This window comes from Schistocerca serialis, chromosome 1 (assembly GCF_023864345.2).
Source record: "Schistocerca serialis cubense isolate TAMUIC-IGC-003099 chromosome 1, iqSchSeri2.2, whole genome shotgun sequence".
Taxonomy (NCBI): Eukaryota; Metazoa; Arthropoda; class Insecta; order Orthoptera; family Acrididae; genus Schistocerca; species Schistocerca serialis.
Genome location: NC_064638.1, coordinates 1,124,373,380 through 1,124,499,349, shown reverse-complemented (window position 1 = coordinate 1,124,499,349; position 125,970 = coordinate 1,124,373,380). Strand labels below are relative to the sequence as shown.

At 39.5% G+C, this 125,970-nt stretch overlaps 1 protein-coding gene across 1 annotated transcript; it reads right to left on the bottom strand.

The window, feature by feature from the left end:
- Positions 1-15,376: 15,376 nt before the first annotated feature.
- Positions 15,377-122,851, bottom strand: LOC126416908 (la-related protein 7). The gene is made up of 9 exons (XM_050084794.1): positions 122,756-122,851; positions 121,034-121,220; positions 95,878-96,059; positions 95,600-95,764; positions 71,584-72,100; positions 54,229-54,391; positions 43,695-43,950; positions 34,806-34,947; positions 15,377-15,648 (listed from the first exon to the last, which is right to left on the bottom strand). Exons 1-9 carry the CDS (start codon positions 122,756-122,758, stop codon positions 15,500-15,502), a joined length of 1,764 nt encoding a protein of 587 aa, XP_049940751.1. The 5' UTR covers positions 122,759-122,851; the 3' UTR covers positions 15,377-15,499.
- Between the last annotated feature and the right edge of the window lie 3,119 nt (positions 122,852-125,970).

Below are 125,970 nucleotides of genomic sequence, written 5' to 3'. Positions count from 1 at the left end.
TTTATGTTAGGAGAGCCATCATTTTTGCATTTGCTGCACAGGCTCAGAGCATGCATTACGAACTTATACTTTGTTGGTCCTCCTGTGCACTTTACCATTATCCACTAGTATATGACAGTTAATATTGCACATTTTCACAAATTACAGTACAAGGGTTAATTCACACAATCATTGTCATGAAAATTAAAAAATCTTTTGCCCCAACTCTGTTCCACATACTCAAGAGGTAGCAAAGCTGACACTCACCATGGTCCATCCCAGTCCTTCGAGGCACCTTGTCGGTGCTTCCATTTGCAACGTGACAAGGCCCTTTGGCTGTTTATTGCTTCTTTTTTTTTTCCTCTCACCAGTCCTGGCTCATTTCTACACATTTTCTTTCAAAAGATATTATTATTGTTATCTGCAATTAGATCCTGTTGGATCACACAAAGCTTCTTGATTCTTTTTCCTTTTTGTCCAACCTGCTCTCATTTTTTCTGCATGGGCCCTCTTCCTTTCCTCTGTCAATTTTCTTCCTGCTTTCTTCAGAGCTTGTTCTCTGACTTGACTTCCCATCTGTCAGCTTTCTGCTTAAATACTGTTCTGTCCAAAATATCTGAATAATTTATCCTTTTTGACCTCTTTTAACCAGGGTATAGTTTTATGTCCTTCTATGTATTTAAGAATTTAAGAATTGTTTTGGGAAGCCTGAAGACGTGGTCATAAAAGTTTAATCACCTTTTTCTAATGTCTGAACAATTTTCTAATGTTTGGACAATTTCTCAGTTGTTCGACAAAATAGCTCTCTTCCGTTTTATTTGGTCTAGTATCTTTCTGATGATTTTGCGTCCTTCCTTTAATAAGTTTTCTAGGCCACCTTTATGTGGGCTGTCGGCTTTCACTGGCGTACAGGACTTCAGGTTTTAATATTGTATTATAGTGCCTAATTTTAGTGTTTTTGGACAAGCATTTTTTATTGTACACCTTGTAGGTTCTTCCATAGGCTCTCTTTAGTTTCTGGAGGCGAACGTTTTGTGTTATTTTCTCTTAACCCATAGGTTCAAGGACTTTACCTAAGTATTCAAAATATGGGACTCTATTGCTCTGACCGTATTTTGTAGTCAAGTTTTGGGTGTCAGTTTTTGTGGTGATGAACTCAGACTTTAAGAAACATATTTGCAGACCAACTTTCTCTGCACGTTATTTAAGGACTTCAACCTGTTCAATTGCTGTTATCATCCGCTAGTAAGATTAAGTCATCAGCAAAAGCTAAACATGAAATTCTGATGTCATCCTTGACTTGCCCCATCTCTATAGGTTTCTACCAGTTTTTATTCTTCAATTACTTTTCCCATTTGCGGATGACCTTGTTCCAACAACAAGGATTGGCTTATATGATTGCACCTTACACAATTGTTTGTTGTGAACAAAAAATCTAGAAAAATTATTATTGCTTAGTAACAAATGAAGTGGTATCGTTACACATGTTCACACATGTCTTCATATTATTATTCACATAATAATGAGAAGAAATGAACTAAGGTTAGGTAATACAATCTGCTAACATAGATTTTTCCCCTTTTTCTTTAAATCAAAAATTTCAAACCAACTTAATTATAAGCCTTAAGATATTCACTCAAAGTAATGGATGTTTTGTGTGAAATAACTTATTTTCCAACAAGATAATTTTTCTTGATGGTTTGATATTAACTAAGTGCAATTCACCCAAGAATCCTAACTTTATCCATCAAGATTTTTTTGAAATCCTATCAAAAAATAAAACTTACTATTACTTAACTATAAAAGTACTGATCATGATTTAGGTCCACACTATTTGGTAAAACAAATATTAAATAAAAAAGCTGGGTATTAATTAGTAGTTTGGCACCTTTTGCAAGTCTTTCTATTTGACACCACTTGGGCGACTTACTGGTTGATGAACACAAGATGAAATGATTTGGACAATACAAACACCCAGTCCCCAAGTGAAGAAAATCTCTGACCCGGCCAGGAATCGAACTCAGGACCACAAAGTCTAGAGGCAGTGACGCTAACCACAATACTCGAGATAGTGCAAGGAAGTCCCTGACAGCTCACAGTGCTGTTGCAAGCTTTCAGCTGTGGTGTGTTAATGAATGCTGGCAAACACAGTAACCATCTACAGAGCTGTGACAACACTGATGCATTGTCATAGAGGCATTTACGAAATCACATTGCATTATTGGTTACAATAACCTCGCCAAGCTGTTGCACATCACCCACTGCAGCTATCAGGGATCATCTTACACTGACTTAGCTATAGACCATGGGCTGTGGATGCCTGGATGAAAATTGGTACTTTTTGCTCTTCACTGGGTATTTGTATGTGCTTAATCTAATTTATTCTGTCAGTCTTCTGAAATTTAGATTACTTCACAGAGATGGGGTTGAACCTTCTTGAACTTACAAGAAATGCCTCATTTCATGCTGGCAACATTGAAAAATCTACACTTGATACATTCTTAGGCTCAAACAAGGAAATAAAAACTGGAATTCAGGGTTGGTCTTGGAGCACAAACAAAACATTTTTCTGGACGGATATACTGATGTGAAATGTTGTAACTAAGCAGCCAATGGTACACCTATCAGGAACTGTCCCCCACTAATCAATATCCTGAAAAGCAACCCCATAAGGACTGATCATACATAGAAGACATTGAAATCTTCATTCGATCGCACAACATCAACACTGATCATTTCAGACTCCTTACTTTAAAAGCAAATTGGAGTGATGGTGACACTTTTGACCATCATAGTTTTTGTATGACATATTAGTAAATTTTTATTATCCATTATAAAATTTAACTTCAGTCTTTATTCAGTGAAACCGTTAGATATGCAGTCCTCCCCCCTGCCCACATCTTTGTATGTTTACCGAAATTTAAAGTAGGCGTGCACATCGACTGCACTGTGGGTTAGCCATTGTTAAAATACTTCTCTTACTTAGAGTTTTGGACTGCTTGTTCAGACATTCACACATGTTGTTATTTTATGATTTCCAATTATTATATTTGTAGGTCTCTGGGCTTATTTAAATATATTACTGCTACAATTTTCCCATTTTTCGTGTTAACATATACTGTTATTGATTATTTTCCAGTGGCTATTTTCCATAAATTTACCCTCTGTGGTTCCCAATTTTATTATTCTTACTGGACTTACGTTCAGAAAGGTATTGTCTGTAACACATTTTCCTTTTTCTTTGGTGACCTTTATTCCTTTACCTTTTATTTCACTTCTGCGGTGTAATTATCTTCTCATATTTTCTGAATATTCTCAATGTAACTCCATAATTCTCTATTCTTCTTAACACTTTATTCTACTTCTTTTACTCTTCAATACTTTTACAACTTTTTCATTTTTTTCTTTTTATTTAATTCTTCTAGACTTCCTCTATTCCTCACTTCCATCCTCTTTTCTGTCTTATTCTTCTCTATAACTTCATCTTTCACCTTCACTACTACATCTTTACCACTTAACTTCCTTTGATTTTTTCCGTTAGCATACTTATCATCCTCTTAAGATCGATGTTAATCTGCATAGTTCAACTATTCTGGAAGTTCTCATTCACATCCAATATTGTGTTCATCCTTTCCTCTCCTTCCAGTCTCTTCTAGAGTGACATTTTAGTATTTTCTTACTTGAAACCCTTTAAGCCACCACTAAACCTTTTTCTCATTCCTTGCTGCCGTACCTTATTCTCTCTCTTGTCTAGCTGTAACTGACATAACCATTTTCTACCTAGACCATTTTCCTAGTACTTTTACTCCAACTCTTAATTCTCAGTCTATTCTTAATAATTTCTGTTATTAGGTTAATTTTATGTCATATTGAAACCCCATAAAAGAGATTCACTGCACTGTACACCTCTGCAGTGCACAAATAATGTAAAGTGATACTGTAAATTGTGAGTGCAGGGAACATATGCCCTGCTTCTGTTTAAAACAAAAGAAAAGTAACTTAATTTCTTCTGTTCTGTAAGGCTTATGTCTGAGATCTCTGCACTGGCATCTCCATGATATCAGTGTATGAAAGTGTATATTATTTCTTAATAATTATTGAGTTTACTGAAAAATGTGTTAAATGTCATAGTACCTATTTTGATCCTGTCATAAGGAATTACATGTTCTTTCAAGCCTGTTCCAGCCTTGCAAAATTTAACATTGTTCACTACTAACAAAGTGATGAAATTGACTGGCTGCCTTTATTGCTGCCTTCAGTGCATATTGCACAGTCAACACAGAACCCATCTTTACTTAAATTTAAATAAAGTCCAATGCTAGTTTTAAAAAAGTAAATATACATGGTCGTGCATCACTTCATTAGAATAACAGTGGTGTCCACGATAATGTATTATTGCAACTGCTTCCAGCTATGTCAAGTAGCATTGTCTTGCCACCACACACTGCCAAGACAACTGCTCTCCCACATTAATTTGTTAAACTTTAAGGTATTAAATCAGTGAAAATCCAAATCTTTTACCATCTTAAACTGTGAGGGCAATCAAAACATCCAGGCATAAATTTTACAGTAAAAGATTACTAGCAGATTTGAAGGATAACCATAAAGTAAAGATATTGCAGTGTAGAAAACAAAACTATAAGAAAATGGCAAAACAGCTTGAGAAGTCATTTACCCAACATAAGTGTTCACTTAAATCATGAACTTCATCACCGTTTTTTTCTTATTCTCATTAGGTGATTATCAACCTGCCAGAGCCACTGTCAACCTTTTATCCAGTGATTTCTTCCTCTCCGTAACGTTTAATTCAGCACCTTTTCATTCTGCATCTGTTCCTGCTCCATTTCCGCTTTTTACAATTTAGGTATTCAGTGTTGTCGCTACATCATTATTTGCACTCCATCAGTACTATACTCTTCCCCAAGAGCTACATTAAAATCGTCCTCTGATTTTCAACGTCCTCTGATTTGATCTGTCATCATGACTCTATCTTGATTACCTCTTGCTCTATTTTTCTTCCCCTCATCTTGTCATAATCCTTCTCCTTTTGTACTAATATTTCCTTTGGCAGTTGTTTTCTTATGTAATAACGGCATCAGTACCTACTTTCATCATCTCCCTTTTCAGTTCAACATTGATGAATCAATGCATTCATCAACCACTTTCTTATTGGGGTAAATTTGTTTTATAACTGACATTGTTTTCTAATCGAAATCCACTCTCTTTTAGCTTATACACTTCCTCACAGAAACAATGTTACTTTATGTTTATTTCCAAAGAAATCATGTTTACCTTCTAATATTTCCGATTTGCTTTCTGCGAACCTATGTCTACTTTCAAAGATTTGGTATTGCCTTACATTTCCGATTTCAGATGTTCCTATATTTGTCAAATTAACTTCGATGCTTATAAAATAAAAGCTTTCAGCATGCCTCATCTTGCAGATCTCAGTTATTGAAGAAAAGACACATTTTAACATCAAAGCTACTATTTATTTTCAAACTAACTAGTTTTAAGCTTTGCCTATTTTCACAAGCCACCTACTACAGAGAAAAAATTTGTTAGGAGTGGATGTGTAGAATGTGGATACCTTCATTATCCATATTCTACCCATCCACTCATAACAAATTTTGTTCTCTGTAATAGGTGGCTTGTGAAAATGGGCAAAGCTCGAATCTAGTCAGCCAGTTAATAAACGGCTCCTTTAATGTTAAAATGTCTTTTCTTCAAATCTTTGACACCCCTTCTTGTACATTAGCCTTCATTTTGACTTGCTAAATATTTATGCCTTAACCAGGAACTGTTTCACTGTTTAGTAGTGTAATTACCAGACTGTCCAGTAACAGTCGCCATTCATGATTTCACATCGGCCTTTTGCTTATTACTTTTGCTAAATGGCCTTACGTTTTGTGAAATATGATAAGGCAAGAAACCAGTGCTCTTTCAATTAAATTATGTGAGCATCAGTTGTTCATCACTCACTCCACTCCACTGCAGCTGCCAAATGCCTGAGAGTGCAATACTCTACATTGGAGTGAGAAATAAAGCCCTCCTATTTGCAGTATTTTGCAGGCAAGGGAAGAGGAGATGGGAGGTGGACACATCTTCTCAAGTGTTTTGAAATCTTGTTTGAGAAAACGTTATTCTACACAAAAAAATAGTTGCATAGCCTAATATGAGTACATAGTGTCAGCCTCATGAATATATATGTTTAATACTATTCTTCCAATATTCTTGTATTGATATTGTGCAACTATATACACATCTCAAAATCAAAATTAATAAACCTAAACAGCTGAAGAAATTGACATGATATGAAGTTGAAGATTTTCTATTTGCAGTTTAAACATTCCAATCTCATTGAAGAAATGTACCCTACTTCACTTTAATAGCACCAGTTTTAAAATCCAAAGAAAATAACACATAACAGCAGTAATGACAGAAGCTGAAGAAATGAGAAATGAATTAAAATTTGTGCCACAGCCGGAACAAGAACCCAGGTCTCCTGTTTACTAGGCAGGTATGCTAACCATTACACCACTATAGCAGTATGGCTAATACAGCTGCATGGACCACCCAAGTCCAGTGCCCTCCCTAACACAATCTTCAACTCACACTTTCAGCCTATTTTCCCCTTCTTAAATCATTACTGCTGAAGCTCTCCTGTATAGAAATAGCACCCCAGCTTTGTATGTAATGGGGACATTTGACGCCTGTACCTCAGGCGTAGGTGATCTATTGATCTGATTTAATAATATTTTCCTCGAGACATATTCTTCATTTCTTCAGATTCTGTCATTATCAAAGATTAAGATGAGACTCATATGTCTTAAGGAAAATATAATTCCATCACACAACAGTGACGTTAATAATCAAACAGCGATGTGCCATTTCTTTAATGACATACTCATTTTATACATTAATTTACACTCTGATTGTAAACTGAAATATGAAAATGTTCAAAGCACACACACCTCTGGCACCAGCTACAGGTTACAAACTGCACACTGTGAAGCAATGATCAAATAATGTTTCCAATGTCAAAACAATATACCACAAACCTCTTACTTGCTCCACAGTTCAGTACTTCGCACTCGGGCATTAGGTGGCTGGAGTGGAGCAGAACAAGTGACAAATAGCCATTGTGCATGAAATTTAAAAGCTGTACATTCAGAAGGTTATAATTATGTACTGTCAGAATTATGGTCCAAATTTTCATGCAGGTGATATTTTGCAAGTGTGCTTTTTTCCCCCCTCCTTAAAATATGAGGTAAAGTTGATGATGTTACCTTGTAAGACATATTGTACAATACTCTTGAATCTTGTCCATTTATACTCGACATTTTAAGTCTCAGAGATGAATGTTTCAAGTTGACTGCTTAGGTAATTTGAAGTCTGGTTCTTGTTGCAGCCGCTAAGTAGAAATACCTTTCTACTTATCTTTACATTTGTATTTATAGCAGTATTTCGTTATGCTATAATGGCTTTATGATTACCAATTCCCCGTTTTACATTAAGCAAGTTGAAAAGTTCGGGCCTGTTTGTAACCCAGAGATCTAAAATGCTTTCACAAATTGATTCACTAATTGACTGCTCAAGGTAATTTTCAAATTAGACACTGCGAACAATTTGACCCTATTTCCTGTCCCTACTACCAGCTGTAGTAGCTGGTATCTGAAATCTCTGCCTTTACTGTAATATGATCAAAAACTTTAAGTGCAACCTTCTCAAAGCTTTTCCACCACTACTGCTCCTGGGGTAAGGGAGTCTATAAAAAGCATCAGATTCCCATGTTTGATCCACCTTTAACACTCACCTCCACCTAAAGTATTTCACATTTGGAATCTGTACTAATCTCAGAAGATATTACCGTATTATTTACAGTTATGGATACATCTCCCCTGCAACGGTTCAGATTTCAATGGTAATAACATCTGCTTTCAGCCAGCTCTCTCTCACTAATACTATGTAAGCATTATTACTGTTTATGAGTGAGACTGGCTCTAGAACCTTTCCATGGATGCTCCTGCAGTTTACAGACATTGTCTTTCTTCCATCTGCCATTGGACATACTACTGCCTTTAATTAATGGAACTGGTATTCTTTCCCATATGAAATCATTACATATCTCATTGCAACTTTGAAGAGATTTTTCTATTATAGAAAAATACATAAGTGTATGCCAAATTTAATCTGCAACCCTACTAGTCAGATGAAGAGGGGTCTTACAGTTCTTCAGAATTGCCCGAGCCCCTGGCTTAGGCTTTCCACTTGGTTCCAAACTAAAGGGCTGTGATTAGTTCTGAGAGTTATGATGCAAAAAGCTGACTGTGCTTCCACCATGCACGAGGACAGCTGTCTTTACCACAGCTGACTGCCACCTGTAACAATCAAGGACTGCCTCATTTTTATTTTCCACTATAGCTCTGATTGTAGTATATGAAATCTTCCACCACCAGCAGGGCCTCCTATTTCTTCTAATTACCAGTTATTCACAGAGAGATTGTATGTTACTTTGTTCTTACTCACTTGTAATTGTTTGTCCACACCCGAAGCATCTGAGCCACCTAACCACTGTATCATATGATGGTGCACTTTTTTTGTGCACTTTCGCCATCTCAGCATGGATTGCTGCAGTGTTGTTTCCCTTCACATGCAAAAAATTAATTACTGCACAATGGTCCAATTAACAATCGGCTGTGTCATTTTGTTTTGGCTCTTCTAGTGGAATGCTATAGCATAGTTTCCTTCTTTTTTTCACCTTCGTCTCATTTTTATGCATCATCATCATGATTAATTTTGGAACTGGCATGGCTAATTTAAGGAGTGGCCAGATATCCTTCCTGTCACCACCCTGTTATCCCCTTGGATAGAATGTGTGTACCTCAACTGCCTGTGTGTAGTGTTATCCATGTGGAAGAGTGTGAATGATTACAAATCGTGTAACTGAGGTGGGACTTGGGTACCAGCCTGGTATTCACCTAGTCAGATATGCAAACTGTGTAAAATCTGAATCCAGACTGGCTGGCACATTGGCTCTCATTGTTAAATCCACTGGCTGGATTCGGTCCAGGCCCGGCACACCTGCCTGTATCCTGGGACTGGCGTGCTAACACGCGTGGCCATCTGGATGGGTGAATGCTATAGTACTGTCACCACAGGCACCGACTTCATCAGGCCTGAGGGAGCTGGAGCACCCCCCCCCCCCCCCCCCCGATAATTTAAAAAAATTATTAGTTACATCATGCTTTGTAAAATCACAAAATTATGTTAGAATTTTTTATTTTCCTTGTCTGATGATAGTTACCTTTTAAAATACATTCAGTAATGAGTTAAAACAAATAATTATTACAGTAGTAAGCAGGTTAACTGAAAAGGAGTGGTTGTTTTTTAATTATTATTTATTTACTTATTTACACATCAAGTTCCGTAGGACCAAATTGAGTAGCAAATCTCTGAGGTCATGGGACATGTTGGTACATGAAATTACAACATAAAAGTAATAACAGATCAAAATAAACATTTATGAACCCGAAAAAAGTCACTCCTTAAGTTTCAGTAAACGCAATCAACAATACAATAAGAGTCAGCTTAATTTTTCAAGGAACTCCTCGACAGAATAGAATCATGATAGTGTTACGGTGCTATGGGCACACTTAGAATTTGTCCCGGTGCGCGAACCTTTGGATAAAGTCTGGCACCAGCAGTCCAGTATTGCGGAGACATCAAAAGGACTGGAGCAGAAGCTCCTGGAACCCTCCGCCTCACGTTGCCTTGACGCTTTGAGACATTATGAAGCCGCAGCTATATAAAGCCAACCCTGCTGCTCCAGTCATTCAGTGTGGATAGTCTCATTCAGTGCATGCTGCAGACATGTTTAGTGTTCCAACTTCAGTGTCTAGTGGACTATTTTACATGACTATATTTTATTCGTTTACTTTAGTCTCTTAAGTGGATTGTGAATTAAGTGTGCAATGGATAAATTTGTTACCAAAAAGGCGTGCTTGGAAGTAGATGATACTGCAAGTCAACCTCCAACAATTATTTTCGTCAATTGCTTCATTGTCTTCAGGCGAGAACTGTTCACAGCTGAAACCTGGACAATTCGGTAAGGGAAGATCATTTCAGAAGTCTTGATTGATAAAATATACATGGCTAGAATATGAAGCATCCACCGAAAAAGTTTTTGCTAAAAATCTATTACAATTTTCTTAAGAAAAATGCATTTACTTCCATAGGGTTTTCTAACTGGAAAAAGGCTTTGGAAAAATTCCTTCTTCATGAAAATACATTTACGCATAAAGAAGGCGTTCTGAAACTAAATTCTATCACTAATTGAAGTGTGGCCTCCCAATTGAATGAACAGTTAGATAGTGGTATGAAGAAAGGCTGTTTAGCTCTTGAGACAGTTTTTACTACTGTGCAATTTCCATGTCGATAAGGACTAGCAATTAGAGGGCACGAAGATGTAAACACAATTTTTTTTCAATTGCTGGAACTCCGAAAGAATGACATACCTGAGTTTAAAGATTGGTTTGGGCGTCCGAGATATAAGTGGACGTCCCACAATATTCAAAACAAGGTCGTTGATCTACTAGGAAAGTCTGTGTTGAGAAAGGTATTGGCTTCAATCAAGAAGACTGAACATTTTTCTATTATGGTTGACAAAACAAGTGATTCTTCGATTCACGAACAAGTGTCACTTTGTATTCGTACTGTTGATGATTCCTTAATCATCAACAAAGACTTTATTGGCTTATACGAGACTCCTAACACTGAATCACAAACTCTGTTTAGTATTTTAAGACGTTTTTGCTCGTCTTGATTTGTTGTCAATGGATAACTTAAGAGGACATTGCTATGATGGTGCCTCGAATATGAGAGGTAAGTTCAAAGGACTACAATAGTTAGTTTTGGATTTACAACCAAAAGCACGTTATGTGCACTGCACTGCTCATAGTTTAGACTTGGCAGTTGTAGACAGTCTCCGTGATCTTGCACCTGTGAGGGATATTATGGCTTTAGCAAAGGACTAATAAACACTGTAAGGGAATCCAAAAAAAGGGTGTGACTTTTCAGAAGCATACGCTGTGAGCGCGCCAACAACCACGCTGGTCTATGACCCCTTTGCCCAACTTGATGAACTATGTGAGCCTCTAGTATCTTGAGAATATTGAAAAACTCTTAAGAACTTCTAGAGTTTTTTGAAACATTTTCTGCAGAGGACAAAACAGAGGCAGGTTACAAATGTGCAGGCTACTTTGAGTCAATGTTACAATTCAAGACTTATTTCGTTTTATGTCTTTAGTGCCATGCAATAAATCCAGTAGAGGATGTCAATGAAAGATTCAATGCCCTCATCAAAGTACATTACACAAGAGCCTGCAGTTTGAGAAATATTATGTAAACTGCATTAAGCTTCTCGAAGTAGTTTCAATCATAACAGCAACAGCAGAATGGTCATTTAGCGCCCATAGACGTCTGACGTCTTATCTCCGATCAAGAATGGGACAGAAGCGATTGAAGAACTTGGCTGTTCTTCGTGCCCACCGAGATGTTTTGGATGAATTGTATATCCGACCAGTCATCAACAACTTCATATTTAATAATCCGGTCGACATTTGCACCTTTCTAAAGACACTCTAGCCCTAATAATGGCATTTAGAGCAATATTAAAAATCTTCATAAAATAGAGAATTAAATACATACATAATGTTAAATTTTTAGTTTCAAAATATTGGTACTAGTTTAGTACTGTACAACTTTATTACTATAGTAGTGTATTTGTTATTTTCAAATACTTCAATATTTTTAGGGTGTAAGACCCAATTAAAACCTGCTATTTACATACTTTTTCTGAAAGTATTAGGTATACTGTATTAACCTTACTAACTGTATTAAAATATTAACTTTGAGATATGGTTTTGATTTAATTATCCCTGAGCCTTATTCAAAATAAGCTTAAATTAGTAATTTCACTTATCAAAGTGCTATTACTGTGTGACAGCAATATTTTATGTTTTATTCATTTAATGATAGTTTAGGATTTATTTAAATATAATTTCAGTCTTTTCAGAGCTATATACTCACTGCTCTGTAATAGTCTGTAAGCATGATTAATACTGTAAATGAAATTAGCTTTTTACGAAAATACCTTGTGCATTTATGCAAATATCTGTCAGTCACAATGCCTGTGCACACATGTACAACAATCAGCAGTATTTTTAAATCTTGGTAAGCTTATAAATGAGGCCATAGGGAATATGTGATTCGAAGAGTACAAAATACCTTACTCTAAAATCGTGACTGGATAGCTAGTAATTACCTTCAGGAGTCAAAATTCTTAATACTACTGATACACGTATAAAAGTACAACAAACTATCCTAGCTCTCAGAACTATTAGCTGCTTTCCTGGGAAGGAAAGAGGAGATAGGTTGTCGAAGATTGTTAAGGAAGAGCGGGTCACTCAAACACCAGGTCGAGAGGGCCCTACTCATTGGGAGGACTTGTGAAAGAAAGATGAGGGAGGCGTCAAGAGGGAATATGAGGTCAAAGATAATGTACTAGTGGAACTGGGCCAGCTTCAGCCCATTTTACTTCATTATCCTCCTGTTTTTTTTCTCCTGGTTCTTGATTTCATTTCTCTCTGTCGTCATCCTACTCTACTGCTTCATCCAAGCAACATTTTCACATGCATGAAAAGCACTTAAGTCAAGTATGGGCTGGCAGCATACGTCCTAAAATGTACAGTTTCAACTGACACATCAGTTCTTGTGTTTGTCAGGCAGTGTGAGGCCAAGAGTTGTCAGACAAAACCACGACACTGGTCGTCAAGAGAGCACATCACTTGTTTTGGGTGGCTCTTCTCAGTTTTAGTAATGTTTCACAGTAGGCTTCAGATATGAACATCCTCCCACATTGCATAAAATCCATAAACAAAATTTCTTTAATTGCTGGGGATGTGATAAGAGCCCACATCACTGACTGCTGTTTGCATTAGCGTAGAAAACAGGTATTTATGATTTTGTTCAGGGGACCTTCCTGTCTACATAGCAATAAAAAAAGGAAAGTGCAGAGAAGAAAGAAGTTTTGGAACTCAATGACCACAGAACTTGGGGTAAGCTAATTGTTGAGTCAGAATGTCGTGCAAAACACAAGAGTAGTCTGTGCGAAGTTAACCAACAGTTGATGTATTGTAAGTGGCATGATTGATGCGTAAACACCTTCCCTCACCATATTTGGTCCACATACACATTTTTGTGAAGAACATTGATGGCTCTGAGAATTCTTGCCATTATAACTATATTATGGAACAGATTTAACATCTGATGGAAATTTTCAATCGCATCACTAATTTTGAACATAGTAGGTGAATGAGAAGCACTGGCCACCGCAGCTATAAGCACAATAATGCATTGTGTGAATCCGTGCAGCAACTTTTCAGTTTCCAACACTGCCTCCTTTACTATATGGAAACAGAGATTACTCTCTGGATAGCCCTCAAATAAAGAGTGTTTCAAACAGAATGGCCTGATTTCAAAACTCCATAGTTATTGACAAAAGCATACTACAAACATGGTATAGATTACAAAATACTCACAAAATCCTAAAGTCTTAGCTAAGCGATTATAGATGTTTTGTGTGTCTCAGCAGTACGAACAAATGCAGACTATAGCTAAATTTGTCATAAACTTTACGCAATGTATATGTACCTACAGAAGTTATGGCGGCTGTGGTTCTGTTCTCTACTTCTTCTATGTCATGAGGTAAGAGATAAATGCAGTTTCCATTTTATATGTCCATAAGAAAACAAAAATCGCATAGGTCATTTCTGGGGATCGTGGAGACCAAGAAAGTAGGTCAGTGTATTGGGGTCCTGTACACACTGTCAAGTGTCGAGGCAGAGTGTCATTGAAAAACTGATGTATGTTGTCATGCCAGTATGGAGGAGCTCCATCCTATTGGAAAATGAAGCCACCAGACTCCTCCTGAAGTTGTGTGAAAAGCCAATTCTGCATCACTTGAAGATAGCTCATTCCAGTCACTGCTTTCCTTAAAAAAGAAGGAATGATAAGCTTTTCATGAGAAATCTCACAAAAAACACCATGTGATTTTTTTTTCTTTTGGGGATATGTGAAGGAAAGTGTGTTCATCTCCCCTTTACCCCATGGCATAGAAGAAGTGAAGAACAGAATAACAGCTACCATAACTTCTGTACAAGCAGGTACATTGAGTAAAGTTTAAGAATAATTTAGCTATCACCTAGATGTCGTTCATGCTGCTGCTGGTGGCCACAGAGCATTTGTAATAGCATAGTTAAAACTTTAAGAGTTTGTGAGTAGTTTGAAATTTATGCCATGTTTGTAACAAGTTTTTATCAACAAATGTGGAGTTTTGAAATGAGGTCATTCTTTTTGAAACACTCTATATACACAAGGTGACCAAAAATCTCTTTACACACCACCAAATGCAGTCCCTGTGACATCATTACACAAATCCAAGAGGGGAAAAAAGAGCAGACATAGTGCAATAACATCACATGTATTTTCAGACTAAGTAAATCAATTGAGTCATTTGAATATGGTCATGTAGGGTGTGACTGAATGGGGCCACAAGTTTAGGCATTTGATCAGACTGTTTATAGATGTTTCTTGTGCCCAGTCCCATGGTGGAGGAGTGATTTACTTAACTAAGGCGGGCTGTTGAGAGAGGAAATAGAGATTGCCAAACATGAAAATATAATTTCAACCAGAAAGACTCCCAGTACTGAGGAAGAAGCACATCATTGTCCCACCTTTTTATGGTACTGGTAGTGTACAAACACAACCAACAATGGCCAGCTGTGATCAAATCTCAGAAGCACAGTGAATCAGAAGGCTAATGGAAAAGGAAGACAAAATTTACCAACAGACATTGGCAACACACGTAGTGGAGTCCTAGCAGCAAACATCAGCCTTATTACTGTTATAGTTGGAGTCATGGACAATGGTGGTAGAGTTTAGGCTTGTTCTGCGCACCTAAATCACGCATTCTCTAAAAGCCAATGAGCATTCAGTAGCATTCTAAGTGCTAAGCCATCAACGACATAGCTAATGCGACCATTAAACTTGATTGTTGTGAGTTGTCATCGCTGATAGTGGTAGCACGGGGGCAGTAAGACAGCAGCAAGCCACTGTGTGTAGTCAAATGAAGCTATGGTCTCCCTGAAGATACTCTCTACAAATGATGATGAAATAAATTTACCGAGAAAATACATTTCACCACTGCATAATACTTACCAAAAACGTTTAATATTTGCAATATATGGTAATGTCACACAAAATTTTACTGTTTTTGGAAACAACAAGGTTTTGATGAAATATTAAGCAAAGAAAAAGAGTTTTCAAATAAAATAAATTATTGTATTGGTAAAATTTTATCTTCTCTCATGAATTACAATGATGAATGTACAAATATGGATCATGATTTGTTTTCCTTAGATACACACAACGCTTCAGTTTTGATCAACAACGGTAATAACTATTCATCAAATCTGATGTGTTTTCCTAGTTCTCTCTCGACACGTTTCAGTAATTTGTCTCTTCCTCTCTGTTTCACTTTAATCTTCTGAGAGAATTTTTCTGCTCGGTCCTGTTTTATTTTATTCCAGTAGTTCATTTCCTCATCACCTGAAACAATTACATGAGTGTTACCAATGTTACCTTTTTTCATTGACTGGCATGAAAAATCACATCATGGAACTTGTGACAGTTCCCATTAGAACAAGATGGACAATTAGTGCATTTTGATCATTTTATTGCGAGTAATATTAAACCTGGATATGAACTATGAAGTTTTGTGGTATGAGATGGCCGGCCGTGGTGGCCGAGCGGTTCTAGGTGCTACAGTCTGGTGACGTCCTTAGGTTAGTTAGGTTTAAGAAGTTCTAGGGGACTGATGATCTCAGCAGTTAAGTCTCATAATGCTCAGAGCCATTTGAACCATTTGGTATGAGATGTGAGCAGGGCTGCAGCTGAGAGGCAGTAAGAGGCCTTTTCCACAGATAGCCGCACACAGGTGTCACCTGTTACTTTGAATGCCAGAAAAGGAATACTTTAATAACACAAATATTGAACAAAACAAGCGAGTGCCACAGATACGGACCAAGGGATCCCTCTCCTCTATTAATTCTACTGTTTATTACCTTAAAAATAAAAGTTTTATAAATAATTGCCTTCGTGTTGTCGCGCTGGAAACAGTCATTCATGAAGACTTTGAAAATCTAATACTTAAATTTAGCATACCACATGGCCAGCCAAGGTTTGGGTTTGGTCTGAGAATAGTATCACCACTTAATGATGAAAGTGTGATTATATACTGACTGAGGGGGGGGGGGGGGGGCGGGGGGATCACTACACCAAGAAGGTGCTGTGTGACATAAACAAAAGCTGGTAGCTGGTAGGCATGTTTCTAGATGTGAAAGATGATGTCTATTCTAATTTCACATCAGTCGCATAAGAGTGGCACTAGTTGCACCACTATGAAGATACAAATCAGGTTTGCTTTAAATACACACTGTAACGATCTTGAATGTTAGTTACCTTTAAGACTGGACATAGTGAATTGCTGTTAGTCAAGAATGCCTTTAAGGCAGCAAAGATGCCGTTATCAACACCTCACTGAGTTTGAACATTGTTGTGTAATAGGGCTAAGATTTCGTATGACAGCAGGAGCACTCTTGTGGTTAATCAACACATCCTGATTGCAAAACTGTGTGTCAGTCTGGTGATTTCAACTGTTGTGCTGCCATTCGTGAACAGCATTCCAGGGGGTGTTTTCCAACAGGATAACTGTTGCCTACATATCAATGTTGTAACCCAACATGCTCTATAGTGTCAACATGTTGCCTTGGGCTGCTCAGTCATCAGAATCTGTCTCCAATTGAGCACATATGGTCTGCCATCTGATGAGAACTCCAGCATCATCCACAAACAGCATTAGCTATCCCTTTATTGACTGACGAAGTGCAACAGGTATAGAACTCCATCCCACAAATTGACGACCAAGTGCAACAGGTATACAACTCCATCCCATTGTCACCAGTACAACACAATGCATGCATGTTTGCTTGCTTGCGTTCAACAGTCTGGCATATAAGCCTGGCAGATACAGTAGTTCTTAATGTACCAGCATTTCATGGTGCCAAATGTTTATCTCATACTTACATGAACCTGTGATCATGCAATGTTAATCACTAAAATATGACAAATGTATTCTTGGAATTCGCTTAAACAGACAAATGTATTCCTGAAATTTCATTACTCATTATTTTTTAGTGTTGCGTTTTTTTTTTTTTTTTTCTGCTGGTGTACTTTGATGTTATGTGCCATTACATCGGTTGTTACTTGAGATAGAGAGATGGGACTAAAATTATGAGTGAATTTTGTACTATGTATCTAGTTAGCATAATGATCAGAGTACACAAAGGAATGAGAGTTCTGTACAAGTTTTGCCATGCATTTGGCTACCTCAAGTAAATATCAATTAATGACATCCATTTTTAATATACGAGTCACCTCCATCGTAACTCACCATCAAATATTAACCACATGCAACAGACATTATTTTCAGCCAATAAGTGCTAAATCTACAATGGGCAAGGAGTGGCAAACTGCTCCCTGTGCAATTAATCCACTAGAGTAACATCAATATAGCCTACCAAAAATGTGATAGGTGCACATTTGACCATGGAGGAAGCTTACAAATGGGACACATAAATGATCATCTACATTACACTTCTGTCTGGAAAGATTACCATATAATGGAAAGTAAAGGTAAATATTTAATGAATAGTTGACAGTGAGTGCTCATCAGGTAAATAAATTAGTGTGAAAGTTAGCTGTTCAACAGCAGGACGATGCAGTTTGCAGGGACAATGTATAGAGAGGGGGGGGAGGGAGAGGAGGGGGGGGGGGGGCGAGAGAGAGGGGGGGGGGTGAGAGAGGGGGGGGGGTGTTCTCTCTATGGAGAAGAGTAAGTACTGCAATCGAACATGATGTTCATCCACAATAACATTTCACATCTTCCTCACAAGCCAATGAAAGATGCCCAAGTAAAACCGTTATTTAATAAGTAGTATGTACAGAATTTCCCACTGTGAGTGCCCAGGGCTGCTGTATTAGGTTGGTACATTAGTTCATTTTTTTTTTCCATATTGCTTTTCTGTTGTCATTGGTTTATTTATCAACTGTCATTTTTATTTGTAGTTCATTGTTGCTATCTGAGTTTATGTGTTGTCATTTTGTGATTTGGAAATAGTGAGTGGAGCTGTGGACACTAGAAAATGGAGTGCTAAGTGGAGAAATCACATTTCCAACATATTCTTCTGTTTGAGTTCAGTGGAGGGGAGACAGCAGGGAGGTGCCAGAAATATGTGCTCCTGCCATTGGACAGAGCATGACAAGAAAATGGTTTGCTAGTTTTAAGGAGGATTGTTTTGACATAGTGACTTTCCATTTTCAGGAAGACCTTCAGGGTTTGACAAAGATCGTTTAAACAATAATCCAAATCAGTGTACTCGAGAGCTGGCAAATGTGATGAACTGTGATCATTTCAACATCATGCAACATTTTCATGCAATGAGGAACATTAAAAAATCAGGTGTATGGGTACTGCATGTTCCAAGCCAAAAATCGCAAAAATCAGTTGGTGGCCATATAATTATCTCTGCTTGCTCGTTGTCAACTGGATCGTGAACATCAACCATTCCTATCCTGTATTTACTAATGACGAGAATGGTGTCTCTGTCAGGGTGTATAATCGGACAAAGAAAAAATATTCCTGGGTCTTTCCTGCATTTCCCAATTAAAAAGACACTTTTTCCTGAGTGAAAATACACTTTTCCATTTTAAGTGACAGTACCTTCCCTTGGAACTGGGAAACTTCTCAATTCTTTGATTGGTCTAGGTTTTACACACCAGTGCAGAATGCCCTGGCACTTTACAAAACTAAGCTCAGCATAAAAAAAGATGCATTTTAGGAAGATCCTTGATCCACAGCAATATGTACACTGCATTTTTCGTATTAAGAATGTATAAATACGAAGTCCACAAAACACAGCATGTTAGTTTCTGAAGCACTGAGATCGAGCTAGCAATGTGTTTTTGTCAGCCAATCACAGCTGATATTCAGAGCATAGGACATACAATGTAGTTAGCCCATACCAACATCACTGTTAAACAGTGTGAACACACAAATAGGAAAAGTTAATATACATAAAGTCTACCAATAAGAAAAGCTACACTTTCACATATAATATCGATATTTTTTTGCATCCTCTAAGATATATCTAACACAAACGTGCCAGTAAAATTTTAAGTAATGATATAAATTTCTGGTATTATGGCTCCTCAAAGTGTTAAGTTCTGAATGAGATTCAAACACTCTGTGATTTAATAAATTCATTGCACATTCTCACACAAAGCATAAGTCATCTTGCATAAAAGTAAATTTACTTTGAAAGTAACACTTCTCAAACCATCATTCACAATATTTTCCCACGACCTGTTAGAAATGTAAACAGTTGCAATGTCATGCTCATCGAAAGCAGTTTATCATTATGAAGTACTGCATAGTCTCCGTCCTAAAGCCTTTGACACATTCTGCTGTCAGCAGATGTTTGTTTGTGCACTGTGTTCTGTTGCTGTAAATGGAGCAGTTTCTTTGCAACATAAGTTTTATTTTGGTGTTTTTCTCTCATTTATGTTTTATTGCTAAATATTATTCTGTAGCGGGCTAAAGTGAAAATCTTCATTGGATTATCAGTTCTTACCAACCAAAATTACAAAAATTTAACTGAAAACTAAGACAATGAAAAATTCCCAGGGGTTTTTGCCAGTTTTCTCCCGGATGAAAAAGCTCCTGGATTGTTCCCTGATTTCCCAGTTGTCCCGGGGCATATACACCCTGCATTATGCTAATGTCTTTATGCTAACATAAGCAAGAGAAAACAATGGTTGAGCCCAAACAAAGCAGCAACTCCCCCTACAAAGATCTGTGTGCATCCACAAAAGTTAATGTTATGCATCTGGTGGAACAGCGATGGTGTGGTGTGTTACGAATTGCTTTTCCAAGATGTGGCCATCACTGCTGACATTTACTGTCGACAACTGAGATGTATTGCAGGCACAATCCAAGAACAATGACCAGGAAGACTGCGTTAAGTGATGATACTCCACAATAACACCCACCTGAATTCTGCTAGATTGATAAACACTACACTATAAAGGAATTGAGTTGGGAAGTCATTCCACACCCACTTTATTCACCTGATCTTGTGCCCTCACATTTTCACCTTTTCCACGACATATCGAACAACTTTCGAGGAACTTCTTCTCCAGGTGTGAATGCACTCTGAAAACGGCTCGGCCAATTCTTCGCATCAAAACCAAGTCATTTCTAGCCATGAAATTGAAAATTTACCCCAACATTGGCAGACTGTAGTAAATAGTGAAGAAGAATATATTCTGTTGTGTTTTATTTTATTATTATTTATTAAATTTATGGCTACACACTTACGCACCACGCCGATACATGCAGATTTGGAGAAAGTTGCGCCAGCACAGAACGTCACCAAGGCATGGCAGCAATTGAATGTCTACACCTGCTGTGATTGGGCTGCTTGGGCTTTGGCGCCACAGTCTGGCAGTGAATTGGAAATTAAGGAGCAGATGGGCAAGTGATAATGTCAATGCTCAATAAACAGTTGAAGAGATATATTGTAACATATCATTGAGTTCTAAGATTCTATTCAGAGCTGCTGCTCTCATCTATGAATTAATAAGAAATCTGGTTACCCAACATTGTAACCCCATGAACCATGGACCTTGCCGTTGGTGGGGAGGCTTGCGTGCCTCAGCGATACAGATGGCTGTACCGTAGGTGCAACCACAACGGAGGGGTATCTGTTAAGAGGCCAGACAAACATGTGGTTCCTGAAGAGGGGCAGCAGCCTTTTCAGTAGTTGCAGGCGCAACAGTCTGGATGATTGACTGATCTGGCCTTGTAACATTAACCAAAACGGCCTTGCTGTGGTGGTACTGCGAACGGCTGAAAGCAAGGGGAAACTACAGCCGTAATTTTTCCCGAGGACATGCAGCTTTACTGTATGATTAAATGATGATGGCGTCCTCTTGGGTTAAATATTCCGGAGGTAAAATAGTCCCCCATTCGGATCTCCGGGCGGGGACTACTCAAGAGGACGTCGTTATCAGGAGAAAGAAAACTGGCGTTCTATGGATCGGAGCGTGGAATGTCAGATCCCTTAATCGGGCAGGTAGGTTAGAAAATTTAAAAAGGGAAATGGATAGGTTAAAGTTAGATATAGTAGGAATTAGTGAAGTTCGGTGGCAGGAGGAACAAGACTTTTGGTCAGGTGATTACAGGGTTATAAATACAAAATCAAATAGGGGTAATGCAAGGGTAGGTTTAATAATGAATAAAAAAATAGGAGTGCGGGTTAGCTACTACAAACAGCATAGTGAACGCATTATTGTGGCCAAGATAGACACAAAAGCCCATGCCTACTACAGAAGTACAAGTTTATATGCCAACTAGCTCTGCAGATGATGAAGAAATTGATGAAATGTATGACGAGATAAAAGAAATTATTCAGGTAGTGAAAGGAGACGAAAATTTAATAGTCATGGGTGACTGGAATTCGTCAGTATGAAAAGGGAGAGAAGGAAACATAGTAGGTGAATATGGATTGGGGGGAAGAAATGAAAGAGGAAGCCGCCTTGTAGAATTTTGCACAGAGCATAACTTAATCATAGCTAACACTTGGTTCAAGAATCATGAAAGAAGGTTGTATACCTGGAAGAATCCTGGAGATACTAAAAGGTATCAGATAGATTATATAATGGTAAGACAGAGATTTAGGAACCAGGTTTTAAATTGTAAGACATTTCCAGGGGCAGATGTGGATTCTGACCACAATCTATTGGTTATGAACTGCAGATTGAAACTGAAGAAACTGCAAAAAGGTGGGAATTTAAGGAGATGGGACCTGGATAAACTGAAAGAACCAGAGGTTGTAGAGAGTTTCAGGGAGAGCATAAGGGAACAATTGACAGGAATGGGGGAAGGAAATACAGTAGAAGAAGAGTGGGTAGCTCTGAGGGATGAAGTAGTGAAGGCAGCAGAGGATCAAGTAGGTAAAAAGATGAGGGCTAATAGAAATCCTTGGGTAACAGAAGAAATATTGAGTTTAATTGATGAGAGGAGAAAATATAAAAATGCAGTAAATGAAGCAGGCAAAAAGGAATACAAATGTCTCAAAAATGAGATCAACAGGAAGTGCAAAATGGCTAAGCAGGGATGGCTAGAGGACAAATGTAAGGATGTAGAGGCTTATCTCACTAGGGGTAAGATAGATACTGCCTACAGGAAAATTAAAGAGACCTTTGGAGAGAAGAGAACCACTTGTATGAATATCAAGAGCTCAAATGGCAACCCAGTTCTAAGCAAAGAAGGGAAGGCAGAAAGGTGGAAGGAGTATATAGAGTGTTTATACAAGGGCGATGTACTTGAGGACAATATTATGGAAATGGAAGAGGATGTAGATGAAGATGAAATGGGAGATAAGATACTGCGTGAAGAGTTTGACAGAGCACTGAAACACTTGAGTCGAAACAAGGCCCCGGGAATAGACAACATTCCATTAGAACTACTGATGGCCTTGGGAGAGCCAGTCATGACAAAACTCTACCATCTGGTGAGCAAGATGTATGAGACAGGCGAAATACCCACAGACTTCGAGAAGAATATAATAATTCCAATCCCAAAGAAAGCAGGTGTTGACAGATGTGAAAATTACCGAACTATCAGTTTAATAAGTCACAGCTGTAAAACACTAACGCGAATTCTTTACAGACGAATGGAAAAACTGGTAGAAGCGGACCTCGGGGAAGATCAGTTTAGATGTTGGAACACGTGAGGCAATACTAACCTTACGACTTATCTTAGAAGAAAGATTAAGAAAAGGCAAACCTACGTTTCTAGCATTTGTAGACTTAGAGAAAGCTTTTGACAACGTTAACTGGAATACTCTCTTTCAAATTATGAAGGTGGCAGGGGTAAAATACAGGGAGCGAAAGGCTATTTACAATTTGTACAGAAACCAGATGGCAGTTATAAGAATCGAGGGGCATGAAAGGGAAGCAGTGGTTGGGAAAGGAGTGAGACAGGGTTGTAGCCTCTCCCCGATGTTATTCAATCTGTATATTGAGCAAGCAGTAAAGGAAACAAAAGAAAAATTCGGAGTAGGTATTAAAATTCATGGAGAAGAAGTAAAAACTTACAGGTTTGCCGATGACATTGTAATTCTGTCAGAGACAGCAAAGGACTTGGAAGAGCAGTTGAACGGAATGGACAGTGTCTTGAAAGGGGGATATAAGATGAACATCAACAAAAGCAAAACGAGGATAATGGAATGTAGTCAAATTAAATTGGGTGATGCTGAGGGGATTAGATTAGGAAATGAGACACTTAAAGTAGTAAAGGAGTTTTGCTATTTAGGGAGTAAAATAACTGATGATGGTCAAAGTAGAGAGGATATAAAATGTAGACTGGCAATGGCAAGGAAATCGTTTCTGAAGAAGAGAAATTTGTTAACATCGAGTATAGATTTAAGTGCCAGGAAGTCGTTTCTGAAAGTATTTTTATGGTGTGTAGCCATGTATGGAAGTGAAACATGGACGATAAATAGTTTGGACAAGGAGAGAATAGAAGCTTTCGAAATGTGGTGCTACAGAAGAATGCTGAAGATAAGGTGGGTAGATCACATAACTAATGAGGAGGTATTGAATAGGATTGGGGAGAAGAGAAGTTTGTGGCACAACTTGACTAGAAGAAGGGATCGGTTGGTAGGACATGTTTTGAGGCATCAAGGGATCACAAATTTAGCATTGGAGGGCAGCGTGGAGGGTAAAAATTGTAGAGGGAGACCAAGAGATCAATACACTAAGCAGATTCAGAAGGATGTAGGTTGCAGTAGGTACTGGGAGATGAAGAAGCTTGCACAGGATAGAGTAGCATGGAGAGCTGCATCAAACCAGTCTCAGGACTGAAGACCACAACAACAACAACAACAACAACAACATTGTAACTGTTATATACGAGCAACAAAACACAGAAGAGTTATTTACAAAGTGGATATGTCATACAGTAGCTTGCGCAGATCGGAGCTCTCTTACAGATGGAGAAGTGAAGTGGCATGGATCAGTGGCATTGCATAGCAGACTCACTACACCGAGGAACTTCAAAAAGGTGGCCATACAAACATAATTATAGTAAAAATTAGTGTCATATCATCAAGGTGACAGATCATTTGTGGAAGTAACACACCGTATTAGCTTCGGCCAACTACAGAAGATGGATTTTACATTCCAGCACACTTCTTATTAAACAATGGAAAATCGGGAATGGAATAACAACAATATGAAAAGGATAGATTGCTACTCACAACACAGATGGGGACACAGAGGGGTAGGCAGACACATTGCAAAAAATTGCTGGATATTATTCACCTAAAGGACGCAGACCTTCATCAGATGTAGAAAAAACAGAATTCTCACGATTCACAAACCCCACACATACGTCCACTGCATTTCTGGGCACTAAGACACGACTGCATCTAAGGTGGGAAATGACTTTCGCAGGAGTGGGTAGTGGGGGTACTGAGGTGGTACAGGGAGAGGGAGGAATAGCGAGACAGAGGTGGGGGAAGTTGCAAGAGGCGACATATGTGAGTTGTGAATGTGAATGGAGTTTTGTTTTGGCTAATTCTGATGAAGAACGAAGTCCGATAGCTGAATAATATTTAGCAATCTTTTTTAATGCAGCTGTTTGGTACTCAAAACTGCTTTTTATTTTCGATACAAACACATAATAACCGTAACTGATCTTGATCATACATTGGCCATATTTAGATCCATCACACTGTTCTGATATTGCCCCAAGGGGCACAGACGTCCCTCACCACACTCACAGACAGCTGTGGGTAGTGTTAGCTATCCACCAGGCAGCCCTACAGCACACATTATGTACATGCGCAAGCTGCTTTGCCACCACTACTTGCTTGCACTCGGCCAATCAGTATGGTACTCCACATTATGGCCTAGCTGCAGGACTGCCCTGCGTCAGCTGTTTGCCGACCTGTGCCTATGCCCATGCCCATTCGGGTGCATCTGTTTGCACATGTGAACTGCAACAGTGTACTATACATTGTAGACATCATTTGGTGATCAAAGCTTGACAATATCTATAATCAGACTAAATATACTGTTTAATACAGTATCTGAAGATGGCCAATGTATGGGTGTGATTGTTATCAAATTATGTGATTGTACCTAAAATAAAAACAAGTGTACGTTTCTTGTAAGATTATTTTTAAAAAGAGACGTGTTTTGAACACTCAGCAATATTTGTAATCTTATTTATTTGCTTGTCAATATCTAAAATATACGATGAGTGATAACTTTTACTGCTTCCATTATTTTTCAGTACCATATTGCAGATACCACAAAAAATGAAATTAATCAAGGTTCAGCTAGGATAATCAGCCAGGATTCCGGTCTAAAGGTGAAACAGGACAACTGGGGCAGCAAACAAGAAATGAGCTATACTCCCTGACAGAAAAGGTGAAGCACCCAGAAGAGAAAGAGGAAACTAAGTGAAACTTCATGAGTTGAGATGCTAAGTGACGTTATAGCAATGACTGTAAAACTGAGTCAAATTTACAAAAAAACATGGCAATATTAGCCCACTTATCAATATGACATTACATCTCCTCTGGCCTGGATGCATTCACTGATTTGCTTCAGAAGGATGTCATAAAGTCATTGTTCCCTCCCCTGGGGCAAGCTAACTCACAACTGTCGTACTTGGTCCTCGATATCCGGGACACTGGCACTGGGACAGAGTTGACGTTCAACTTGGCCCCACCCTATCAGGGACACATCTGGGGATTTTGCTGGCAACAAGAGTGCCTCAGTGTCAAGTAGACAGTTCATAAACACATCTGTTATATGTGGATGAGCATTGTCCTGTTGAAAAATGGCACCACGATACTGTCACATGAAAAAGAACACATGAGGAAACAGGCTGCCCATGAAGTACCACTGCACTCTCAAAGTTCCCCTCAATCACTACCAGCCATGGGCTGAAGTCATAGCCAATGGCTTTCCACATCATGATGCCAAGAGTAACACCACAGTGCTTATCCAAAACACTGGATAAATGGGACCTCTTCCCAGGTTATCGACATACTCGCTGATGATGGTCATCCAGAGTAATGCAGAATTGTTAGTCGTCAATGAACACAATACGGTGCCTTACATCAGTCCATGCTTCCCAGTTGCACCACTCCAAACACAGCCATTTTTGTTATTTTGTTATTGTGTTAGTGACATTCTATGCCTGGGATGGTAACTGCTGCTAGTCTTTGACCAATGGTGTGGAATGATACAGGATATTGCAGGGAGTCCAATACTTTTTCTCTGACAGGAGGTGCATATGTCAAAGGATTGCAATGTGCTTGGTGCACAATAGGGTGATCCTCCGTTGTGGTCACACACGGTGGCGCAGTGGTTAGCACACTGGACTCGCATTCGGGAGGACGACGGTTCAATCCCGTCTCCAGCCATCCTGATTTAGATTTTCCGTGATTTCCCTAAATCGTTTCAGGCAAATGCCGAGATGGTTCCTTTGAAAAGGCACGGCCGATTTCCTTCCCTAACACGAGCTTGCGCTCCGTCTCTAATGACCTCGTTGCCGACGGGACGTTAAATACTAACCACCACCACCACCACCACCACCACCACCACACACGGTCAGCTGGAACCTTATGCATATGCCTGCCAAGTTCCCATGCACTCCAATATCAGGGCACTATCACATCTGCATGCCCCTCAAATCTGGATACTGCATGGTTCGATCAGTTGTCCAAATGGAGAACCGCAATGAGACCACTTTCTTACTCTCTCAGGCACTAACAATGCTGTGTCACAAAATTATGTGGCATCTCTTGTGCTCTTCACAGAGACCCCTCAACATTGATTGCTGTCATGTCCCTTATATATTCTACCAGGCCAAGTAACAACACCTTGTTGGCTACAGCAAATTGCAACTCTAACATACCCACTGATAGTCAATATTTGTATGAAGTTACACTGACAGTTGACCACGTCTTCTGGGTGGTTCACTGTTTTTGTCAGTGTGTTTTGTTGCATACTTCCCTCTAAAGTTTTCCTCTTACTGCTTCCTTAATCTGCAATCCTATCTTGACTTTCCTAGTCAACCCATATTAGTCTTGCTCCCAAAAACCTTTTCCTTTCATTTGACAAATGGAGTCCCTGGTTATAAAAGCTAGAATATTTTGGGACTGTGAGCGCATGCTTCTCATGCAATAAAAAAGCAAACATCTATAAGTATTACATTCTATTTTCATCAACATCTATAATTGCATACATACTCTGTAAGGCACTATACGATACATGGTGGAGCATATCTTGTACCACTATCTGCCATTCCTTTTCACGTCCCACTCACAAATGGAGTGAGAGAAAAATTATTGTCTATATGCTTCCATATGAACCTTAATGTCTCTTATCCTGTCTTCACAATCCTTAAATGCAATGTACAACGGTGGCACTAGAATCCTTCTGCAGTCAACCACAAACGCCAATTCTGTAAATTTTCTCACACAAAAATGTCGTCTTCCCAAAAGGGATTCCAATTTGAGTGCACAGAGCATTTCTATAATACTCACATGCAGGTCAAACATACTGGTAACAAATCAAGCAGCATACCTCTGAATTTAAGTTAATGTCTCTCTGTGATCCAACCTAGTGGGGCTCCGCAACCGTTCTAGCAGTATTTAAGAATGGGTGGCAGTTGTGTTCTATACATGGTCTCCTTTATAGCTGAGCTACAATATCCTAGAGTTCTCCCAATAGACTGAAGTCAATAATATGCCTCTGCTATAACCAATCTTATGTGCTCAGTCATATCAATCAGCACATCACTAATATTGTATTCAAACACTACAGAATCGAATTTCCTACTCATTTGCTAAAATTACATTGCTGCTGTTCTCACACCAAATAGAAATTCTGTCTAACAAGGGGACCATCAGAAATGTAAATAACAGATTTTGATAGGTCTCGGATATGTTGTAGAGGGACATGCCCCGAGTATGAGGCTATCCGCTTTTTTAATGATGGGCCTTGTTTTTCGAGAAAATTGATTTTGAAGGTCACTGCGCGCTGTACTACGCGCAACGTTACCCATGTCCCAACCAAGTGAGCATGGCGCATTGATTAAGGTCTACAGCTTACACGCTGGAGGTACTGCGTTCGGGTCCTTTCCGTGTTTTTTTTTTTTTACAATAGTCCGACATTTTTCCATTTTATTTTACAGACTATCAACAAACTGTGTAAATTGTGTGACATTATTAAGAATTTTAAACTGTGTAGGCTCAATCAAACAGAAAAAGGACTGTCTGTGCAGACATCTCATGCGAACTCTGTGTATTGTGACAGTATATCATCCTGGTCATCGCCTTTTATTTGATTATGGCAATATAATTTCATGATCCACAAAGTTTGCATGGACAGTCCTCTGCGCTTTATGAAAATGTATCATCATAGTCAAATAAACGACAAAAGCCTAGCTCCTAAAGCACTAGTTTACATTTGTCTTCAATGTCCGTCGTTAGTGCTGTGCGTGTTCGAAGAAAACAGTGAAATGGACGACCCAAATGTGTCTACAGAAGTGCAGCCAGAAGAAGACAAATCAGACGTAGAGGAGTTGAATGAACAATCGAGAGGTGAAATCAGTAATGCCATCAAATACACCGAAAAGTTGCTTCGTGATCTAAATCTTCTAGCAAATACACCACCCAGCACAATCTCTGCTAATTCAATTGGAATTGTCAACGAGATATGTATTGCAATACAAGACCTGTTGGCCGAGAGATGGATCATCAATGACAATGAGTTAATAAACATCAACGAACAAGGCGAGGTGCAGTAATATGAGGCGGTAAGTTTCACTTTTGTGTGGATGTTCTCTTCCTTGTGAATGAATCAACATAATATAAAGCTATTTACTTTGCAGTATACAGGAGTAGAGGGAGATGGCGATTTCATTGCCGATGAATGCACACATGAACCAGCAGATTATGTGCCTCTATCATACAAAGAACAATCAGTCGCTCTTGCAGTAGTAGGCCTACATCCGAAATTGAGCCTAAAGAGTTTGCAGTCCCACAGCGTCTCTCGATTAATACATAAATCAATGCTATATCAATGAAAACAGGATGTGACATGAGGTAGAACTCGTTGTGATAAATTGAACAGTATTGATCATGAGATGTATGAATGGTTCATCGAAGCGAGACAGAATTTGGAACAGGTAAATCATATAAAAACATATGTCAAATACATTGTAAGAAAGGGACTGGCTTGTGAAAATAATATAATTTCTTCTGCGAGCATGTGACAACCAGAAATATAGCAATGGGCGATGAACACCGCTGTTCCACTTTTATTGGATACCTTTAATTTCGTAGCCAGCTCGACATGGGTCGAAAGATTTAAACAAAAGCATAAAATCAGGCAGAGGAAGATTGTGAAGTTCATCAGTTCCAAAGAATGTGCAACGATGGAAGAAGTATTAGTAGCTGTGGAAGAATTCCACACACAAATGAAAATACTTATTGGTAATTTTAACCTCAACTACATAATCAGCACCAATCAAACAGGCTGTCATAATCGATCAACATACAATAGATCCCTCTCAGATAAAGGGGCAAGAACCATTCTCATGCAGAGAAAAGATTTAAACAAGATAAGTCATCTGAACACAGCACAGTACACTCTTAACTGCACCAGGAAAGGTGATCCTGTATGTTGTTTTATGTATGCAGGAACTGGTGGGAAAATTTGGCCCTAATGTTCAGAAAAGAGTGGATGAATTAGTCCTCAAATTTAAAACCGTAACTGTGTCCTGCACAAAATCAGGGAAGCTCAAGAAACTGGTGTATGAAGACTTTTTTAAAATCCGTGATTTTCCATACGTCAGACACGAAACATTTCTGTAAATCATCGATACGTGTGGAGGGCAGACTGATCTGACTGAATACGATCACATCTTAGTGGATGAAAGGAAAGCATGCACTTGCACCGTAAAAGTTATTCCACCAAAGTGTATTGCACTTTGCCAGCCTTGCAATGTATACTTTTACTGACAGGTTAAAATTTTCATGAAGAAAATTCAGAATGCTCCTGATTTGTTGAAGACCAACACAGCAATCGTGTCCAGGGACAATTCATAAAACTACACTCATTAATTTTGCATCAATTCAGGGCACCTGCTTATTCAAATATGATCAAATACACATGGTTCGCATCAAAGTTAACAGATGAAAGAGAAACCTTTTTGAATGTAAATTAATAATGTTTTCCTGTATCGCTTTTAAAAACTCCATGTGCCTGCAAGACCGTAGCTTTTATGAAATGTGCTTGGTGCTGTAAAACATTGTGTTTTGGTTGCTTTTACGACAAATAACATCTGAATTTCTGTTGTGGCATAATAAGCGATGCAGGCGATAGCGAGTAAGATTTTGTAATAATGGCTCTGAGCACTATGGGACTTATTTTGTAATAATGATGTGAAAATTAAATTACTATGCAAAACTGAATATTTTTTAATAATTTCACACAATTTACACTGTTTGCTGATATTCTGTAAAATAAAACGGGCCTCACACTTGGGACATGCCCCTCTATAACATATCCAAGACCCATCAAAATCCGTTAATACTTCAAATGGCTCTGAGCACTATGGGACTTTAAACTTCTGAGGTCATCAGTCCCCTAGAACTTAGAACTACTTAAACCTAACTAACCTAAGGACATCACACACACCCATGCCCAAGGCAGGATTCGAACCTGCGACCGTAGCGGTCGCGTGGTTCCAAAATCCGTTATTTACACTTCTGATGGTCCCCTTGTAAGTCATCCTGTATCATCCTACAGTCAATCAACAACAAAAAACTTTCCTGTACAACACAGTGCCATCCCCAAACTGTTGCGATTTGCTGCTCACACTATCCATAAGATTGTTCATGTACACAAAGAACATGAGCACTCCTACCACACTTCCCTGGCGCACATCAGAAGATATCATTGTCCCTGATGAACACTCAATGTCCAGAACAAGGTACTGGTTTCTATTACTTGAGAAGTTTCCGAATCACTACCATATCTTAGAAACTATCTCATCAACATTCTGCAGCGGGGCACAGTGTCAAACTCTTTCTGGAAATTTAGGAAAATGGATTCTGCATGTTGCCCAAGATGATGTGGAAATTCATTCCAGACGTAGCAACTTACTTGTTTTCAACTTTTTCAGTTGCTTCTCAATGCCAGGCATATCTATTTATATGTCCTCCATAAGGAAATATGCATGGCAATGATAGTGTGACTGTACAACTTTAATGCATGAAAGATTTTTTTTTTAAATGCAAAATTTAAATTTTCAGCTTTCCTTTTATTATTCTCTGTTGCCACACCAGACTTATTGACGAGTGACTGAAATGAGCTAACCCACTTAGTTATTTTACATGGGGTCATAATTTCCTCAGATTATTGGCAAGATCCTTTGTTAACTTATAATGGTGGCAGCTGCATGCTTCACACATTCTGAAAATTTTGCCTCCTGAGATTTCCAATTCTTTTTCCAAACCAAGAGTACAACCATCTCTACTTCCGCAGCATTTTCCAAATTTTATTATTAAACCAAGGTGGATCCTTTCATTTTTCAACCTACTAACTCGGCACACATTTCTTCTGGGCATGATTTACAATCAGTTTAAACTTTGTCCATAATTCCTCTACATCCATCATACTGGAACTAAATGGAAGCCATTCACTGCCTAACCAGGAAATATCACCCATATTTCAAAGTGAAAAGAGCGCACTTGCGAGATATCAGCCCTAGAAATCGATCCTGTGCTTTCTTTGGGCATGATTCTGACAGTACGCAGTTACGAGCCTCTGAAGGTATAGCTTCTTAACTTTTCCATGCACCGATTGTTTGTCACTCATCCACACCATTGCGGTCAGTTAATGCTGAACACAAAGTGCTGTACAGTGGAGTGAGTTAGAGGTTTGTGAAATACTGTTTCCATTTTGGTAACACACTCTGTTTATTGTATCAATGTGTGTGGTTTCTAACTGGTAGTTGTGTCAGAGATCTCCTTGCTCCGAAATTTTTTTGTTGAGATTTGTAAATGCAATCTAAATGAATAAAATGAGTCAGTGTGCCAATAAAGAGGTAGTGCAGCACTATTTAATTATCAACATCTCTGTTGTGCATTATTTTCTTTGGATTATATAGCTGGCATTGTTAAAGCAGAAGACATTTGCAGGAGATCTGCTATTCCTCAATGTGATAGGCATGATTAAACTGTAAACTGAATATCATTACCTTTATTTCATAATAATTCTTCCGTTACTTGGGTTTCTTAATTCTGATATATATATATATATATATATATATATATATATATATATATATATAAATAAAAAAACCCATATTTCAAAGTGAAAAGAGCGCACTTGCGAGATATCAGCCCTAGAAATCGATCCTGTGCTTTCTTTGGGCATGATTCTGACAGTACGCAGTTACGAGCCTCTGAAGGTATAGCTTCTGCAGAATATCAATACAAGAATACTGTTTCAATAATATTGAAGGTATATGTGTGTGTATGAGGTTGACGTATTATGTACTCATATTACTTTCGCGCAGACTTCAAAACAAGTTGGTTAGATGTATCCAATTTCTCTCCTCCAATTCCCTCACCTTCAACATCCCATGAATAGGAGGGCTCTGTTGTCCACTGCACAGTACGTGGTGCTCAGGCATTAGGTGACAGCAGTAAGGTGGAATGAGTGACAAACAACCGGTGCACACGGGAGTTAAAAGCTGTACTTTCAGAAGGTCATAACTGCATACTATAAAAATTATGGCCCAAATTTTGCCACAGGATCGATTTGTGTAGCTGATTTCTTGCATGTTTGCTTTTTTCTCCATAAAGTATGAGGTCAAGTTGGTGATGTTTCTTTGTAAGTAGAGTTGCCAACAACTGCCCATCTGTTTCTTCCAGCATAAAAACTCTTCTAGCCTCTAGTGGCTTCATTAACTTCAGTACCCGTCCATCACAAAGATTAGTTCATGATCACTAATCCTAATCTCTATACCGAAGAGTCAAGGTCAGGCTTGATTGTAGCTACAAGATATAAAATGTAAGGGGCCAATAAAAAAGTTTCTGTTCGAAGGCCATACAGTCCAAAAACCGCGTGCCAATCAGGCAAAATTGCTGTGAGCACTGAGGTAATGATCCCACAGATGTAGCTGGTTGAAGATACTGATTTGGTAAAACACCATGTCCTGCTGTGTGAAGAAGTCTGTAACTGTCTGCTGCACATCCTCGTCTGAGGAATTGTCAACCATTAAAGGCCTTTCTTAGGGGATTAAAGTCATGAGAGTCATATGAGGGGAGATCAGGACTCTAGGGCAGGTGCTCGGTGTCTTCCACTTGAGTCCCGCACTTGAGGTTCGCTTCCCAGATTCACTGGCATCTTGTGTCTAATCGCAACCAGCACCAAACTCGACACCCCATTCCATAACTGTGCTTTTCAACAGGCATTCTGCACCATACACATTCTTCATTCTATGACAGATGTCTACCAGTATTTATCTTTCAGCAGTCTAGAAAGGAATAACAACACGTTGGTCCTGCTTGGAAGTATTTCATAATAAAGTCGTCACGGTTCACATTTCTGCATTTACCACACGCATGCCACATTAACCCCTTTCCGAAATATAGGTGCTTGTATACCCGCAATGGAGTTGCACTATGTTGTACATACATTGAAGCAACACCCTCAAATAGAAACTTGATCACCCTTTATATTGCCGCCACTGCATGTGGATTGTCTAACTAGTTGCTCAAGACAGTTTTTAGAAAATGTGTTAAGAACTACTTCATAAGACTGTCTGTCTGTACTACCTAAAATGAATCTAATAGACGTCCCAATCTATACTCAGTAGTTAAAGCCACTCCCAACTAATACTGCATGTTCTGGGTATATCCACATTAGTACATGCAGACTTTCTTTGAATGATCCTACAAGTGTTACAGTGAAATTGGCTGGTGGGTATAAACATCCGATGATTACATTGAGTTCATTTAGACCGGGTAGTCGAGTCCAAGCAACTTCACAGACAGATTGACTTACAACCTTGATAGACACAATATTTTTGTTGACTGCAGTTTCATTTTGATGACAAATCTGTTCATGTATAAAGGTTGACATGTTTAATGGATAAATACAACAATCAGACTCCAATTTTGTACCAAATTTAGTGACAATCTTATTATTACAAGTAATACTGTGACTAAATTTAGCACACAATTCCTTACAGATATCCCCTTTTTTATCAAATGGTTCAAATGGCTCTGAGCACTATGGGACTCAACTGCTGAGGTCATTAGTCCCCTAGAACTTAGAACTAGTTAAACCTAACTAACCTAAGGACATCACACACATCCATGCCCGAGGCAGGATTCGAACCTGCGACCGTAGCGGTCTTGCGGTTCCAGACTGCAGCGCCTTTAACCGCACGACCACCCCTTTTTTATCCACACATCTAATATCAAATAGGAACAACAATCTTACCTGGAATTCTGTGTTACATCATTACAGGCAACACTTACCAGAGAGGATCTCCATACTGCCAAAAGGCTTCTCTTGAACAAAATGTGCAGCAGATGATGGTGTAGAAAATCTCACATATGCTTCATTCGTCCCTTCTAAGATGTCAACGTACTGCACATCAGAATATCCTCTTACATCACTCTGTTCAGATAGAAATGAAAAAAATATAAAAAAATGAAATAACAAGATTTATCATAATTTTGATGATTATAACTATGCAACATTACATGGTTTTGCCCCGTAGGTTTCAGAAGAAAGTATGGATACAAAACAAACTTACTTCTCTGTAGAGTGTACTGTTTTTTCCACAGGTGTATTAATACATTCTTTGGTTTTTCCCAACTTGTGCCAATACATTATGAGAAATGAGAGGTTTAGATAGTGGCAAACATGAGGATTGGCCACAGTGTATCTTTGAAATGTATATAGAGATTTGGCTACAGTATCTTTGAAAGGTATGTGGCACTAAAATACTTTTTTTTATGAAATTACAAGTTTTTCAGCTTGTACATATGACAAACATTGTAAAGCTTTGTATTAAACAATTAACCCAGACCTTGGTCAGATACTTGATCACTGATCAGACAATCAAACAAATATGAGGAGTCTTCTAGTGAAAGAATCCACCGGTTTGGACAGACACTATGAGATTATCCAGTCGAAGACACCATTCGGATACGGTGGGATGTCACATATAGGACAAAGATGAGTCGGAGCGTCTAGTGATGCACTGAATGAACAAACAAACATGAAACATCTCCCACATAAGAAGGTGCTAAAATTTAACAAACCAGGAAGATTTTTGTATTTTGCAACAGTAAATATTAATTCTTCAAGGAAAGTTGGTAAATTGAAACATTTAACAGATGTCTTAGATCAACAGAACATAGTTATCGCAGCTCTTCAAGAGTTATGCAATACTGACCAGGACCCGATTGAATAAGGAGGATATCAACTTTGTAAGGGACCACCAGGAGAAAGGGTAATAGAAAATGTTCCTCAATTCAGTGTGGATTTCTTGGTACATAACAGAATATTGGATTCCATTGAGAATTTTTCATCCAATTCCTCAAGAATGGCATTGTTAACAATTAAGGTGGAAAACACAAGATACACACTGATACGTGTTCATGCTCAAACTAATGTTAAAAACAGAACTGACAAGGACGCAACGGAAAAATTCTGGGATGAACTTGATCAACTAGTAAGGACCATACTGGATACTAACATTAAAATTCTGCTTGGGGACTGTAATGTGAAGATAGGACGAGAGAAGAAATTTCGAGATGTGGTGAGGCGATGGCCAGCGCTAAACTTACAAACAAGAATGGGGGAATTAATTGAATTTTGTACTACAAATGGATTGGTTTTGAAGACAACAAGGTTTAAGAGAAGACCACATAAGTTAATGACATGGAAGTGCCCTAACGTCAAGCTAGGAGAGTTCCAGATAGATCATGTGGCCATGGATCAGAAATTCCATAAGGAAATCTATAATGTTAAAGTGCTGCATGGCATCGATGTTGATTTGGACCACCACATTTCAAAAACTAAAATCAAACTGACACCTAAAAGAAAAAGCAAACCTCAAAAGTTAATTAGATACAAAGAGAACACATGACCCTAGTTATATTATTAATAATCAGATATATTACGAGAAATCAAGAATACCTTTAAGTGGCAATCTAGAAGCCACTGTCAACAGATTAAAAGCCTTGGCTGAAAAAGTAGCTCCTGTACGGAAATGCAAGAAACACGCTTGGTGGAATGAGAAATGTGATGTAGTAATTCAACATAGACATAAGGCCTGATTACATGACCAACAAAAGAGAACTGAAAGCTACAGGGAGGAATTAATAAATGCTAGACGGTCCACTGCCAAAGAAATTACAAGGGTCAAAAGGCAATTTCATAAGACCTCGCTAAAATCTATCGAGGATGCTTTCTAATGCCACAAGACAAGAGATTACTATCAGACATTCAAACAGTACCAGTCAAAATACACTCCACCTACTCTTATGATGAAGGATACAAACTGAAAGGTAGCACATAACAATTATGACACTTCAATGACATAAGCTAAATATTTCAAACAGTTACTAAATAGTGGGGAACCTGAACATCATTTGGAATTTGACCCCTATCCAAGAAACAAAACGCATTTAGAAAGAGTTATACCACCACATCCAGATGAAGTACAAGCAGCGATTAACTCACTTCGGAATTATAAAGCAGCTGGTGAGAACCAACTAGTGGCAGAACTTTGGATATATGCAAATGTACAAACTATTCTGGACTTAGACAAACACCTTACTGACATTTGGAATACTGAGATGTTATGAATACTGAGAAGTTACCAGAGGAATGGAATGTTGTGATAATCCATCCACTACACAAAAAAAGGAGATAGATGGAATCCAAATAATTATAGGGTTATATCCTGCTGGATATTACTAATAAATTTTTTTCCAAGGTTCTGAATTTCAGAATTCATTAACAGTTTGATGGTGAACTAGGTGAATATCAAGAAGGCTTTCGTCCAGGACAAAGCTGTCCTAATCAAATTATTAGTCTCAAATGGATAATGAAACATCAAAGGGCAGGATGCTAGTGATCACCTTTGTCAATTTTAAAAAAGCCTATGATAGTATCCATCATGAATATCTGCTGTCAATTCTTAAAGAATTTGGTTTACATCAGAAACTTGTCAACCTCACTGCAATCACCCTTCGAAATACCAAAGCTACAGGGCTATTACAAATGGTTGAAGCGATTTCATAAATTCACTTTAGCTCCATTCATTGACATATGGTCACGACACACTACAGATACATAGAAAAACTCATAAAGTTTTGTTCGGCTGAAGCCGCACTTCAGGTTTCTGCCGCCAGAGTGCTCGAGGGCGCAGTGAGACAAAATGGCGACAGGAGCCGAGGAAGCGTATGTCGTGCTTGAAATGCACTCACATCAGTCAGTCATAACAGTGCAACGACACTTCAGGATGTAGTTCAACAAAGATCCACCAACTGCTAACTCCATTCGGCGATGGTATGCGCAGTTTAAAGCTTCTGGATGCCTCTGTAATGGGAAATCAATGGGTCGGCCTGCAGTGAGCGAAGAAACGGTTGAACGCGTGCAGGCAAGTTTCACGCGTAGGCCGCGGAAGTCGACGAATAAAGCAAGCATGGAGCTAAACGTACCACAGCCGACGGTTTGGAAAATCTTACGGAAAAGGCTAAAGCAGAAGCCTTACTGTTTACAATTGCTACAAGCCCTGACACTTGATGACAAAGTCAAACGCTTTGAATTTTCGGTGTGGTTGCAACAGCTCATGGAAGAGGATGCATTCAGTGTGAAACTTGTTTTCAGTGATGAAGCAACATTTTTTTCTTAATGGTGAAGTGAACAGACACAATGTGCGAATCTGGGCGGTAGAGAATCCTCACGCATTCGTGCAGCAAATTCGCAATTCACCAAAAGTTAACGTGTTTTGTGCAATCTCACGGTTTAAAGTTTACGGCCCCTTTTTCTTCTGCGAAAAAAACATTACAGGACACGTGTATCTGGACATGCTGGAATATTGGCTCATGCCACAACTGGAGACCGACAACGCCGACTTCATCTTTCAACAGGATGGTGCTCCACCGCACTTCCATCATGATGTTCGGCATTTCTTAAACAGGAGATTGGAAAACTGATGGATCGGTCGTGGTGGAGATCATGATCAGCAATTCATGTCATGGCCTCCACGCAGCAATTCATGTCATGGCCTCCACGCTCTCCCGACTTAACCCCATGCGATTTCTTTCTGTGGGGTTATGTGAAAGATTCAGTGTTTAAACCTCCTCTACCAAGAAACGTGACAGAACTGCGAGCTCGCATCAACGATGCTTTCGAACTCATTGATGGGGACATGCTGCGCCGAGTCTGGGAGGAACTTGATTATCGGCTTGATGTCTGCCGAATCACTAAAGGGGCACATATTGAACATTTGTGAATGCCTAAAAAAACTTTTTGAGTTTTTGTATGTGTGTGCAAAGCATTGTGAAAATATCTCAAATAATAAAGTTATTGTAGAGCTGTGAAATCGCTTCAATCATTTGTAATAACCCTATAGAGTAAGGTTCAGAAATGAATTCTCTGAACGTTTTGAGATACATACTGGCCTTCGACAAGGCGATGGATTGTCTCCATTATTCTTCAATTATGTGCTGGAGAAAATCATGCGTGAATGGAACAAAATATGTCCACCATCTGTTAAGAGTGGAAAAAAGATTCGACTTAACTGCCTTGCATTTGCAGATGATTTGGCGCTGCTAGCAAACAATACTGATGAAGCAAAGGTTCAGATAGAACAACTAGAATGATTAGCGGCAAAGGTTGGATCGCAAATTTCATTTGAGAAAACTGAAATTATGCCCAGCTTCCCAGTTGATACATCCTGTATCATACTCCATAATGATTAAAATATTAAAGCAGTAAAAAAGTTTAAATAGCTTGGTAAGATTATTACTGGAATGCTAACGAAACAGCATCAATAGAGAGTAGAACATTGAAACTACAGCGAGCACAGAGAATCACTTGGCCAACCTACAAAAAACAATTTCTCTCAATAAATGCTAAATTTCGACATTACTCCTCCGTCATTAAACCAGAAGCAACATATGCAAGTGAAACACTATTAAAACTAAATACTCAAGCAACAACTGACAAATTGCAGAAAGTTGATAAAAGAATACTCCAAACAATTACCAGTAAAAAGCATCAAGTTAATGAGCAATGGAGATTTCTGCCCAAATCAGTAGTGGGTATAAAGAAAGTGAATCCATTATTGATACGATGCGGAAAAGAAGGACTGCATTTTTCAGCCACACATCTTGCCTACCAAATACTAGAATCCTGAAGCAACTTTTTGACTACTTCTGCAACAGTAAAACCAAAAACACGTGGTTTAAAGAAGTACAAAGTGATCTGGACAAATTGAACATCACCACACACCAAATTAAACACAGAGAAGAGAAACTGCTTCTGAAGAACAAATACACACTGCTGACATTCAAACCACCAGAATGGAAGAAGTATGTCATATCTGGAAAAGAAAGAGCAGCCAGATCACAACGAATGAAGAAATTTTGGAAAACAAATAAATTGCTGACTACTAAGACCTAAACTTAATCATTGTAGACTCTATTGTATTATGTTTGATTTTAGTGCTACAATGTGGGCATAAACTATGTAAGTAAATAAATAAATAAACAAACAATTAAGTAGTCATGTCATACAAAACAATAAAGCAGTCATTATCATTACAATAGCTATCATGTTTATATAAAGTATGCCACCAAGTGAGAGAATGCTAGAAATGCAAAATAAATATCTAAAACAACAATGTTTTTATTAATTTCTGCACTAAGTCGGATGCACAATTATAATAAATGAAAATTACAGTGCTTTCAAGAACACGGATGAGCAAAATTTAAGGATGAAAGTAACTTTAGCATGATGTGTAACTGCTAAGTAGTATAGCTCACTGAAACTTGGATCATACATGGAAAGAACTGCTACAGTATAGTGCAGAAGGTAACTGAAAGAAATACACAATGACACAAACAGAAATGACACTTAAATTGAAAGACAATAATTACACTTAAGCCACCACAATTTATGATGTTCCCCTGGACATTACAAAAGGCGGGACGTGGTTCTTAACAGGATTTGTGATCACCATGGGCAGCATTGTACTCTCATGCTGGCATAAAGTCGGTAAGTAGTTGTTACGATAGGGCGTTCCATTCCTCCACCATCGTGGCTGACAACTGGTGGAAGGCAACTGATGTTTGTGGTCATGTTGCAAAATCTCTCTCTAATGTATCCCATATGTGCTCAAAGGGATTTAAGTTGGGGAAACAGGAGTTAATAGTATGCAATTAGCATTGATATTATGAACAGGAAATATCAAACAAGTGGAAGTCCATTTTATGATGAGGGGATTATGCGTTTCATAACACCATTCCAAATAGCTTTAGGATGACTACCAATGAACTGACTGACTTTTACATGTATGAGGGAGGTTCAGAGAAAACGGTATGAAACAATACTGTGGGTATAACTGGAGTCTTTATTCAGAAGTAATCACCAGACGCCTGAGAACAACTATCCCGCGTTTCACGAGCCGAAATACTCCCTTTTCACAGAATTCCTGTCACCATAGCAGGAGCCAGTCCACTGTGTCCTTCACTTTGTTGTCTGAAGTGAAGTGCTTCCCTCAGAGATGTTTTTCTTGCAGACCAAACTCACTGAAGTCGCAGGATGGCAAGTCTGGGCTGTAGGACAGATGCTCAAGCTGCTGGAATGTTTCCTTAGGCTTTATTTCCCTAATTGGGCTGTTAGGAACAGGCCACTGAAAAAGTCTAGTGATCAATCAGTAACTTCCGTATCTTGCTAGATTTCATGCTTCTCTTCCTTCTTTCTTGCGGTCACCATACAATACCAATGCTTCACAATGGCCCTGCTATTCAGTACCCTTGAACTGTGACACAGCTTCTCTCCATGGACTTTGATCTGTTGTGTCCAAGATGCTGAAAGAGACTTCACTTGTTCCAAGGAAGTTAAACTCAATGTATTTCCTATCATGTATAACTCTAACTTCTCTTAATGAATTGACTACACATGCATTACATTCCAGCTACATGTTGTCACGTGTCCATTACCTGGAAGTCTCGGAACATTAGGGTGATAAAATCTGAACACCAATGCCGTGATTATTTCTTTGGCATTATGGAGGTCACATGCACTCCATGTCTTTCCCTTGCGGCTCTACAGAGCAAGTGACTCACCCAGCATGTAGAAGTGCCAGTCTGTGGCCACAGGATTGGTACAATTCTGATCTGCACAAACCATCAAAACCTCTCACGAAAGTGGGTGCTTCCTGCTTACTAACTACCTTAATCCACGGATATCTTTTGTTGGCCAATGGATATCGAGGATGTGGAACATGTCTTTCTATGAATGACATGTAACATCACTACTCCCACTCGAACTTGGCCATTATACATTGTGTTATCTTGGAGATATGTGGACATGCATTATCATGGAGTAGAATCACTCCCTCCATGAGCAGCACAGGCCATTTGCTTTTGATGGACTTGCACAGGCTATGGAGTGTCTCACAGCACACATCACTGTTAATGGTTTTTCCATGCTTGAGGAATTCAATCAGTATCAGACCTCGGACGTAAAAAAAGACAGTTAGCATCACATTGTTTGCTGAGGGCACAGCTTTGACTCTTTTAGGTGGAAGTGACGACACTACCTTCGTGTCCTTAGATGTCTCACTGTATTACCCCGAAGTGGCCTGTAAATTTCAACTGGTCTAGTTAATGATGTATTGTACCTTTTCATTTGAACGCTCCTTATATTATCATACATTTTGATAATTCAACTTGTAGCTCTCAAAAATGATATTATGAAGGGCTAAAGGAGACAATAAAGAAATAAACAAGAGAGAACTGATTTTCAAGACTTATCCTATAAATGAAACCAAATTTTTATGCAAAGTAAAGCATGTGGACTACAGCTGTTTGTGATGCAAAAGATCTATGAAGGTATTTTAACACATTCCATGCACACCACAGTGACTGCCGCAGTCCCACAAAGCCGGAAACTTTTTATGTGGCTCCCGCTTACAAGACAAAGGAAAGTAGATTACTGTGTGTTTCAGGAAAACTGTCATTGATTCCAAAACTGTTATCATCAATTTTGGAATCAGATTCTTCAAGCAGCCTCAGAATTTCTTCATCAGTCAAAATGTTCCCCATTTTATGATAAACTTTTGTGATCAAAACAATTATGGAAGTTCACTGCAACATCGAATGTGTGGGAACTGATTATGCCTGTAACATGTATTTCAAGTCACATAGCCCTTTATGGAAGCAGGAACATCCATTTAGTAGCACTCCAAAGTACTAAAAAGCGAATAACTGGTTTTAAGCAGTCACTGCTCCAAAATAATGCGTCATGAAGAAACAATCAGGAAAGCCGCACACACGTAATTCTTCTCTTACTGTTAGGGGAAATCACAACATGCCTGTAGTTTCTACTGGTAGTGACAGGAATGTGTTAAAGGGCTCCTGGAAAAGTAAGAGTGAAGTTACTGATTACGATGTGGGTCTAAGAAAATCTTAAGAACAAAAAGTTGAAAGTGGGCTGTGCGTGAAGTGAAAATTATATTTTCAATAACATACAAAACTATTTAACTGCATAACTAAATTTGTACAATATTGTAAATGTAGCATAAAACTCAATAACTGAGATACTCTGAATGCCAAAATAGTAGAGTTCAAGAAGACAGGAAAAGCGCATTTTCTTGGAGTTAAGTAACACAGTAATCTTTAGGAAAACAATTTTTTCAGCAAAAGTTAGTGTTGAAACTCTGCTAACAAACAAATATAAAGACACTGCATTCTTTGTGCTGAAGAACTGTAGTTCAAGTCCAATGAACAACAAACCTCTTATGGACACTTCTCACAAATTCATCATATTCACACATGTGGTAGTCTTTAGCCCCCAACAACGGTTTACTTTCCAGCCTGGATTTAGACAACTCCAACAAGTTGGCAGTGAGGTGTCACTGTACACAGTTAAGTATGCTCTTTCACTTCTAAGTGAGCGTCCCTCTTCATTTTAATGACTAATGACTACACATACGTTTGGGCTGTAACCCAAATTTGTTTTTGCTGTAGATCTCCCTGCAACTAAACTAACTGATGAGATTGTCTCTTTACAATTATAGCACCTTGCCATTGCTTTTGGCTGACTACATTCAATATGAACCTCCATTCAGTATCTTAATTTGTTAACCAATTCAGTAAGGATTCCTCAAAATTTACCTTGAACTTCGCTACATCTGTGAGAGGCTCGTCAAGTGTAACATGTGCTATGACGCCCGGAGTAAACACAGTTCGAGGAGGGTCTGAAGACACAACTGCTTGCTGCTGTGCCACTTCATGGTGATTTTCACCATCCTCGCTGTATGCACGGGGAGTCTGAGATGCCCACCTCGCTCTCGCCAGATGCTGCTTCACTGCCTTCATTTTGCTACGCTGCAAGTCAAGGTATTTATTTCGGAGGCGTTTCCATTCGCGCCTGCAACACACATTCCAATTACAAAGGTCTGCAACATAAAAATTGTTTCAAATTTATTAAGTGATTTTTATATTGTTTTCAATGCTGTTTTCGGGAAAAATAGTGAAAAAATTCCATCACGTACAGTTATTTCACAAATTGCTTGTCTAGTTTTAGCTTTTTTCGATATTTCAGCACTCTAGTGAGTCTGAATTTTGGTTTTTAGGATCTCCATAAACTGTTACTGACCCATTTTTATACAAGATATAGGTAAAATAAAAAGTAATTAGTAGAAACCAGCAGTATTTTCATGTCAGTGCCTGCCTATCACGCTACCCCTTCCCCCACCATCACCAAGCAGTGAGTTTCTGCTATTGTCCTTCAGTTCACAGTACCTCTTCACTCTGTGCTGTTCACATGTTGTTGTTACTACTGCTTTAAAGTTGTGACTGTTTTCTTGTGTTGTGAAGTTGTTTTATGGACAATGGTTACCAGAGGATGCATAAACTCGCCAGATTGCTTTTGCTACATTTGTGGTAACTATACCGTTAAAAAGCAACAAAGAAACATTTCCGATATTGTTGAAAAAGTATATTTCGCCTATTTTGGTATAAAGTTAGGCGATCAACATAAGTCTTGGGCCCCACACTAAGTTTGTTCAGTGTCTGCTGAAGAACTGAGACAATGGTTTCAATGTAAAAAGCAGTCCTTACATTTTGGTACACCAATGGTTTGGAGGGAGCCCAAAAATCATAGTGATGACTGCTATTTTTGCTCTTGCAATGTACCAGGTTTCAATTTGAAAAACAAAAAGGAAATCTCTTACCCTAACATTCAATCAGCCATTAGCCCCTGTTTCTCATGGACATTGTAATGGATCTGGGAGATGTTATTTTTTTACCGTATTTGTCGATACTGAATTGAAAATGTTTTCTTATATTTTTGTCAGAATTTATTATAATTTGTCTTATTATATGTTAATTTACTTCTGTTTTTGAGAGTAAAAGCATATTGATTACTATTAGAAAATGTATCGAAGAATAGCAAAGAAACTGATTGTGTAAAATATCTTTGACGTTGGAGTAGTCTTTGACTATAGTCAGTCCGAGTCGGAAGCTAACTCTTGGTGTGTGTTGACGGAAGAACAATGTGAAGGTCGCAGTCATAAATAATTTTGAATTATGTCAACTATTATTTTTGTATTATCTGAAAAGAAGAAACTACATTGGAAGAAACTGTATTTGAAACACCAAAATGAGAGAAACACGCTGAACCACGTCATTTTCTGCAGCCGACAACGATGCATTGTGGAATCATACTTAGACAACTGAAGCCAAGACTTATATTTGCTTGCAAACGTCTAATGGAAAAGGTACTGTCACGAAATATGGCAAATTTAAGTTTATAAAAAATAGTGACCATATTTTCAACTTGTGTAATAGCCGGGAAGCCATATTTCAACTGGGGACTGTAGCCGGGATATTGTGTTCACGAGATCTTCAACAGTGCTACGAGGAAGAAAATTTTTGTGTGTTAATACCAGTTTCTTCAGAATGTGTGTTACAATGTTTGTGTTCATCGGGAAGTAAAAGTTTTGGAGAAGAAATGTTTCGGCAAAAAATATAATTTTCGACAGAAGAAAATACTTCAAGAATTTTGGTCAACAATCACATGGATGGAAAACGTGGTTTTGCAACAGTAGAAGAGTGTTCCAGATAAGTCACGAAACCCTCGTATTTTGTTAAAACAATATTTTTATCTTGTTTTGTATTGTTGTGTATAAATTTTTGTTCTTCACAATGACTTATGAGATTTTCGAGAGTATTGTGCCTAAAGTAGAAAGTAGTAATTTAATAGACTAAGAACATCAGGACAGGTCAAATGAAAGAGAAAGAACCAATCAATTTGATTTAAAAAGTTTTCTTGTAAATTTCACGAAAGAAATTAAACAATCAGTTGACGACAATAAGACATACTGGGATGAAAAAATTGATAACATTTTGTTGCAAGTCCAAGCAGTCAATACCCAAGTGGGTGAGCTTTCGAACAGAGTTGGCAGTGTTGAGGAAAAAATTGAATCTGTGGAAGCAAAAGTAACTGAAAGATAGGGAAAGAAATTTAATTGATTTTAATGAGATAAAAGGGGAAATTAAAAATTTGGATGAGAATACAAAAGTTTTAGTTAAAAATGTACAACAAGAAACTGACAATCGTTTGGTTACTCTAGAAGAAAAAAAAGAATGCTATGATTTGGAAAACAAAAAATCTGTCAAAGAACTTAGCGAAAAAATTGAAAGTTTTGACATTGAATTTCAAAGCAAAAATTACAATGTCAACACGTGTAATCTTATATCTAATATTCCAGTGAAGCACTTTTCGGTAGATGGACCCTTACATCCCGTTGATTTTATGCAGTATTGTAAGGATTGTTTTTTACCTCACTCACCAGATGAAATAAAAATTAAATTTGTGAAAAAATTCTTGGAAGGGGAAGCTTTGACTTGGGCAAACCAGATTGTAACTTTGGGGATGACCTTTTCAGAATTTGAATCAAAATTTTTGGAAAAATTTTGGCATGATCTTAAACAAACTAGAATCAAAAGTGAATTTTTGAATGGGCGAAACTATAGGGAATCAGATGGGAACATGAAACAATTTTGCAAAAGTGAACTTCACAAACTTATTCATTTAACAAAACCTTTGGATGACTTGATCAAAATTGATACCTTAAAGAGAAGATTGCCATCAGCAATGCAGTTGAGTTTAGTTTATTGTCCTGATAGTAATGTAGAGCAGTTTCTCAATTATATTGAAAAGTTGGATAGGGTAACAACAAGAACACACAGTGGGTTTACTCAGAAAGGTAATGGTCAAAATTGGGGAAATGACAACTTTCAAAAAAGGGAACAAAACAATTATCATGGTGTCAGTCAAAATTCAGGGGGATATAACAATTTTGTAAAGAAGGACCATAATTTTTATCCAAAACAAGAACAACATTTTCGCGTTAATAATCAACAAAATAGAGAACACTTTAGGGATCAAAATCACAGAAATTTTGATAGAGGTCAGTACAATAGAAACTACCAACAATCAGGTAATGGATGGCATAGGAATGGGATCAGAAATGTTGATCAGAGACATTGGCAGAACCATAATCAGCAGTTCAAACAGGAACCGGAAATAAAAAACGAGTAGACGCCCCCTTGAAGGTCCGCAAGGTTGAGGCAGAAGGTGAGCATGATGAAAGGACCAATGGATGTGACTATCATAAACCCAAACAGGTCAGTTCCAAACCTACGCTATCACATGAGGTCATTAGTTGTTACTTATTGAAGAAATTTCAAGAGGAAAATAATAATGATAAAGATAACATTTTCAATACACAAGAACATACAGTAGATAAAAGTAATTGTGATTCATTTAATTTAACAGAGTTTTACACTTGGGCAGAAAAGAACAACACTTTGTCAGATGATGTAATTTGTAGTAGTTTAGAGATGTGTGTGAATGAAAGAGAGAATGCATGCTGTGAGAATGAAAATGTTGGTGAAAGGGAATCTGGTAACTTTAGAAAGGGGAAATAATATTTTGGGGGATAATTTGAATGTGTATGACCTGAATATGTGTAATGATAATGATGTTGTTGATAAAGTTGATAATGATGGTAATGGTATTGATGATGATGTTGAGGAAAGGTATTTCATTAGTTTGAATAGGGAGTTGGGTATACACATGGTTGAAAATGGATTAAATAGAGAGAATATTATAGAAATTCCCAGGGATGTTACCAGGATGAATAATACTCGCAATCTGGGTGTATGTAAAAGTGTGAATTTAGATGTTGCTGGTAAAGAATCTGACTACACAAATAACGATGACACATGTATAACTTCTTACCTAAGTGAAACTTTTATAGATACTAATGATACACACACATTTCTTATGAATATAGGGCTGAACAGTGAAACTATTTCTTTTGACAAGAACTTTAGAAAGATGCTTATTAATGTATATGAAATTGTATGTCCTGAGTGGTGGAAAAAGATGAGATATTTTATTTTTGAAAAGCTGAAGGATAAGTACTTCAATAGTATACAATGTGATTTGGATGAAAATTCTTGGCTATTTGAGATAATAGAGAGTACTCATGACAATTTTGTGTCTTGTGCAAATTTTATAACTGTGACAAATAATACATGTAATGATATGCCATATGATTCTGATAAGTATAGGTTTGGGGAAATTGAAAGTGATTTATTACATGAGGATACAGGTTCTGAGAAAAGTGATCAATTTTGCAGTCCTTATATAAAAGTTCAAATTGGGTCATGGATTGGTAAATGTTTAATCGATACAGGAAGTGAGATCTCAGGAATATCTGAAAGGTTAAGCAAGAAATTGAAAGTGGGGAAAGATTATGTTGAACTGCCAGTTGTTGGGGTAAAGATAAAAGGTGCTACTGGGAAGAGCAGTAAATTGGTAAAAAGCCAGGCTTTAGTGACATTTTTAATTGAAGGCAAGTTGTTCACACATGGATGTTTTGTAAATCAGGAATTTAATGAGGATTTTCTTTTGGGTATGAATTGGATAGTAAAAGTAAATACAGCATTTGATTGGGTTGGAAGAAAACTTTTGATAGAAACTAATGAAAGGGAATACATTCAGACAAATTTTGTGAACACACTTGGTGATCAGAGTAATGGAAATTTTGACAGTATTAATTTACTAAAAGAAAATAGATTGGAGAATATTGAAATTCATAGATTTGATACTGATGAAGTTGAATTTGGGAATTTAGTAAATTTGAAAATTTCAGAAACACAAAATTTATCTGGGGAGCAAAAACAACAGTTAGAAAATCTGCTGTGGGAATACAGTGATGTTTTCAGTGACATACCTGGTAGGGTAAAGGGTTACCAGTGTGAGCTTCAGGTAAAACCTCATGAACCATTTTTCATAAAACCATACACTATTGCAATATCAAAAAGACCTGCTGTTGAGAAAGAGCTGAAAAAGATGGAAGGATGTAATATAATAGAAAGGAGTATCAGTGCATATAATAATCCTCTAGTAGTAGTTTCGAAAAAAGATGGTGGAGTAAGATTGGTTTTGGACTCTAGACACTTAAACAAAATTTTGTTCAGACAGACAGACCATCCTGAAAATATTGATGAGTTACTCTATAAATTTACAGATATAAAATATATGTCAAGTTTGGATCTAACTTCGGGTTTTCATCAAGTACCACTTTCGGTTAATTCTAGAAAATATACTGCTTTCTTGTACAATGGTAAGAGTTACCAATATTGTGTTGTGCCATTTGGGTTAAATTCTTCTGTTTCCGAATTTATAAGAGCTTTGGATCATGTACTGGGGCAAGAACTTGCGTCTAAACTGATAATCTATGTAGATGACATTTTGGTTACAGGGAAAAATTGGGAGGAACATTTTTTGATTTTGAAGTCAGTTTGTGAAAAACTTAGAAAAGGGGGGATGACATTGAAATTAGAGAAATGTAAATTTGCAGTTTCTGAATTAAAATTTTTGGGTCATGTTGTCACAGACAAGGGAATTTTGGCAGATCCAGAAAAAATTAAAGCAATTTCAGAAATTCTTATTCCTAAGACTAAAAAACAAAGTCGTTCTTTGGGTTATGCGGTTATTACCGAAAACATATAAGTGATCAGAGTCTGAATGCACCATGTTTAAGTCAGTTACTTAAGAAAAACACTGTTTGGGTTTGGGATAAAAGTTGTCAGGAAGAGTTTGATAAAATTAAGCAAGAGTTGAGGAAGCAACACTTATTACACAGACCTGATTTTAATTTACCATTTTGTTTGATCACTGATAGCAGTAATTATGGGCTTGGAGCAGAGTTATTTCAAGAAAGAGTAGAGAATGGAGTTAAGATACATTGTACCATAGCATTTGCAAGCAGAATGTTGCTCAAGCATGAGAAAAGTCATAGAAAATCCACACCCTAATGCTTATCGTTTGGTGTATCCTAAGTCAAAGAAATTATTTGGTCTCAGGAATGTTGTCTCTTTAAAACTGTATAAACAGAAATCATAATTTAAAAAATTTAAATAATCTATTATCATCTAAAACAAAAGTCCTCCACTAGAATACGCTTGTTAGAACAAAACTGCCTGTACAACCAAGTGTGTATATTTGCATGTATAAATTAATAATTTGAAGTCACATAATAATTGAAACTGATGAAAAAACACTGATTTAACAAAGAATGAGAGAAAGATTTATTTTTACTTTTTTACAAAAAAAGTCTCCCTAGTGAGCATTTCTGAATTTTTCTAATTTTGGAAGCTAAGTCTTCCCTGTGGGTGAAGGCATGCATGTGAGGACATGCATGCAAAGGTATAAGTTTCAAAACCAATTTTAGATAAAGCCTCATGATATATGAGCAGTTTATTGTTGTTTATACTGATGTTGTGGGGAGCAAAAGTACTCTTCACAAGAATGTGACTTGTAGTAATATTGTAGTAGAAAGGCAAGTGTATATAAACAATTGCAAAAATTTAGATAATACTGATGTATCTTTAGCTGTACTAAAAGAAGAAAATCATAAAAAAAATACAAAATACAAAAAAAAACATGAGTAAAAAAAATTTAAAAAGAAAATCATAAGCAAAAAAAATATATACAAAAAACAAAAAACCATGACTAATAAAAAAATATAAAAATTAAAAAAAAATCAGAAGTTAAAATATATATATATATAAAAGGCAAATATAGAGAAAAACACATTACACTATATATGTCCAGTATCATTTTTACTGTTACAATATGTAAGCATAATGAAATTAACATTAATATAAAAAAAAAATTAATTTAAATCTTATTCTAGGAAATGAGTTTTACCTTTCTATTATTTTCAATCTGTATGCTGTATGTTAGAATATTTCTCATGTATGTTTTATACCATGTATATTTGTCATGTTAAATAATTTCTTTACTTGAAATTTTTGTGTATGGGATTGATGGGGAAGTATCATTGCAACAATAGCCAGTAACAAGTCCACAGATTCAAAGAGTCCAAATTTGGGAGAGGTTATCAGACTGCATCATTAATGTACTAATTGTGTAATACAGATCCATCACTGGATGTTGTCGGGATTTTGTTGTATATGTCCATAACAACAAAAGCCCTGGGGAGCAGTTGTAATGGATCTGGGAGATGTTATTTTTTTACCGTATTTGTCGATACTGAATTGAAAATGTTTTCTTATATTTTTGTCAGAATTTATTATAATTTGTCTTATTATATGTTAATTTACTTCTGTTTTTGAGAGTAAAAGCATATTGATTACTATTAGAAAATGTATCGAAGAATAGCAAAGAAACTGATTGTGTAAAATATCTTTGACGTTGGAGTAGTCTTTGACTATAGTCGGTCCGAGTCGGAAGCTAACTCTTGGTGTGTGTTGACGGAAGAACAATGTGAAGGTCGCAGTCATAAATAATTTTGAATTATGTTAACTATTATTTTTGTATTATCTGAAAAGAAGAAACTACATTGGAAGAAACTGTATTTGAAACACCAAAATGAGAGAAACACGCTGAACCACGTCATTTTCTGCAGCCGACAACGATGCATTGTGGAATCATACTTAGACAACTGAAGCCAAGACTTATATTTGCTTGCAAACGTCTAATGGAAAAGGTACTGTCACGAAATATGGCAAATTTAAGTTTATAAAAAATAGTGACCATATTTTCAACTTGTGTAATAGCCGGGAAGCCATATTTCAACATGAAGTACCAATAACCTCTCCTCCAGATTCTTTGGGTGATATAGATGATCATGAGCCATTGGCTCAGCAAGGTGATAGTGAGAAAGACAGAGATTGCTATGATCCTGGCTCAACCGATCCCATTCCATTCTCACAATCTGAACTGAACAATTTAGTTAGATACCCAGGCCTTTCTAAAGAATCGGCAGAGGTTTTAGGATCTAGATTGAAAGATAAACATATGTTGGTTCCGGGTACATCCTTTTCTTGGTATCGATCAAGGGAAGAGGAGTTTGTATCTTTCTTCTCTCAAGAAAGTGACCTGGTATTTTGCAGTTATGTTCCTGGACGACACATTTCAAAATAGAATATGCTCCTGATGAGTGGAGACTTTTTATTGATTCTTTAAAAAGAAGCCTTAAAGCAATACTTTTACAAAATGGCAATCAGTATGCTTCTATACCAGTTGGACACTCGGTTCACTTAAAAGAATGTTACGAAAACCTTGAACTGGTTTTAAGCAAACTCTGCTATTCAGACCACAAATGGACACTGATTTAAAAGTGATTTCAATGCTGCTTGGTCAACAAAATGGCTATACAAAGTTCCTTTGCTTTCTCTGTGAATAGGACAGTAGAGACAGAAAGCTACACTACATAAAAAAAGCTTGGCCCTTGAGAGAAACCTTACAGGTAGGGGTTAAAAATGTCGAGAGGAAAAGCCTTGTGGATCCCAAAAAGGTGTTACTTCCACCACTTCACATTAAGTTGGGGCTGATGAAACAATTTGTTAAGGCATTGCCAAAAGAAGGGGAGTGTTTCAGATATCTTTGTGGACAGTTACCTAGTTTATCTGAGGCAAAGCTAAAGGAAGGAATCTTTGTCGGACCAGACATTATAAAACTAATGACATATCCAAACTTTGTGGACAAAATGGAAACAAAAGAAAAGGCAGCATGGACATCTTTTAAATTAGTTGTTACCTGTTTCCTAGGAAACAAAAGAGATCCAAACGACATGACAATCATCACAGACATGCATGACAACTTTAAGAAGCTGGGTTGTAACATGAGCAGTAAAGTTCATTTTCTCCACTCACATCTTGACTACTTCCCTACAAACCTTGGTGATGTAAGTGAAGAGCAGGGCAAAAGATTCCACCATGACATCAAAGAAATGGAAAGAAGATATCAAGGAAGATGGAATGTCAACATGATAGCAGACTACTGCTGGATGATAAAAAGAGATGATTCTCAACGAGGCCACAGCCGCAAAAGGAATACAAGAAGCTTTGACAGAAAGCGAAAGTGTTATTATAAGGACTTATGAGCTTAAAGAGAAATGGAAGTGTACTGGAAATGTAGTTTAGAACATGATATATAAATAAAATAAAATTTTATAACATTGGAAAAAATGTGATAAATTGCTTAAATTTTGTTCTTATAGCCCAAAATACTCCTTTTTTTTTAAAAAAAAAAAAGAAAATCTGATGTGATAGAAAAAAATGGATTGCATTTTTGAAATCAGTGCTGAAAAGTACATAAGTTGGTTATCAAATTTCAAACAACTTTCAAATAATATATTTTTGCAGACCTGTGTTATCACTCGATAATACTTGCCCATATCTATTATACTGAAATGACCATAAATAAAACTTATTCAATACAGCAAGTATACCGAACACAGTAGCAGATGCTTCTTTACGAGTTATCTGCATTTGTGTAACAGTGCATAGTTCACAGGTATTTAAAAATACAAATACATCTCAAAAGAAAGTTGTTTTTACACTCTGGCAGTCAAAAGTCATAGTCCAATTAGTCCCATATTAATAACACTGGTAGGAATACGAGCACCATACATCACTGTCCCAAAAGAACCGGTCCTGCTCTGACCTACCCAAGTACAGTCTTAAGGCACATTTGATTTCTCATTCTTCATGCACAATTGCATCTTTTCTTCCATGAAGCATGTGAGTTGTGTCTTTAAGTGTGTGTGTGTGTGTGTGTGTGTGTGTGTGTGTGTGTGAGGGGGGGGGGGGGTGTGTTTGTCCGGAGTGAAACTCAGACCCAGCACATAGCTTACACTTGAGCAGCATGAAGAGGTGAGTGGCGTGGCCTCTAGCAGCAACATGATTTGAACCAGGTACCTCTGAGTCAAGTACCACTGCACAAGTTTGTTTCTGTGACCTGGGCTATGTATGAGGGGTAGTCATAAAGCTTTATCACCACCTTGGTGAACAGATATGAATTTCAGCACTGCACTGCTCTGCTTTATTTTATTGGCCTCAGATGCATCAACAAAAAATAATTTTATTCCCAATACAACTAGTCTTGGTCTCCAGCAAAAAAATAAATAAATACAACATATGACAGTCAAATCCAATCATCAAATTTCTATTCTGCCACTTCAATGTTCTGGTACTGTACCATATTTTTCATCTTTTTAATAGTTCCTAACTTTATGTTAGTCTTACACTCAAGCTTACACTCACAGGTATTTCTTGTGCCTCCTTACACCAAAAGAACTCCATGTTTTATAACACTTACTTGGACAAAATCTTTAATCCAAGTTTGCTCGGATCATTTTCTTGTTTCACTTTCTTCTTTCGCTTTCTGTTCCTGTTCTTCTTCTTTTTTCTCCTTTCTTCACCTGTATTATCATCTTTGCTCTCTTCAGCAGCATCATCTGACTTCATTTCACATTCATCACCTGCAAAAATTTCTATTTTGACATTTGTTTTCTACTACTGACACCAATAAATAACATTGTGCCTGTCCTGCTTAGTGTAGCAGTCATACATAGGTACCAAATATTTCACTAATGGAAATTTCTACTTCAAAAACTTGTAGAAATATGCAGCTATACAATCACAGTACATGTAAAATAAATAAATAACAAGTATACATGTTCAGTAATGTTAATACCAGGTTACAAATATGGAGGAGCATATAGAGAGAAAATATTTACAGGCCACGAATGAAGAATACAAGAATAATTTTCAGTAAATTACTGCATCTCCATGAACCATGAGATAATAATGAGCATTAAGTCAATATCGTCATCCATCCTTAGATTTACTCATTTTGCTTTTGATGTTCTTTGACTATCACAAGTCTTGATTAATTACAAAGATATTATAAGCAACCAGTTAAATAAACAAGAGGTAAACATGAAAAAGCATTGTCCAGATGTACCACTCTCTGTACCACCTCACTGCACTCAGCCTGAAGGGTCTCGCTGTTCATAGCTGTAGAGAGAAACAGCTTCTCTCTCTGTCCCACATCTAACTGGATTCAGTTTGTGCCACACAGACTAAAGCCTGGGAGTTGGAGAGTTAGGTTTTCAAATCCCAAGAAGCCTTGCTAGGATGAAGATGACCACTCAGATTTCCAAGCAGTGACAGAATTGAAATCATTGGCTAACAGTCTCGTGATGGTTCTCGAGACTGGTTGACAAGATTTCAGTCAGGCTGCAGGACCTTGCTGAATTATACCATGCATGGGAAGAGAATGATTCTTCTTTATTCTTCTCTATAACTGAGTGAGCACTTGCTGTTTTCTTATTCTGCTTAGCACCGGGCACCAATTCAATTCAATTCAATTCAATTTTTATTATCACATAACATGCCTTATACAATCAAAGATTGTGACATAGGTGACTTGTCAGTTTTTACACTATATATAATAATACTAAAAATACAACAAACTAATAATATACATGTTGTAACATCTTCAAAGAGGTATTTGAATTACAATTATAATGCATTGTTACCATTCATGAAATCTTCTACACTATAGTAACATTTATCTTTCAGATATTTTTCCAGGTCTCTTTTGGTGCCTTTTACATTTGGGTCATCCATATCTTTCCATATTTTATTTACAAATTTCATGCCCATATAGTATGGGGTTTTTTCATATGATTTTAAACGGTGGGTAGGTAACATGTAGCTCGTTCTATGTCTTGTATCATATTGATGCAAGAAGAAGTTGCCCTCAAAAAGTTGTGGGTTTCTTTTCGTGAAAGTGAGAGTTTCATAGATGTATATGCTTGGAATGCTCATTAGATCCAGTTTTACAAATAAAGGTTTGCAGTGTTGCTTTGGTTTTGCTCCCACCATTGCCCGGATGATTCTTTTTTGTAGTCTAAAAGCTCTAAGTAAATTTGTTTTTTCAGACCCCCAGAAAATTATACTATACCTAATGACTGAAACAAAATATGCATTATATACAGTTTTTCTTACAGCTAAATCAGTAATACTATATAAGATATTCATAATATATACAAGGCTATTTAGTCGACCCAGTATGTTGTCCACATGGCGACTCCATAACAGGTTTTTATTGACTAACACGCCAAGGAATTTGACACAGTCTGCAGTCTCTAATTTTTTGTCCATATACCTTATTTCACTTATAGACGGTGCAGATTGTTTTGTGGTAAAATGAACAATTTCTGTTTTTGTAAAGTTTAATGTTAAGTTATTGTTTTTGACCCATGCCTCCACTTCCCCAAGTGTTTGTTCAATATGACGAATTAGGTCTACCTCATTTTTACAACAGACTACAGCTGTTGAGTCATCTGCATAGAGGATAGTATCAGACAGGACCTGACATGGCATATCATTAATATAATATAGAAAAAGCAGTGGCCCTAATATTGAGCCTTGTGGAACACCTAATTGAGTGTTTTTCCAGCCAGAGAGAAATTTCTTGCCATTGATGTTAATAAGTACTCTTTGTTTTCTGTTTGCCAAGTATGATGACATCCAGCTAAGAGATTTGCCTTGAAAACCGTAGCGTGCCAATTTTTGGAGAAGCAGGTCATGATTTACTGTGTCGAAGGCTTTGGACAGGTCACAAAAGATGCCTGACACACACATTCTATCATCAAGACATCTGCTGACTTTTGTGACTAATTCATTTATTGCATGGATTGTGCTGCGGCCTTTTCTGAAACCATATTGATTGCCTAAGATAATGCTGTTAGATGAATTGTGATTTTCAATCTGATCACATGCAGCTCTTTCAAATATTTTTGAGAAAATTGGTAACAGTGAGATTGGCCTATAGTTGCCCAATTCATCTTGTTTGCCTTTTTTGTGTATGGGCCGAACTTCTGCATATTTTAATCGATCTGGGAAACATCCCTCATCAAATGATTGGTTGATTATGAAAGAGAGTGGATATGCAATACTGTGATGGACTATTTTTATTATTTCAGTGGGGACCTCATCCCACCCCGCAAATTTTGAATTTTTTAGGGACATTATGATTTTGATGACATCTGAGATGGAAACATGAGAAAACTTAAAACATGTGCAATTGCTATCTGTCATATTGGGCTTTGTATTTGGTGGTGAACAGTCACCAAATTTGTTACAGTTTATGAAAAAGTCATTGAATGATTCACAAATGGCACTGGGTTCTGTAACAGCTCTACCATTTATCACTATTTTAGAAGGGCATTTTCTCTCTGCCTCACTGCCAACTTCACTTCTTATAACAGACCAAACAGCTTTTGATTTGTTTTTTGCATTTGAAATGAAGTCGTTATTTGCAGTACGTTTTGCTAGTTTAACTATTTTGTCAAATGTTTTTTTGTATGTGCTTACATACTTAAGAAATTGAGGGCTTTGATTTACTTTTGCCTCCATATGCAGTTTCCTTTTAGTTGTACTAGACACTCTAATTCCTTTTGTTACCCAGGATCTACTTTTTTGGGTCCTGGTCCTCACTGTTACAAAAGGGAAGCATTCATTGAATATACCCAAGAATTCAGTTAAAAACTTATTGTAATTGTCACTTGTGGAAGTGTGTTTGCTGACTGTCCACTTGGTTTGGCTTAGTTTTTTGCAAAATACTTCCACATTTTCTTGACTGAAATTCCTACATCTTTTTGTTGTGCAGACTGAATTTTGCTTCAGTAGTGATACAAATAGTGCTTTATGGTCTGATACTCCTAAATCTAGAAGAAACTTTTCTTTTACATAATAATTATAACTACTTACAATATTGTCAATACATGTTGCAGAGCTTGCTGTAATTCTTGTATACTGATCGAAATTGAGATTTAGACCATTTGTGGCTACCAGGTTCTTTAAGTGTGAAGAAAATTTGTCATCAGTCTTTACATCTATGTTGAAGTCAGCACATATAACCACATTCTTGTACAGTTTCTCACATTTTAATTTATGTAGCAATGTATCAAACTTATCTAAAAATACAGAGCTTATATGGTACCCAGGGGTGCGATATATGCTGATAATTAGTGTGTTATACTCTTTAAGTTCTATGCAACAACTTTCAAATGTGCCTTCTTCATTCAGATGGCTAAAATTCTGTCTGATATCATAGTCTACCGTGGAATGAACTAATATGCAAGAGCCTCCATACCCATTGGTCCTACAAAAGCTGGTAGCCAGTTTATAACCTGTAAGTTTATTTAGGAGACTGATATTTTCAGATTTTAGCCAATGTTCATTAAGGCATATTACTTTCACAGATTGTTTCACACTTTCTAGCAAAATTTCTATATCGTAAAGCTTCCTGATCATTCCTTCAGACAGACCTCTGAGCAGACTTCGGCAAGCGGGCAGATACAATCCATGTGGTACGTCGTAGCTGAAAATCCGCAAAGTAGGTGTGGAATCTGTCGAGTCATACAGCCAAACAGTACTCCAGTGATGAATAAAATAAAGCCAGTGCTACTGTTCTAAAAGTGTTTGCATCACTTCTCCAAGAAACTTCAGTTAGCTACTGCAATAAATTATCACCGCTCTTCTGTTTTGCAGCCATTTTTTTATGTAAGGTGCCAATAGGTAAGTGATTAATACAAGGTGACACCTAGGGTTTCTGTTGCACTGTAATACACTGTCTCTGAATGTTACCTGCAGACAGTAGTTAGCATACTGGTTGCTCAGATGGAATTCTGCAATTTCTTTATTAAGTGGGTTTGGTTTCAGCTTCCATCTCCTGAAATAATTATCTAATATATGCACATGTTCTATCAATATTTCTTATTAAAACAACCTGTAGATGGACCATTTGCAGTTGAGCAGAACAAAAGCTAAAGGCTCTATACTTCATTCAAACCTGCTGACATATACAGTAGATTAGTATTTATAATGACTGGGGTGCTAAGACCCATCTGTCCAGTCTGATTCAAGTTTTGTGGTTCCTCTATATCACTTCATAAGAATGCTAATGGGCTATTAGTTCTCTCATCCTTCTCCAAATGAGCCACAAATGCTTTTTTAATGATCTCTCTAGAGAAGACACTAATCTCCAATCAGGACACTCATTGCCTCAGATCACATACATCAACCTATCTACCATCATCAACAATGTCTTACCAGGACTCTGATTCATTAGCATCTGGTCACCCACTGATCTGTCATACATACTCTGCAAGCTGCTGTATGATGCACAGCAGAGGGTATCTTGTACCACTGCTAGTCATTCCTTTTTTTTTGTTCCACTCACAAATGGAGCAAGTGAAAAACAACTGCCTACATGCTTCTGTACAAGCACTGTTTTCTTATATCGAGTCTTCAAAGTCCTTATGTGAGATGTATGTTGGTGGCAGTACAATCGTTCTGCAGTCTGCTGCAAACGCTCTAAACTTCCTCAATATTGTTTCACAAAAAGAATGTCTTTTTTCCTCCAGGAATTCCCATTTAATCTGATCTGGCATGGAACTCAAGCATTTATTACTCCAAAACAAGTTGCACAAGTCTTCTGTAGAGATAAAGCACACTTTCCTATAATTCATCAAATAAACCAGAGTCAATCAATCACTGGTCTTCCCTGCAACCAACTTTATGTGCTCATTCCTGTTTATGTCGCTTTGCAAAGTTCATCTAGTTATTTAATCAACACAACTGCATCAAGGGACACACCACTAATATTGTATTTAAACATTACATGATTGTTTTCCCCACTCATCTTTATTAACTTACATCTTCCAAAAATTAGAGAATGCTGCCATTCATCACATCAAACAGAAATTCTATCCAAGTTATTAAATATCCTCCTACAGTCTTTCCAAGACAGCACTTTCCCTTACACAACAGCATCATCAGCAGAGACAGATTCCTGCTCACCCTTTCTGTCAGATCATTTATGTAAATAGAGAAGAAGATCAATCCTATCACACTTCCCCATGGCGCACCTGACAATCCTTTGTCTTCAATACACTCACTGTCCAAGACAACATATTGTTTTCTATTACTTAAAGTCTTTGAACCACTCACACATCTCAGAACCTATTCTGCAGGCTCACTCTTTTGTTAAAAGTCTACAGTGTTGTACTACGTCAAATGCTTCCCAGAAATCTAGGACAATGGAATCTTTGTGTTGCCTAGTCCACGGTTTGCAGGATAGTGTGTGAGAAAATGATGAAACCCCGCATCTGTACAGAGGAAAGAAAATGCTTGGGCAGGGGTTTGTGGTCATACATACTATCTTTTTTGTGGAAGGAAGGGGTGGGTGGGGTTTTGTTGAACCTTAGTCAGACACCAAGGCATCAACTAGGCCTTCACAGATATTCCTGCAGAGGACGACCCTATCGGAAGTAATATTGCAACACATCGCACAGTTGGTTACTGCAAAAGCTAATATGCAGGGCCACACCATCTAAACTGGTGGTATGAAGATGCCTTAATTACTACCTAGGTGCCCAGTCTCATTAATGTATTGAGCACTCCCATTAGGCATTCCTGTCTTCTGCTGCTGCTGCTACTGCTATTACTTCTAAATGTACTTTGGTGGCAGTAGAATCATTCTGCTGTCAGCCGCAGGTTCATGTTCTCTAAATTTTCTCAATAGTGTTGTCATCCCGCTAGGGATTCCCATGTGAGTTCACAAACAATCGAACCATCTCCATAAGACTTGCGTTTTGATCAAATCTACCAGTAACAAATCTAGCTGCATGCTCCTGAATTGCTTCGATGTCTTCCTTCCATCTGACCTGGTGGGGATCACAAACACTTGAGCAGTACTCAAGAATGGTTGCACAAGTTGTTGTGGAGGTGGTAGTGGTGGTATGTATAGGACACTCAACAGTGAGGTCACCAGCAACCTTACTTGACTAACTGGATACAAAGGTGAGTTTTGTTTTTTGAAAGCATGCACCAAAATGGGAAAACATAAAATGTAATCGTCAGCCACCTTAGGACACTCTCACTCATTCATATTCACACTTTCACAGAGAATACCAAAAGACTCATGTCTAAAGGCAGTTTGTGATTAAAATACACAAACTTTGACTACACAACATCTAAATAGTGCAACAGGAAAATGTGCCTGGTTGAACAATGGGTAAATAATAGATGAATCAATCACCATGGAAGCACATTTAAATCTTCTATGTAAGATACAGGGTGGGGCAAATAAAAGTGGCCAGGACGAGTGGATATGATTGGACGTGAAAGCATGCATACAACCACACCCTGTGACATGCACATCAAGTGTCCGCTCACCATGTGATCCACATCTGTTCAAAGCATACTGGGGGCTGCGTCAGTGTGAGTGGAACAGTGCAATGGGGGCGATGGTACACACAGTGAAGCTGTGAATGTTCGTTGTGGAAAGTTACATGACAAAAAAGTCATGAAAACGGTATGGTATGGTCAGTTGTCTGCTGAGAAGTTTAACAGTGTCAAAGTGCCAGCAAAGTGTGCTATGTAACACTTAGTCCGAAAATGGCATCAGACAAGATCTGTTTGGAACAAGTAAAAACAAATTCCAAAATGTGCCTGCACATCAGAAAATGTGGCTGCAGTTCACCACAAAATACTTCAGAGTGCTACCAAATCAACCAGATGCCTGTTGCAAGAGACCAGCACATCACGGCAATCATGCAGATTAATACTCCACTTGGACCTGCACATGCATCCCTACTGAGTGTCTATTGCTAATGCATTAAAGCCAGAAGATGCTCCTCAGCACGTCCAGTTTTGTGAGTGGGTGCTCACTGAGATAACAATGAATGACTTGGACATGGATCTCTGTTCTTTATGTTTGATGAACATTTCAGACGAGATTGCAGTAATTCCAGCAGTCCAGCTTCAATCTGCCTTCAGCAACTTGCTGACCAGGGCCCAAAAGTGCAAAGAGATAAATGGTGGTCACTTTCAACATCTGCTATAGTCAGGTTAGTACTGTATTTTCTTTCCTCTTCTGTGTTTCTTTTTACCCTGTAACTCTGTCCTCTCTCTAGGCCACTTTTATTTGCCCCCCCCCCTTTTCCCTGTACCATTGAGAAGATCATACATAACATAGAATATTAAAATATAGACCACACTATATTCACTATCTCCTAAAATAGAGGGCTGGTAAGTTGGTTGCAGCCTACAAATCTTGGTAAAAAGCACATTCTATTAAAATGTGGTGTACAGATACCTGTACACCACAAGCACCACGTACTGATGGATCCTCCTCCAAAGATTGTTATTCCTCAACCGTAACCACTCCTCCTCCCACAGACGCATGATTCCTTTATAGATGAGCTACGCTTCACTGAAACCCTCTCAAAAACCCGAAGTCAATTATTCGCCTTCCTTACTACGGCTCTTCTGCACCCATTTCATTTTATATTGCTTTGCAACATGACGCTTAGATACTTTGTCAATCAGGACACCACTAATACTGTACTGAAACATTACAGTATTGTTCTTCATAGTCATCTGTGTTAACTTACATTTCTCTACATTTACAGCAAGCTGCCATTCACCATAGCAAATAGAAATTTTAAGTCATCCTGTATCTTTCTATATAATGTAAATGGATAGATAAAAAATCTACTGACCAAGCAAAGACAGGTGAATACACACACAAAAAGATTTAACTTTAGCAACCTTTCGGTGCCAATAGCTCCTTCTTCTGGCAGAAGAGTTGAAGCGGAAGGAAGACAGGTTGAAAGAAAGCAACTGGAGAGGTTTAGAGATAGGGGCACAGTTCAGAAAAGTCGCCCAGAATTCCAGGTCTGGGGAGACTTAGTGGACAGAATGAGAAGGAAAAGTTACTTCTCATCTTTTTCGAAGTCTCCCCTGACCTGGGGTTCTGGATGACTTTTCTGAACTGTACCCCTTTCCCTAAACCTCCCCAGTCCTTTTCCTTCACTGCTCTTCCTTCCCTTCCCCTTCTGAGAAAAGGAGGAGCCAACAGCTCTGAAAGCTTGCAGAGGTTAAACCTTTTGTGTGTGTGTGTGTTCTCCTGCCACCACTTGGCCAGCAGATTTTTTTATCTATCCATTTACATTATATAGTCAATAGCTGATTATCGTTGTTGTTGTATCTTTCTAGACTCACTCAATGACAATACTTTCAATATACTACAGCACCATCAGCAAACAGTCATAGATTGCTCCTCACTCTATCCGTCATGTCATTTACGAGGTTTGTCCGGAAAATACGTATAAAAGTTGAATAATGTCTTTATGTTACAGGTTGCAGTCACTGCCAGGTGGGACTACTGCTGTAATCAATCACATCAATGCTCAGTTCAAGTCAGAGCACTCTGCGTGAAGGTGGGAGTGTGTGGCAGCTTGTTGACAGTTACCCTTTTTCACCTGCCGTCGGCATGGAGCTCTATCTGATTGAGGAACAGGGTGTCAACATTATGTATTAAACTGATGTTAAAGATATTGACCTGCAATTTTGTGGGTCTGTTATATTACCCTTCTTATAGGAATTACTTTTACCTTTTTGCAGTTGCCAGGGACTCTGCACTGGCAACAGATTCATGATAAATGGAATCTAAGCAAATGGCCAATGCTGAAGAGTACTCTCTGTACAAACAAACTGGGATTTTGTCTAGACCTTGTGACTTAATTTGTTTTCTACTCTTTCAGTTGTTTCTCAACATCAGGGATGTCTATTTCTATGCCCTCCATACACATGTCTGTATGATCCTCCTGTGTGAGTGGTTTTTTAAATGTGAAATTTAAGACTTCAGCTTTCATTGGCTGTCTTCTATTGTCACATCAGTGAGCAACTGGATAGAAGCATTCAACTCGCTTTGTGATTTTATGTAGGACAAGAATAATTTTTTTTTATCCCAGCAAGATTCTTTGCTAAGGTATGATGGTGGAAGTTGTATGCTTCGAGAGTGTCCAGCAATATCTTTTTCCCCAGCATTTTCCGAATTTTGTTATTAAACTGTGTGTCTTTCCCACGCTTATTTGACTTACTTGCACATACTTCTCCAGAGCATGCTCTTGTTTTGGTTTTGTACTTATCATTCATGGGCAACTCCAACAATATTTCTGTCAGTGCCTGAGATGTATTTGTTCTTGTATACTTTGTATTATTTCTGCTCCTAGTATCAGCTGCCATTCAGTATATTGAGCTTTACTAAATAAACATTAGATGTCCTTCAAACATATCCATAAACTTCTCAGTGAAGAGAAGTTTTAAAGGAAAGAAAATCAGCTCCCAGTCACAAACATGGTTTTTACTTAAAGCACTATATATATATATATATATATATATATATCTAAAAACAAAGATGATGTGACTTACCAAATGAAAGTGCTGGCAGGTCGACAGACACACAAACAAACACAAACATACACACAAAATTCAAGCTTTCGCAACAAACTGTTGCCTCATCAGGAAAGAGGGAAGGAGAGGGGAAGACGAAAGGAGGTGGGTTTTAAAGGAGAGGGTAAGGAGTCATTCCAATCCCGGGAGCGGAAAGACTTACCTTGGGGGAAAAAAGGACAGGTATACACTCGCACACACGCACATATCCATCCACACATACAGACACAAGCAGACATATTTAAAGACAAAGAGTTTGGGCAGAGATGTCAGTCGAGGCAGAAGTGTAGAGGCAAAGAAGTTGTTGAAAGACAGGTGAGGTATGAGTGGCGGCAACTTGAAATTAGCGGAGATTGAGGCCTGGCGGATGACGAGAAGAGAGGATATACTGAAGGGCAAGTTCCCATCTCCGGAGTTCGGATAGGTTGGTGTTGGTGGGAAGTATCCAGATAACCCGGACGGTGTAACACTGTGCCAAGATGTGCTGGCCGTGCACCAAGGCATGTTTAGCCACAGGGTGATCCTCATTACCAACAAACACTGTCTGCCTGTGTCCATTCATGCGAATGGACAGTTTGTTGCTGGTCATTCCCACATAGAATGCGTCACAGTGTAGGCAGGTCAGTTGGTAGATCACGTGGGTGCTTTCACACGTGGCTCTGCCTTTGATCGTGTACACCTTCCGGGTTACAGGACTGGAGTAGGTGGTGGTGGGAGGGTGCATGGGACAGGTTTTACACCGGGGGCGGTTACAAGGGTAGGAGCCAGAGGGTAGGGAAGGTGGTTTGGGGATTTCATAGGGATGAACTAAGAGGTTACGAAGGTTAGGTGGACGGCGGAAAGACACTCTTGGTGGAGTGGGGAGGATTTCATGAAGGATGGATCTCATTTCTGGGCAGGATTTTAGGAAGTCGTATCCCTATATATATATATATATATATATATATATATATATATATATATATATATATATATATATATATATATATATATATATATATATATATATATAATTCAATTTTATACATACTGACACTTGTTGGAGCCTTTATACTGTATAAATGTAGATCAGTCCTCGCTTCAACAATAGGCACTACAGATAAAAATGAAGAGCAGGTAGTTTCTTAGACAAGATACAGTATGAAGATTATCAAGTATATACAACAATTATAAAAACCATACATTATACATAACACTAAAGGAGATACATTAGCGTTTCTTCCACAGATTCTAAGTGAAATAATTCTCATGGATCTGAAAGAAATTAGACAAAAATTTGTAACATATTTTTATCTATGAGGTAACAACAAACTTGTCACAAAAAATTTACATGAATAATGCACTGAGGTGCACATAATTGTTCTTAGGCTATTACAGTACAAGTCATCAAAAGGAAACCAGTTTATAACACTTATTTATACTGACCATATTACTGTACTAGAGATGTGCAGAAGTCAGATTTTACATAACAGTCCATTGTTTGATATTACTAATAATATACGCAAAAAATGCCTCCACTAAGAAATTTGTCAGTGGAGTGGGAGGAGATGGCCACCAGCAAATTCTTTAGGATCTTCTTAAACTAAATTTTATTAGCTGAAAACCATTTATGGCTGCTGCCATGATACGCATAATGTGTGTTCTTGAACAATGAAAACCTTTCTGGGCCAAAAAAAGTGACTTTAAATTTGATGTAAAATAAGGGAAAGGTAACTGCTTACCTATGGATGACTGGTGTGTGACACACAGGAACACACATAGAAAACAGTTAATACAAGCTTTCCAGCTCTTGCTCCTTTTCTAGTAAGAGTACACAAATTCGCACACACAGTGTGTGGTTGTGTGAGTGAATGTGTGTACTCTTGCTACAAAAAGAGCAAGAGCTTGAAACCTAATATTACCTGTTTTCTATTGCATATTTGTGTGTGCCATGCACCAATCCTCTATAGGTAAGAAGCTGACTTTCCCCTATTTTATGCATTTTTCCAAACAGGAATTTCCATTTTTGACTTTTGAGTTTTATGAATACTACTCTGTTTCTAGTACTCATTCCACAAACTGAGCAGTTTGTTTGGGGGAAGAAAAAGGAGCAGCTTGTTGCCATTTATGACAAAGTTCATTGGAAAAAAAATATACTGGAAAGCAATATTTAGTATCCCCAGTTCCTCAAACGGGCACCTGCAGCATGTTCTTGTGTTCACACCACAAATAACTAACATTACACTCTTTTGGACTCTGAAAATTTAAGTTTGGCTTTATGAGTTACTTTACCAAATGATCCAGTATGACATCACGGAATTTTTATTTTTACATCATCAATGTCTGACATCATCTGCACTTCATGTAGAGATTTGTTTAGACACTTCAGCAGTTCTGTCATATGCTCCTCCAAGTTGAATTTATTATGAAGCTGTAATCCCAAATACTTTTTATATCTGCTTGTCATCACATGTTAGGCATGTCCCTCACTTCAACTGCAAGTGGAAGAGGAAAGGTAATGATTTCCACCATACACCTTATGGCGTTCTGCACAGTATATTTGTAGACGTACACTACGAGATCAAAAGTATCCTCACATCCCCCAAAAAACATATGTTTTTCATATTAGGTACATTGTGCTTTCATCTACTGCCAGGTACTCCATATCAGTGACCTCAGTAGTCATTAGACATCATGAGAGAGCAGAATGGGGCACTCCGTGGAACTCACGGACTTCAAACGAGGTCAGGTGATTGGGTGTCACTTGTGTCATACATCAGTATGCAAGACTACCGCACTCCTAAACATCCCTAGGTCCACTGTTTCCAATAAGATAGTGAAGTGGAAATGTGAAGGGACACGTACAGCACTAAAGCGTACAGGCCGCCTTCATCTGTTGACTCAGAGAGACCGCTGACAGTTGAAGAGGGCTGTAATGTGTAATAGGCAGACATCTATCCAGACCATCAAACAGGAATTGAAAACTGCATCAGGATCCACTGCAAGTACTATGACAATTAGACCTGAGGTGAGAAAACTTGGATTTCACAGTCGAGCGGCTGCTCATAAACCACACATCATGCTGGTAAATGCCAAACGACGCTCGCTTGGTGTAAGGAGTGTAAACATTGGACGATTTAACAGTGGAAAAACATTGCGTGGGGGGACGAATCATGGTACACAATGTGGTGATCCGATGGCAGGGTGTGGGTAAGGCGACTGCCTGGTGAACGTCATCTGCCAGCATGCGTAGTGCCAACAGTAAAATTCGGAGGCGGTGGTGTTATAGTGTTGTCATGTTTTTCATGGAGGGGGCTTTTGCATCTCTTGTTGTTTTGCATGGCACTATCACAGCACAGGCCTACATTGATGTTTTAAGCAACTTCTTGCTTCCCACTGTTGAAGAGCAATTCAGGGATGGTGATTGCATCCTTCAACAACGTGATCAAGCACCTGTTCATAATGCACGCCCTGTGGCGGAGTGGTTACATGACAATAACACCCCTGTAATGGACTGGCCTGCAGAGAGTCCTGACCTGAATCCTATAGTACACCTTTGGAATGTTTTGGAACGCCAACTTCGTGCCAGGCCTCACCGTCTGACATCGATACCTCTTAGTCAGTGCAGCACTCCCTGAATAATGGGCTATCATTCCCCAAGAAACATTCCAGCACCTGACTGAACATATGCCTGCAAGAGTGGAAGCTGTCATCAAGGCCAAGAGTGGGTCAACACCATACTGAATTCCAACATTACCAATGGAGGGCACCACAAACTTTTAAGTATTTTCAGCAGGTGTCCGGATACTTTTGATCACATAGTGTAGGTGCATGAACACAGTTCTCCAACGTCCTCCCTCTCCCTCTCCCTCTCTTGCCCCCCCCCCCCCCCCCCTCCAAATTACCAAACTGATAATTCTATGATACTTCAGGCTGTGTATTAGCAACCAATCCCTTCTTTTATTCCATTTTAGCTATTAATTTCTTTTCTTGCTCATTTCATTCACTACCTCTTCAATATTTATGCAATATCCCCACACAATCTTCAGCATTCTTCTGTAGCACCTTGTTTCTCTTACTGTCTGTGCTGTTCACCATCCATGTTTTACATCCATATCGAGTACACTCCATACTAATGCTTTCAGGAAAAAACTTCTTAACAATTCAATTAAATTTAGATGTTACAATATTTCTTTTTACCTTAAAAGCTTTAATGCTGTTGTGAGTCTGCATTTTATACTCCTTGTACTCATCCCACAATCAGTTATTTTGCCATTGAAATAGCAAAATTCATCAACTACATTTAGTATCCCAATCGTTTATCTAACACCATCACCTGACTTCATTTGACTATACTCCATCAACCTTGTTTTACTTTTATCGATGTTCATCTCAAACCAACTTTTCAAGACAGTATCTAATCCATTCAACAGACCTTCCCAGTCCTCTGCCACCCCTGACAAAATTATGTCACCAGTAAACCTTAATGTTGTTATCTCTTCTCCTTGAGTTTTTGCTGTTTTCTCTTTAGTTTCCTTCTGCTTGATCCAAGTACAAAATGAAGTACGCGAAAGAACTTGCACCCCTTCTAACAGCCGTGTACCGCAAGTCTCTAGAGGAACGGAGGGTTCCAAATGATTGGAAAAGAGCACAGATAGTCCCAGTCTTCAAGAAGGGTCGTCGAGCAGATGCGCAAAACTATAGACCTATATCTCTTACGTCGATCTCTTGTAGAATTTTAGAACATGTTTTTTGCTCCCGTATCATGTCATTTCTGGAAACCCAGAATCTACTATGTAGGTATCAACATGGATTCCGGAAACAGCGATCGTGTGAGACCCAACTCGCCTTATTTGTTCATGAGACCCAGAAAATATTAGATACAGGCTCCCAGGTAGATGCTATTTTTCTTGACTTCCGGAAGGCGTTCGATACAGTTCCGCACTGTCGCCTGATAAGCAAAGTAAGAGCCTACGGAATATCAGACCAGCTGTGTGGCTGGATTGAGGAGTTTTTGGCAAACAGAACACAGCATGTTGTTATCAATGGAGAGACGTCTACAGACGTTAAAGTAACCTCTGGCGTGCCACAGGGGAGTGTTATGGGACCATTGCTTTTCACAATATATATAAATGACTTAGTAGATAGTGTCGGAAGTTCCATGCGGCTTTTCGCGGATGATGCTGTAGTATACAGAGAAGTTGCTGCATTAGAAAATTGTAGCGAAATACAGGAAGATCTGCAGCGGATAGGCACTTGGTGCAGGGAGTGGCAACTGACCCTTAACATAGACAAATGTAATGTATTGCGAATACATAGAAAGAAGGATCCTTTATTGTATGATTATATGATAGCGGAACAAACACCGGTAGCAGTTACTTCTGTAAAATATCTGGGAGTATGCGTACGGAACGATTTGAAGTGGAATGATCATATAAAACTAATTGTTGGTAAGGCGGGTACCAGGTTGAGATTCATTGGGAGAGTGCTTAGAAAATGTAGTCCATCAACAAAGGAGGTGGCTTACAAAACACTCGTTCGACCTATACTTGAGTATTGCTCATCAGTGTGGGATCCGTACCAGGTCGGGTTGACGGAGGAGATAGAGAAGATCCAAAGAAGAGCGGCGCGTTTCGTCACTGGGTTATTTGGTAACCGAGATAGCGTTACGGAGATGTTTAATAAACTCAAGTGGCAGACTCTGCAAGAGAGGCGCTCTGCATCGCGGTGTAGCTTGCTCGCCAGGTTTCGAGAGGGTGCGTTTCTGGATGAGGTATCGAATATATTGCTTCCCCCTACTTATACTTCCCGAGGAGATCACGAATGTAAAATTAGAGAGATTAGAGTGCGCACGGAGGCTTTCAGACAGTCGTTCTTCCCGCGAACCATACGCGACTGGAACAGGAAAGGGAGGTAATGACAGTGGCACGTAAAGTGCCCTCCGCCACACACCGTTGGGTGGCTTGCGGAGTATCAATGTAGATGTAGATGTAGATGAACAACATGGGGATAAGGTAATTATTGACTATAACAATTAAAATAGTTTTGTGTCATGATATGCAGGTGAAATTACAATTTGAACTGCTCAATAAATGTAGCCAATTTTATTCTCAGATCACATTTGTTGGCTTTGGGCTATGCCACAAATCAGTCGATCACTATAGTATTCCTTCCAAAATATATATAGGGTGTTTCACAACACTTATTACAGGCCTCTATATGTTGCACAAAGGACTTAGTATATAAAGTTTTGATAAGGGATCCATGTCCGGATATGTACCGTTTGGATATTAAATAAGTTTGAAGATCAGATCACTTTCTAATCTCTTTCTTCACCTTCCTGTACATAATTGTGGAGCTGCATAATGGACGTATTGAAAACTTTTTCAAGATAGCCTCAGACCTTCACATACCATTTTCGTCCTATAACAACAACAGCTGAGATGATATGTTTGTATGTAGGAAGTGTGGTGCTCCATGAATGCGCATTAGGATTTGTGGACTGTGTGATAGAATGTTTCACAGATATGCCTTGTGCTATGAACAGCAGGGTCACCATACAGAGTAGCTCTAGTAGAGCACAAAGGTCAGAACTGTGCATATTTGAAGCAGGAGATTTGGAAGTGATCCAATTTTCAAACTTATTTTACACTCAAACATTACATTTCCAGATATGGATGCCTTATCAACCCCTCTGCAACCCCTAGTAGCATGTAATAGGAACCATGAAACATCCGTAAAAAAGGTGTGTCACTGGCAATTCAAGGCAATCTTTCATGATCCAAAGTAACTACAAATAATCTACAAGAGTACTGATGCTTTCAATTTACGCACTCAAAATTTCTTATCTCTTTACTGGTCACTCACTGGTTACCCATAGCCTTCTGTTCACTCTGCCCTGGCTGGCACTGCCATTGTTCTACACTTCAGGCCTGTCTCACTATAGCAGCATGCTTTTTGTGTTTTGCATGTAGCATTCCCAAACAACTATATGCAAAATGTTGAAAGCCTGGCCACCATGATCAATTGTCTTCATTCCTACATATTTTTGCATCACAAGAAGAAACTAACAAAATAAGCCTCCATTCCAGAAGATTTTCACATTACAGGAAAAAAATTAACAAAACTTGTATGAACAAATAGTCCGGCAAATGCACCACTACTTCATGGAAATTAAGGTGTTCTAATCCTTCCTTGTAGTCATCTTGGCTGTGGACAAAAATAATGTAATTGCAAAACAACAACAAGCTTTCCACCAGATTAACTCTCAGACCAGAAACATTTTAAAGAATCTGCCATTTTCTGTAGTGATGCTGTTTACAATATACAATTTATTGCAATATGCAATTTACTCTCAACAAAAATAATATTAACTCACCACTGTCAGCTTCCGTTTCTTGTTCCTGCCTTTGTTTCTTTGACTTTGCTTCTTCTGTTGCCACACTTTCAGACTCATTATCAACTTCGGCATAGCTAGTTTCATTTTCTGTATCAGCATCCTGCATTTGTGGATTTGAGTCTCTGGATTTCCTTTTCCTCACAGTCTTGCCACTTCCAGCATTCTCCACTGTAGATTTTGATGGAGGAACCTCGTCTTTTTCAGCTTCTTGAGAAGTCATCTCACCTTCATTGCTCTTCTGCTTTTTCTTCTTCTTCTTTCTGCTCGGACCAGTATCCGCACCGGTTTCACTATCGATGCTAGAATCTGGATTTTCCAGTTTTCTTTTCTTCTGGTTGGTTGGTTGCTCAGAATCAGATTTCTCTATGGTTTCTGTAGTCATTGTGGTTTCCTCTCCATTTTTATCTTCCTCAGATGTTTGCTCAAATGTTGCTATGCTGCAAAGGTTATCTGGTGGCATCTGAGCTGGTAACCGACAACCCATGGCACCAAAAGCCTATAAAATTATTTTAAGTTGTACAATCTGGTGTTGCTACTATTACACAACTTAACTGTATGTACAGTTGAGAAACAATGTCAGAATACAAATAATGGAAGGAGAAAAGGTAACCATTCATCTTACACTGTGTGGTCAACAGGCATGGGATGGCAATATGCACACTCATAGATGGTTTGAAGGGCAGTGCATGGGTAGAGCTGTCATTTGTACTCATGTGACTCAAGTGAATAAGGTTTCCGATATGACTATGGCCGCATGACAGGAATTAACAGACTCTGAACGTTGAATGGTGGAATTCAGTATTCCAAGATCCACAGTGTCAAGAGTGTGCTGAGAATACCAAATTTCAGGCATGATTTCTCAACAGGACAACGCAGTTGCCAATGGCCTTCACTTAACAACTGAGGGCAGCATCCTTTGCATAGAGATGTCAATGCTAACAGACAAGCAACAATGTGTGAAATAATCACAGAAATCAATGTGGAACATACAGTGAATGTATCTCTTAGCAAAATGTGGGAAAATCTGGCATTAATGGGCTGTGGCAGCAGATGACCGATGCGAGTGCCTTTGCTAACAGAGCAACATTGCTTGTGGCACCTCTCCTGAGCTTGGGACAACATTAATTGGACCCTAGATGACTATAAAACTGTGACCTGGTCAGATGAGCCCTGATTTCATTTGGAAAGAGCTGATGGGAGAGTTCAAGTGTGGCACAGGCCCCACAAAGTCCTGGATCCAGGTTGCCAACAGCTATTGTGTGTTGTGGGCTGTGTTTACAAAGAATGGACTGGGATCTATGGTCCAACTGAACCAATCATTGACTGGATATGATTATGTTCAACTACTTGGAAACCAAACAATGATGGAATTTTTATAGATGTACAATGTGCCATGTTACCAGCCACAGTTGTTCACGATTGGTTTGAACATTCTGGACAATTTGAGCAAATGGTTTGGTCATCGAGATCTTCTGCTGTGAATCCCATTGAACATTTATGGGATGTAAGTCAGACATCAGTTCATGCACAAACCCTTCACTGACACGACTTTTGCAATTATGGATGGCTACAGAGGCAGCGTAGCTCAGTATTTCTGCAGGGGCTTCCAACGACTTCTTGAATCCACAACACGTTGAGTTGCTGCACTACAATGGGCAAAAGGAGGCGTGACATGATATCAGGAACTATCCCATGACTTCTGTCACATCAGTGTAAATAGGACTGAAAACACTGATGAGCTGTCCAGCAACATCCTTCTTCAGAGTTATTAAACAACCCCCATTCACATGTATGCCTACATTGTCCCGGCACTACAGTCTGACTAGGGTCACTGGTTGTGTCAGACAGAATGGTTGAGAGAAGTACGGAGGGCAGGCCCAGTGGTACCACATCCCCATCCAACTCCCATGCTGCTTCTCCCCCTAGCTGTCAGCCTCCCTTTCATTCCACACCACCTCACTCCAAGAATCGCAGTGGCTACAGAAGTGTGTGTTTGGGTGTCTCTGTGGCTATGTGAGCGAATATGTATACTTTTACTGGAAAAAGAGCCAGAGCTTGAAAGCTAGAGTGAATAGTATTGCCTGTTATGTGTGTCTATGGCTCAAATACCAAACTGCTATAGGTGAGTGGTTGCCTTTACCTTATTTCACATATTTGAAAAAGGCATGTGCATTTCTCGGGCTAAAATAGAGTGTAAACAGTCAATGCCACTATTAGTTCAATTCTGAAAATCTGTATGAACCAGTAAAGTAAGTACTGATATGTCTAAAAACTATGTTCTAACATAAGGAGCACAAAGACCAGGAATAAGTAGTGCATAAAACTATAACAGTCAATTCATTGCCAAGTCACTCTTAGTCTAGTTGGTAGGACTCCAGTCAGTGTTGCAAGTGTGGCTAGGATGTACTTAGGCAAGTTTAAGTCCTAAGCCCATGCCCCAGTGTAATATTTTTTTACAATGGAAAAATTAAGCATGACCAATCAAAATGAAACCAACACCTCATTACAGGTACATTTCTATCTCTGTGAATTTGTAACACTAAATCTATAAATATTGGTATTATTTTATGTCTTGCAAACTATGTTTGCTGCATTGCACAAATGCCACTTGACAGACTTACGGTGCCATCTATTGGCTGTTTATTTAGCTTGTTTATGTTATAAGTTTACATTTTTGTAAGTTGTCACATTAAAATTTGTTTAATGTGTATACACATGGAATCACGTGTCATCTTATAATTGAAAGCTGTTACACTGCAAAATTTCTGTAAACAACACATATTTTGTGAGTGGTCAACAGGGCACTGTAACAGATATGAAATAACTGTTCACTGTGTGATGCACACATGGCAAGTAGAAATCTGCCTAGTGAGGAATGTGAGCTTATAAGTGACAAGAGTGCTGAGCACTTGGAAATGGACAATATCAAGAGGATGATTTATATTTGTGGAAAATATGGCCATAGTATTACTTGAGGAGATGCAATGCTGTTAAGCATGTGTGGATTTGCTCACTGACAAAGCTGAAAGAAGCCTCTTCTTATATCAGCAGCTATGGTAACATACTAAAAAACTTGCTGTACTTCAGTTAGGCCCCAATCAGTTTTGTAAATTGACCAGTAATTCCAAACGCAATGTAATTGAGAATATAGTATTCCAAACAAAACTTTGTCACATTTTTGTCCATGTGAAATATTTTATCCCAAACTAAAATCTGTTCCTCTGTCATGGAGTACAGGCATGAGCCATACAGCACGACTGTTTCAGTAATCAAGCATCTGAATAATTAATCAAAAATACATTTACATAACTATGTGCTTAAAACTGCATTCCATATGGCAACTTGTAGAGTAGAATCAAATTTCTTGGCATTACAATGGACCTATGTAGATCGCACTGTTCCAATTATTTATGATTAGTGTAGTACAATTGCAAGTATTTGAATACACTGTGATTATTCTGAGACATGTGTGGATCAGCATTGCAAAAACTTCTGTTCATTTAAATTATATTTTTGGGAAAACACACACACATTCATACAAGCGCAAAACACCCACCCACCCACCTACACACACACACACACACACACACACACACACACACACACACACTAGTGCTGCCTGCGGCAGCATGCAGGAACATGATAGGCACAGAACAGGGGTGCTTGTTGCAGCATTAGGAGGTTGATCTTCAGGAGAGGGAGGGGATATAGATGGGAAAAGGACTATGGAGGCACACTGGCAAGACAGGTGTGTAGTACTGGAGTAGAAACAAGAGTCTGACATCTATATTCTTGCCATCAAAACCAACTTTTTTGAATTATGCACGTCGGAACTCTCCTTGTAAAATATCCTTCAATCCCGTAACACCCCCTGGCCTCATTCTTCACTAGTCCCTACCCTCCGGTGCCTACCTCATTTCCTGCTCCCACTACGTGCCTTTGATCCTGCCAAACCACCTCCATTGTCCTCCTTCCTTATCTACTGCCCCCCTTCCATCTCCATGCACAGCCTCATAACTCTGCACCTAGCAGCCCTATCCTGTCCTCACCACGTCCCAGAGGCATCAATAGTATCTTCCCTCATTCCTAACCTGCTATACCTCCTGCCCCCCAACACATGCCTCTTCTGTACCCCTATTACCTACTCCAACAAAGATGGCTGCTCAGTTCATATAAGTCATTGACCGGCCTCAGAGTGGTGCGAACAGAAGAAGTGTGAGTGTGCATGATTCGCAGTGGCAAGGACCAGTGTACCATGTAGCACTCCAGCCAAATAGCGTTACTCTGTCATGTCTGTCTGCAGCAAGCGCATCAGGGTCCATTTAGCATTAATTTTCATGTTATTCTGGATATGGTAAGGTTACTTAGCTACTATAGTGCTCATTATGGGTGAAATAAAGCACACATAACAAGTATTATGTTAAGAAGTGACAATGATAGCTTTCCAAGCACATAAGTTCTGCTAAGTGGAGTCACGAGCAGAAGCAGAGGCTGTGGCCAGGTGTAGTGCTCACCCCTGCATTGCCAGTAAGCAGGGTAGGTAACGTGTGAGGTGAGCTGTATACAGAGAGATCACACTGGCGCCACCACAAAATATTCTCTGGCTCTCTCTGCGTAGAACACACTGTGCTGCTGCCTTCTTAGGTCCACACAACTACAGGGCCTGGAGGCGACAGCAGCCATGCGTGTAGGAGATGCACTTGTGTGGATTTCCTACATCTAATGAACGACTTCAGCTACAGCCCTATACGTATTTTTTCCTGTGGAATTTGGGCTGGAAAAAAACATGTCAGGAATTCCAGCAAGTGTGATGGCTGCACAGAGCAGGAAAAATTGCTGAGCAGTGTCCATCAGACAAGCAAGTACATATGCCAGAGAAACAATGTCATGAGAATAATAATGGATAGTGCTTCATTAGATAACAATTCAATTTTCACAATGTGTTTGTTAGTCATACATGGTCGTTGCCATTGTGGAAGAAAGTAGATGAAATGGCAGATCCACTCTCTACTAAGTGACAGGTCAACAATGGAAAAGTTTGTTCTCCTGCACAAGGAACTACAGGAATATCCATACAAATTTTTTGAGTATCGTCAATTGTCAGGTAATTCATTTGAAAAACTCTTATCTCAGATGGAAAGCAACATTTCCATAGTGCAGAATAAGACTAAGGTAACTTTTATTAACAAACAGAATTAAATGAATACAATCCCAATCTTTATCACAATGACATGTATCATATTATGGTTATAAATTGACAAATTATATGAAAGAATCTACAGCATCCCACACTGCTTTCAGCTAGGGATTGTTCTGTTACTGCAGTTTGGTTGGAGCATGAATGAAAGTTTAATCAGGGTGACATCAAATGAAACTGTATTAGATTGTGCTGGTGGACGTATCACTCTTTCTGAATAACAGTGCACTAACTGTAAAAAATTCAATTGAAAATAAAATTTATCTGTTTGGCTGAATTTCTTGATCACTGGAATCTGGGACAGTAAAAATATTTCATCAGGACCTGGATTCTGGGGAGGTCATCCTACATTATTTTTAATTACACTGAAATGTCCTATTCTAATGGTCTGTAGTAAATTTCCTTTTTCTCAGCAGCCTCAGAGCCACTGAAACAGGTGCAGCTGATGAATCATTTGGTGATGATGCAACTGCATCACCTATTGGAACTGAGTCCTCACTGCTTCCTGTTGCCCTGCAAACACTGGTTTTCTTATTGCATTGATTAGAAGTGATGAAATATTCAATATAAATTTTTAATATGTCTCGATAACTTGCTCTCTTAACTGAAAACATGACTGGAGAAAGGACATTTGCCTGCTACACAGGTAAAGCTTCCTATTCTTTGCTGCATCTCCACTTCTACCTTCCAGAAACTTTAAGGTTCTCAGATAGATATCCTTTAAGTTTTTTAAATGTTTCTACATCTCACTACCTAAGAGAAAATTTACAGGGTGTTACAAAAGGTATGGCCAAGCTTTCAGGAAACATTCCTCACACACAAATAAAGAAAAGATGTTATGTGGACATGTGTCCGGAAACGCTTAATTTCCATGTTAGAGCTCATTTTAGTTTCGTCAGTATGTACTGTACTTCCTCGATTCACCGCCAGTTGGCCCAATTGAAGGAAGGTAATGTTGACTTCGGTGCTTGTGTTGATATGCGACTCATTGCTCTACAGTACTAGCATCAAGCACATCAGTACGTAGCATCAACAGGTTAGTGTTCATCACGAACGAGGTTTTGCAGTCAGTGCAATGTTTACAAATGCGGAGTTGGCAGATGCCCAATTGGTGCATGGATTAGCACGGGGCAGTAGCCGTGGCACGGTACGTTTGTATCGAGACAGATTTCCAGAACTAAGGTGTCCCGACAGGAAGAAGTTCGAAGCAATTGATCAGCGTCTTAGGGAGCACGGAACATTCCAGCCTACGACTCGCGACTGGGGAGGACCTAGAACGACGAGGACACCTGCAAGGGACGAGGCAATTCTTCGTGCAGTTGACGATAATGTCCGTAATGACCGTAATGTCAGCGTCAGAGAAGTTGCTGCTGTACAAGGTAACGTTGACCACGTCACTGTATGGAGAGTGCTACGGGAGAACTAGTTGTTTCCGTACCATGTACAGCGTGTACAGGCACTATCAGCAGCTGATTGGCCTCCAAGGGTACACTTCTGCGAATGGTTCATCCAACAATGTGTCAATTCTCATTTCAGTGCAAATGTTCTCTTTACGGATGAGGCTTCATTCCAACGTGATCAAATTGTAAATTTTCACAATCAACATGTGTGAGCTGACGAGAATCCGGACGCAATTGTGCAATCACGTCATCAACACAGATTTTCTGTGAACGCTTCGGCAGGCATTGTTGGTGATGTCTTGATTGGGCCCCATGTTCTTCCACCTACGCTCAATGGAGCACGTTATCATGATTTTATACGGGACACTCTATCTGTGCTGCTAGAACATGTGCCTTTACAAGTACGACACAACATGTGGTTCATGCGCGATGGAGCTCCTGCACATTTCAGTCGAAGTGTTCATACGCTTCTCAACAACAGATTCGGTGACCGATGGATTGGCAGAGGCGGACCAATTCCATGGCCTTCACGCTCTCCTCACCTCAACCCTCTTGACTTTCATTTATGGGGGCATTTGAAAGCTCTTGTCTACGCAACCCCGGCACCAAATGTAGAGACTCTTCGTGCTCGTATTGTGGACGGCTGTGATACAATACGCCATTCTCCAGGACTGCATCAGCGCATCAGGGATTCCATGCGACGGAGGGTGGATGCATGTATCCTAGCTAACGGAGGACATTTTGAACATTTCCTGTAACAAAGTGTTTGAAGTCACGCTGGTACGTTCTGTTGCTGTGTGTTTCCATTCCATGATTAATGTGATTTGAAGAGAAGTAGTAAAATGAACTCTAACATGGAAAGTAAGCGTTTCCGGACACATGTCCACATAACATATTTTCTTTCTTTGTGTGTGAGGAATGTTTCCTGAAAGTTTGGCCGTACCTTTTTGTAACACCCTGTATATACATTATAATATGCTGATTATAATTTTCAGTTATCTAGGACCAAGAAACTCATTCCTTTCACTTTGAATTTCTTCTTGGTCATTCTTCGACTGTATGCATTATTCGGATAAGAGTGTGGCTATGTGCAAAGACACACAGGAAAGAGTTCCTGAAACAAGTTTTTTTTTTTTTTTTACTAGTAGCTGTGGCAAACATCAATTGAACACAAAAAGTGTGAACGCTGATGGGGCTGTGTCAGAAGTTCATTGCACTTTGTTGTTGTGTAGGTTGCTAATGACTTGCTCTTGCTGTGTCAGGTCCGCCGTTCGGTGAAACCTGTTGCTCAGCTCTAGGGTGAGTTTGAGTCACATCTGCAGGCGGTCTTCCCACCTTCCATCATCATTGGTTCTCCACTGCCTTTTCTTTTTCTGAGGTGTGCACCAGTACCCAGCTACTAGTGGATGTAGCAACTGGCAATGAGGAAAAAGAAAGTTGTTTCACAGCATGGAAGCTAAAATTAGTTAGCCTGCTCGAGCAACAGCAGCAGCTGATGTACCAGCAGCAGATATAGAGACTTGTAAAAAAGTTGCTTCAGCTCTTGGTGGACCAACTTTGTGTAAAGGAGGCTTCTGTGCCACAGGGACCAGCGACCCCCTGCACTCGACACCACATTCTGCCCTCAATTGTTTCTTCCTTTCGTTGATGCTACGGAGGACTGAGTCACATATTTACATTGACTGAAGCAACATTTCACAGCATTTCAAGTCATGTACATTTCACTGCAGAAATTGCTCTTTCTGTCTTGGGCATCGTCGGACACGTTTTTTCTCCTCCAAAAATTGGCACCTCCGTCTAAACCTGTCATCCTCTCCTTTCAGGAGCTATGTGTTCTGCTAACTGATAATTATTCTCAGCGGTACCATTTGGTGGCTACAGGCTAGAATTACATCAATATTATAAATATCTGGGAAATAATACCAATCGTGGGTAAATGACTTTCAAGAGCTCAGCCGAAAATCTGTTTTTAATGCACCAATCAAGGCTGTAAGGCTTCCTGCACCAATTCCTTGATTCGCGATGTAGTGGTTTGAGATGGGCCTGACCTGGAGTTTTGTACAGCAGTGTTGAAAGGGGATAACTGGTCATTAGAGACATCTTGCGCATCGCTCATTCATTTGAAATTGCACAGGTGGTTAACACATGACTCATAGCAAGGCCACAAGTGGCAGCACTTCACACATGCATCCAGAATTGTAAACATAGGATGACCGCCAGGTTGCAGCAACATCATGATTTGTCTTTGTCCAATATCTCTATGAACTCTTAGCCTCCAGTCACCCGTTGATGACCCAAGCAGACTGTCCAGATCGCTGGGGTCCTGTACATGCTGTGGCAAGGAGGGGCACCTCTGCTCATGATGTCTGGATTTTCTACCTCAGATGAAGTCAAGGTGGTTTCCACTGTGGTCCCTTTCCAGGAACTGGATTACCTCTGCATGACATTTTTCCCTCTCTTTCAATCAGATTTGGGACATGCTTCAGACTTTCAGGTGCACAGCACCGTCTGGCCAGACGTTACTCCTCATTTTTACCATGCCAGACGGATTCCAGTGGCCTTACAGGCTGCCATGAAGCAGGAATTCTATTATACGCAGACAGCTGGCATTGTCGAACCTGTAAAATCTAGTGTATGGGCTATGCCTCTAGTCATCATCCAAAAGCTGAATGGGTCTCCTCGCTTGTGTGGGGATTTAGAGGGAACCATCAATGACCAATTGCTGGTAGAAACCTATTCTATTCCCTGGCACGATGATCTCCTAATCAAACTGGCTGGTAGGGGAGGGGGAATATTTTTCCAAGCTCAACCTCATTGCTGCTTACCTCCAGCTACCCTCCATTGAGGTATTTTAGAACACTGTTAACCTTAACATGCCGTTTGGGTTGTACAGGGTGTTACAAAAAGGTATGACCAAACTTTCAGGAAACATTCCTCACACACAAATAAAGAAAAGATGTTATGTGGACATGTGTCCGGAAACGCTTAATTTACATGTTAGAGGTCATTTTAGTTTCGTCCACCTATGTTTAATGGAGCACGTTATCACGATTTCATACACTAGAACATGTGCCTTTACAAGTACGACACAACATGTGGTTCATATGTGATGGAGCTCCTGCACATTTCAGTCGAAGTGTTCATACGCTTTTCAACAACAGATTCGGTAACCGATGGATTGGTAGAGGCGGACCAATTCCATTGCCTCCACGCTCTCCTGACCTCAACCCTCTTGACTTTCATTGATGGGGGCATTTGAAAGCTCTTGTCTACGCAACCCCGGTACCAAATGTAGAGACTCTTCGTGCTCGTATTGTGGACAGCTGTGATACAATACGTCATTCTCCAGGGCTGCATCAGCGTATCAGGGATTCCATGCGACGGAGGGTGGATGCATGTATCCTCGCTAACGGAGGACATTTTGAACATTTACTGTAACAAAGTGTTTGAAGACCCGCTGGTACGTTCTGTTGCTGTATGTTTCCATTCCATGATTAATGTGATTTGAAGAGAAGTAATAAAATGAGCTCTAACATGGAAAGTAAGTGTTTCCGGACACATGTCCACATAACATATTTTCTTTCTTTGTGTGTGAGGAATGTTTCCTGAAAGTTTGGCCGTACCTTTTTGTAACACACTGTATAAGTACAAGAGACTCCCCTCTGGCATTTCCTCAGCCCCTGCAATATTCCAGCGATTTCTGAAACAGCGTATTCCAGCTTGCATCAATTACTTTGATGAACTTATTGTCACAGGGTCCTCCCACCAAGAGCATTTGGAAAAACATCTGCATGACCCTGCAGGACTCAGGCCTGCATTGTCACTTGGAGAAGTACATATTTTTTGCCAGGAGTGGAGTACTTGTGGGGCACTGGCTCTCTAAAGAGGGAATCCAGCCTAATAATCAGAACATTGCCACTATCACTTCTTTACCTCGCCTGACAAACTTGCCTGAATTACAAATGTTTTTTGTCACGCTCTACTATTATGCTAAGTTCTTACCCCATGCAGCCACACTGCACCACCTCTCAATCAGTTGTATAAAAAGGGGGGTCCCTTATAAGTGCGCCCCTTCCTGCAACCAGGCCGTTGTCAAAATGACAACCATGCCAACATCTGCACCCTGAGTCATGCCCTTGTCTCCCTGTTGCCCATTGGTTGTGGCAGCCAATGCATCCGCCTATGGCATTTGAACTTCCTTGGCACCTGAACAGCCTACAGCACACGCATCAAAGACCCTGACCCTGGCACAGCGTAACTATTCCCAGATCAGAAAGGAGACCTTGCCAATGTATTCAGAGTCAAAAAATTTCCTGTCTACCTGTTTGGGACGCAGTTCTCATTAATTACGGATCACAATCCATTGGTGATGTTATTTAGGACACATTCCAACTCCCTGAATGAACAGCCCAATGCCTCCAGTGCTGGGCATTGCTCCTCAGTGCCTACAATTATACTATCCAGTACAAGGAGACAGTCCAGCATTCTAATTCTGATGTGTTGTCCCATCTGCCAGCTGGCTCAGAACCCAATCTCGACCAACAGGAGGTCTTCTGCTTCCTTATCGATGCCCAATGACAACACACACTCGACGGTTTTCCCCTTATGGCCACATGTGTTGCTGCTGCAACATGCTGGGACCCCAACCTGCGACAGGTCCTTTGCTATGAAATCCATGGCTGGCCGCATTATCTGACTTGTCAGCTGTCGACAGAGCTCCGTGCTTGGAAACAGCTTTCTCAATGACTCTCGATTGTGAATGATGTCATCCTTTTGCATACTGATATAGATGCATATCTACTGATTATTCCAGCGCAATTGCATCATCAGGTATTAAGTTTGCTCCACAGGAATCATTACGGCATGTCTCACTAAAAGACATTGGCATGCTGCTATATGTATTGGCCCAGGATCAACAGCGACACCGAAAAGACAGTCCGTAGTCGCGCAGAATGCACCTGGCACCTCCCTTGGGACCACATCCACCTTGATTTTGCGGGCCCTTTCTTGGGTTCTATGTGGTTGATCATTGTGGATGCTTATTCAAAATACCCCTATGCCCATATGCAGGTCATCCATCATGGCCGAGGACACCCTTACTGCCTTAGCCTAAGTCTTGGTCATCAAAGGGTTGCCTCACACATAGATCTCTGACAATGGCCAGTAACTCAACTGCTACCTTCAAGGATTTCTATGCCACCAATGGCACCAAACACATCTACAGCCCTTCATTCCATCCTTCCTTCAATGATGAAGCTGAACGTCTAGTCAAGAGTTTTAAGCAGCAGATGGGGAAAGCTATCGAACCCACCACCACTGTGGTGGACCTTATGTTGTTTCTGAGCACTTACTGCATGACAATGATTAACAATCATAGCCTCACGCAGCTCCTCCATGGTCACCAGGCTCGGACCTAGCTTCATTTGCTGACACTGTCACCATAGGAACCTCGCTCGCATCCTTCCTGGCACTACACTCCTGGAATAGCGGTGTGGGCACGCTCCCACGCAAGTCTGAGGCTTGGATGCCAGTACCAGTAGTGTCAACCCTTGGGCAGTGAGTTATGTCAGTCCAAATACTGAAGGAGCTCGAGCGTTGTCAATAAAACCAGCTTCAGGTGTAGACACAAGCATTCCCTCCGCAGTCCCCTCTTCCACTGCTTTCTGGTGACAATGCAACACAACGGCCAGAATCCCTGGCGGCTACCATGGATGTCCCATTGTTGCGCTGGTCCTCTCCGCTGGCTCCCTGTGGATCAGTGGTTCCCTTGGCACGCCCATCTCCAGCGCCGTTGCGATGGAGACTGGGAGTGTAATTCCTCTCCACAGACTACAGTTGGCAAGACTGCACCTTTGCCTGTAGCTTCATTCCCGCTTTCACAGAACAGTACGAAGCATTTTCACCTGCCCGTATGCTCTGGTTTCAGGTGGAAGATCTGGTATCAGGCTGTGTGGAAGCTGAATGCCTGCCAGAGCAAATGGACCTCGATGGGCAATAGGAAGCAGTGTCGCTGCAGCACTGCACTCGCCTAATGACTGCACAACCGTCTCATCATGGGAATACTCTGGCCAATAGCGTCCCATGGGAGCCAGCAAAAATACTGCCACTCCTCAACTGCACAGTCAGTCATGTACTTTGTCTGAAAGTGTTCATTACTATCTCCACCATACTACTGACCACCCATCAAAAACTTCACTTTCGTATTAGTTTTCCTCTTTGGTCTCAATTTGGATTGTGGCTCATGCTTGACATGTTGACAGTGTTGTGTCAACAGTTTGTTGTACTTCATTGCTGCATGGGTTGCTACTGACTTGCTCTTGTTGTGTCGAGTCCAAAGTTCTGTCAGCCCTGTTGCTCGACTCTGGCGTGGGTTCAAGTACCGTCCACAGGCAGTCTTCCCGCTGAGATCATCGGTCCCTAAAAAAACCAGTGGAGATAAACGTTGATTGCATTGTATAATTAACTTTTTGAGTGGAAACAGGATCAAATCTGCGTTGTTGCATTGCAATAATTGGTGTTTTCAACAACATTCAAGCCTATAGGCTGGTGCAGAATCTACCATTTAGGTATTTGCTAAAATTCCAAATGCACGTTCAACAAAATGTCTGGCTCTTGATAATTTGTAATTGAAAATTTGTTTTTGAGGTGTCTAGCTTTTTTGCTAGATAGGGTCTTAACCTTTCACACAGGGCAGATGCCTCATCAGTCACGAATACAAATGGAAGAGGTGCGCCAGTCGTGCTACATCCTTGAGTAGCTGGATACTGGTGCAAATGACAGGAAACAGGACAGAAACCATGATATTATTGCAGTTGGCCATTATCAGAAACACGTGGTGATGACAGTAAACAAGTACAGTGATGACCAAGGAAAACATGTAGCACTGTCAATGTTTTCAGGTCAGAAGTGCAACTTGGCACAGTGTTACACCATCTGGGTTATCTGGATACTTCGCACTGACACCAACCTATCAGAACTCCAGAGATGGGAACTTGCCCTTCAATATATCCTCTCTTCCCGTTACCCACCAGGCCTCAACCTCCGCTAATTTCAAGTTGCTGCCGCTCATACCTTACCTGTCATTCAACAACATCTTTGCCTCTGTACTTCCGCCTCGACTGGCATCTCTGCCCAAACTCTTTGCCTTTACATATGTCTGCTTGTGTCTGTATATGTGCGGATGGATATGTGTGTGTGTGCGCGCGCGAGTGTATACCCGTCCTTTTTTCCCCCTAAGGTAAGTCTTTCCGCTCCCAGGATTGGAATGACTCCTTACCCTCTCCCTTAAAACCCACATTCTTTCATCTTTCCCCCTCTTTCCTGATGAAGCAACCTTGGGTTGCGAAAGCTTGAATATTTGTGTGTGTGTGTGTGTGTGTGTGTGTGTGTGTGTGTGTGTGTGTGTGTGTTTTTTTTTCTATCAACATACCAGCATTTTCTCGTTTGGTATGTTACAGCATCTTTGTTTTTTATATATATTTTTCCCACGTGGAATGTTTCCCTCTATTATATAGATAATGAATAGCGTACAAAAAATGGTTCAAATGCCTCTGAGCACTATGGGACTTAACTTCTGAGGTCATCAGTCCCCTAAAACTTAGAGCTACTTAAACCTAACTAACCTAAGGACATCACGCACATCCATGCCCGAGGCAGGATTCAAACCTGTGACCGTAGTGGTCGCGCGGTTCCAGACTGTAGATCCTACACCCGCTCGGCCACCCCGGCCGGCGAATAGCGTACACAACAACATATTAGTCACACCTCTACCGCTTACAAAGGCAGGGGAGGGGAGGGGAGCAACAAGATACAGTTTCTGCCTGCCCTTACCCCTCAAAAAAATTTACTCAAAGATACAGACGACCTACAGCAGGTTCAGTGGTAAAAGTTATGAAGTTACGTTACATCTCAGAACATATGACCTTGGTGTTTGTGTTGACAGTAAATTTTGGTTATGACTTAACAAAACTGTGCATCCTTGAAGCTATTGCCAGTCAGGCAACTCCAAACATCTGACAGCTCAAGGTACATTGTGTCCCCCCCCCCCCCCCCCCCCGGACTGTGTGTGCGTGTGTGTGTGTGTGTGTGTGTGTGTGTGTGCGCGCGCGCATCTTAACTAGCACAAGGAAAAGTGTTCAGTATGTACCACAACATCATGGAGACTTTCTTATCAAAAGATCATACTGAGATTTCCATGTCGAATTTCAAGTTTCCCTGAACCAATTTTCATTATTTGTGAGAGGTCACAAATGAATTTTGAGTTGCCACATACTGATTAGTAATTATTCCAAGTTTGGTTAGAAACTGATGACAAGATATACAAGAAAACAGTGATACTGTTGTTCAATTGCAATATTTTCTGAAACAGTTACTTGGATAAATTTAAAATGAAAATTACATCATTACCATTGCTGTGACCTCGAGTCACAATCCTATCAAATAGACTATCCTTCAGTCACAACAGATGAAAGGGACTGCACATATGCCAAGCGAAACTCGTATATCGGTATTCCAGTGGCCCTGTGCAGAGGTCATCTACAGTGAAGGCTACACTGCATGTCACTCATCACATGCAGGCAACAGTAGAGAACAGTAGTATTCCTCCAGATTATTACTTAAGCCGTGTCCAGTGGCTCGGCTGGCAATGAGTTTCATCCAGCAGAGAGATATCCAGCAGTGGGAATCTTCAAGTATGTCCACAGTGGTAACCACTGCAGCTATAGCCACATCAGGCATCAGACCAAAAAGGAACTTACACTCAACAAAAGTGTTTGTAACAGTATAGACATAGCATTGTGTTGGACATGCACCATATACTAATCTGAAAGTTGAATATTTGTGTTCATTAACAAAATTACGTTTTTGGAACTGTGTACCGTAACTATTTCAATGTTTCCATAATGTGTTCATGATGTGAATTTGAGTGTTGTACCCAACTTAGACTGGCATCAGCAGCACCTCAGTCTGTTGTCAATATTCTACCAGACAGCAGATACCATAAGTTTCATCCCAGCAGAAACGGATGACATGAACAAACAGAACTGTACTTCTACATCTGGCAATGACAATACATGGGCAACTCCAGTTCTATGGTTTGGTGCAGTTATAACAGTCTATGTACAGTGGTGTGGATTTGAAGGTTTCGGGCGGCACAATATCAGGAACTATGAAACATGTTTATGAGTTGTCTCTCCTTTTTGAGTTTTCACTCTACCCTGTTGCCAACTGTGCTGTCTTTATTTATTTATTTATTTATTTATCTACTCTATCCTGTGCAAGCTTCTTCATCTCCCAGTACCAACTGCAACCTACATCCTTCTGAATCTGTTTAATGTATTCATCTCTTGGTCTCCCTCTACAATTTTTACCCTCCACACTGCCCTCCAATACTAAATTGGTGATCCCTCGATGCCTCAGAACATGTCCTACCAACCGATCCCTTCTTCTAGTCATGTTGTGCCACAAATTCCTCTTCTCCCCAATTCTATTCAATACCTCCTTATTAGTTACTTGATCTACCCATCTAATCTTCAGCATTCTTCTGTAGCACCGCATTTCGAAAGTTTCTATTCTCTTTTTGTCTAAACTATTTATCGTCCAAGTTTCACTTCCGTACATGGCTACACTCCATTGAAATACTTTCAGAAACGACTTCCGGACACTTAAACCTATGCTCAATGTTAACAAATTTCTGATCTTCAGAAACGCTTTCCTTGCCATTGCCAGTCTACACTTTATATCCTCTCTACTTTGACCATCACCATTTATTTATTTATTTATTATTTTTTCTTCAGGAATCTTAGTTAAGAACAACAATTTGTGTTGAGTTAAATTTCAGATGACACAACAAATGTAACTTACAGCACAAATACTACACCTCCAGCAGTCCATAAGCAACATGCAGAAAAATCTGCTAAAAGAACTGGATGAAAGGGACCACTGACAAAAGGAAGCTGGAGGGCATGTCAGCGGCCCATCCATTTGACACGATTAAGGAAAACTGAACAAGTTACATAACCCAAATGGAGAAACACTTCACTTCATGGTACACAGAACAACAAGTGATGTCATGTAACAAGCCTTGTTGCTATCCAATAATGGGGCAAACATTTATGGGTTAATGCAACAGTTGATTCCAAGTAAGGATCCAAATGTATTAGGTTATACAGAGATTAAGGACAAATTGTCTGAAATTTTGAAAGTAAAATTCTCACAGGTTATACAAACTTTACAAGAAACTTGGTCAGACTTTCAAGGAATGGGTTGCTGTGCATCAGGGTCTAACCAGAGACTGTAAATTTAAATATAATCTTTCATGTAGAGATGGCAATAATGGCCATGCTCTTAGACCAGGCTCCTGATGCGAGTTTAAAGAAAGACCTCATTAGATTAAATAATCTCACCCTTGAAGAATGTTTATCTGTTACTGTGGCATTTGAGCAGATGAAACAACCAGAACGTGCTCTCAATCATGGATAACCAATGTGTTCCAAACAGATCATCATAGCCTCAGCAAATTTCCAGTAAACTACAGCAGGCAGAATTGAAAAACCTTCCATAAAGAAGGTGGAAAATGTGAATTCATTGGGCATGCAGATCACAATCAGCAAAATAGTGTTGAAGTCTTGTGTTAACTTCTTCATTACCTACAATAGAGAATCTTGTTATTACAAAGCCACAAAGTGTTTACATGTTGGAAAAAGGGGCACAAAGCAGAAGTATGCCTGCAAAAACAATGCAGGAATATTCAGGACACAATATTCAAGGGAAGGCACTCAAAATACTGAGGATGAATTCAAAAATAGACTTTACAAGGTAATGTCATGTGGTACTAAAGCAGTTCTGGTGGACATCAGACTTAATGGCAAGAACATGCGGTTCCCAGTTGATACAGGTTCTTTTAACACTATTATCAACAGTGCTACTCATCACTTTATTGGCTCCACATGGTCAAACAAATTTCAGGTTACACTGACAAACTACAGCAATCAACCAACAGATGGCAATAGCTGTAAACTAACTACTCAGTAGAAAAATAAGACAGTGTAAGCAGCAGTACTGGTGACACAGTCTCCATCAGCTACCAAATTATGGGACTAGACTTTATGAGCAACTAGGGTTCAGGGTCCAGGACTCAGCAAATCAAACACACATAACAGACGAGAAAGTGGAATGTGCACAATTCTGTCAAAACTACAGACAAGTTTTTCTGTGTCACTCCAGGAAAGGTCAAAGATTACCAAATACATGTCACTTTCAAGCCCAAAGTTATTTTGCAATTCTACAAGGTTAGACCCACCCCTTGCACATTGCATGACTAGGCCAAGTAGGAGGAATTGGATAGGATAGAAGGTAACGGCATAATTGAACCCATTTTGAGCAGTCTCTGGGTCACACCAATGTAGTCATTGAAAAACCAAATGGGAAGCTACAGTTGTGTGGGGACTTTAAATCAATCATAAATGCACAGTTTATTGCCAGTACCCATTAAACCCACGAGCCAATGAGATAACAGTGAAGTTAAGCTGTGGACAGTATTACTAACACATTGATTGGACTGACACTTACCTGCAATGGCCTCCAAAGAGGAAAGTCAAAAAGTTATGGTTGTTAACAAGACTTTAGGTAAAATTTTGACCCCAGCATTGTTCCAACACTATCTTGAGCAGTTAATCAAGAAGGCTTTGGGAACTGTAAATTCCCTTGACAACACAGTAGTCTCAGGGAATAACATGCAAGAACTCTTACACAACTTGGTCAAGCTGTTTAAAAAATACTCCAGTGGCACCTCAGAGTCTATAGTCAATATTCTAATTAGCAGTAGATACACTTCAACTATAGTTTGCAATTTTCCAGATTTTCCAGACAAGTCAGTCCTCAATAAATTTTGGAAACCACTTTTACCTAAAGGACTGAGCAGTAGTAAAGGGAGAGAGAGCTAATAGTGCAACAAGCACTGAGTTACTCAGGCACAGATATGGGAGGGTAACGGCTATGTCCTAGTTCATGGTGTCATCCTAGCATTCATCTAAAATGCAATCAAATATCAGGATGGCAATACAGACATCTAAACTCTTGTTCTCCATAATATGGGATCAACACCTTATCAGTTATTTAACAGCCTGTCAGCTGCTTCCCCAGAGCAAATCAGAAAACTCTGTTGACACTTGGCTGTTTCAGCACTATTTCACCAACTGCCTGCCACACAGGAATAGCTGTAAGTACCAACCTATCCCTCATAGCTGCTCCTTGGAGTCACCGCCCACAACTAACTGGGTCCACTTGCGGCTGACAAAAATGAATATCAACCTGCTACAATTTGGTAGGAATTGACATCCATCTTCTGGGGTGGCAACTGTTATTTGTTGAGATCGATCCATCAAACATGTGGTCTCAGTCACCTCTGCTACTGCTGCCAAAAGGGAGTGCAGAATTTGCAAGTGACCCAGAATCTGTTGATGTGCAAAACTAATGCTGCCCGTCACGTCTAGGCTGGCTTCCTGACACATCACAGCCAACAAAACCTGTAACAACTCTGTCCAACCAATAGCTCTGTCAGATCAAACACCTTTTCTTCTTCCCACAATGAAACTTTCACTCTGCAGCACAGTGTGTATTGTTTCGAAACTTCCTGGCAGATTAAAACTCTGTCAGACCTCGACTTGAACCCAGAATGCGCAACTCTCTTACCAACTGAGCTATCCAGGCACGACTCACAACCCACCCACACACATATTCCTGCCAGTACCTCTGTTTGGAGGTGAGGTACTATATTCCAGTCCTGGTCCAGCATACTGCTTTACTCTGGCAGGAATGTCTCTTTGTATTATTATTATTATTATTATTATTATTATTATTATTATTATTACTATTGAAGTTTCTTTTTTTAACAAAATTCCACTGATATTTCTGCCAGATATTTCAAGCCGTCCTCGGCATGAACCAAGAGAATGACAATGTGATGCTATAAGTGGCCTTGTATGCTCCACCACGACAGCACTGTACATCCTAGAATGTGCCACAGACATTGATCAAAAGCACAGAGGTATCCTTGCTTCACATTGTATAACAAATAGGATTGGAACTACTAAATAATATTAATTAAGTTTGGTGGCCTATGTAAGGGGCTATTCACAAGTACCTCAATGGTTTCAGAAAATGACTACACGAAAGTTACAAGACATACAGAAAAATGGCACTTATCAGTGGACAGAGCATCTCTCAAGCTTCGATTCATAATACATGGAATGGCATAGTTACACTAGGAGGCAGGCATTTCAGAATGTGTAAACAATTCATCCACTCTGTGGTGCTGCAATGAATTAGTTCGCACCTGCATGTAGGCAACACAAGGAATATATTTCCATAGCGGACTGCTGTCTCACCTACTCAGATGATTTGTGTCAGCCACTTGACTGAATTGGATGCACATACTGCCGTTTGCCACTTCACAAACAGAGCTCATACTGAGCACGTATAATGCGAGTTGAAAGCTTGGAGAGATGTCCTATCCACCAGTATTGGTCTATTATAAATACACTACGTAATTTTCGCACAGTCGTCCTCTGAAACCCTGAAGGTACTTATTCATAACACTGCTTAAATTCACAACAGATCACTACAGAAATGAAAAACAAAACTATTTAAATCTGTGTAGAAAGAAATGGACCTCATCATCCCTGTATGTGGTACTTCACCTATAATTTGAATTGCAAGCACCTGCTTTCACCCTCAGTGACAATCTCTGTATCATACCCTGACATTGGTAAATGCTGCTTATAATACAATCACAATAGAACTTCTGCTGGTGCAGTCAATGAACATGGCTAAAACTGCAGACATATATTTCTCATGTGAAAATACACTGCTTGGAAAAAAAGAAGCACCCAGAAGCAGAAAAGGCAACGAAATAAAACTTCATGGGTTGAGAAGTTATGCGGTGTTATACAGCGATTAAGAAACAGAGTTTAAAAAGAGCTTGGCAGTATGAGCCCACATATCAGTATGATGTTGCACCCCTCTGGTCTGGATGTGCTCACTGATTTGGTTGGGAAAGGTGTCATAAAGCCACTATGTTCTACTTCGACAAGCTGTCTGAGAACTGTCACAACTTGTTCCTGATATCCTGGATGCTGTCACTAAGACAGAGCTTATGTCTGAGCTGGTCTCACCCTTCTACTGGAGAGAGATTTGGGGATCTTACGGGCCAGAGGAATTCCTCAACAACATGCAAGCAGTTCATGAATACACATCCCCCTGTAAATGAGCATTGTCCTGCTGAAAAATGGCATCGCGATACTGTCACATGAGAGGTAACATGTGAGGACACAAAATGTCCGTTACATACCACTGTGCTGCCCTCAATCAATGCCAGCTGTAGCCTGAAGTCACACTTGATGGTGCCCACACTATGATCCCAGGAGTAACACTACTGTGTTTCTTCAAAACATTGGAAGAATGGGACCTTTCCCCAAGTCACACACTTGTCAACAATGGTCATCCAGGGTAGTGCAGAACCACAATTCATCACTGAACACAATTTGATGCCATTCACCAGCAGTACACAGCTCACAGTCATGGCACCATTCCAAATACAGTCATTCGCACTGTAGTGTTAATGGCAGATCATGCAATTCCCTAGTCCACCTGCTGCTGACCTCCAACCAATTGTGCGAGATGACACAGAATGTTACAGGGAGTCCAGTATTTGATCTCAGACAACAGGCACAGATGTGAAGAGGTTACAATGAGCTTGGTATACAATATGGATATACTCCCAAGTGGTGGTCAGGTGGGGTCAGCTGGAAACTTGACAATGAGTATGGCCTGCCCCCCATGTTCCCATACAGTCCAACATCAGACCACTTTGTCAGGTGCTGATAACGTTTTCTTACACAAGCAAGTGGTATCTTCGTGTCCTTCACAGTGATCACTCAACATATGATGGTATTTATACTCCTTATATACTCTATCAGGCCTAATAACAACACTGAACACAAAAGGACACTCATGCACTCTGGTGGCCATTCTACCTGTCACAGAGAATTGCAATTCTACTCATCTACATACCCATTGATCGTTTGTATGTATATGAAGTTTCATTGACATTTGACCATGGCTTCTGCACGCTTCACTTTTTTTGTTGGTTGTGTACTTTTCTGTATTTACTTAAAAATTCATTTACCAAACACTTGGATGAAGAGCAATTATTCTAGATGTTGTGCCCCATCACTGACAACTAATTCCGAATTTTATCTGTACCAGATCCCTGACAATGACTTTGTACATGATCTATAATTTTATTTCAATCAATAGGCAAAATTATCCCTATTTATAGACGATACAAGCATTGTTGTGAAGCTGAGTAAGGATGCATCAACAGAGAAAACAGTAAATGATGTTTTTGTGATAGTTACTGACTGGATTAGTAAAAAAGGGCACGCTTAGAAAAAACACAGCTCTTTCAGTTCTGTTCTGTGAAAAATATCCCACTGCCTATTAACCTAGAAACCAACCAGAAACGATAAGGAGGGTTCCATGTTCTAAATTCATAAATACATGCATACTGATGTAAACTTAAACTGGAAAAAACACACACAGATCAGGCAGAATGTTATGACAATATAAACCTGTCCAGGTGATAGCAGCATCACCTGGAGAGGAATGACTGCTAGTCAGACACGTGCACAGTGAATGTAGTATCGATGAGCATGCTGCTGGTGTGTACATTGGGGAAGGTGTGTGATCTATCTGAGTTTGACTGAGGACAGATTGTGATGGCACGAATGCTCAGTATGAACACTCCAGAAACTGCATGGTTTTTCCGGTTTTTGAGGAGTGCTGTGGTGTGTGTCTTCAAAATCTGGCAAAACCATGGTGCAAACATGTCCAGACATCGTGGGGTTGGATGGCCACACCTTATTACAGGTGTCAGACATCATAGGCTGGGTAGGCTGGTAAAACTGGACTGGTGGCAAACTGTGGCGGAACTATCATCAGACTGTGTACAAGTGTGTCTGAACGCACAGTGCACCTAACACTCCTAATGGTGGGCCTCCGCAGCCTACGACCCATGCACATTCCCATGTTAACACCACGACATCGGCAACTATGATGGAAATGAGCATGTGACCATCAGCACTGGACATTCGCGGAATGGCAGAGCACTGAGTGGTCTGACGAATACCAATACCTCCTTCATCATGCCAATGAGAAGGCACAAATCCATCTTCTTCCAGGGGAACAGCTCCTTGACACCTGCAATGTGGGATGGAGACAAGTTTTTGGCAGCTCCATTATGCTCAGGGGAACATTCATGTGGGTATCGGTGGAGCTCATGCAAGGCACCATGGCAGCCATGGAGTATCACACACTGGTTGCAGACCATGTACACCCCTTCATGATGATCATGCTTCCCAACAGAAGTGGCATTTTTCGAGATAATGCACCATGTCGCAAGGCCAGGAGTGTGATGGAGTAGTTCGAGGAACACAGTGACAAGTTCCAAAAGATATATTGGCTCCCCAACTCACCAGATCTGAACCTCTCGAACACATCTGGGATGTGATTGAACATGGTGTCAGAGCTCATCAGTGGAGTGGAACACAACGTACTAGAACTGTTGATACTAAAAGGTTCAATACAAAGGGTAATAAAATGCCGACAGTGGCAGATATTCCCAATATATTGCCATATACTGTTATGATCTACTAAAAATTCACATCAAACATGCTGTCCATCCCAGTCTCTGTAGCATAAACTGCCATAGAATATCAATATGGCTTCTTCACAAACTTTTTGTATACACTCTGGATGGAAATCGATAAAATTGACATTTGACGCAGAGTTTGAAGTAATCTATTGGAGACCAAAGTTCATCCCTGAGCAGTAATGGCAGGTGATGAGACACCAGACATGCTATATTTGGTTAAGATAACAGGTATGGCTTCACACATATGTTCCACCATTTGTCTGTCTTCTTCAAGCCGACTCTAACGTTACAACTCATATTTTCCAACACAACAATTTTCATGTTGATTGTGCTAAAACTGTGATTGCTTGCCATGGTAAAAATTCTGGAGTAACCATTGCTGTCAAATGACCCACAAATGTAGTCAACTTGAATGTGATCAAAAACTCTGGAACCACCTGAATGTGTCAAAAGTTAGGTGCTGCATCTACACAATCTGGCAGGCATGCACATAACCAAGTCTCCAACATCAAGAATTGAGTCACTCATTCACACCAAGTCGAATCACAGCAGTTATCTAGGCTTGCAAAGGATATCTTGCTATTCTGCTATTAGAATGAGAGTGACTTTTGGTACAGAGAGAGAGAGAGAGAGAGAGAGAGACAGAGAGAGAGAGAGAGAGAGAGAGAGAGAGAGAGTTCAACAAACCTCCAGTGTTTTGTTGGCTGCCTCTGGGGTGTCAAATTCCACGAATGCAAAACCTTTTATTTTGTTACTTGGTTTATACTTCGGTATTGAAACATATACTACTTCACCATAAGATGAAAATACTCTCCTGAGCCACTCATGATCAGCATCAGGTGGGAGCTGCTCCTGAAAGAGACAGACGATGAATTGTTTGCAAAAATTACTGTTCTTTATACAAAGACCTGAATTTCAAGATTTGTTGAACTTAAGCAAATAACACAGAAGCCTTCACTGCTTACCACATATATGGTACAATCTTCCTCATTTTCCTTGATGTGTATTGGTGTTGTACGGTACACTTTTGTCCCATCCTCGGTGACGGACAGAATCTCAGAGTCTCTTAATGCTTTTGCAATATCTTCTATATTTGAAGTTAATGCTCGTATCTTGTTGAAGCGCAAAAAAATTGCAAGATCGACATCTGTAATCATAGACAAAAAGCAGTTCTGCTTTAAGAGATTTCAAATCATATTTTCACAATAATGCACTTACAAGTCTATCACAGGACAGTGAGTGAAAATAAGGATGGGACGAAGTGGCAACGCAGTGGCAGCCGACAGTGCCGGCTGCCATTGGTTGATTGGTGGCGGGAGTCCTGCAGCCTGTTGTCTGTCAAGTGACAACTCCTTTAAATCAGACTATAGTATGCCAGGTCAGCACTGGTACTGCTTGCGGCTCATTACTTCACCTTCAGAGGGCATCAGGTTCGTGTCCGACACCAACAGGGATGCAGCTGTTTACTGGCAGGAGTCTTGTTCGCACACTTGAGGTGGCGCACAAAGCGTGAAATGAGGTGAAGAGAGTGGTGAGACAGTAAGCCTCGATCTCAGTTACTGTGGTGCCATGGAGGAACTCTGTTCATATTTGACAGCAACTGGGTTGGAACATGCACTGATGATTACGTGCCCAAGCTGTGATTATGTTCAAGGGAATAGGTACTGCCACCAAGGATGCTAAGTGTTTCTGATATTGGAGATTGGTACTGTCATGGTTTCATAGTAAACCACTTATAATGCTCATCATGCTTCCAATGAAGTGGCCCTTTGGATTACTGTAGAATTGACTACCTCTTTACATTGACCATGCAAGTTATTAATTCAAGTTTGTTACAGGTGGCATTTTATTGTACTATGTTGTTCCACAAGCATTAAAGTAGATGTGTATGAGTGTTATGGAAGATGCAAGAACCAAGAAGAAAGACTGACATTGTACAGAAGGATTTGATTCCACAGCAACACACTGATAGACAGGAAGACACATTGCTTAATTTCATAAATCGTTGTAGAATACTGTCTTTTTTATACATAAGCCCACTTGCAAGATTTCTTTTGTTGAATGCTAATGGCACTGTTTCTCTTGAAGAACTTATTTTAATGCACCATAATTACAAGCTATTCTTGTCTTTCATGTAGTGCTGTTAATGGTGCCACTGAACGGACATACAGTGGGTGACTCTAGCATAAGAAGCTGTTCCTCTGTCACACTTTGTACTGTTATTACGTTTGATTATACAGAAGTCGCCAAATCATTTCAGGGAGGACTTTGCATAAATTTTCTTATTGCCAGTTGACGATCTTTCGTGAAATACAAGTTTACATTTAATAGTTGGGATATTTTCTTATTTAACATTTGTGTATGTTGAGGAGCCTAAGGGCTGCAAGTCTATTGTTTAACAGAGATGTGTTTACTGTTGCGTTTTTCAACAATTATGGATAACTTTCGTTAATGAATGATTTCAGACACTACTGCGTGTTGAATTTTATAAATTTCTGGAGTGACTTTGTTTTGGTTTTTTAAATAAATGTCATGAAAAGTATAGAGCCCATAATGCTCAACCAATCATTCCGCCCCCTGACTTCCAGCTTGCTGTTACTTTTTGGTATCAGAGCATGGTTTGTTGATTGAGTGGGGGAGGGTGATTTCTAATGTTAAGAAGTGGATACCTATTATTTTGTATTTTCCAAAATGCCTTGTGTTGTTGAGGATTCAGTTTGTCAGAGTCAAGGTGAGCTTGTATATGAACTGAGGTGACGTGGTATAGAACCAAGGGGTACTGTACAGGAGTTGACTGAATAAATACGCCAGCACAGTCATCTGCTGGTGTACATAAAGTAACCACACCCAAAGACGTACGCTTGGCTGCTGCTGCTCTTTGTGATGCATTGGTAGAAATCATAGAAATTATTCAAGATATTAGTAGTTGTTTCATTAGTCACATGTGTTGGGTACAGGGCCACTTCAATCATTACACTGAGAGACTGAATGACTTGTTTGGTGTTGATGTGCAAAGGGCGAGGGAAATACAGGATTACAGTGCGACAATTGAAGAATGGTTTAAGAAAAATGATAACATCACAGGTGTGAATTCGGACAGTAAAGCAGTAGTTCATGATGGGGACAAGGGGCAAACAATTAGGGACACTATGTTTACCAGGCTGCAAAATCCATTGGAAGCTGTCGTGAATCAGTATGCTTGCAGTTTGCTAGCGTCAGTCAATTCAATTGTGGAATTTTTTTATTTTTTGTTAGAATTTGGCAGAAAGCCTTGGCGATGGAAATAAGTGATATTGAGGAATTTAGATTACCAGCTATTATGGTAAAACACTGGATGTGCAAGGAAAATTTGAAAGCCGTTCAACATAAGGAATCCTGGCAGGAATGCAGGCTCCAAATAATTAAGGTCATTCCACCTCGAGCATTGATGGAAGTAATGTATAACCACTATGAAATGGAGCAAGCTTTCAAAGAATCCTTAATTGATTTATGTTCATCATACTAAAAGGAGTGTATGTGCGTGGGATCATAATAACATGGAGGAACAGGTTGTAAGACATCTGTTAGAAAGATTGAATCTTGAAAATAGGCAGAGGGCATTATTTTGTCAGATACCTGGCACGTTTTTGGAACTGGATGAACTTGTGAGGTAGATTCAAGCTAGGCAGTATGTTGATCAAGAAACGTGCAGGGAAAAATTTGCTAACTAAGAATGCTTGCACTTCCAAAAAACCCGAGCAGGCAGGGGTACGATCAGCTAGTACAGAGGAGACTAGCTCATCAAAAGACCATAACTCAGCATTGAAGTGATGTAATTGTAATAAGCAGGTCATATGAAAAGAGACTGTATGGGGGAAGACCTTGCAACCTGAGTTATGACAATTACTGTACCAAAGACAGGACAAGCTCATATGTGCCGTTTGGCTGTATTGCCTTGAATAATGAACCGGTTCGTGCATTATTGGATTTAGGCAGTACTACGTCAGCAATTGATTAAGACTGTTTCACCAAAATGGGAAAGACTGTCAGTGGACAGGGGGCTGTTTATCACAGCAGGTAAATCTACTCTAACAGTCAAAGGAAGTTAGCTAGTGAAAGTGGTCTTGGGGGATTTTACATAAAAAATTGATATGAAAATTGCGAGAAATCTGGCGATCGCTGATATTTTAAAGAAAGTGGGTTTGATCCCAGATTGGGCAGGAGAGAGATTTCATTGTAAATTTAAACCACAGATGCTCTTCAGGTTCTGTCAGCATGGTGAAGGTGTTACCATGGCTGTGGGTAAAGAGGAACCACATTGAAGTGGGACTCCGTGACAAACTGTTAGATCACTTTAATATCTTTGTCATGAAAAAGATTGAGCTCTCTAATCCAAATTTCCTGCTGTGTTAACAACAGAACTGTGGGTCACACGGATGCTGTAATATGGCACTGAGTTGGTGGATGACATGCCGGTTAAGGCTATGCCATACAGGACTGCCCCCCTTGAGGCGTAGCGCCGTATAACGATCCTGCCTTGGAGGCGGTTAAGTGGGAGATGTGCCTCAGAGCTGGATAGTGACAGATGGTGACGTGAGACTGGACGCGCTTGTAGTTTATGTATCAGCCGATAGAGGACAATATTGGACTGTGATTTTAGTTTTGATTGTGCCCACTAGAGTGCACTAAAGTAATAGAATGTTTTTCATAAACTGTTCTAGTATTTTCATAAAGTGTTACTATGTCTTTTTTGTGTAGATAAAATGTTATAAATGTATTTTAGCAGTATGAATAATGCGTGAGTGTGGTTTAAGATTAGTATGAAGATAATTGTTTAATGAGTTATGTAGTAGGATTTAGTGTGGGAACATTTCGAAGAAGTATGTATGTGGACAAAGGGGATTTTTGTAGAATATATTTGTAAAGTAAGTTTATGGTAAAGGGAAAGATAATTCAGGTATAAATAACAATAGTAAATAACTTTATGCAGAAGCAAAACTTCAGCATATTAGATAATTACATCGGTAAAAGTGCAGTCGTTAGGTTTACTATTTTGCGATTGGTTATTGATGAAAAGCGCAGATTGAGTGTTGTTTTGCTATTGGCTGTTGAGTAAACTGACCAATGGTAAAGCAATATCCTTCGCGTGCCTTTCTCTGCTGGTAGAGAAGACAGAGAGTATTCTAGAGAAGAGTGGGAGCCTAGCCGTGAAACAGATCGGACGTGTGTAGGAGTAGTTCTGACGGAAACGATAAGTTGCCGGATCTAGCAGTGTTTCATACATCAAAAGTGTTGGAAAGTGACGGCATAATTATTCCGATGTGTGTGTAGAAATTTCGGAATTTTTAAGTGAATTGTGTGACGAGAAAAGACATATATTCTGTGTGGCGTATTGAGCAGGTCGGTGGCTAAAAATTGTGACTGCATTTGGTACCGACAGACTTAATATTTGGAGAGCATTATCAATCAAAAACAATCAGTATTTTTGTAGCTATTATGTTTTCGGGAAATGCAACACCATAAACTTGCTAACGTGAGTGAAAGGGATTATGAGTGACTGTGTTAAGACTAGCACGGGCTTGGCAGTGATACTTGTTCACCTAAGTTTCAGAATATATTAGCTGAGGACAAAATTTCCAAACTTTCATTTGTGTGAAAAATTTCTCCTGAAACATAGATTAGTGACTTAAATTGCAGCCTGGTTCACGTCGAAGTACAGTAGGTTTCACTCGGCTTTCCTACTGATGATCTGCTGAGACAATGTTCACAGGTAGGTGCAGGTTCGTCGTAAAGGGACGGAAAGAACCGCACCGCCGCACCCTCCATGATGAAGATATTAAGGGAAAACATAAGAAAAATGTTGCAACAGGGAGTCACTTAACCTTCTAAACCACCCTATGCTGCACTCGTATTTCTAGTACCAAAAGCTGATGGAGAATATCATCCAGTAGTGGGCCATAGGGAGTTAAATAAAAAAAGGTCTTTACACTTACTGGACTTGCACACATGCTCTGGGTGGTTTGAAGGAGCTTGGGTGCTTACCACATTGGATACCAACTAAGCTTACACTCAGAAAACATTGGATGAAAGATCCAAACCAATCACTGCATTTGTCATTAATTTGAATTTATTCAAATTCAATAGAATTCTGTTTGATTTAGTGGCAAGGACTGCTTCCTATTGCAATTAATGGATGGCACATTTTCTGATGATAAGTTCAAGTTTGTGTACCACTAATTAGATGATTTAGTGGCAAGGACTGCTTCCTATTGCAATTAATGGATGGCACATTTTCTGATGATAAGTTCAAGTTTGTGTACCACTAATTAGATGACTTAGTTGTATATCATAAAACAATTCAAGAACATCTGGTACACTCACAAGAGGTCCTTGGACAATTAAGAAAGGCAGGTCTAAGAGTAAACCCCGAGAATGTGGTTTTTGCTTCTCCATCGATGAAGTTTGTGGGGCATATTGTGTCTGGGGAACATGTCTGTTTTGATCCTGGTAGGGTAGAAATTATCAATCAAATGTCTCAGCCACGAAATGTCAAGTAGGTCGAACAGTTCATAGGAATGGCTAATTTCTTCTGAAAATTCATTAATGAGGTTACTGACAAAGTGGCTCCTCTCAATGAATTGTGTCAGAAAGGAGCCAAATTTATTTGGGGTCATCCTCAGGAGGCTGCATTTTTAGCTCTTAAACAAGCATTGCAATCAGCACAAGTGTCAGTTCTATCTGATTTTAATGAGGAGCCCACTTTGCAGACTGATGCATCCGGACACGGAATTGGCAGAGTCTCCTATAGGAAAGAGGTGGGAATCAGAGGTTTATTGCCTATGCCTCTAGGGGCTTGAATGAATTGGAGAAGAAGAACTCCACATACAAAGTAGAAACTCAGTTTTGTTGGGGACGGAGAAGTATAGGTATTATCCAGAACATGGGAAATTCATTTGGAAACTGATAATCAGGCACTGACCTGGATCTTGGCTAGGCCCAAAAAATGGGTGAATCACAAGATAGGCGACTAGGATTCTTGCATTCTGGTTTGATGTTCGCAACATTAAGGAGACAGAGAACGTGTTGGCAGATGGATTGAGCTGCATATTTGACCAGGGAGAGGATAGTTGCACCGATCATTCCCCACAGGGCAAATGGGAGCAGGCTGGGCAGGTTACTTCCATCCTTACCCAGATCCCCAGTCTGTTTAAGGATATGAGATATTTCCACGACCGGGAGCCACATTTGAGGAGTATAAAGCAAAGGATTAAAAATGGCGAGGAGGTTAACCTGAATATACTCAAGGGGAAAGTCCTGTGTTGTAAGGTACAGGGACAGAGGCAACCAAAGACTGTGGCACCTAAGGAACTGGTGCCTTTGTTGTTCAAATATCTTCACAAATCCCCAGTGGGGAGGGAGGTGGCACATTTAGAGAATTTGTAAGAGGGTAGCCTGATGTCAGGTACGTGCAATGAACAAGCCAGGTCAGGATACCAGGGTTGGTTACTCGGTGTAAAAACCCATAGAGAAAGCTTTTCAATGAATGTGTATCGATTTCGTTCGCCTGTTACGAAGTTCTAAGGAGGGGAATAGATATTTTTTGGTGCGTATTGATGCGTGTACTAGATTTACATGGTTGCCAACCAGAGGTGTGACGACCCGAGCAGTCATCCAGAATTTAACCAGCATTTTTGGGATCTTTGGGCTGCCACAATCCATAGTCCCAAATAATGTGAGCTCCTTTACTGCTGAGGTGTTTAGGCAATTCTATTAAGGGATGGGGGTAGAACATACTACCAAAACCCCACATTACCCAGCCCTTCTTATGCTGATCGCCCGAACTGCAATCTTAGATCTGCACCGATTGCTTATCATCACGAGAACAAGAGTAACTGGGATCATTCTCCAGCATTGTTGGGTACGGCATTCAATACGGCATCCCACGAAATGGATAAGTCAACACCTACGCAGCACTCGGACGTACGTGACTCTGGCTTCTCGCGCTGGACACCACCTTCAACTGCCGCGCCGGCATGAAGATTTTGTGTTCAAGTGTTCACTCCGCCATGCTCTGCAGTGTCAAGGGGGGCGGGGGTGGGATGGAGGGGCAGTGTACTCAATCATCTTTGATTTATCTTTGTCTATGTTCTCTTGGCATGCTACATTTGTACTGCCATGTTGTATTCACTTACTTCTGTGCCTCATAAATGTATATTCAATGTCTAAAGTGTGTTATTACTACCCTACGACACACAATGTCCACAAGCTAATACTAAATTCCTCTTTACCTGCAAAAATCATGAAGAGAGACAGATTTAGGTCAATTTACTTTATGCTTCATGTGAATAACAATGATAATTACGTATGAAGGGGTCAACAACCAAACCATGATCCACACACAAAATCCGACCTATTTTTGATAACTTTGTACTTAAAAGCAAGAACAGTTCTTACCCTGGCGAGAATCTCATAGCTGATGAAGGTTTATGTCCATTCAGAGGGAGAATTCGATTTCAAGTATATATCAAGAACAAACCGAGCAGGTGTGGTATCAAATTTTTCCATTCTAAGTGATTCAGCAACAGGATATGTTTTGAACTGTGAAGTGTACACTGGTTAAGGTGAAAAAGACAACAGTGCAGATTCAGGGTCATACACTGTACATAGACCGGTTTTATACTTCTGTAAAATTATTTGAAAGATTGTTTGATGAGGGCACATCTGCTGTTGCCACAATAATGAGAAACAGAAGAGGCCTACTACAGGAATTCAAACAGAATAAGCTAAAGAGGTGAAATAGTATTCCAGAGAAAAAATTCCGTGCTAGCACTTCACTGGAAAGATACTAGGGATGTGTTTGCCCTTTCTACTAAACAATGACAAGACAAAATCCAAGACTGGAATGGTAAAAAAACTGAAGCCTGATCTCATACCTGATTATAATAAAAATAAAACTGGTGTTGATCATGGAGATCAGCTAGTGACATACTATTATTTTCAACAGTGAACAATGAAATGGTGGAAAAAGGTATTTTTTCATGTGTTTATGATGTGCGTGGTCAATTCTTACATTCTGTACAAGAAACTTCGGCTTGTCTTTCACAAACAAACCAGCTTGTTTATTTTTTTGGTGAACCTGGGAAAACAAATATTCGAGAAATCAGGTGAAGCTTTCAATGAAGATGAAAAGCAGGGTTCAGTAGCAAACCGGCGAACAGCAAGGCATTTCCCCACTCGAGTCCCATCAAGAACAAGCAAGAAGTATGCATAAAGATACTGCATTGCTTGCTCTGAGAAGGGCGCACGCAGCACTGGCAAATGAGTGAGAAGGGAAACCAGGTGGTGGTGTTCAAAATGGTTCAAATGGCTCTGAGCACTATAGGACTCAACTTCTGAGGTCATTAGTCCCCTAGAACTTAGAACTAGTTAAACCTAACTAGCCTAAGGACATCACACACATCCATGCCCGAGACAGGATTCAAACCTGCGACCGTAGCGGTCTTCCGGGTCCAGACTGCAGCGCCTAGAACCGCACGCCAGATGGTCGTGAGAAGAATGTAACGTAAGATTGTGTCTATCTGACTGTTTCAAGCAATATCACACAAAGACAAATTCTGCTCAATGAAAAGAGTTGTATAAATTCAATGAAATAGTTAAGTACATTTATTTTATAATAAATTCTGATATATCGCAATTACAAACTTTTCCTCTACCTCTGAATCTTCTAATTTTCAAAATATAATGATTCTGGAAATATGGGATATCTTTCAAAAAACTTAAAACTAATGTTGAGATATAGGATGATAATACAAACATCAGTTGAAAGGTTTTGCTTTTCTTCACATGTTTTGGTCAGGATCCAAGCAAAAAAGGTGCAAAATGTACGACTTCCAAGGGATTGCAGCAGTCCCTGTGGCCCACTGCAATGTGTTAATATACAACATGAGCAGCAAGGGCCCCAACTAAGTTTCCTGGGGCACTCTCAAAGTTACTTCTACATCTGACGATGACTCCCCATCCCAGATAACATGCTGTGCCCTTCCTACCAAAAAGTCCTCAATCCAGTCACAAATTTCAGTTGACACCCCTTATGATCCTACTTTTGACAATATGCATAGAGGTGGTACTGAGTCAAATGCTTTTCAGAAATCAAGAAATACCGCATCTGCCCGGCTGCCTTGATAAAAACCTTTCAGCAGGTCATGTGAAAAATTTGAGAGTTGGGTTTTACATGATCGATGTTTTCGGAATCCTTGCTGACTGGCACTGAGGAGGTGATTCTGTTCTAGATATCTCGTTATGTTTGAGCTCAGAATATGTTTTAAGATTCTACAACAAACCAATGTCAAGGATATTGGACGGTAGTTTTGTGGATCACTTCTACAACCCTTCTTGTAGACAGATGTGACCTGTGCCGTTTTCTAAGAACTGGGGATGATTTTTTGTTCACGGGATCTATTATAGATCATAGTTAGAGGAGGAGCTAACTTAGCCACAAATTCCGTATAGAATCTGACAGGGATTCCATTGGGGCCTGGAACTCTGTTCAATTTTAACGATTTCAGCTGTTTCTCAACAAGACTGACACTATTATTTATTCCATTCATCTTTTCAGTGGTCTGAGGATTAAATTGGGGCAATTCTCTCAGGTTTTCTTTTGTAAAGGAACATTTGAAAACAGAGGTAAGCTTTTCCTTTGCTATCCTCAATTTCAGTTTCTGTCTCACTCGCTAGGGACTGGAAATTAACTTTGGTGGCACTGACAGCCTTTACATACTACCAGAATTTCATCTCCATGTGCGTGGATAGGTGCTGAAAGAGAGCATTACTTGTCCTCCAAGCTACTTCAATGATATAAAAAAACTGAACTTTAAACTTTCTGTATTCAAATTGTCTCTTAAAATAACACAATATCATATACTTGGTGGACTGACAGGTCATCCCATACATGTTGTACAAATGCAAGACAAGAAGTAAGTTTTTCACTTGTTGCAGCATCTATTGTAGCCATGTGCTTTTCTCCTTGTCATCTAAACACCTCCAAAGCCTCCCACCAAGAAACAAGCAAACCCACAGAACAGGTGGAGACAAACATTCGCTGTCTCACATTGCAGCAGTGATGGCGTCAATCCATTCTTCCGTCTCTACATATTGTAATAATATCTCCCACAGCGAGATATCCTGACACTTAACTACCACTAAATGTGGTTAACATCTTTTGTCACCACGGAAGCTTCAAACTGGGACATGCCACTCTAAGAATGTCATGTCGCACTTCATGCTGCACCCGATATAAGCAGCTGTTCCAACTCTTAAATTAACTCTTCTCACAGAAGTGTTGAAATGAGGTAGGTTATGGCATCTAAGAGCAAATATAAACTCAACACTGACATGTCTTGATGCTGATGCAATCTCTACAAGGTCAGATTCTATACTGTACCCAGGATCTTTGTCAATACTATCTCGCAAGAGAACTACCAAGCAACAAAAATTTCTTTTTTTTTATTGGCTCCCCTACATTCTTACTTTTCTTATTATTGTTGCAAGTTCTTTGAGCCTTGCCTACATCTACACCTGCCTGCAGCTCACCAACTGGTCAAACTTATTTTCTAATTCCTCATGCTACCATGCTACCTGTTGCCACTTCCCACCCCTCTCTACCATTCTCCCTCCACAATCCATCCAGGTCTTTCCCTGCCTTGTCTAATTCAGCCTGAAAGGCAACAATTTTCCCTCCTGTTCCACTATCTGCCTATCTCTACTCAGTAACCTACAAAACCACTTAAGAGGCTCATTTACTTCCCAATCCCCATGTCACTACAGTCACCTCAATGGAAAAAAGTAATGCATCAAACACAACATACGCTGGTACTAATTGTTTTACAGCACATCGGCTCTTTTCATTCATTGTAAAATAATACTTTAGTACGAATAAGTCAATTAAATTACTGAAATACATGTAAACATGTTTTCAAAAATTTGGCTTATATGCAACTACTTGTCCAACATTTCTGACTCAAGAAAACTTAAGGTCTACCTAAGTTTACAGCATCAGAAGATAAACAAAAAAATAACTAAAACCTGACTTTGTTTACAAGATCACAAAACTCTCACATCTTGCCTGGTGCAGGGCTTTCAGCCACTAGTGTAATCGAACAATAGGATCTCTCTTCCTATTTATGCACAATACATTATATTTATTTACGCTCTAGGACAACTGCCAGTTCTGGGTAAAGTCTAGAACAGGGCCAGCTGCAGTCCCGGATTCTGAACTGCTCATATACTGGCAACACATCAGTTTCATGAAGCCAATGGGATGATACTTTCACATAAATGAGAGGTGAGAAAATGAATGTCTAGCGCCAAGTACATCAGGAATTACGAGGTTGTGGTTAGGCTGGGGCCTAGTAACACAGCTTAAATTGCTGCGAGTAAAACAAGCAGCAGTTAAATTTATAATTTTTGTTGTCATAAATATTTGACTGTTGTTTCCACTTACATGATTACAAGGTTGTGGATAGGTTACAAGGTGAAAATTTAGTTGTGAGTTGGCGAAGCCAACAATTGTGAAAGCCAAATTACCTGGTTGTAGTAACAGATTGATCTGTAGGTGAATCCAAGGCTTAGGTCAGGTTGGGGTACAACAGTTTCACTCACAAAAATTAAATTAATAATCTTTGTTGCAATATATATTTGTTTCTTTTGAATATTTTACAAATAACATGGCTGTAATTAGGCTGTGATCTAATACTATAGCTTAAATTAATAATCTTGGTCGTCAAAATATTCTCCCATTTCTTCTGAATGTATTATGATTTTAGAGATAGCATTATACTGACGTGAGAATGTAACAGTACTGCTTTGAAACATGTCATCTGTCTGCTGCTCTCTCACTGGCTGGATACACCCAGCATCTGACACGTCCTCTTTCCTTCCCATCACATTTTGTGGTGAGTGCTGGTAACATTACTGCACAAAAAACCTTTAAGTACAACACTGGGGCTGAACTAAACTTTTGCCACCCGTCCCTGCTGACACAAAATAAATGACGTTGATACTGCAAGTTTTTGTATCCATCAAACATGTTCAATTAATGGCAGTCACCATCAGTGTAGAGCCTGTGAAATTGACAGGAGCTGTGCTACTTCACCTTCTGCCAGAAGCTTTGTAGTAACAGCACTTTCACTGTCATCAAGCCAGTCAACTTCAATTAAGCATATCATATGTGTGGACACAGTTTAAAAAAAAGATCAATAAAAAGTCATGTACAACTGTGCAACAATAATAGTGCCTCAGTGAAGCAAACAGTATTGCTTCCTTTCTACAAGACCTCAAGCATATTTTGTCAATAAATTATTCCCTTACTTGATGTCAGTAATTCCAACACAGGTTAAAAACAGTTCTGCCAGTGCACAAAAAACAAAACAAAAAGCTCAAAAAATTTGGCTAAACTATGAAATCAGGTCTCTTTATGCCAAAAATCAAACCCTAAATTGGGAACTATATAAAGCACACCTTAATCTTATGAGTGTTCTGAATAATACCGCTGTTTTTGCCCATCTTGTTAGCAATGTTGAAAATCGTACATATGCAGTAATAGAAGAAATGAAAAACCCACAAACAAAAGATTGCAAATTTAAAAGCTAAACAAACACCCAACACAGCCATAAATTACACCCAGTCTAATGAAAAATACCATTTCTGTCCAAGACTAGTCAACCTCACGGACACTATTTTGAGTACAGAAGAAATAGAACTACTCAAAATAGGTCTGAAACACAATGTCAGCACACAGATAGATGAAAAACACATAGAAAATGTCATAGTTTAATCAGAAAGCATTCTCACACAGGAAAACAGAAATGAAACAAGTGAAGTAAACATTGGTCTGACGAGAGAGCTAGTCAGTAACGAAATCAAAAACATAACAACACAGATGAAAGAAAACAGAAGAAACCGAAACAATAAAGATTCTATAACAAAGACAAAACTTTGAAAGAAACTACATGAATGCAACACCAGCATCACAAAGGCAGATAAAGGAAGCACAGTGGTTGTCATGGATAAAGAGCAATACATCGGTAAGATACAAGAGTTCATCACAAAAAATAAAATTATAAAATTAAAATCAGATCCAATAAACAGATTGCAAACGAAGCTGAGAAACACAATGAGCATACAATAGAAAATAATAAAAAAACAAAACTGATACAAACAAATCTCAGTGCACTTTCACTCCGATGCCAACCAAAGCTACATAAGAAAGATCTCCTCGTCAGTTTGTTGTTGTTGTCTTCAGTCCTGAGACTGGTTTGATGCAGCTCTCCATGCTACTCTATCCTGTGCAAGCTTTTTCATCTCCCAGTACCTACTGCAACCTACATCCTTCTGAATCTGCTTAGTGTATTCATCTCTTGGTCTCCCTCTACGATTTTTACCCTCCATGCTGCCCTCCAATACTAAATTGGTGATCCCTTGATGCCTCAGAACATGTCCTACCAACCGATCCCTTCTTCTGGTCAAGTTGTGCCACAAACTTCTCTTCTCCCCAATCCTATTCAATACTTCCTCATTAGTTATGTGATCTACCCATCTAATCTTCAGCATTCTTCTGTAGCACCACATTTCGAAAGCTTCTATTCTCTTCTTGTCCAAACTATTTATCGTCCATGTTTCACTTCCATACATGGCTACACTCCATACGAATACTTTCAGAAATGACTTCCTGACACTTAAATCTATACTGGATGTTAACAAATTTCTCTTCTTCAGAAACGCTTTCCTTGCCATTGCCAGCCTACATTTTATATCCTCTCTACTTCGACCATCATCAGTTATTTTGCTCCCCAAATAGCAAAACTCCTTTACTACTTTAAGTGCCTCATTTCCTAATCTAATTCCCTCAGCATCACCCGACTTAATTAGACTACATTCCATTATCCTTGTTTTGCTTTTGTTGATGTTCATCTTATATCCTCCTTTCAAGACACTGTCCATTCCATTCAACTGCTCTTCCAAGTCCTTTGCTGTCTCTGACAGAATTACAATGTCATCGGCGAACCTCAAAGTTTTTATTTCTTCTCCATGAATTTTAATACCTACTCCGAATTTTTCTTTTGTTTCCTTTACTGCTTGCTCAATATACAGATTGAACAACATCGGGGAGAGGCTACAACCCTGTCTTACTCCCTTCCCAACCACTGCTTCCCTTTCATGTCCCTCGACTCTTATAACTGCCATCTGGTTTCTGTACAAATTGTAAATAGCCTTTCGCTCCCTGTATTTTACCCCTGCCACCTTTAGAATTTGAAAGAGAGTATTCCAATCAACATTGTCAAAAGCTTTCTCTAAGTCTACAAATGCTAGAAACGTAGGATTGCCTTTCCTTAATCTTTCTTCTAAGATAAGTCGTAAGGTCAGTATTGCCTCACGTGTTCCAGTGTTTCTACGGAATCCAAACTGATCTTCCCCGAGGTTGGCTTCTACTACTTTTTCCATTCGTCTGTAAAGAATTCGTGTTAGTATTTTGCAGCTGTGACTTATTAAGCTGATAGTTCGGTAATTTTCACATCTGTCAACACCTGCTTTCTTTGGGATTGGAATTATTATATTCTTCTTAAAGTCTGAGGGTATTTCGCCTGTTTCATACATCTTGCTCACCAGATGGTAGAGTTTTGTCAGGACTGGCTCTCTCACGGCCGTCAGTAGTTCCAATGGAATATTGTCTACTCCGGGGGCCTTGTTTCGACTCAGATCTTTCAGTGCTCTGTCAAACTCTTCACGCAGTATCATATCTCCCATTTCATCTTCATCTACATCCTCTTCCATTTCCATAATATTGTCCTCAAGTACATCGCCCCTGTATAGACCCTCTATATACTCCTTCCACCTTTCTGCTTTCCCTTCTTTGCTTAGAACTGGGTTTCCATCTGAGCTCTTGATATTCATACAAGTCGTTCTCTTATCTCCAAAGGTCTCTTTAATTTTCCTGTAGGCGGTATCTATCTTACCCCTAGTGAGATAGGCCTCTACATCCTTACATTTGTCCTCTAGCCATCCCTGCTTAGCCATTTTGCACTTCCTGTCGATCTCATTTTTGAGACGTTTGTATTCCTTTTTGCCTGTTTCAGTTACTGCATTTTTATATTTTCTCCTTTCATCAATTAAATTCAGTATTTCTTCTGTTACCCAAGGATTTCTACTAGCCCTCGTCTTTTTACCTACTTGATCCTCTGCTGCCTTCACTACTTCATCCCTCAAAGCTACCCATTCTTCTTCTACTGTATTTATTTCCCCCATTCCTGTCAATTGCTCCCTTATGCTCTCCCTGAATCTCTGTACAACCTCTGGTTCTCTTAGTTTATCCAGGTCCCATCTCCTTAAATTCCCACCTTTTTGCAGTTTTAATCTACAGGTCATAACCAATAGATTGTGGTCAGAGTCCACATCTGCCCCTGGAAATGTCTTACAATTTAAAACCTGGTTCCTAAATCTCTGTCTTACCATTATATAATCTACCTGATACCTTTTAGTATCTCCAGGGTTCTTCCATGTATACAACCTTCTTTCATGATTCTTAAACCAAGTGTTAGTTATGATTATGTTGTGCTCTGTGCAAAATTCTACAAGGCGGCTTCCTCTTTCATTTCTGTCCCCCAGTCCATATTCACCTACTATGTTTCCTTCTCTCCCTTTTCCTACACTCGAATTCCAGTCACCCATGACTATTAAATTTTCGTCTCCCTTCACAATCTGAATAATTTCTTTTATTTCATCATACATTTCTTCAATTTCTTCGTCATCTGCAGAGCTAGTTGGCATATAAACTTGTACTACTGTAGTAGGTGTGGGCTTCGTATCTATCTTGGCCACAATAATGCGTTCACTATGCTGTTTGTAGCAGCTTACCCGCATTCCTATTTTCCTATTCATTATTAAACCTACTCCTGCATTACCCCTATTTGATTTTGTGTTTATAACCCTGTAGTCACCTGACCAGAAGTCTTGTTCCTCCTGCCACCGAACTTCACTAATTCCCACTATATCTAACTTCAACCTATCCATTTCCCTTTTTAAATTTTCTAACCTACCTGCCCGATTAAGGGATCTGACATTCCGTGCTCCGATCCGTAGAACGCCAGTTTTCTTTCTCCTGATAACGACATCCTCTTGAGTAGACCCCGCCCGGAGATCCGAATGGGGGACTATTTTACCTCCGGAATATTTTACCCAAGAGGACGCCATCATCATGTAATCATACAGTAAAGCTGCATGCCCTCGGGAAAAATTACGGCTGTAGTTTCCCCTTGCTTTCAGCCGTTCGCAGTACCACCACAGCAAGGCCGTTTTGGTTATTGTTACAAGGCCAGATCAGTCAATCATCCAGACTGTTGCCCTTGCAACTACTGAAAAGGCTGCTGCCCCTCTTCAGGAACCACACGTTTGTCTGGCCTCTCAACAGATACCCCTACGTTGTGGTTGCACCTACGGTACGGCTATCTGTATCGCTGAGGCACGCAAGCCTCCCCACCAACGGCAAGGTCCATGGTTCATGGGGGGGCTCCTCGTCAGAGCTACTGTGAATTATAGAAATGCTCCCACTTAGCCAATTGCAAGAGACATGTTGAAAATCTTATCAGAAAACTACAAATTACAAGAAGACAGGACTATAAGAAACAAAACACACAATTGATTCAGTACATAAAAGACATCCAAGTTCCAGACACAGCCACCCTCCTGTCATTTGATGTAGAGAATATGTATTCCTATATACCAATAAGTGAAACAATAAACATTACAGAACAAAATTTTAAGACACACAACACACTTCCACAAGTATACATCAAAGAAACAGTCAGGCTTCTAGAGCTAATAACAGAAAAGAATTATTTTCAGTTCAATAATGTATTCTATTTACAAAGTTCCAGTGTCTAGAACCATAGCAAACATATTTACAAACCATGTAGAACAGATTATATTAACAAAATAGTGCCAAATAGGTACAACAACCTATACTGGATTAGACATATGGATATCTTGTGCCTGATAGATGAGCCAAAAAATAAAACTGAACAGTTACGCACAGACATACATTCTGTTCATGATAAGATACATTTTACAATAGAGAAAGAGCAAAATAGACAGTTAAATTTCTTGGACATGACCATGAAGATTCAAAACAACCAACACACATTTGCCATATACCGAAAACTGACAACAACAAACACAATTATACATAAGACATCACAGCACCCCACTTCTCAAAAGCACGCAGCACTTAGATACATGCTCCACAGACTAAACACAGTACCATTAGATACAGACAATTACAAAAAAGAAATGAATACTATAATACAAATAGCCACAAACAATGGATACAAAGAAAACAGTAACAAAACTGATCAAGAAACAGAAAAGAACAAACATCCAACTGTCACCAACACAAGGACAAAATCACACATAACAAATACACAAAATACAAGGATAGAAACAACACAAAGTGTGAAAGAAAAAGAAAGTAAACGATGGTACACAGTGAAATATAACCAAAAATACACACACAGAGTATCCAATATTTTCAAAAAACAAGGCACAAAAATAGCGCACCAAACCAACAACTCAATTCAGAAATACTTCCCAAAAACAATAGGAAAAACCGATCTGTATCAGAAATCAGGAATATACCAACTGAAATGCAATACATGTGATGGAAGATATATAGGTCAAACCAGGAGGACATTTGATACCAGATACAAAGAACATGTGCATGGAAGTATAGGACAAATCATTCGACTTTTGCAGAACACTCTCACCAACACGAATATAAAATTACAACCAGAGACACAGACATGGAAATTATAATGATAAACAACAAAACATACCTACTCACCTTACAAGAAAATTACCACATCCAAAAACCCATAACAGAAAAGAAACAACTCATAAATGATCAGATCAACTTGGCAAACCACACACTCATTAAACTGATTAACCCCTTAATATAACATTAAAAGTACACATATAACCACAGGCTCCATTTACCACTACCATTTCCTCCCGGATCTGTCCCACAATCACTGTCCAGGCCATCCCTGCCATTCCTCCCCCTCCTCCCCCCCTGGAAAAAAAGAAAAATAGCCACTCCTCTAGCATCTCTACCTACATACAAGACAATTTCACTAACTCCCTCTCTCTCTCTCTCTCTCTCTCTCTCTCTCTCTCTCTCTCTCTCTCTCCCCCCCCCTCACACACACACACACACACACACACACACACACACACACACACACACACACACAAAATCGTTTCATAGGTTGGCAAACTCACAATGTGAATGAAAACAAATGAATAGGCATAAATACTGCGGCAGTGATGAAAGAAAACAGTTAAGAAAGTCAATTATAAGTAATGCAGCACGGGAAATAATGCAAAATGCCAAAAACTGCAGATGTGAAATGAAGCCTGTCGACACCAACCACTGCTAGTAAGAGGGGAAGGAGCAGATTATGTAAAGAAAACCGTAAGTAGCTTGCAAACTAACTTAATAAAGAAAACACTGTTTTTCACCTAAAAGAATCAAAAAATAAATGTACAAACATGTGTACCCAATTTACAGAATACCACAGGAGATGCTTTGTAAATAAAAATGAAACACATCTGGTGTAATTCTTTCTAGTTACATTGCAGTCAGCTCAAGGCAGATAACCTATAATAACAGATGTTAACAGCTGCTGCAGAAGATGGCCACACAAACAAATGTAAAAACAAGATTTCTTTTCAGATGGAAGGAGATAGCCTGTAGCCACGAAAAAACCGCCACTAACTCCACCAGTGTGCACTTTTGAGCACAGACAACATAAGGCAGAACAGTCCGTAGACGCATGGATGTAAGCACCAACACACCACCAAGAGATCACTTTGTTAGTGAACCCCATGATGTCAACAGAGTTCTTCACCCACGCATCGTGCCTGTCAGACACCAAGAACCAGAAGAGCAGTGTACATAAAATAACTTGGCCTACAGTTACACAGATGCTGCAGTAGGGGCGCCAACAATGGTAGTGCTGTGAGCATCGCTGTGAACAGCCATCGCATTGTGGGGGAAGTGCAGGTCAACAACTGAAGCCTACACATAAGCGTAGCATACAATATCATTTACTATGATACTGTCAGTATGAAATACAGAACATATTCCAAATGGAGAATGTGTGTCTGTTTACTAATTATTTATTTATTTATTTAGCTATCAGGCTCCATGGGACAGCAACTTGGTTATGGAATAATCCAGTACATAGTTACGGAATGCTGATTAGAAAATTTATAAACAACAGAATAAAGGAATCAATAAAACATGGAAAAGATTGAGAGAGAATACAAATAAATAACAACACAAAGCAAAGTTCTTAACTTCAGCAAGGAAATCTTGTACAGAACAGAAGATGTGTAACACATGGAAACTTTTCAACTTGGATTTGATACGTGGAGTATATCACTCAAATTTTTCTCAGCTCTGCTGGAAGCCTACTGAAATTAGGCCTGCTGAAAACTGCAAACTTTTTTATACAACTACTGGCACATTCCTGTAGGGCCATGATATGACTGCTGCAGTCCAAAGAAGTAAAAATATTTTTACCTCTGTGGCTCTTGGTTATAATATGACGGAAAAAAGAAAATCACTGGCTGTTTCTAAAATACTGTCATCAACTTCAAAACCACATTTTCTAGCAGCTCCAGAATTTCTTCATCAGTTGACCTGTCCCGCATTTTACAACACAGCAAAAACAAATGAGTGGGAACAGATCATACCAGTAATATGTTTCTCAAGCTACGTAGTACTTAATGGAAGAAGGAACATCCACCTTGGGGCTCTCTGAAGTACTAGAAGGGTCAACAACTGACTTCAAGCTGTCACTGCTCAGTAATACTGCATCACGAAGTAACAACCAGGTAATCCACGCTCAAGAGATTCTTCAAGAGCTGACTGATACAGAAATCACAATGCAACCACAATTTCTATGGACAGTGATAAGGGTTTGTTAAGAAAGTGGTATCCAAGTGCATATTGTTTTGAGCATAGTGTTATGGGCCCTTTACTGTTCCTTAACTACATAAACAATTTGGGAGACAATCTGAGCAGCCGTCTTCGGTTGTTTGCAGATGATGCTGTTGTTTATTGACTAATAAAGTCATCAGAAGATCAAAACAAACTGCAAAACGATTTACAAAAAATATCTGAAGGGTGCAAAAAGTGGCTGTTGACCCTAAATAAAAAAAAGTGTGAGGTCATCCACATGAGTGCTAAAAGGAACTCGTTAAACTTCAGTTACACGATAAATCAGTCTAATCTAAAAGCTGTAAATTCAACTAAATACCTAGATATTACAATTACGCACAACTTAAATCGGAAGGAACACATAGAAAATGTTGTGTGGAAGGCTAACCAAAGACAGCGTTTTACTGGCACAAAACTTAGAAAATGTAACAGACTTACTAAGGAGACTGCCTACACTACGCTTGTCCGTCCTCTTTTTAGAATACTGCTGTGCGATTTGGGATCCTTACCAGATAGGACTGACGGAGTACATCGAAAAAGTTCAAAGAAATGCAGCATGTTTTGTATTATCGTGAATTATGGAAGAGAGTGTCACAGAAATGATACAGGATTTGGGCTAGAAATCATTAAAAGAGAGGTGTTTCGCATTGCGATAGAATCTTCTCACGAAATTCCAATCACCAACTTTCTCCTCCAAATGCGAAAATATTTTGTTGACACCGACCTACATAGGGAGGAACGATCACCACGATAAAATACGGGAAATCAGAGCTCGTACAGAAAGATATAGGTACTCATTCTTTCTGCGTGCTATACGAGATTGGAATAATAGAGAATTGTAAAGGTGGTTCGACTAACCCTCTGCCAGGCACTTAAATGTGATTTGCAGAGTATCCGTGTAAATGTAGACGTAAGCTGGTGTCACACAGCACTCACAATGAAAATGCATTCCTGCACTGGTGCCACAATTTGTTGAGTGAGCTCTAAAACTTTAGACTGTTTTTTCAACATTTTCCTCTATTAAGGCATTAATACAAACAAGCTTACAGTTATCTACCACTTTATTCTTTGTCTAAACAGAAATAAAATGTTATGAAGAAATTAGGAATGGACGCATGAAATGTGTTTAAACTGATTTGTTTTCTTCCTTGATCATCAACATGAACATCAATTTGGATAGGGATTACTGGAGACTGGGATATCACCTTTCTGCTTTGACCAATGTCAGCACCAAGCTGAAAACCAGTTTTCAGCATACCCGACACGGCGACCAAAACATTGACCATAACAGCCACAAAAATACAAATACCGTGCGAACCAATACAATGATTAAACTGAATGAAATTACTGGGACAACTGTGGGAAAAAGGGCGGTTTTGGGCTGGTAAAAACTAAAAATTCAATAATAAAAGCAATAACACTGTTCAAGACACAACACTCAAAACTGCCAAAAAGTAACAGTAAAACCATACAAAACACATCATAAGATCATGGTCAGCCAATCCCCAGTTAACCTATATAGCTCAACCCTAGACCAGGAGACCAATAAACCTTAACCCCCCCCCCCCAACTAAAAAAACGGGTACCCCAATCTGCAGCTCAACAATGTAGCTCATCCCTAGACCAGGATACCAACAACACCCTTCCCCAACAACAGAAGCTAGTATGTTAATCTCCGGTACACCTAAACACTTCAACCCTATAGTAAAAGTGCACTTACGGTACTGACACTTTTCCGGGGTCGACCAAAGCGTTCGATCCCACCCGTCGGCTTTGACCCGTGATGTAAGGCTGTTGTGGTGTGTGATGTCATGACGACGAGGAGTTTGGTTTGTGAGTGTGGCGTGTTTGCAGGTGTCATCGTGTTATGGTTCATGGTGCCCTCTGGTGGTGCATTTTGGGGTTTCGTGTTGTGCGGTGTAATGGGTTCAGTTTGGTCTTACTCATTCTAGTGGCTTGTTTGCATTTTGGCTGTGTTTTGAGCAGAATTGGTTTCAGTGAGTTAACGATTAAGTGGTTTTGTGTGAAAGTTATTGTAGTGCCGTTTGCTGTAGGTTGTGTTAATTTGAGTAAATTAATTTGTTGCTGTTTTTGTTAGGTATGGATATGAAGGATAAAATCAATAGTATTCACTTGAATGTAATGATGGGCAAGATTCCATTGGAGCTCATTAAATTTTTGCAGCTCTTTGCTTTGACAGCGCTGATCGTCAAGTGCTCTATTTGTGGCATGAAATGAGACTGGCCAAAGTTCAAGCGTCTCGGACCAGGGACGGTCATATGTGGCATTGCCATAAGGATGGCCTGTGGTGCTCGATACGTCGCGGTTCCTGGTTTGAGAAGTCTAGGTCGGGTATGCACGAGATTGTATTGATGGCTTATTACTTTTGTTATAGATCCTCACATAGTTTTTGCACGCATGAGACTGGCGTTGAGTGAGAGGAGTGTGCTTCACTGGTTTTCGTTTTGTTGTGAAGTATGTTCTCAGTTTATTAAGTACAGGGGTAAGTTGGGTGGGCCTGGGGCTGTGGTGGACCAGTCACAGTTTGGGAAAAGGAAGTATGGGAGGGGTAAGTCTGTGGTTGGTCTCTGGGTTTGGGGGCTGCTGTAACAGGGGTGGGTGTTCCGAATGTGTTTTCAGGGTTGTGGAGAGCCGGTCCAAGGTGGAATTAGTGGGATTAATTGAGGAGTTTATAGAACCGGGTTCCACTATAGTTCCAGATGCCTTTTCTTCTTATAGGGGGTTGGGTGAGAGGGGGTACAATCATTTAGTTGTTAACCATAGTTTAGAGTTTAAAAATTATGAGATGGGGGCTTGTACAAATACTGTAGAGGGGATGTGGGGGGCCGTTAAGTCAGTTCTTGGGAGGGGGAAGAGGCGCACTTCCAACCTTCAATCTAATTTAGATGAGTACTGTTGGCAGAAGAGCGTCCCTGAGGGCCATTGTTTTTTTTTTGGGGGGGGTTTCTTTAAGGACAATTAATAAGATGTACATGCCAAAGGTGGTTGGTTAGGGTGGGTGGCTGCGGCTTCGGGGGGGGTTAGTTGTTAGTACTGTTTGCAAGGGGGGGGTGGGGGTGGGAGTGTGGTAGTTTGTGATTTAGTTGTGAAGGATCTATTTTGTTGCAGTTTTTGTTGAGTTGTAGTGTGTGATTGAGATTTTTTTATTTTGCATTTGGTTTTTGTTTATGGGTATTTTATTTTGGGGTGAGGGGGAAGGTTGGGTTGGGGTGTGGGTGGGTTAGGTCTTTCTTTTGGTTGTGTACTTTTTCGTTGGTTTGTGGTTTTGTGTGTGTGTGTGTGTGTGTGTGTGTGTGTGTGTGTGTGTGTGTGTGTGTGTGTGTGTGAGCGCACGCGCCTGTGTGTGATTGTGGTGGCCGACCTAGGACCTGGGTTGCGGCGCCGGAACTTTGTTGTGTAAGTTTTTATTTTTCTTGTTCTTAGTGTATTTGTTGTGTGTTGGGGTCAAGGGAAGTGTTCCATTACAATATGTGGTTGTGGCTGTTGATGTTCTGGTACTAGGAGTTGCTGTTGAGCTATGCGGGTGTGTATCTAAATTTGTTTATATTTAGTTTGTCCCCACCCAGAAACCCCTAATTTCCCACACTTGTCTCGTTAGTGTCATTAGGTTTTTTGTGGAACGTGTGTATGTTGGTTTTTCGATGTATTTTCGTGTTTGTTGTTATGTTTACGTAATGACGTCATAGGCGCCATATTGGAGTCGTGGTGTACCGTCATTTCCGCCATATTTGTGACGTCATGGGTGGAAGCAGATGGGTGGAATCGGACACTTCTGTATTTCCCTTTTCTGTGGCGTGTGTGCAGTTGGTAACTATATGCGGTGAATGATGAATCAGAGAACAAGAAGGCAGAACCCTTGAGAAAACAGTTTATGATACTTATTGAATTGATTCACTGTCTTTTTTGTAATTAAATCATGAGAGAAGTTAGGTGGATCAATTTTTATTAACAATAGAGCCATACATTTGATATATTAATAAACACTGAGCCACCTACCTTCTCCCATGATTTAATTAAAAATGTTGATCTACTTACTTAGTAGTTATGTAGGCACCTAAGAAAATAGCTTAAATTTTATGACATATTCTGGTTTATATGACAACATTCTAAACAATACATCTGATTCTTCCACCACGTAATGTCATACACTCCACATCATGACAACTTTAGCACACTAAATGACAAAAACATACCTCTCAAACACATTGTCACCACATAATTAAACTGGCACCACTTCATACACCACACCCTCTACAGCAACATTTCACCTCCACTCCAAAACAAACACATCATGGCTCGATGGTGTCACACAACTGAACATGACGAATTCAGGAGTTGTATATGGGTTTCATTGGTGCTTGTTTCACTTGCAACAATTTAAGCTGTGTTATTACATCCAAACTAACTCATAACCTCAGAAATTGTGACATATTCAGGAAAAAAAGCAACTTTTTATGATAACCATGATACAAGATTGAGCAACTCTCACTGGCTACTGTATATTACCACATATTGGCTATGACCAATGATGATAAACTGCTATGGCAGCACACAAAACAGCAGCTGGTACACCATACATGCAGTTAGTACATTATCTCTATAGGATGTTAAATTCCTGGGTGTACCTCAAGCTTGCAATTACATGTCTCAACACAATACTTTGATAATTGACTTCATTCTCTTCATCAGATAGAGTCTAGTTTGAATCCAGGTGCTGAGTGCATCTAAAATCAGCATATTATCTTTGCCTTCACTTCTCTTCGCAAAACATGAGACCCTCGAACCCTAGGATCTAAGTGGCCTGAGAAACTCTACTCTATGCTGATAAGATGAGCAGCAGTGTAAATCAATTATTTCACATGTACAATCAATATGACCATCTATAATAACTGACAGTTGTTCACCATTTTCACACGCTGTACTTTTTTTTTTTTTGACACTGGGTATGTTTACCGAGAATATCAATGTGCTCAACAAAGAAGATAACATACACAACCAAGTAAACAAGAAATGAAAGTGGTATTAAATTATACTTGTACTGTAGAAATGTGAATATTCATATTGCTTACATTTATCTTTTTCTATTAAATCAATGAGAAATTTATCTTTTGTTAGATTAGCATCACCAAAATAAAATTCCATTTGGTTTTTCAGTGCTTTGTATGTACGCTTCTTTCTGCGTCGAACTTCATCTTCAGGCTTCCGACGGTGTTCTTCTTCTTCAACTGTTACTGTCATGTTATCATCTATGTCTGCCTGTAGACAAAAGAAACAACAAAGATGAAGAGAATTTCAACATACACAGCAATGGAGATAAGTAACTTCCACAAAAAGTTTGTGTAGGCTTTATTGATGATTAACTATCATAATTACCTAAGGCAGTTGCAATTAATACCATCAAATGTTAGTTTCCAAGATAACAAAACGCAAGGCCTTAAAAAGGCCTGCAAAACACAAACAGGATAACATTACCCATCAAGCTCTGTCAAAACTTCCTTAGAGAAGTAATGTATGGTGATCTTGCTCTCAATGGCACCCCCCTCCTACTACTCCTTTTCCCTTCCTTCTTCACAATCTGAACTGAGGATTCTACCGCAAAAAAAGAGGGAAGGAGTGAAGCAGACTTTGAGAAATAGTGCTTAGCTTCTCTTCCCTTTATAAAGGCAGGAGTTAAAACTGTTTAGGCCAGAACTGAAACACTGCTCCATGAAAACTAAACAACAATCATAACAACAACATAAAGATTCTGATGCTCCAGTAGTCACATTGCCACATCAGAATTACTACTTTTCTTGATCTGCTGGGTTTTTAAAATTTATTTAGTGAAAACAATATTTAGCACTATATCTACTCACGTAATCTGTGTTTCACAGTAAAGCAAATGTAATGTTACGATAAGTTCCTTGCTGAGTTGTTGTTGTTTTTAAGAGAAAGCAATGAATTTAGTTGCCAATGATATTAGCTTGTATTAGTGCGCCGGCAGCTATTGCCTGGTAACATAAAACCTGACTCACTGTTAAAGCTGTAAAGTGACGAGACACTTTACTCAAAACTAAAATAAGTTGGATAAAAGCAATGTTCTCTTCCAGGCACAGCGGATTTTAATTTTAGACGTGAAGCAGGAGGAAGCCCTATAGAATATACAATAATTGTTAGGTAATCTAAAAAGGTAGACTACTCATTACCACTTTCGCGAAGCGACAACTATACAAAATTGCTAAAAACGCTCTTTCTTTTTCTCAGAATCTAATGCAAGATGATATCAGGACACGAAAGTTTATTACATAAATGAGATCGGTAACGTAATCCGACATATCGCTTTGTGACAACTTCGCACGCATCTTCAAAAGAATGTACAGGGAACCGTAACTACATTCTGGAGTATACTTACGAGAGGCTGAGAAGAGCCACAACTTCTCTGAGCGACGCAATCATGGAAATTTCTGAACTACATATTACAGTCGTTACATCTCCCGCGTCTCTAAAGAACAACATGACAATCTCACATTGTGCACTACATTTTAAAACGCCAAATGTTATCAACGAACACCACACACACAGTACACGGCCCAGTGTTATACTTCTCTTTACACAACGAATCAGAAACGAAGAAAATTTGTTCAGAAACATCTCACACAACACGTTAATTTCCCAATGATACACTCATCATTAAGGATATACAATTATAGCTGAATCCATGAGAACATAACAGTATGGTCTCTAAGTTCTTTAATTTACATGAACTAGTGGGCAATAAATTGGAAAAAAACTACGACCTATATTACACATACCATCTCTCCGACTCCTCAATACCGGATGACAACACTACTATACAGCACACGATGCACAGTGTTTACTAACACCGAATAAGTAGCAAAGAGCTTATCGCTAAAACGTCGGGCTGACCAAAGATGTTAGAATCCTTGAGACCGAGACACAATATACGTTGAAAATTTGCACAAGCTTGCATGTCCATACCTCCAGAATAATGCGCTAGTGATGGACAACTTGAGTAATATGTAAGCCTAGGCTTGCGCGATGGTGGTCACAGTCAATTAAATTCTTCTGGGCTGTTGACAGCATTGTCTATGAATAAAACTGTCTGACGTTTCGGTCACTACTGCAAGTGGCTGTCCTCAGGGCTTTGTGCTCAGCTGACAGCTAAATGAGAGAGACTTTAAAATCTTATATAGTAGCGGAGGAAGTTGTTTACGTAATTTGATGGGGTACATAGGATCGGGGGTGGGGGGAGGGTGTTGGCCCTTGTTTATTGGCTTTATATTATTCCTTGTCATTGGTGGATAAAGAAGTGTTTGATTGGTGTTTTTTTTAAAAAAAATTTTATTCACCAAAACCAATATTATACAAAGTAACCCACCACCTAAGACATTAGTGGGTCAAAGTAACATACAAAATTCATAATTATCAAGCAACATGTACCAAAACTTTATCTACTTATTGTTAGTATTAACTACCAGATGGAAGGTTCGCTACTCTATGGGCATGCCTACTATTTGACCTACTATTAACCTACTATACTATCTACTCTACCCTACTCTACTAAGCTACATCCTGCAGCGTTACAAGTGTGCCAGCAAAATACAAACCTATTATCTCTTGGCCGTGCCCACCGAACTAATCCCAGTGGGCGCGCCCCTGGCACTGGGCTGGCCTTAATGGAATACCGCTGCAGGTCTTTTAAGAATATCCTAGAATCTATTTCCTACTAATAATTTTAACTACTGAGTCATAATTGGTGTGCTGTGTCTATAATCGGGAAGTTCGCACCCTCCCCTTAGTCCTGGACACGACGGATCGCGATCGTCACGGAGGTCGGCCAGTACGCGTCCTGGCGGAATGGGATAGGTGTGTAATGTCACGTTTTTGCTCTTCTGTTACTCTATCTCCCTACGGTATTCTCTCAGGACCTTGGCAGATACCTCCCTGGCTAGTCTGTCGATGATAGTGAAGGTAACCGGGTTCCTGATTAGATGGAAGATATCTGTGTTTGGGAGTGAATTCCTTAAGTCTGTGGCAACGTCATAGAAAATGGGACACTCCTAGACCACGTGGTCCGGTGTACCTATCCCGGCACCACAGTCACACGAGGGAGTCGCTCTTTTCCCGAAAAGATTTGCTGGGTATGGGCCATGCCCCATGAGGAAGTGCAGCAGTCCCTTTCTAGGCTAGAAATGCTTCATTCTTAATCGTTCGTGAATGTTTGGTAAAAATTAGTATGTTCTTCTCCCTGTCTCATCCCCATCCCAGATCTCTAGCCATAATTCCATTCCTCTTCTTTTGACTGATCGTTTATCCCCCACTCGAATCTCCATGTTGTCTTCAGTTTTTTCAATCTACCCCTTTTTTACCCAGTATCATGCAGCCTGCTCCCTGATTTTTACATCTAGGGGGCACAACCTCATGAGAATTAACAATGCTCGCCCAAGGGATGTACGGTAGGATCCGACTGAGCGCAATAGCACGTTCCGCTGCACTCTCTTCACGGCCATAGCAGGAATGACCCTCATGAGCCTGTGAGCCCAGACTCCGGATCCGTAGCCCACGATGGAGGTGAGGATTGTATTGTGATACAACTTGATGAGGTTTGGGAGAAGATGGAATCGCCTATGCCCTATCGTGATGAGGTTATTTAGGACCTCTAATGACCTATGAGTTGTATCTTCAATGTACGGGGCGAAGCTCCATTTCTCATCTAGTATTACTCCTAAGTATCGTGGTTCTCGACGACGTATTACCGGTGTGCCATCTATTCTGACTGTGGGGTTTCTGGCCAGTTCGCCTTTTAAGAGCAAATAGGGTGATTTATTTGGTGTCACTTTTTGTTTGGTTCTGTGGCACCATTGTGATAATATGGTCATGGTTCTTTCTATTTTGGGTTACAATTCCTTTCGGCTATGGCCGCCAACCAACAGGAGGAGGTCGTCAGCATAGGCTATCACCCCTAGCACATCTGCACTGCTCTCCAAGGTGTCAAGGAGAGGCTCCATATTGACATCCCAAAAGAGTGGCCCCAGGACAGAGCCCTATGTACACCCCTTCGTTATCTTCTTCCCACTCTCCCGCCAGGGGATGATAGCAAGACCTCCCTATCCATACAACAGCTCCTAAGACATCCATATAGCGGCCCTGGACACTTCTTCTCTCGTAGGTGGGAGAAGAGCGAAGGCCACCACAGGTTGACAGGTTATCGAAGGCGCCACTGATGTCTACCATGATGCCAACTATGTACTTATGTGTGGGCGACCCGCAGACCTCAGCCGCCATGGCGATTGCATCAGATGCTGAACGCCCTGGCCGGAAGCCGAATTGCCTACTGCTCATCCAACAGAGCACCTGGTGTGCCATCAGCCTGTCAGCCAGCAGCTTCTCCAGCAATTATCCAAGCAGATCCAACAGACATATCGGTCTGTAAAATTTGACTTCTTTAGGATCTTTATCCTGTCCCTTTTTAATAATTACAAAGTTAGCCTGTTTCCAGATGGTTGGAAACGTCCTGACGCTCAGTGCCTCGTTGTAGATTCTTGCTAGAGGTGTTACTAGTTGAGGAGCGAGGTATTGCACCACCTCCGCTTTGATGCCGTCTGGTCCTGCAGCTTTACCTCTTTTAAGTGATTTGATGTGCGTCGCCACCTCGTTCTCTGAGAATGGGTACACTGCAGTATTATTTTGGTACTCTTCTCGAAAAGCCTGCCTAATTAGGCCTTGTTCTTCAGTGTCCTCCTCTTCCTCGTCATCCAGAAGCAGGGACCGGAGAAGGACCTCAGCAGTTTCCTGCCATGACCCTGTCATCCGATTCCCATCTCTAACAGTTGACAATATCATAGGTGACCGAATCTTTTCTCTATCTATTTTGTATGGTGTGCCCCAGGGGTCTATAGCCTGTATATGGACGCATTTTTCCCGGCTCTGGAGTCTAACCTTTTGAGTTCCCTTTGGAACTCTTCCTTCGGATTCCTGTAAATTTGTAGCAGTCACTGTTTCTCTT

Coding starts and splice junctions, on each gene's coding strand:
- LOC126416908 (XM_050084794.1), bottom strand. Junction 95,765..95,877: donor AAGATTGTACCATATATGTG/GTAAGCAGTGAA, acceptor TGTCTCTTTCAG/GAGCAGCTCCCACCTGATGC. Junction 72,101..95,599: donor CAGCCAACAAAACACTGGAG/GTTTGTTGAACT, acceptor ATAATTTTATAG/GCTTTTGGTGCCATGGGTTG.